Here is a 144,179-nt window from a genome sequence, read left to right on the forward strand (position 1 = left end):
TCTGCCGCACGCCCAAACAGTGGTTTATTGTTATGTTTGCTAATGACAGGTGTTATGAAGGCAATCCAGAAACACAGTGTGCTTAGCGATCAGAGCGCACACAGTGATCTGACAAATACCCAAAAATACAAGAACGAGCTCTGAGACGTGGAAACTCTGTAGACTGCACACCTGATCCTATCCTAAACACAACTAAAAGCGGCTGTGGATTGCGCCTAACAACTACCTAGGCAACTCGGCACAGCCTAAGAAACTAGCTAGCCTGAAGATAGAAAAATAGGCCTGACTTGCCCCAGAGAAATTACCCAAAGGAAAAGGCAGCCCCCCACATATAATGACTGTGAGTAAGATGAAAAGACAAAACGTAGGGATGAAATAGATTCAGCAAAGTGGGGCCCGATATTCTAGGACAGAGCGAGGACAGTAAAGCGAACTTTGCAGTCTACAAAAAACCCTAAAGCAAAACCACGCAAAGGGGGCAAAAAAAACCCACCGTGCCGAACTAACGGCACGGCGGTACACCCTTTGCGTCTCAGAGCTTCCAGCAAAACAAAAGACAAGCTGGACAGAAAAAAAGCAACAAAAAAGCAAAAGGCACTTAGCTATACAGAGCAGCAGGTCACAGGAACAATCAGGAGAAGCTCAGATCCAACACTGAAACATTGACAAGGAGCAAGGATAGCAGCATCAGGCGGAGTTAAGTAATGAAGCAGTTAACGAGCTCACCAGAACACCTGAGGGAGGAAGCTCAGAAGCTGCAGTACCACTTGTGACCACAGGAGTGAATTCAGCCACAGAATTCACAACAGTACCCCCCCCTTGAGGAGGGGTCACCGAACCCTCACCAGAGCCCCCAGGCCGACCAGGATGAGCCGCATGAAAGGCACGAACAAGATCGGAAGCATGAACATCAGAGGCAAAAACCCAGGAATTATCTTCCTGAGCATAACCCTTCCATTTAACCAGATACTGGAGTTTCCGTCTAGAAACACGAGAATCCAAAATCTTCTCCACAATATACTCCAATTCCCCCTCCACCAAAACCGGGGCAGGAGGCTCAACAGATGGAACCATAGGTGCCACGTATCTCCGCAACAACGACCTATGGAATACATTATGTATGGAAAAGGAGTCTGGGAGGGTCAAACGAAAAGACACAGGATTGAGAACCTCAGAAATCCTATACGGACCAATAAAATGAGGTTTAAATTTAGGAGAGGAAACCTTCATAGGAATATGACGAGAAGATAACCAAACCAGATCCCCAACACGAAGTCGGGGACCCACACGGCGTCTGCGATTAGCGACAAGTTGAGCTTTCTCCTGGGACAAGATCAAATTGTCCACTACCTGAGTCCAGATCTGCTGCAACCTATCCACCACAGAATCCACACCAGGACAGTCCGAAGACTCAACCTGTCCTGAAGAGAAACGAGGATGGAACCCAGAATTGCAAAAAAATGGAGAAACCAAGGTAGCCGAGCTGGCCCGATTATTAAGGGCGAACTCAGCCAACGGCAAAAAGGACACCCAATCATCCTGGTCTGCAGAAACAAAACATCTCAGATATGTTTCCAAGGTCTGATTGGTTCGTTCGGTCTGGCCATTAGTCTGAGGATGGAAAGCCGAGGAAAAGGATAGGTCAATGCCCATCCTACCACAAAAGGCTCGCCAAAACCTTGAAACAAACTGGGAACCTCTGTCAGAAACAATATTCTCAGGAATGCCATGCAACCGAACCACATGCTGAAAGAACAAAGGTACCAAATCAGAGGAGGAAGGCAATTTAGCCAAGGGCACCAGATGGACCATTTTAGAAAAGCGATCACAGACCACCCAAATGACTGACATCTTTTGAGAAACGGGAAGGTCAGAAATGAAATCCATCGAAATATGTGTCCAAGGCCTCTTTGGGACCGGCAAGGGCAAAAGCAACCCACTGGCACGAGAACAGCAGGGCTTAGCCCTAGCACAAATCCCACAGGACTGCACAAAAGTACGTACATCCCGTGACAGAGATGGCCACCAGAAGGATCTAGCCACTAACTCTCTGGTACCAAAGATTCCAGGATGACCAGCCAACACCGAACAATGAAGTTCAGAGATAAGTTTATTAGTCCACCTATCAGGGACGAACAGTTTCTCTGCTGGACAACGATCAGGTTTATTCGCCTGAAATTTTTGCAGCACCCGCCGCAAATCAGGGGAGATGGCAGACACAATGACTCCTTCCTTGAGGATACCCGCTGGCTCAGATAAACCCGGAGAGTCGGGCACAAAACTCCTAGACAGAGCATCCGCCTTCACATTTTTAGAGCCCGGAAGGTACGAAATCACAAAGTCGAAGCGGGCAAAAAATAACGACCAACGGGCCTGTCTAGGATTCAAGCGCTTGGCAGACTCGAGATAAGTCAAGTTCTTATGATCAGTCAATACCACCACGCGATGCTTAGCTCCTTCAAGCCAATGACGCCACTCCTCGAATGCCCACTTCATGGCCAGCAACTCTCGATTGCCCACATCATAATTACGCTCAGCGGGCGAAAACTTCCTGGAAAAGAAAGCACATGGTTTCATCACTGAGCAATTAGAACCTCTCTGTGACAAAACCGCCCCTGCTCCAATCTCAGAAGCATCAACCTCGACCTGGAACGGAAGAGAAACATCTGGCTGACACAACACAGGGGCAGAACAAAAACGACGCTTCAACTCCTGAAAAGCTTCCACAGCAGCAGAAGACCAATTAACCAAATCAGCACCCTTCTTGGTCAAATCGGTCAATGGTTTGGCAATGCTAGAAAAATTACAGATGAAGCGACGATAAAAATTAGCAAAGCCCAGGAACTTTTGCAGACTTTTCAGAGATGTCGGCTTAATCCAATCCTGGATGGCTTGGACCTTAACTGGATCCATCTCGATAGTAGAAGGGGTAAAGATGAACCCCAAAAATGAAACTTTCTGCACACCGAAGAGACACTTTGATCCCTTCACAAACAAAGAGTTAGCACGCAGGACCTGAAAAACCATTCTGACCTGCTTCACATGAGACTCCCAATCATCTGAGAAGATCAAAATGTCATCCAAGTAAACAATCAGGAATTTATCCAGATACTCACGGAAGATGTCATGCATAAAAGACTGAAACACAGATGGAGCATTGGCAAGTCCGAACGGCATCACTAGATACTCAAAATGACCCTCGGGCGTATTGAATGCAGTTTTCCATTCATCTCCTTGCCTGATTCTCACCAGATTATACGCACCACGAAGATCTATCTTAGTGAACCAACTAGCCCCCTTAATCCGAGCAAACAAGTCAGATAACAATGGCAAGGGATACTGAAATTTAACAGTGATCTTATTAAGAAGGCGGTAATCAATACACGGTCTCAGCGAACCATCCTTCTTGGCTACAAAGAAGAACCCTGCTCCCAGTGGTGATGACGATGGGCGAATATGTCCCTTCTCCAGGGATTCCTTCACATAACTGCGCATAGCGGCGTGTTCGGGCACGGATAAATTAAATAATCGACCTTTAGGGAATTTACTACCAGGAATCAAATTGATAGCACAATCACAATCCCTATGCGGAGGTAGGGCATCGGACTTGGGCTCCTCAAATACATCCTGATAATCAGACAAGAACTCTGGGACCTCAGAAGGGGTGGATGACGAAATCGACAAAAATGGAACATCACCATGTACCCCCTGACAACCCCAGCTGGATACCGACATGGAATTCCAATCCAATACTGGATTATGGGTTTGTAGCCATGGCAACCCCAACACGACCACATCATGCAGATTATGCAACACCAGAAAGCGAATAACTTCCTGATGTGCAGGAGCCATGCACATGGTCAGCTGGGCCCAGTATTGAGGTTTATTCTTGGCCAAAGGTGTAGCATCAATTCCTCTCAATGGAATAGGACACCGCAAAGGCTCCAAGAAAAACCCACAACGTTTAGCATAATCCAAATCCATCAGATTCAGGGCAGCGCCCGAATCCACAAACGCCATGACAGAAAACGACGACAAAGAGCATATCAAGGTAATGGACAGAAGGAATTTGGACTGTACAGTACCAATGACGGCAGACCTAGCGGACCGCTTAGTGCGCTTAGGACAATCAGAAATAGCATGAGTGGAATCACCACAGTAGAAACACAGACCATTCAGACGTCTGTATTCCTGCCGTTCTACTCTAGTCATAGTCCTATCGCACTGCATAGGCTCAGGTTTAACCTCAGGCAGTACCGCCAAATGGTGCACAGATTTACGCTCGCGCAAGCGTCGACCGATCTGAATGGCCAAAGACAAAGACTCATTCAAACCAGCAGGCATAGGAAATCCCACCATGACATCCTTAAGAGCCTCAGAGAGACCCTTTCTGAACAAAGCTGCCAGCGCAGATTCATTCCACTGAGTGAGTACTGACCATTTCCTAAATTTCTGACAATATACTTCTATATCATCCTGACCCTGGCACAAAGCCAGCAAATTTTTCTCAGCCTGATCCACTGAATTAGGCTCATCGTACAGCAATCCGAGCGCCAGGAAAAACGCATCGACACTACTCAATGCAGGGTCTACTGGCGCAAGGGAAAATGCCCAGTCTTGAGGGTCGCCGCGCAAAAAAGAAATAATAATCAAAACCTGTTGAATAGGATTACCAGAAGAATGAGGTTTCAAGGCCAGAAATAGCTTACAATTATTTTTGAAACTTAGAAACTTAGTTCTATCTCCAAAAAACAAATCAGGAATAGGAATTCTTGGTTCTAACATAGATTTCTGATCAATAGTATCTTGAATTTTTTGTACATTTATAACGAGATTATCCATTGAAGAGCACAGACCCTGAATATCCATGTCCACACCTGTGTCCAGAATCACCCAAATGTCTAGGGGAAAAAAAAAAAGTGAACACAGAGCAGAAAAAAAAAAAAAAAAATGATGTCAGAACTTTTTCTTTCCCTCTATTGAGAATCATTAGTTTGGCTCCTTGTACTGTTATGTTTGCTAATGACAGGTGTTATGAAGGCAATCCAGAAACACAGTGTGCTTAGCGATCAGAGCGCACACAGTGATCTGACAAATACCCAAAAATACAAGAACGAGCTCTGAGACATGGAAACTCTGTAGACTGCACACCTGATCCTATCCTAAACACAACTAAAAGCGGCTGTGGATTGCGCCTAACAACTACCTAGGCAACTCGGCACAGCCTAAGAAACTAGCTAGCCTGAAGATAGAAAAATAGGCCTGACTTGCCCCAGAGAAATTACCCAAAGGAAAAGGCAGCCCCCCACATATAATGACTGTGAGTAAGATGAAAAGACAAAACGTAGGGATGAAATAGATTCAGCAAAGTGGGGCCCGATATTCTAGGACAGAGCGAGGACAGTAAAGCGAACTTTGCAGTCTACAAAAAACCCTAAAGCAAAATCACGCAAAGGGGGCAAAAAAAAACCACCGTGCCGAACTAGCGGCACGGCGGTACACCCTTTGCGTCTCAGAGCTTCCAGCAAAACAAAAGACAAGCTGGACAGAAAAAAAGCAACAAAAAAGCAAAAGGCACTTAGCTATACAGAGCAGCAGGTCACAGGAACAATCAGGAGAAGCTCAGATCCAACACTGAAACATTGACAAGGAGCAAGGATAGCAGCATCAGGCGGAGTTAAGTAATGAAGCAGTTAACGAGCTCACCAGAACACCTGAGGGAGGAAGCTCAGAAGCTGCAGTACCACTTGTGACCACAGGAGTGAATTCAGCCACAGAATTCACAACAGTTTATCCCATATTTGTTGTGCAAATTCAGGAGAAATTGCACAACAAATTTTGTGGTTTATTTTTTCTTTCCACACTTGTGAAAATAAAAAAAAAATTTGGTTCTGACGTAAAATGTTTGAAAAAAAAAGTTAAATGTTAATTTTTTCCTTCCACAATGCTTCAGCTTCTGTGAAGCACATAAAGGGTTAAATGGTGTTAATTTGGGGTATTTTCTGTCATGTACAACCCTCAAAGTGACTTTAAATGTGAGATGGTCCCTAAAAAAGTGGTTTTGTGAATTTTGTTGTAAAAATGAGAAATCGATGGTCACCTTTTAACCCTTATAACTTCCTAACAAAAAAAATTTGTTTCAAAAATTGTGCTGATGTAAAGTAGACAAGTGGGAAATGTTATTTATTAACTATTTTGTGTGACATATCTCTTTGATTTAAGGGCATAAAAATTCAAAGTTTGAAAATTGCAATATTTCCATTTTATTCATAAATAAACGCAAGTAATATCAAAGAAATATTACCACTATCATGAAGTACAATATGTCACAAACAAACTTTCTCAGAATCAGCGGGATCCGTTAATGTGTTCCAGAGTTATAACCTCATAAATTGACAATGGTCAGAATTGTAAAAATTGTCCCGGTCGGTCATTAAACTGCAAATCCATCACTAAGGGGTTAATCTGTATGACTGCAATCTCCAAGGCATATTAATGTAATCACTGCCTGATTGCGGTGAGCTCTGGCTGTGCAGTTTGGAGGTGGTGGATGGATTCTCTCAGCAGTGTTGAAATGTGTGTTTAATTAAGGCAGAGTGTGAGGGGGCGAGTGGAGGCCCTAGAGGAGGAGGAGGCAGAAGCACCGCAAGAACTGTTATATACAGAGGTTTGTTCCGCAAGCCCTGGGGATTCCAAGACTTGGTATCTAGTGACACCTTGGTTTCTACTGCTTCAGTTCTCCATCCCCTGGCGTGTACTAGTTTAGTTCTTCAATCCAAGCTATTTAGTAGTTCAGTTCTCCAATCCTTGTTGTCTATTAGTTTAGTTCTCCATGTTCTGGTGTTAATTTCTTTCATAGCTATTTAGTAGTTTATTTTTGCAACCCCTGTTGTCTATTAGTTTAGTTATCCATCCTATGGTGTGTAGTGGTTTATTTCTCCATCCCCAGGTGCCCTGCAAGCCTTGGGGATTGCAAGACTTGTGGAGCAGCCCATTCCCCGACTGCCCCTAAAGCCATCAGAGTTACCCAGTGCCCAGTCATCTAGATATAATTCCCCTGTCCATGCTTGCTCGTCAAGGTGTCATTGTTGAAATTCACCCTGGCAGACATAGAATTTTTCAGGGAATGAGTGATGTTGTCTGCGATTTGTTGCTGTAGCGCAGGCATATCTTTCTTAGAGAAGTAATGGTGACTGGGCAACTGGTACTGGGGAGATTGTGATGGCCATCAGGTTTCGGAAATAGTCTGTATCCATAAAGCGGAAAGGCTGCATTTCCATGGCTAACAGATTGGAGTGGCCATGCAATAATTACAGATATCACAGGCCACAAATCATACAGAAACAATCACTGTGATCTCCATAGCGAATAGCTCTCAGCTGGTCCCTATCACTCAGACAGTGACAAGATTGGGCGACAAATCATCCGAGGAGGCCACAGGCTGTTTACAATAATTAGTTCTCAGAAAAGTAATAGTGAACATATGGCTTATTCTGAGAAACATCACCTCCCCAACAGCTTCCCAGCTTCTATCTCTGGCCAATTCTTGCGGCCTCTCACAACTTTTAAACTCTGAGACTCACAAAGACATCTGGACTTTGTCCAGCTCAGTACAATCTCCTACCTAGATAACTCACCTCTTACGCTTTGTCCCCCATGAAAATAGGTGTATAACCACAACTTAGGTGCTCCCTAAAAACACATCTGCTTAGGGAGGCCTATCACGTTCCCTAATCAAAGTCTTTTTAATATATATTGCTTATTCTCTACTTCTCTGAACATAATTCACCATCAAACTTAGCTGTACTCAGAAGGCTCATGCAGCCTTTAACTACCCTCTATTTCCTCAAGATGGTTGTGCCATCATTGTGACTAAGCACCTGTAATTTGTGTCACCCCCTTCTCATTGTAGATTGTAAGCTTTGAAGAGCAGGGTCACCATTATTTTTGCTTTAATTGTTTGATTATCTTTAACTTGGTAACTTTTGACTGTTTTATTTGAACTGCTGACTGGTAAAGCTTTGCAGAATGTGTTTGTGAATATAAAGGTTATTTTATTAATAGATTGAAGATGGTGAAGTTCAAGCTGTTAGCTTTGCCATATGTAGGTTTAGAAACCGCCTCCTGGATTACAAACTGAGAGAGGAGAACAACAGGGTGCCTCTTGTGGTCACATACAACCACCACATGAGCATCCTAAGGAAAGTTGGTGCTTGATCTCCAACCCATATTCCACAGAGACCACAAATTGAAAGACATATTCCCAGAACTACCACTTCTCTCCTATAAACAGCACCCTAACTTAAGGAATCTCCTTGTCAGAAGCGTCCTCTCATCACCATCAGTGACTGGCATATTCCCTTGTAACAATAAAAAATGCAAAACGTGTACCCACATATTACCAACAAGTATAGTCTGTGTACCAAACACAAATCAGGTTTATAAGGTCACGAGTTCCTTTTCATGTACATCCTCTAATGTGGTGTACATGATACAATGTACGAGGTGCCCTGGAAGTAGTACCTATATTGGGGAAACTAAGCAAAAACTACAACTAGGATGAATCTACACTGATACACAATCAGGAATGATGGGAAAACATTTCTCTGGAACTAGACACAGTATGACAGATTTAAAAGTCTTAATACTAAAAGGACATTTTAGGATAACAGGGAAAGAAAAATTTGGGAATTCAAACTATTTAAGATGTTCAATTCTTTGACACTAGGACTCAATTTTACACCTGGATTTATGAGTGAATACATGGATACAATTCACACCTCCACCAGATGAACACCAGATAACTAAGAACATTATTCCCACCACCTCTCCATTTGTAAGAAAATGCCTCATTTGATTTCCTTGGCTTATCTTTAGGAGGCATCACGCTTCCCACCCCCCTGAACAAATGTCCTACTGTAGTATTCTTTAAATGTTGTGCTTTTTTCTTATTAATCTATTTGTAATCTTGACTGAAGAAGGAGCCACTGAGCTCTGAAAGCTTGCAAGCATATTATTTTCTGGTTAGCCAATAAAGGTATCACTCATAGAATACTTTTGTCATCATTGGGCAGAACAGTATTTACATCGATTTTTCTGGCTAACATGGTACCACAACACAGTTTGTTTTTGTACACCATAAGTAGGAGGAAATAATATTTTACGTGAGCGTTAGTGATGAGCGAATATACTCGTTACTCGGTCCTCCAAGTGTTTTTTAGTGCTCGGAGTTTTAGTTTTTCTGGCCGCAGCTAAATGATTTACATCTAATAGCCAGTATAAGTACATGTGGGGATTCCTTAGCAACCAGGCAACCCCCACATGTACGTATGCTGACTATCAGATGTAAATCATTCAGCTGCGGCAAGAAAAACTAAAACTCCGAGCACTAAAAAATACTCGGAGGACCCCCGAGCATGCTCTAGAAATCTTGAGTAACGAGTATATTCGTTCATCACTAGTGAGCATAACTGCACAAAAAAGGGTTTGCTGCTGTGCTGACACAGGGTGGAGTAGGGTGAACATGACAAGGTACTGGACTGTGAGAGAGTTGCAGGCTGAGATGATATGGTGGATTGTGAAAGATGGGATATGCTTGGTATGTACGATTAGTCAAAAGCAGCAGGCATGTCCTCTTCCGTATCAGCTGACAGGCTCTCAGTCACTCCAACTGTACGGGACATACAAGTGGGGGTTCTTTGGCCAGAGACGTGTGTGACAGCACTTCCACGGTGAGGGAAGAGGAAGAATCAAAAGTTGTAGTTGGTGAGATGAACAGTGGTTGCCAATGCCCTCTAGTCTGAATTTTAGCACAGTGACATTCCCAGATTAACGCATGTTAGTAGCGCATGTGCAGTTCATTAATGTAGTACTGAAATTATATCATTTTTTTACTCTACTAGATCATTTTTTAAAAAGTTGACAGCGTTTTTTTTTATTTGCAACTGCAGAACCATGAACGCTGCTGTCCACTGCCAAAGTTGGGACTCAGGATGCATTGGTTGTTGTGGTTGCATAACTCTGTGTCTATGTAACCTCATCACCTTCCTCTTCCTCCTCTGCTGAGTTACTCAGCTGCATGCTGTCATGGTCATGGACAGGATTCCATTGTCCGTCTTCTGAGGGTTAATTTTGTGTGGCCTCCCTTTGAATTAGGGTGGACTATATGTATCCGCCTCTGTGTCGAGATCCTCATCAGTGATACTTCTGTTCTCGCCTTAGCAACTGACCACGTATATCTGTGTGTACTGCCTGTTTCCATATGCTTGCTTGTGTATGACCCAGTCTGTTTCCCGTTTGATATCTGCCTTCTGATCCTGTACCTACTGTGTTTCTCCTGGCTTGATATCGGCTACGCTCCCTGACTTCCCGCTAGGTTGTCCCTCTGATACCATGTTGCTATCTCTGGCTTCTGACCCCCAGCTTGCTTCTTACTATGCTATTTGTCTTTCCCTCTGGTTACCGTGCCATCATCTGGTCTGACCTCGGCCTGCCTGATACTTCTCACATCTCTGCCGGCCCACACTAGTGTCCTCGAGGGTTCGGGGCATGAATCCACCTCCAGCCACTTCCCCGGTGGTCACGTGCCACAGGTCTTGCTTAGCTACGGCGCACTCATAGCAGCAGCCACACGGCATGGTAGAAAGCCACGAGCAGCCGCCAGCACATCCACAGACACGCGCACAGGCTCACGTGTTGAGTCTGATGCGGTGTCCGTGACACATGCCTCTGGTTTTAAACAATTGTGATCTACTACCTCATCGTCATCCTCTCTTTTCTACCACTCCTTGCCCTGAGAGTCACCCTCCTCCTTTTTCTGCCTTGACAGCACAATATAGTCCTGAGGCACCTCAAGTATCTAAATCTCATCACAAATGGATCATCTTCACCCAATGGGGTTAACTTCTTTTGACAAGAGTTTGGTTTCTGCTCAGACTAAACTTCTCCCAGACATGGATCAAAGTGAGAAAAAATTTGGCCATCAGCTCAGATGATTTCCTCCTCTTTACTCTGTGAATCTTAAGAGTACATGTCCTATGGCCATGACCTACAATTTGTGAAGAGATCTGCAGACCCAGCCATATGTATTTTCCAACACTCAGTTGGGCGCCTGGAGAGTTGTGATGTGGGGGGAAAAAAGGGTAATTGGGGTGCTACCACTGATGACTGTACTGTGTGTGATGTTAAGATGGAGGAAGAGGAGAAGAGGCCACTTGATGCAGCGCTTACCATCTACTGGAGCACATGTTCTTTCTGGCCCTCATCTACAAAGCGTACCATTGGATGGATGCCAAAGAAAGAGAACAGAATTGCCCATCCAATAACAGAAGTTGTAAAAGTGCTGCACAATTACTCACAGCAGCAATAAAAACAAACTTCTCATCCCTCATATCATAACTGTCTCACAACCCTAAACAGCTATTCAGTATTTTCAATTGTTTCCTGCGTCCACCAGCTCCCCATCCCTCTATTTTCATCTCAGCTAAATACTGTGCCTCACCACCTGAGAACTTGACACAATAACTTTCCACCTCATGCAAAACTTTACCACAGTCTTCATCAAAAGCCTAACCCACCTCTTCAACCTATCACTAACAACTGGTGTCTTCTATCCTTATTGAAACATACCTCGATCACACCCATCCTCAAAAAGCCCACCCTTGACCCATCCTTTGTGTCTACCTATCGTCCCATCTCATTTCTCCCCTTTGCCTCCAAATTACTGGAACGACACGTCCATTTTGAACTGTCCTCCCACCTCTCCTCTTGCTCCCTCTTTGACTGCTTACAATCTGTCTTCAGACTGCACCATTCCACTGAAACTGCACCAGCTAAAATCACCAACAACCTACTAGCTACCAAATGAAAGAAACGCTAGTTTGTCCTCCTCCTTCTCCTGGACCTATCATTTGTCTTTCACACAGTGGACCATTCCCTATTACTACAGACTTTCTGATCTGTTAACATTACTTACTTGTCCCTTTGTTGGATTTCCTCGTACCTAACAGATAGGACATTCAGTATCTCCCTCTCGAACACCACCTCCTCATCTCGCCCCCTATACGTCGGTGTAGGACTGGGAACTATGCTTAGAGGGTGCACGCGTGCTTCCTCCCTCTAAAAGGGACCACCCACATCAACTTAAGGTATTCCCAGCCTATAGCTGGGAGACACCTTCTATCTAAGGCTTCACCTCCAAAATGGAGGTGCCTGAGCTATATTGTTAGTTTGCCTTGCATGCTTGCTAGTTGTAAGGTTCCCCAGGTCCGCCTGTCTGCTTGTCTACTCTGTACTCCTCTGCTCTTACCTGTCTGTGCCCATCTGCTCATATCTGTCTGTGCTCTTTTGTCCATCAGCCAGACCAGATTGCAACTGCGAGGGCCTATTTGTCTAACACCTGGTCCAGTCCGCACATACCAGTGCTTTTCTGTTCCACATCTGGTCCCATCTGCACCTGTTGTTTCATATTCCCTACAGGGCCTGCCTGCATTTTTCATCCCTCCTTCGGGCTGTAGCAACATACCTGCTGTATTGGATCAGCTGTCACCTTCTGCAGGCCAGCCATGGAGTAGTACCTGCTGCCACCTATTTGTCTCTTCTTGGGTCGCAGTTTTCGCATACAAGTGGTAACTTGTCTGAGTAGGGATTTGGTAGGCCACCTAGTTACGCGCCTTCCAGGCTTTCAGAAGGATACGAATTAGTGATTCCACCGCCTTGCTTGTCACAGTCGCCATCTGCTGGGTTGGCTGTAGTGGAAGAGGTGTTGGTCCCCACTATACTAGTTCTACTCTTTTGCATTTGATTCCACTTTGTTAGTGTCTACCACTAATTTTTGTAAATGTGTAGACTCCAGGTTGGGTCTACTTCATGCGTGTGGCCTGTAGCAGTAGTCCTCCAAGACCATCAGACATTCACTTCCTTGGAACTACCCATGTTACTATCTGCCCGCTCAATCTGCAAGAAGCTTCATGTGATTCATGACCTTTCTCTCTCTCACAAGCTTGCCTTCCTCGGCCTCATAGAAACATGGCTAACACCCTCTGACACTGCCTCCCCTGCTGCGCTGTGTTACGGTGGCCTCCACTTCACCCACACCCCTCGACCCAGCAACAGACATGGTGGAGGAGTGGGTCTTCTCCTTTCTTCAAAATGCACCTTTAACACAATCCCACCTCTACCCTCCCTTATCCTCCCTTCTTTTGAAGTCCACTCTGTATGCATCTACTCTGCCTCCAACCTCCAAGTGGCTATCATATGCCGACCTCCAGGCCTGGCCACTGCCTTTATTGACCAATTCTCCACCTGACTTCTTCACTTTCTCTCTGTTGACATTCCCACCATCATCATGGGTGACTTCAACATCCCCACTGATACCCTTCAGTCAACAGCCTCCAAACTTCTGTCCCTCATTTCATCTTTTGGACTTACTCAGTGGTCCTCCGCAGCCACCCACACAGACGGACATACACTAGACCTGGTCTTCACCTGTCTCTGCTCTCTATCTAACTTCACCACCTCCCCTCTCCCTGAATCCGACCACCATCTGCTTACCTTCTCATCCCTGTCCTCCTCACTGGTCACCCATGTCCAGCAAACCCCCGCAGAAACCTTGCACACTTAGACACTGACACACTCTCTGACTCTATCCTACCACTGGCATCCATATCCTCACTCCATGACACAGACAGTGCCACTGCTTTATACAATGCCACTCTCTCATCAGCTATTGACACGGTTGCCCCTCTCGTTCATGACAGAGTGCGACGTATCAATAGACAACCCTGGCACAATAACACCACTAAAAAGCTCCGGCAAGTGTCCAGGGTTGCAGAGCAGCATTGGAAGAAAACACATTTGCAAGATGACTTCACTGCATTCAAACAGGCAACACTTGCTTTTAAATCTGCTCTCACCACGGCTAAACAGGCCTACTTCACAACCCTTGTATCTTCCCAATCCTACAACCCCAAACAGGTATTCAAAACCTTTAACTCCCTCCTCCACCCAACACTGCACCCTCCAACCTCCCTCATCTCTGCTGAGGACTTTGCCACACACTTTAAAAATAAGATTGACCAAACAAAGCAAGTCTTCTTTGTTCAACCACCACAACCCCTTCGTATACCAGACCAATGTCCAAACCCCATAACCCACCTATCCAACAACACTGAATGGGGGCTTAATTGTCTCCTCTTCAAATCGCACCTTTTCACCTGTGCGCTTGACCCCATCCCATCCCACCTCCTCCCCAACCTCACCACCACTCTTATCCCATCCCTAACCCACCTCTTCAACTTATCACTAACTTCTGGCACCTTCCCTTCTGCTTTAAAACATGCCACAATCACGCCTATCCTTAAAAAGCCAACCCTTGATCCAACAGCTATGTTCAGCTTTCGCCAAATATCAATGCTCCTATTCTCCTCCAAACTCCTGGAGCAGCACATCCATGCTGAACTGTCCTCTCACCTCACATCTAACTTGCTCTTTGACAATCTACAATCTGGTTTCCGCCCCCATCACTCAACTGAGACAGCCTGACCAAAATCACTTATTACCTACTTACAGCCAAAGCTAACGAACAATACTCTGTACTCCTCCTCCTAGACCTGTCCCCTGCTTTTGACACAGTTGACCACTGCCTCCTACTACAGATCCTCTCCTTATTTGGCATCAAAGACCTCACCCTATCCTGGATCTCCTCATACCTTTCCAACCACACATTCACCGTCTCCCACTCCCACACTACCTCCTCATCCCACCCTCTCTCTTGGAGTCTCCAAGGCTCTGTTCTAGGACCCCTACTCTTCTCAATCAATACACTCGGCCTGGGACAACTCATAAAGTCTCATGGATTCCAGTACCACCTTTATGCTGATGATACTCAGATCTACCTTTCTGGCCCAGACGTCACCTCCCTGCTGTCCAGAATCCCTGAGTGTCTATCAGCCATATCATCCTTCTTTTCCTCTCGCTTCCTCAAACTCAATGTGGACAAATCTGAACTCATCATCTATCCTCCATCTCATAGATCTTCCTTACCTGACCTATCTCTCGCAGTAAAGGTCATCATCCTGCTTTCCCCCGTACCGGAAGTCTGCTGCCTCGGAGTAACCCTTGACTCTGCCCTGTCCTTCAAACCGCACATCCAAGCTTTTTCCACCTCCTGTCGCCTCCAGCTCAAAAAGAGAGCTGTGTAAGACCCTGCAATTTCCCAACTCAGAACCTCGGTATACCATCCCCAGACTGATGGACTGGTGGAGAGCTTTAACAAAACCTTGAAGGCAATGATAAAGAAAGCAGTGGAGAAGGATGGCTGAGACTGCTTCCACTGGTTTCTCCCCATTTGAAATGGTCAATGGATGAATGGATGACACCCTCGAGGGTTCCTGGATGTGGTGAAGGAATCATGCGAGGCTGAAACCACCCCCTATAGAAGCGTGGTAGAGCATGTCACCCAGATGCAAGAGAGGATTGCCAACGTGATGCCCATTTTGAAGGCGCACCTCCTCAAGACTCAGGAAGCCCAGTCCAGGAAGTGTAATAGGTAAGCAAGGGTAAGACAGTTCATAAAAGGGGATCGATAACTTGTGCTGGTACCCACTGTGGAGACAAAATTCCTGGCCAAGTGGCAGGGTCCCTTTGAAGTGTTGGAGAAAGTTGGTGAGGTCAACTACAAAGTACACCAACCAGGGAAGGGGACGGCCTACCAGATGTACCATGTGAACCTGATCGAACCATGGCAGGACAGAGAACCTGTGGATGCAGCACTTCAAACAATGTAGACACTCCAGCTCCAGCAAGATAGGTAAAAAATTGTAAATTTTATTAATCCAAAGTGGCAATAAAAAAAGGAATATTCCTTACAGAAAGTGGACCAAACAGGTGATTGTAAGAATACGGCTACGCGTTTCGACCTATAGCGGTCTTACTTATGCCTGACTTTTTTAGTTGCTTTTCTTTTTTCTTTTTGTAACCTGTGGATGCGCCTTGTCTGCTAGCCAAGTCCAGGGTCAGTGCAGAGGATGTTAAGGTGGCAGACACCTTGTCTCGCTCGCAGAAGCAGCAGTGCCGATAGTTGCTACAGCGTAACAGAGACCTTTTCTCAGAACTTCCAGGTTGTACGAAGGTCATAGAGCATGATATCCCCACTGAACCTCATGTATTCAAGAATAACCCGGCACTCAAAAATTGTGAAAAGCAACAATTGCAGTTTATTATTATCCAGACATAGACATTTTCGGTCCCAGGTGGACCTTCTTCAGAACAGTTCAATTTATCTAGTGTATAGAGGTATTAAACAGAAACAAAATTAAAGACAACATTATGGAAAATAAGGGAAAAAAAGGGGAAACAACAACAAAATAGAACCACAAAGCCTGTCCAGCATTTTATAGTTATGAATACAAAGGATAACGTCTATATGTCATCGTATTCAATACATAATACGGTTGTGCAACCCTAGACATGCCCAAGGGGGAGGTATTATTTATATGGGAGTAACCCATGAAAAGGTTGGAAAAGAGGACAACCATATAGGGACTATGGGATAACATACTGTAAAGGATATAAGTACTCCTAATTTGAAGAAGTGCAATTCCCATGGAGGTCTAATTCTGTAGAACAGACTTCCGGGTTTTGAGAGCTCGGAGGACAGCGTCATATGACGCTGTATGTCACATGTGTGGAGGGGTGTGTGCTGTAACCATGGCTTTGTGGGCGGCCACTGAAAGTCCTGGCAATATGCCCAGACTATACAAAGGGGAAGGGATTTATCAGTAGATAACTGATCAAGCGCCAATTTTTCTTCAGTTGTTAAGTTGCTTTGGTAATGAAATCTGCCCTGATTAACCTCACTGTTAAATGCTTCCATGTCCCTCTCAACTAGGGTGATAAATGTTTCAATAGGGGGTTATCCCTAGGTGGCATAAACGAGCTGGGTGTACGTAGGCCCAGTTCCTTCAGTTGTAGGAGGGCTGGGGTATCCTGAGGGGTTACAGTACTAGGAATGCCTTGGAAGTGTGCCTTAAGCCTAAGGTTACAATAGAATCTTTGTAAATCTAGGTTGAGCTCAAAGAAGTTGAATTTATATGCTGGACAGAATGAGAGACCCTTTTGCAATAGCGAGAGTTGATGAGAGTCTAAGTTTTTAGACGAGATGTTTATAACTAAAGGGTGTTGCCTACCTGTGATCTGGTTGTTACTTGGGTCCTGGTGTCCCCTGCGGCATTGGCCCCCCGCCTCATTTTCCTCTTGCCTGGCCTCGACTGTTCCCTTAAAAAGGAACAGTGGTGGAAAGATTTGAAGAGCCGGTTCTGCTGTCTGTTGAACCAGAAGAGCTTTGGGAGGTGCGTCGTCTGAAAGAACATTGTTTGTCCCGCCATTGGTAAATAATCTTCCGTGTCCCTTAAGAACTTGGATCTCTTCTTTTTTTCCAGCTCCTGTCGATGAACTCGTAAAGTTTCTTGATTTCTTAACTTGATCTCCTGGAACTCTTCCTGTGGTAAAGTAATCGATAGTTGATTTTCAATAGCAGAAATCTGAACTTAACCCTAGAACGCATATTGGGGGCCTTTTAGGCCCCATGCTTACATTTTTGCTATTATCTGCAAAATTACTTTCGTTATAATTTTGAAAATCCAGGTATTCCTCAAGTATGTTGTTGTTGATAATATCCAGTTGTTCATATAATTTTTTTCATAGGCATTATGGTGTAACAATGCTTGTTTGGTGAAAACTACATCTGTACGAATTGGGGGCCTTTTAGGCCCCTGCTATTTTTACCATGTTCTCAGTAGTGTTTGTGTCTCAAGTTACTTTATTTGTACTCAATAATGCTGGTGGAGGGGCCAGGGTGTGGATAATAACATGTGAGGATGTCATGTGATTTTTGGAGGGAGTGATAAGGCCATGACATCACCTCAGGTCCTTCGGAACACAGTAATGAACTGTGTATAGAGTACTGAGGACAGTATACACTGTGAGCTAATTGCTGAAGGACCTGTGATAAGATAAACTGTTGAGAGGAAATCTGATCCATTTTCAGTTTCTGTTTCTAAGAAGCTTGCAAAGGCTAGAGCTTGTGAGCCACAAAAATCCAGAGAATTGTACATCACCTAAAAGTATAAAAGGTAAGAGCTGCTGAGGGTGAGAGGAAGAAGGGGGACATTACACTTACAGTGTGTCACACACAAGCTAAGAGTGGACAACCCTGATTCTGTTCATTTTTTTTTTTTTTAGTTTGCTAACATCTAGTCAGCAATGGCACACTCTTCCTCCAAGTGACTGACTGACCAAGAGATTTAAGCGATTATGTTTCAAATCGATGATGAAAGTGAACTATCTTTGTCTGATGAAGAATATCTGCCACCAGCTAATCAAACATCCTCATCCAGTGATTCTTCTGATGATGAAGAAGTGAATCTAGTGGATCCTTAAGAAGTGATAAGCAGAACATCCAAAACGAATGTTTTTTGGGACAGTAATCCTACATTAGTCGGATGCACTCCAACACACAATATTGTGAGACAGGCTCAAGGAGCAATGGGAAGTCCCAGTTACTTTACTCCTAAAGATGTATTCTGTACTTATTTTTCTGACAATATTGCAGAAGAGGTCCTATTATGTTCAAACCTAGAAGGAAGACGTATCGCTTCTGCAAAAAATAAGTCCTGGAAAAATATCTCAAAAGATGAACTTTATGAATATATTGGACTTTTACTGCTGGCAGGGAGTCAAAAATCGTATGATGTCCCAATACGAGAATTATTTCTGGACCCACTTTGTGATCCACACTATAAGGCGACAATGTCAGTTAGAAGATATGAGGAAATTAGAAGAATCATTCGCTTTGATGATAAGCAAACTCGTGCAGCGAGGTTTGAAACAGACAAATTAGCCCCTATCAGTTATATCTGGAACATATTTATCAAAAGTTGCACAAAACTTTACAATCCTAGTACTAATGTTACTGTAGATGAGCAACTTGTACCGTTCAGAGGACGCTGCAAGTTCATACAATACATGCCCAGCAAGCCAGCCAAGTACGGAATAAAAATCTTCTGGATGTGTGATTCTGCAAATTATTATGGCATAAATGGCGTAATCTACTGTGGCAAAGAGGTTGGTGCACCAGTACAGAAGGATCTGGGGTCTGAAATAGTCAAAATTCTTGCTGCTCCAATATACAATTCAGGTAGAAACATTACCATGGACAATTATTTCACCAATGTTGAACTAGGCAATTTTCTGCTTGCAAAAGCTATTACACTTGTTGGTACTATAAAGCAAAACAGATGAGAAATTCCAGAAGCACTGAAACACAATCGTCAGCGAGCACTTTATGAGAGTGTCTTTGGATTCATTAACAAAGCGATTTTGGTATCTTACAAGGCGAAGAAGGAGAAATCTATAATTTTACTCAGTACCATGCATCACGATTGCAGTGTTGACAGCAATGACAAAAAATTGAAACCAGAAATCATCCTGCATTACAATACAACAAAAGGAGGTGTAGATAAAATGGATGAGATGGTGGGAGAATATTTCTGTAAGAGGCAAACAAAACGATGGCCTGTAGTACAATTTTCAAATATGCTTGATGTAGCAGCCCTAAATTCATTCATTATTTATACAGAAACTCATCTGGAATTTCATGCACAGAGGAAGGACAGGAGACGCATATTCTTGAAGGACCTTTGTCATGAACTTGTAATGCCTCACAAGATAGAGCGAAGCGACTTGAAATGCTTGCCAAAGCAAACTAAAGAAGCAATGAAACAGTGTGGCGTACAGTTTCAGATGATTCCAGGGCCAGGAGAAAGAAAAAGAAAGCGCTGTTTCATGTGTCCAAGAAACATAGAAAGGAAAACTGAGCGATATTGTTCCACTTGTAAGGAAACTGTTTGCAAAGAACACTCTTCTGAAAAAATAACATGTCAGAATTGTTTGGAAGACTAATATAATAGAAAAGAAAGTTAGAATAAAAATGTAGCTGCAGCTAGTTTGCTATAGATTTATATGCATTTTTATGTGTTTTCATGTCTTTGTGTGAAATTTGGAAAAAAAAAGATTTTTTGGTGTTTTCTGTGAAAAATTATAATTAAAATTTTTTCCACTATTCATATTTTATTGAGCAATTTTGAAATAAACTTGTGAAAGTTATTTAAGAGTGTTTTTCTACATTATGTGCATGGGGGCCTAAAGGGCCCCCAATACGTTAATATATCTATTTTTAACGTCATGCGTTCTAGGGTTAATCGAAGGGGACAAAATAGGACGAAGTTGCTGAAGAAACGAGAATCATATTGGATCTTCACCCTACAGACTTTGGAACGAAAGGTCTTAATAGGGATTATGATTTGTCTAGTTTTCTCTAAATAACATTCTTCTCTCCCAATAACATGAAGGCTTTTTTGTTACACTGATAATATTGTCATTGCATTAACGCTAATATCATACCTATGTATTGTGTGATTATAACTAATTTATGCTCCTTTTTTCTCTTAGAATCGTTAGTCCTCTCCTTTGTCTTTCACTGGGCAACCCGTGCTTTCTACGGTATAGTATACACCATTTTCTCAGTATATTCTCCCCCTTTTTTATGGCATTTACCATTTTTCATACAAACATTGCCGGCATTCCCGTGCCTTATATTCTGTTCATTCCATACTGGGCTTCCTCTGGATAAAAGGCCATTCACTATACTGTATGTGTACAGGGATATACCACAATTGGGACACACAACACCAGGTATAATATGCTTATATATTTAATTGTTTTCCCCTACACAGAGATAGGACTTATAGCCTGGAACTCTTAATATCCGCACATAATGCCACTGACATAGTTCTTACCATATTGTTTTTTTTTTTCTCAGGCTATATCCCCTCTGTTTCCCCTTCTCCGCACTTGTATATCATATTCCTGACACATAATTCACTAGTCAGTCCCTCATTTTAATGCATTGCTTCCCCCTTGTATAGTCTGGGCATATTGCCAGGACTTTCAGTGGCCACCCACAAAGCCATGGTTACAGCACACACCCCTCCACACATGTGACATACAGCGTCATATGACGCTGTCCTCCGAGCTTTCAAAACCCAGAAGTACTGATCAAACACACAGCGCGCTTCCCCTCGGCGACCTAGCACGCCACCAGCACCCTCATTCTACTTATCCCCATTCTCTTTACATTACACAGTGCTGACCTCTGGATCTCTGTAGTGCCGCTGTGCACTACACACCCCAGATGTACACATTGGTAGGTCATCTATATGGCAAGTTGTGTTTTCCTTCAATCATTTTAGTAATGTTCTGCTTCTTATATTGCAGCATTTAGTTTGGTGATAGCCATTATATTGTCAGAGGGATCCCCCTACTGACCATACGCATTATCCTTCCATTCCAGGTGAATTTTAACCCCGGCTAATCTATCCACCTCACTTGGACACACAATCCTATATACAGGGATACTGACTGTGGGTTCATTCAGCTATTTTCTGTTCCATATCCATCACGGCAATGTTGTTTCCATGTATCATCTTTTTTTCCTTACCACAGGGGTTGATTACAGCACCTTTTAACACTCCTGTTGTACTTGCTTCCATAGGCACAATGCACTTTGCACCGACTATATTTATGTGGAAGAATTTCGTTTGTTCTACAAAATTAGACCTCCATGGGAATTGAACATCTTCAAATTAGGAGTACTTATATCCTTTACAGTATGTTATCCCATATTCCCTCTATGGTTGTCCTCTTTTCCAACCTTTTCATGGGTTACTCCCATATAAATAATACCTCCCACTTGGGCTTTGTGGTTCTATTTTGTTGTTGTTTCCCCTTTGTTTTTCCCTTATTTTCGATAATGTTGTCTTGAATTTTGTTTCTTTTTAATACCTCTATACACTAGATAAATTGAACTGTTCTGAAGAAGGTCCACCTGGGACCGAAAATGTTCAACAAACAAACTGGTTCTATGTCTGGATAATAATAAACTGTAATTGTTGCTTTTCACAATTTTTGAGTGCTGGGTTATTCTTGAATACTTGTGACTGAGGGTTGGATACCCTACTCAAGCACCAAAACTCATATCCTCACAGAGTGCTGTGTTTATCTACTTTTATTCTGACTGCACCTCATGTCCGGGTCAACTTGAAGCCACACCAGATTCATGAAGCATGCCGAGAGGTGATCTCAAAGGAGGTGAAGTGGATGCTGAGCCTGTGAGTCATCAAGGTATCTAAGAGTGGCTGGTCCAGTCCAATAGTCCTATTGCCGGGGATGGGGAATGACGATTTTGCAATGACTATCGGAAGCTGAATGAGGTTTCTAAGACGATGCCTACCTGATGCCCCAGGTCGATGAATTAATTGAGATGCTAGGTCCGGCTTGCTACATTACTGCCATGACCTCACAAAAGGGTATTAGCAAATCCCAATTTCTCTAGGCGGCAAAGAGAAGACTGAGTTCTCAATGCCAGTTGGATGCTTCCAATATAGATGGATGCCGTTTGGCTGCAAGGCGCTCCAGCAACATTCCAGGTAGCCATGGACCGGATCCTAACTCCACATAAGAGGTATGCAGCGGCCTATCTTGACGAAATAGTGATCTTCAGCCAGGATTGGGAAAGCCATCAGAGCAAGGTCCAGGCTATGTTTGATGCTCTACGGAAGGAGTGGTTTTCCATAATCCTGAAGAAGTGTGCCTTGGGAATGCAGGAAGGGAGATACTTGGTCTCTGTTGTATATAGGTGCGAAATAAAGCCGTAGATAAACAAAGTTGAGGCGATCCAGGGCTGGCCACAACCCCACTCAAAGAAGCAGTTCAGGGTGTTCCTGGACATTGTGGACTATTATCGCCAGTTTATCCCAAGCTTCAGCATGGTAGCCGCATTGCTGATAGACCTCCTTAAAGGGACAAAGTCAGCTATGGCTAAGTGGTCTCCAGAAGCTGAGATGGCCTTCCAGGATCTGAAGCTGACTCTGTGCAAACAGCCAGTGCTGGTAGCACCCAATTTCTCCAAGGAGTTTGTGGTCCAGATGGACACATTGGATGTCGGGCTGGGCGCTGTTTTATCTTAAGAAGTGAAGAGGGAAGAGCACCCCTTATTGCATCTTAGCCAGAAGCTATCTTGAAAGAAAAACTATTCCATAGTGGAGATATACAGTGGGGCAAAAAAGTATTTAGTCAGTCAGCAATAGTGCAAGTTCCACCACTTAAAAAGATGAGAGGCATCTGTAATTTACATCATAGGTAGACCTCAACTATGGGAGACAAACTGAGAAAAAAAAATCCAGAAAATCACATTGTCTGTTTTTTTATCATTTTTTTGCATATTATGGTGGAAAATAAGTATTTGGTCAGAAACAAACAATCAAGATTTCTGGCTCTCACAGACCTGTAACTTCTTCTTTAAGAGTCTCCTCTTTCCTCCACTCATTACCTGTAGTAATGGCACCTGTTTAAACTTGTTATCAGTATAAAAAGACACCTGTGCACACCCTCAAACAGTCTGACTCCAAACTCCACTATGGTGAAGACCAAAGAGCTGTCAAAGGACACCAGAAACAAAATTGTAGCCCTGCACCAGGCTGGGAAGACTGAATCTGCAATAGCCAACCAGCTTGGAGTGAAGAAATCAACAGTGGGAGCAATAATTAGAAAATGGAAGACATACAAGACCACTGATAATCTCCCTCGATCTGGGGCTCCACGCAAAATCCAACCCCGTGGGGTCAGAATGATCACAAGAACGGTGAGCAAAAATCCCAGAACCACGCGGGGGGACCTAGTGAATGAACTGCAGAGAGCTGGGACTAATGTAACAAGGCCTACCATAAGTAACACACTACGCCACCATGGACTCAGATCCTGCAGTGCCAGACGTGTCCCACTGCTTAAGCCAGTACATGTCCGGGCCCGTCTGAAGTTTGCTAGAGAGCATTTGGATGATCCAGAGGAGTTTTGGGAGAATGTCCTATGGTCTGATGAAACCAAACTGGAACTGTTTCGTAGAAACACAACTTGTCGTGTTTGGAGGAAAAAGAATACTGAGTTGCATCCATCAAACACAATACCTACTGTAAAGCATGGTGGTGGAAACATCATGCTTTGGGGCTGTTTCTCTGCAAAGGAGCCAGGACGACTGATCCGGGTACATGAAAAAATGAATGGGGCCATGTATCGTGAGATTTTGAGTGCAAACCTCCTTCCATCAGCAAGGGCATTGAAGATGAAACGTGGCTGGGTCTTTCAACATGACAATGATCCAAAGCACACCGCCAGGGCAACGAAGGAGTGGCTTCGTAAGAAGCATTTCAAGGTCCTGGAGTGGCCTAGCCAGTCTCCAGATCTCAACCCTATAGAAAACCTTTGGAGGGAGTTGAAAGTCCGTGTTGCCAAGCGAAAAGCCAAAAACATCACTGCTCTAGAGGAGATCTGCATGGAGGAATGGGCCAACATACCAACAACAGTGTGTGGCAACCTTGTGAAGACTTACAGAAAATGTTTGACCTCTGTCATTGCCAACAAAGGATATATTACAAAGTATTGAGATGAAATTTTGTTTCTGACCAAATACTTATTTTCCACCATAATATGCAAATAAAATGTTTAAAAAACAGACAATGTGATTTTCTGGATTTTTTTTTCTCAGTTTGTCTCCCATAGTTGAGGTCTACCTATGATGTAAATTACAGACGCCTCTCATCTTTTTAAGTGGTGGAACTTGCACTATTGCTGACTGACTAAATACTTTTTTGCCCCACTGTATGTCATCGCAGCTATTAGCTGCAGTGATGAGAGCTCGGAAGTATGCTCCAGCACCTATAGCACTTATCGAGTTATTAGGCCATTCTAGGTTTTACGAGCAGTCATAAGAGATGGGTGGGAATGACTCACATATTCCCACCTCAGGGGCGGGGCTTGGCTAATAAAATGGAGGCCGAATGTCTCATTCAGTGTCTGGGGCTGGAGGTGTGGATACCTCCAGTGTATGTTACTTATAGCGCTGACCTGAGCGGGCGGACCCGCATCACTATATGAGCTACTTGTTTCCTGTTTGTTTTTCACTTTGTGCCAGAAAAGGCTGTTCATTTGTTTTTCTATCCAGAGAGTTTTTTGCAGTTTTAATAAACTTGCTTGGACATTTAAGCAATACCGCTTCCTGTGCCTACCTCAACCGCAGTCGAGTGAGTATAGAACCCTACAGCATAAAGAAACATGCAGAATGAGGTACAGAGCAGGGTAACATCAGTTCATCATAGAGCGCAGGTCTTAATTGGCTGCATCGATGATATCACAGCTACAGTGCAGACGCCACTGGATTGTTACACTAATATTATAACTGCTACATTATTAAAAGACAGCAATTGATATGACAGAAATTAATGAACAAGCCATTAACTCATTGTGAAGAACAATTCTAGCCAATCCTTGTGAATAGACTCATACGTCTTCAAAGTAAATTTATAGCAGTAATTGGTTCCTACAATTAGACAATGTGGTCACTTTTTCACAGATATTAGAAAACGAGGCTAATTTTCTTTATGCAAAGTAGTACACATATTTTGATAATAGATCACATTCTTTACTAGTTTTCTTGGCTTTTTCATGAACTCCGAAATAGAAATGAATATATAATTGGTACAGAATATTATACATTTACATATTGTTAAATAAATAGCAATTTCTAAAATGACCAGTAAGCATTTTTAGACAAGGTTGGAGGAATTAATTATGTTCATTTCCTACAAAACTTACTTAGCATTCTGAACATTTGCATTGTTGTCAGAGGTAATATATTTGTTTAAGCCTGTATAAATTACACTGTATTAACCAGTTTAATGACTCAATCAGCAAGTACCGTTGGGCTTATCTTATTTGCTGCATCAATGATCAAACCCTTGCCTAAATATAAAGTACAATAATTTTATGAGAAAGGAAATGTTTTATGATTTCAAAGCATCTTTTTTTCTTCAGTAACACGAATTTATTTCATATTGATCTCATTCATTTCACAGTCCATGGAGATGCTGCGATTAAAAGTATCTATAATTTCATTCAAAGCATATGCAATTATGCTTTGTTGTCATGTGCTCTTTGATGTCTTCTGGGATATTTTTCTATATATCATGCACACAGAATATGAAGAACATTGTGAATACACATGTTGAATCTAAACAGATAAGAAACAAATCTGATAAATTTTGCCAAAAGTGAATTGAAAATCATGACCCTATAACAAACAATTTCAGAGAGAGGAACCATTATTTATGATGTTGCTACAGTGGGTTCAGAAAGTATTCATACCCTTTAACATTTTTCACTCTTTGTTTCATTGCAGCCATTTGGTAAATTCAAAAAAGTTCATTTTTTTCTCATTAATGTTCACTCTGCACCCCATCTTGACTGAAAAAAACAGAAATGTAGCAATTTTTGCAAATTTATTTTAAAAAAAGCTGAAATGTCACATGGTCATAAGTATTCAGACCCTTTGCTCAGACATTCATATTTAAGTCACATGCTGTCCATTTACTTTTCATCCTTCTTGAGATGGTTCTACTCCTTCATTGGAGTCCAGCTGTATTTAATGAAGCTGAAAGGACTTGATTTGGAAAGGCACACACCTCTCTATGTAAGACCCCACAGCTCACAGTGCATGTCAGACCAAATGAGAATCATGAGGTCAAAGGAACTGGCCAAGGAGCTCAGAGACAGAATTGCGGCAAGGCACAGATCTAGCCAAGGTTACAACAGAATTTCTGCAGTACTCAAGGTTTTTAAGAGCACATTGGCAGTGATAGTTGACTTTGTGGAACTTTCTCCCATCTTCCCACTGCATCTCTGGAGCTTAGCCACAGTGATCTTGGGGTTCTTCTTAATCTCTCTCACCAATACTCTTCTCCAACGATTGCTCAGTTTGGGACCAACAGAAGTCTTCCTAGACCTGGTCGTCCAGCCAAACTGAGCAATCGTGGGGGAAGAGCCTTGCTGAGAGAGGTTTAGAAGAACCCAAAGATCACTGTGGCTGAGCTCCAGAGATGCAGTAGGGAGATGGAAGAAAGTTCCACAAAGTCAACAATCACTGCAGCCCTCCACCTGTTGGGCCTTTATGGCAGAGTGGCCTGATGGAAGCCTCTCCTCAGTGCAAGACATCTGAAAGCCCGCATAGAGTTTACTAAAGAACACATGAAGGACTCCCAGACTATGAGAAATAAGATTCTCTGGTCTGATGAGACAAAGATAGACCTTTTTAGTGATAATTCTAAGCGGTATGTGTGGAAGAAATCAGGCACTGCTCATCTCAATACAATCACAACAGTGAACCGTGGTGGTGGCAGCATCATGCTATGAGGGTGTTTTTTAGCTGCAGGGACAGGATGACTGGTTGTCATTGAAGGAAACATGAATGCGGCCAAGTTCAGAGATACCCTCGATGAAAACATCTTCCAGAGTGCTCTGGACCTAAGACTTGGCCCAAGGTTCACCTTCCAACAAGACAATGACCCTAAGCACACAGCTAAAATAACAAAGGAGTGGCTTCAGAACAACATTCTTAAATGGCCCAGCCAGAACCATGACCTAAACCCAACTGAACATCTCTGGAGAGACCTGAAAATGGCTGTCCACCAATGTTCACCATCCACCCTTACGGAACTGGAGAGGATCTGCAAGGAAGAATGGCAGAGGATCCCCAAATCCAGATGTGAAAAACTTGTTGCATCATTCCCAAGAAGACTCATGGCTGTACTAGCTCTAAATGGTGCCTCTACTCAATATTGAGCAAAGGGTCTGAATACTTATGACTACTAGGGTTGAGCGACTTTTACTTTTTTAGGGTCTAGTCGGGTTTTGCGAAACCCGACTATCTCAAAAGTCGAGTCGAGTGAAATCGGCCGATTATCGTGAAAAGTCGGGGATCGACCGAAACATGAAACCCAATGCAAGTCAATGGGGAAGCATAGTCGGCAGTGAGTGGAGGCCAGGAAAACACCTACAGTGCTCATTTTAATGGCAAAAACATCCATTCTTGGTACTGAAGCTTGTCAATCTTAATTTACCTTATATATAATAGTTAGGCATTGGACATTGGGGGTCATTTGGCTAAAGTTGTGGGGGGTATGGCTGGGTCAAGTATTTAGTGGGCCCAGGAAACGTGGACCACGTCACGGCAGTGGAGCAGGGAGAGGTAAGTATTTCAACTTTGCAAGTGCTGTGATCCTGAGCAAGCAGGGGGGGCTCACTCGTTCGCATTGGCACTGGCACAGGGCCCCTCAAAGTACGGCGGTGTGTTTGCACGGCCGGGGCGCCTCCCACCGGCAGCGACATTTTTGCGTACTATGGAGGGCCCTGTGCCAGTGACGTCGCCAACGAGTATCCCCCGACCTGATGAAGGAACCTGCACTTTCATCTGCACCTTCCTCTTTGTCCCCGTGTAAGGTAGTATAGTATGCAGGAATGGGAACCTCACTTTCAGCGGGGTCAGAATCTGGCTGTGTAGCGTGCAAGGGGAATGTAGTGGTCTGGGTCAAAGTACCAGCAGAGTCATCTAGCACTGGCTGTGCAATGGGCAGGATGAGGAGGAAACACAGATATAGACCCAAATAATAAAGTGGGCTAAATGCATTTCAAAATTGGTAACAGGACTAACCAGGCGGCATTGCTTTGTTCAGTGGAGGACAACTGTAATGAGAGGCTGACACAGTGAGTAGGCCCACATCAGTAAGTAGTCTAAATGCAGTTCAAAATTGGTAACAGTAGTAAACAGGCGGCACTGCTTTGTTCAGTGGAGGAGAACAGCAAGGAGCGTCAGACACCGTTAGTAGGCCCCAACCCAACTAGTAGGCCAAATGCAGTGTAATATTAACAAGTACTTAACGAGAGCCTGAAGATCGAAGTTCAGGACAGGAAACCAGAACAGCAAGGAGCGGCAGACACCGTTAGTAGGCCCCAACCCAGCTAGCAGGCCAAATGCAGTGTAATATTAACAACTATTTAACGAGAGCCTGAAAATGGAAGTTCAGGACAGGAAACCAGGAGAACAGCAAGGAGCAGCAGACACCGTTAGTAGGCCCCAAACAAAGTAGTAGCCCCCCTGCAGTTGTTCCATTTAACAACTATTTAACAAGAGCCTGAAGATAGAAGCTCAGGAAAGGCAACCAGGAGAACACCTTGGAGCGGCAGACACTGTTAGTAGGCCCCAACCAAACTAGTAGCCCCACTGCAGTTTTAAAATTCCGATAGGCTGAAAACCTATGCAGGTCATTTTTTTAAAGAGGACAGCTGTATTGAGTGGCGCAGCCAGACACTACTAGTAGGTCTTACACCACAAAGTTGGCTCGATGCTGGTTTAAAAAAGGTTACATGGGTACACGGTCAGCATTGGTGTGGTCAGTGGAGGACTATTGGAAGGAGGGACCACAGACAGACTTAGTAGGCCTAACATAAAAAAGTAGGCTCAATGCAGTTTCAATTATCTTGCAGGGGTACACAGACAGCATTGGTGTGGTCAGTGGAGGACTATTAGAAGGAGGGACCGCAGACAGACTTAGTAGGCCTAAAATAAAAAAGTAGGCTCTATGCAGTTTCAATTATCTTGCAGGGGTACACAGGCAGTATTGCTGTGGTCAGTGGAGGACTATTGGAAGGAGGGACCGCAGACAGACTTAGTAGGCCTAAAATAAAAAAGTAGGCTCTATGCACTTTTAAATAGGTTCCAGGGGTACACAGGCAGCATTGGTGTGGTCAGTGAAGGACTATTGGAAGGAGGGACCGCAGACAGACTTAGTAGGCCTAAAATAAAAAAAGGAGGCTCTATGCACTTTTAATTAGGTTCCAGGGGTACACAGGCAGCATTGGTGTGGTCAGCGGAGGACTATTGGAAGGAGTGTCTGACACAGTTAGTACTCCAAAATAATACATAGATGTTAATGTGTCGCATAAAAACAAAACCCCAAAAAAAGGGTGACATACTTAGGTACAGGGGTGGGCACCTCTGCTGACTTTCAGACATTGTTATTTGGCGCAAAGTATTTACTGGTGTAAATGTAGGACAGGGCCACTGAATATTTTAAGTAGCATCATACATGTCAACAAATTGGTATTGTCAGTGCCAGGCATTGAAGGATTTCACCGCATAGACTAAACAGCGGTGGAGCAGTGACAGATAATTTTGCAAGTGGTAGAGCACAGTTTGAGCTGGGGGGGCACTCTCTCGTGCCCAGCGGTACTGGCCCAAGGCCCCTCATGTTACAACGGTGTGTCTGACATTGGGTGCGCGCCACCACCGCCAGAGACACTTCATTGAACTATGAGGGACCCGGTGCCAGTGCCGTCAACCAAAAGTGGGCACACCCACCTCTTGAGACAAACAGCACTCTCACGGGTGCTTTTGCCAAGTAGCGAGACCCCGGCCCCGTGGGGGGAGTCAGCCCATTTAGTGAGGTGTAAACATGTCGTATGCTGGACATACAGCAGCTGCAAATGGAGAAATTGGAACACTCAGTAAGACCAGTCCAAAAGCAAGACCTTTTTATTGGAAAGCTAGGTGTCAGTCGGGAAAGTTGGGGCAAAATAATTAGAAATCCATGAGTGGTTCATTTTAATGAAGGTTAGATCATCAACATTTTGGGTAGCCAAACGAGTCCTTTTTTCAGTATTGAACCCGCAGCACTGAATACTCTTTCTGATAGCACACTAGCTGCTGGGCAAGCGAGCTCCTGCAATGCATATTCGGACAATTCAGGCCAGGTGTCTATTTTGGATGCCCAGTAATCAAATGGGAATGACGGGTGAGGGAGAACATCGATAGGGGAGGAAAAATAGTTAGTAACCATACTGGACAAATGTTGTCTCCTGTCACTTTGAATTGATGCTGCAGTACCTGTCCTGTCTGCAGTCATTGCAAAATCATTCCACAACCTGGTTAGAAAACCCCTCTGTCCAACGCCACTTCTGATTTGTGCACCTCTAACACCTCTGCCCTGTTGCCCCCTGCAGCTCGTGTGAGAACCATCACCGGCGCTGTGTGCTGGGAATGCCTGAATCAAACGGTCAGCAAGAGTTGCTTGTTTGGTTGCCAATATTTGTTCAAGGTTCTCATGTGGCATGATGTTTTGCAGTTTCCCCTTATAGCATGGATCCAGGAGGTAGGCCAACCAGTAATCGTCATCGGTCATCATTTTTATAATGCGTTGGTCCTTTTTATGATACGCAAGGCATAATCCGCCATGTGGGCCAATGTTCCAGTTGTCAATTCACTGCTTGTGCTGGGTTGAGGAGCACTTTCGGGCAAATCAATGTCACTTGCCTCCCTCAAAAACCCTGAACCTGGCCTTGCAATGCCACCAGTTTCTATTGCCCCCTGAGAAGCTTCCTCATCCAAAAAATACTCATCCCCATCATCCTCCTCGTCCTCCTCCTCTTCGCCTACCACCTCGTCCAGTAGACTTCCCTGACCAGACAATGGCTGACTGTCATCATGGCATCCCTCGTCCTCGGCTGCAGACGCCTGCTCTTTTATGTGCATCAAACTTTGCATCAGCAGATGCATTAGGGGGATGGTCATGCTTATTATGGCGTTGTCTGCACTAACTAGCCATGTGCATTCCTCAAAACACTGAAGGACTTGACACATGTCTTGTAGCTTCGACCACTGCACACCTGACAACTCCATGTCTGCCATCCAACTGCCTGCCCGTGTATGTGTATCTTCCCACAAATACATAACAGCACGCTTCTGTTCGCACAGTCTCTGGAGCATGTGCAGTGTGGAGTTCCACTTTGTTGCAACGTCGATGATTAGGCAATGCTGGGAAAGGTTCAAAGATCGCTGATGGTTCTGCATACGACTGGAGTGTACGGGCGAACGGCAGATGTGCGAGCAAAGTCTGCGCACCTTCAGGAGCAGGTCAGGTAACCCCAGATAACTTTTCAGGAAGCACTGCACCACCAGGTTTAAGGTGTGAGCAAGGCAAGGAATGTGTTTCAGTTGTGAAAGGGCTATGGCAGCCATAAATTTACTTCCGTTATCACTCACTACCTTGCCTGCCTAAAGATGTACACTGCCCAGCCATGACTGAGTTTCTTGCTGCAAGAACTCGGACAGAACTTCCGCGGTGTGTCTGTTGTCACCCAAACACTTCATTGCCAATACAGCCTGCTGACGCTTGCCACTAGCTGTTCCATAATGGGACACCTCGTGTGCAACAGTGGCAGCTGCAGATGGAGTGGTTGTGCAACTGCGGTCTGTTGACGAGTTGTCGCTTCTGCTGGAGGACGAGGAGGAGGAGGAGGGGTGGCGAACGCCTACAGCCAACTGTTTCCTAAACCGTGGGCTAGGCAGAACTGTCCCAATATTGCTGTCCCCTGTGGACCCTGCATCCACCACATTAACCCAGTGTGCCGTGATGGACACGTAACGCCCCTGGCCATGCCTACTGGTCCATGCATCTGTTGTCAGGTGCACCTTTCTACTCACAGATTGCCTGAGTGCATGGACAATGCGGTCTTTTACATGCTGGTGGAGGGCTGGGATGGCTTTTCTTGAAAAGAAGTGTCGACTGAGTAGCTCGTAGCGTGGAACAGCATAGTCCATCAGGGCTTTGAAAGCTTTGCTTTCAACTAACCGGTAGGACATCATCTCTAATGAGATTAGTCTAGCAATGTGGGCGTTCAAACCCTGTGTACGCGGATGAGAGGATGAGTACTTCCTTTTCCTAACGAGAGTCTCTTGTAGGGTGAGCTGGACTGGAGAGCTGCACATGGTGGAACTAGCGGGGGTGCCGGTGGACATGGCAGACTGAGAGAGGGTTGGTGATGGTATTCTTGCTGTTGACCTACATACAGTGTTTTCTACCAAGAACCTGGTGATTCCCTGACTGCTTTGGCCTTGTGACTAAACCTCCACATTTGCTGCAGGTGGTGTGGTAAACGTTGGGCTTACAGTGAGGGAAGGGATGTAGCGTTGCTGACTAGCTTCATTGTGAGAGGGTGCAACAATGTTAAGGGACGTTTGGTAGTTAGTCCAGGCTTGCAAGTGCATGGTGTTTAAATGTCTACGCATGCAACTTGTATTTAGATTTTTAACATTCTGACCTCTGCTGAAGGTCCTTGAGCATTTCTTACAGATGACTTTGCACTGATCATTTGGATGTTGGTTAAAAAAATGCCAGACTGCACTCTTCCTACTATCGGATACCTTTTCAGGCATTGCACACTGAGCTACTTTAACCGGATGGCCACGCTGTCCTACAACTGGTTTTGGTTTTGCCACACGTTTTTGGCCAGATACGGGCCTGCCAGATGGAACCTGTTGCGATGTTGATGCCTGCTGCGGCTCCTCCTCCTCCGCTTCAGAGCTACTGCTGGCTGCACGCTGTTCCCCAAATGGCTGCCAATCGGGGTCAACAACTGGGTCATCTATGACCTTCTCTTCTATGTCCTGTGCACCTTCCTCTGTGTCACCGTGTAAGCCGGTGCTATAGCGTTCGTGATGGGGTTCCATAGCCTCATCTGGGTTAGATTCTGGATCAGTACACTGCGAGAGCAATGTTGTGATCTGAGTCAAAGGAACAGCATAATAATCTGGCTGTGGCTGTGCATCTGTGCACTCCATGTCAGATTCATCTTGTAATGGGCATGGCCTGTTAACAATTTCCCTTTCTAACCCAGGAACGGTATGTGTAAAGAGCTCCATGGAGTAACCCGTTGTGTCGCCTGACGCATCCTTCTCTGTTGTTCTGGGTGAAGAATGCAAGGAAGCGACTTGTCCCTGACCGGGAACATCCACTGACGACGCGCTGCTTTTACATTTTGCACTTTCCGAAGAGGAGGCAAAAGAGCAAGAGGCAGAGTCAGCAAGGAAAGCCAAAACTTGTTCCTGCTGCTCCGGCTTTAAAAGCGGTTTTCCTACTCCCAGAAAAGGAAGCATTCGAGGCCTTGTGTAGCCAGACGATGACGGTGGCTGAACAACTCAAGACTTAGGTGCTATATTGCTTTTCCCACTACCACCTGATGCTCCACCACCACTACCATCATTACCAGCTGGCAATGACCACCTTCGGCCACAACCTCTTCCACCAGACTTCCTCATTCTTGGAAATATGTAACCAAACTAACAAACGGTATTTGGTACAGTAAAACCAGTTACTGTACAAGGTGGACGCAAAATTGTTGTGAATTTAAATCTCCCTTTATAGGTGTGTGAGACTGCAGGGAAAATCAGGCCCACTGTATTACAGTACACAGTTTCAGTGGCAGACAGTGGCTGACAGATATGCCACTAACAGGACTGACGCAGATGCACACACTGGAAATAAAAATCTCCCCTTCTTTTTTTTATATGGAAGACTAGTGAATAAATCTGGCCCACTGTTTTACAGTATTGTTTCTGTGGCAGAAAATTACAGACAGATACCACAGACTGGACTGGCACAGATGCCCAGATTTGCCAATATTAATATCCCTTTTTTTAATGGGAGACTAGTGAATAAATCTGGCACACTGTTTTACAGTCTTGTTTCAGTGGCACAAAATGACAGACTAATACCACAGACTGAACTGGCACATATGCACAGATTTGCCAATATTAATCTCCCCTTCTTTTTTTTATATGGAAGACTAGTGAATAAATCTGGCCCACTGTTTTACAGTATTGTTTCAGTGGCACAAAATGACAGACCGATACCACAGACTGGACTGGCACAGATGCACAGATTTGCCAATATTAATCTCCCCTTCTTTTTTTTTGATGGGAGACTAGTGAATCAATCTGGCCCACTGTTTTACAGTATTGTTTCAGTGGCACAAAATGACAGACCGATACCACAGACTGGACTGGCACAGATTTGCCAATATTAATCTCCCCTTTTTTTTTTGTGAAGGGAGACTAGTGAATAAATCTGGCCCACTTTTTTACAGTATTGTTTCAGTGGCACAAAATGACAGACCGATACCACAGACTGGACTGGCACAGATGCACAGATTTGCCAATATTAATCTCCCCTTCTTTTTTTTTGATGGGAGACTAGTGAATGAATCTGGCGCACTGTTTGTTAGGAGTCGAGTTTCCTCTGCTGCACAGGGGGAATCTCGATCCGTCTCCGCTGCGGTCTCCCATTCTCCTCTAGCTGCAGTGGAGTCTGCTCAGCAGGGACGTCGATCCCAGCATCTCGCTCAGTCTGACTCTGTGCGAAGAGTTACTGCTGCTTTTCCTGCTTCTGCCATTGAAGCCAGTGCTGGGCAGTGGCGAGTGGACGTTTCTGGATCTAAGTCCTTATTTGCACACACTGAGCATGCCCAGGGCAAGATCTCCTGTTGGAGATCGAGGGTCACATGCTCAGGTACTGCAGCACATCCCATTGGTCCTTTTGGCAGGTCCTGAAAGGGCAAAACTTTAGTAGCTGTTTCCTGTGCTGCAGCTATATAAACTGCGCATGACCGCACGGCCATGCGCTAGTATTGTCTTGTAAATATGTGTGTGTGTTGTGAGTGAAAGTCGCTCTTTAAATAACCCTCCCTATTGAATGTCTGTTCGCGGAAGGTGTATGTTTGCTATCTAGCGCCCGACTTATCCAACAGCACGTAACACACATTACAGCTACCAGTTGCTGTGTCCGCCTGTACGGCGCCGTGCGCTTTCTCTGCGCTTTCCTGACCCAAGCCTGGGTGGTTAGTGGCATCCGTCTGTGCGGCACCGCACGCACTCTTGTGCCTTTCATATTATTATTTAGTTTCCTTACACACCCAGTTGCGGTGTTGTGCCAGCAAGTGTCTAATCGGACTTCAATCCTAGTTGGGGTTGAGTTCGCTGACTACTTGCTCGCGCTCTATGTGCGGTACCGCGGTCCTGTGACGCAACAGGATCACTTCCTTCACACAGGGTGTAGTTAACCCGTGCGTGCATACTTGTAGTACCGCCATATAGTCCGTCTTACTAGCAGCAGGGTTTGTTACCTGCACGGTGGACCTCGGACTGCGAACGCACCTAGTTCCATTTCATCTAGTACTTGGTGCGTTCCGCCAGTCCTAACATAATACTAGCGCCAAGGTCTGGCTAGTAAATGGCGGACGATCAGCGTTTACAGCGGTACATCCAGCAGCTGGAGGGAAGGTTGGCGGCTCTAGAGCATTCAACCTCAGCTGTTGATGTCACTGCTGTCGCTGTTCAGGCTGCTAGCGTGGCTGCAGCTACCTTGTCCACTGCCACCCCTGTTCCGACTCTATCTCGCCTCCCGCTACCAGAGAAATTTTCTGGTGACAGTAAGTCTTGTAGGGGTTTAGTGAGTCAGTGCTCTATACATCTCGAGCTTCTGGCCTCTCGTTTCCCTACAGAGCGGGCAAAGGTGGGGTTTATTGTGTCTCTCCTGTCGGACAGGGCGTTGCAGTGGGCTACGCCGCTGTGGGAGCGTGGCGATCATGTGGTGCAGAGTGCTCCGTTATTCCTGAGCACTCTGAAACAGGTCTTTTTAGGACCTCGTGTCACCCATGATATGGCGCTCCAACTGTTGGCATTGACTCAGGGCTTGTCCTTGATCAGCCATTTTGCCGTACACTTCCACACCCTAGCATCTGAGCTGGAGTGGTCGGATAAAGCCCTCATTCCTATATTTTGGAGGGGGCTGGCTGACCACGTTAAGGACGCCCTGGCCACTAGGGAGATTCCCGCCACACTGGAGGAATTAATAACAGTATCCACTCGTATTGACCTCCGTTTCCACGAGCGGAGGTTAGAGCGAGCCCAGTGTAGGCAGAGGTTTCGGCTGGCTCCCACCTTCGCCAAACCTTTGGAATCTCCAGTCCAGGCCCCTGAGTCCCATGAGCCTATGGTAGTGTCACGAGCGGGATTTAAGTCCCGGACCGCTCGTGCACTCCAGGTTTGTCATGTGTGCCAGCAGTCAGGACATCTTGCCACCAGATGTCCCCAGCGGTCGAGGAAACGTCAGCGTCTAGTGGTAGTAGGTGGAGGTACACTAGACACGGCGACGTTTGCCTCCAAATTGTCCTTTAAGGGGACAATAACATTAGGCTCATTCTCCCACTCGGTAGAGCTCTGCGTGGATTCTGGGGCGGAGGGAAATTTTATGTCTTCTGCCTTCGCCCAACGTCACGCAATACCCCTGGTTATGCTACCTCAACCAGTAACGGTACGAGTGATGAATGGGTCGACACTGCCCTCACAGATAACACATCAGACCATCCCTTTTACCCTGTCCGTGTCGCCATCCCATCAGTAGATTATATCTCTGCTCATCATTCCTGAGGGGATTGATGAGGTCCTGTTGGGGATACCTTGGCTACGGTACCACTCTCCTCACATCGAGTGGTCCTCATGCAGAATTCTGGGATGGGGTGAATCTTGTGGGGGTAGGTGTCACCGAGAGTGCGTTCAGGTTGCTACTACAGAGGTACCCGCAGATCTATCCTCTCTCCCCAAGCAATATTGGTCTTATGCAGATGTGTTCTCCAAAAAGGCGGCGGAGATCCTTCCGCCCCATCGCCCCTATGACTGTCCTATTGATCTCTTGCCTGGTGCTGAGCCTCCCCGGGGTCGAGTCTATCCATTATCTCTCCCGGAGACAGAGGCAATGTCTCAGTACATTCAAGAGAATCTGGCAAGAGGGTTCATCAGGAAGTCGGTGTCACCTGCTGGGGCAGGGTTCTTTTTCGTGTAGAAGAAGAATGGGGAACTACGTCCATGCATAGACTACAGGGGTCTTAACGCTATCACCGTTAAGAACAAGTATCCTTTGCCCTTGATATCTGAGCTTTTCGATAGGCTTCGGGGAGCAAGGGTGTTTACTAAACTAGATCTGCGGGGTGCTTACAACCTGATTCGCATCCGTGAGGGGGACGAATGGAAAACGGCGTTTAACACCAGAGATGGGCACTATGAGTATCTGGTAATGCCCTTCGGGCTCTGTAATGCCCCAGCCATTTTCCAAGACTTTGTCAACGACATCTTCCGGGATATGCTTTCCACCTCAGTTGTAGTCTATCTGGATGATATTCTCATCTTTTCTCCAGATATTGACTCCCACCGGAGAGATGTTGGCAGAGTCTTCGACCTCCAAACTCTCTTTATGCAAAGTTGTAGAAGTGTATGTTTGAGCAGGAGTCTTTACCTTTCCTGGGCTATATCATCTCCGCCCAGGGATTGGCTATGGATCCTGCCAAACTACAGGCTGTGATGGACTGGCAAGAGCCCCATTCTCTTAAAGCGGTGCAGCGCTTTATGGGGTTCATAAACTATTACCGCCAGTTCATTCCCCACTTCTCAACTCTGGTAGCTCCCTTGGTAGCCCTCACCAAGAAGGGAGCGAATCCCAAATTGTGGTCGGAAGAGATCTCCAAGGCCTTCACTTCTATTAAGTCCCACTTTGCTAGCGCTCCCATCTTACATCGTCCCGATGTGGATAAGCCATTCCTAATTGAGGTGGATGCCTCGTCCGTTGGTGCTGGAGCAGTCCTCTATCAAAAGGATGCTCAAGGTTGGAAGCATCCATGCTTCTTCTTCTCTAAGACCTTCACGCCAGCGGAGAGAAACTACTCCATCGGGGACAGGGAGTTGCTAGCAATGAAGTTGGCCTTTTCGGAGTGGAGACACCTTCTGGAAGGTGCGCGGTTTCCCTTCCAAGTTTACACGGACCACAAAAATTTAGTCTATTTGCAGACAGCCCAGCGGCTAAATTCTCACCAGGCCAGATGGTCCCTGTTCTTCTCCCGGTTCCACTTTTCCCTTCATTATCTCGCTGGGAAGAAGAATATCCGTGCTGACGCTCTCTCTCGCTCCCTTATGTCAACTGAGGAGGAGGAAGAGGAGCCTCGGCTTATTGTCCCTTCCGAGAGCCTGAGAACCGTAGTGCCAGTTTCGCTAAAGTCTGTGCCTCCGGGCAAGACTTTTGTGCCCATTAATTTGCGACCGGAGGTTCTCTCTTGGGCTCATTCGTCCAGGGTGGGTGGACACTTTGGGACAAAGAGGACATCTGAGCTACTGGCGAGGACGTACTGGTGGCCGCATATGGTTCGTGATGTCAGAGATTACGTTCTGGCGTGTGTCTCATGCGCCAAAAATAAGTCTCCTCAACAACGGCCATCTGGCTTACTCTATCCCTTGCCGGTGGCAGACAGGCCCTGGGAGATGGTCGGGATGGACTTTGTAGTGGGTTTGCCCAAGTCTCGCGGCTGTACCGTCATTTGGGTTATTTCCAATCATTTCTCGAAAATGGTGCATTTGGTGCCGCTCCCACGGTTACCTTCTGCACGGGCCTTGGCAGCGTTGTTCATAAGACACATCTTCCGCCTACACGACATGCCAGACAAAATTGTCAGTGACCGGGGTACCCAGTTTGCGTCTCGGTTCTGGAGAGAGCTTTGTCGTCTTCTCAGCATTGAGTTAAATCTCTCTTCCGCATATCATCCCGAGACGAATAGATTGGTAGAGAGGGCCAACCAGACCTTGGTCACATACCTGCGACATTTTGTATCAGCCAGGCAGGATGACTGGGCATCCTTGCAATCATGGGCAGAGTTTGCACTGAACAACGCCGTAGCCGACTCCACTGGACAAACCCCATTCCTCCTCAACTATGGTCAGCATCCACGGATACCTGTGCCTATGCCCGTGTCTTCCGCCGACTCCAGGGTGGCAGACTGGGCTGTGGAGGCACGGGATATTTGGGACCGCACTCAGGATGCCATTTGGGCCTCTAAGGAGAGAATGAGGTCCTCCGCCGATGCTCATCGGCGCCCGGCTCCGACCTTTGCTCCTGGCGACTTGGTGTGGCTCTCCGCCCGTAACATCAGGCTGCGAGTTGAGTCCACTAAATTTGCTCCTCACTACTTGCGCCCATTCAAGGTCCTCGAGCAGGTTAATCCTGTGGTCTATCGTTTGGCCCTTCCGCCACGCCTGGGTATCACCGACACCTTTCATGTGTCCCTCTTGAAACCCGTGTATATGTCCCGGTTCTCCGAGTCATCTGCTGGGACATCGGGTTCGTCTACGGACGATTATGAAGTGAACGCTATTTTGGGGTGCAAGGTGGTACGTGGCAAAAAATTATATTTGGTAGACTGGAAGGGTTATGGCCCTGAGGACAGGAACTGGGAGCCTGTTGAGCACATTCGGGCCCCGCAGCTCATTGCTGCCTTCGAACGTAGCGAGGCCCAAGGAGGGGGGGGCCCTAGGAGGGGGGGGTAATGTTAGGAGTCGAGTTTCCTCTGCTGCACAGGGGGAATCTCGATCCGTCTCTGCTGCGGTCTCCCATTCTCCTCCAGCCGCAGTGGAGTCTGCTCAGCAGGGACGCCAATCCCAGCGTCTCGCTCAGTTACTGCTGTTTTTCCTGCTTCTGCCATTGAAGCCAGTGCTGGGCAGCGGTGAGTGGACATTTCTGGATCTAAGTCCTTATTTGCACACACTGAGCATGCCCAGGGCAAGATCTCCTGTTGGAAATCGAGGGTCACATGCTCAGGTACTGCAGCACATCCCATTGGTCCTTTTGGCAGGTACTGAAAGGGCAAAACTTCTGTAGCTGTTTCCTGTGCTGCAGCTATATAAACTGCGCATGACCGCACGGCCATGCGCTAGTATTGTCTTGTAAATATGTGTGTGTGTTGTGAGTGAAAGTCGCTCTTTAAATAACCCTCCCTATTGAATGTCTGTTCGCGGAAGGTGTATGTTTGCTATCTAGTTCCATAGTCTCATCTGGGTCAGATTCTGGATCAGTACACTGCGAGGGCAATGTTGTGATCTGAGTCAAAGGAACAGCATAATAATCTGGCTGTGGCTGTGCATCTGTGCACTCCATGTCAGATTTATCTTGTAATGGGCATGGCCTGTTAACAATTTCCCTTTCTAACCCAGGAACGGTATGTGTAAAGAGCTCCATGGAGTAACCCGTTGTGTCGCCTGACGCATCCTTCTCTGTTGTTCTGGGTGAAGAACGCAAGGAAGCGACTTGTCCCTGACCGGGAACATCCACTGATGACGCGCTGCTTTTACATTTTGCACTTTCCGAAGAGGAGGCAAAAGAGCTACAGGCAGAGTCAGCAAGGAAAGCCAAAACTTGTTCCTGTTGCTCCGGCTTTAAAAGCGGTTTTCCTACTCCCAGAAAAGGAAGCATTCGAGGCCTTGTGTAGCCAGACGATGATGGTGGCTGAACAACTCGAGACTTAGGTGCTATATTGCTTTTCCCACTACCACCTGATGCTCCACCACCACTACCATCATTACCAGCTGGCAATGACCACCTTCGGCCACAACCTCTTCCACCAGACTTCCTCATTCTTGGAAATATGTAACCAAACTAACAAATGGTATTTGGTACTGTAAAACCAGTTACTGTACAAGGTGGACGCAAAATTGTTGTGAATTTAAATCTCCCTTTAAAGGTGTGTGAGACTGCAGGGAAAATCAGGCCCACTGTATTACAGTACACAGTTTCAGTGGCAGACAGTGGCTGACAGATATGCCACTAACAGGACTGACGCAGATGCACACACTGGAAATAAAAATCTCCCCTTCTTTTTTTTATATGGAAGACTAGTGAATAAATCTGGCCCACTGTTTTACAGTATTGTTTCTGTGGCAGAAAATTACAGACAGATACCACAGACTGGACTGGCACAGATGCACAGATTTGCCAATATTAATATCCCTTTTTTTAATGGGAGACTAGTGAATAAATCTGGCACACTGTTTTACAGTCTTGTTTCAGTGGCACAAAATGACAGACTGATACCACAGATTGAACTGGCACATATGCACAGATTTGCCAATATTGATCTCCCCTTCTTTTTTTTATATGGAAGACTAGTGAATAAATCTGGCACACTGTTTTACAGTATTGTTTCAGTGGCACAAAATGACAGACCGATACCACAGACTGGACTGGCACAGATGCACAGATTTGCCAATATTAATCTCCCCTTATTTTTTTTTGATGGGAGACTAGTGAATCAATCTGGCCCACTGTTTTACAGTATTGTTTCAGTGGCACAAAATGACAGACCGATACCACAGACTGGACTGGCACAGATGCACAGATTTGCCAATATTAATCTCCCCTTTTTTTTTGTGAAGGGAGACTAGTGAATAAATCTGGCCCACTTTTTTACAGTATTGTTTCAGTGGCACAAAATGACAGACCGATACCACAGACTGGACTGGCACAGATGCACAGATTTGCCAATATTAATCTCCCCTTCTTTTTTTTGTGAAGGGAGACTAGTGAATAAATCTGGCCCACTTTTTTACAGTATTGTTTCAGTGGCACAAAATGACTGACAGATACAACATACTGGACTGGCACAGATGCACTGATTGGCAATATAAATCTCCCTTTTTAGGTGTGGGACAGTGCAGAAAAATACAGGCCCACTGTTTCACACTACACAGTTTCAGGGGCAGAAAGTGGCTTGAAGATATATATAAAAAATAAAAAAAGGGACTGTACTACAATTACTATCTCCCTACAGTAATCTCAGAAAAGTACAATCCACAGCGAGGAGATTGGAACAAAACAAAATCCTCTAAACTGCATGCTCGCAAACGCCAGAAGCCTGACAAACAAGATGGAAGAACTAGAAGCAGAAATATCTACAGGTAACTTTGACATAGTGGGAATAACCGAGACATGGTTAGATGAAAGCTATGACTGGGCAGTTAACTTACAGGGTTACAGTCTGTTTAGAAAGGATCGTAAAAATCGGAGAGGAGGAGGGGTTTGTCTCTATGTAAAGTCTTGTCTAAAGTCCACTTTAAGGGAGGATATTAGCGAAGGGAATGAGGATGTCGAGTCCATATGGGTTGAAATTCATGGAGGGAAAAATGGTAACAAAATTCTCATTGGGGTCTGTTACAAACCCCCAAATATAACAGAAAGCATGGAAAGTCTACTTCTAAAGCAGATAGATGAAGCTGCAACCCATAATGAGGTCCTGGTTATGGGGGACTTTAACTACCCGGATATTAACTGGGAAACAGAAACCTGTGAAACCCATAAAGGCAACAGGTTTCTGCTAATAACCAAGAAAAATTATCTTTCACAATTGGTGCAGAATCCAACCAGAGGAGCAGCACTTTTAGACCTAATACTATCTAATAGACCTGACAGAATAACAAATCTGCAGGTATTTGGGCATCTAGGAAATAGCGACCACAATATTGTGCAGTTTTACCTGTCTTTCACTAGGGGGACTTGTCAGGGAGTCACAAAAACATTGAACTTTAGGAAGGCAAAGTTTGAACAGCTTAGAGATGCCCTTAATCTGGTAGACTGGGACAATATCCTCAGAAATGAGAATACAGATAATAAATGGGAAATGTTTAAGAACATCCTAAATAGGCAGTGTAAGCGGTTTATACCTTGTGGGAATAAAAGGACTAGAAATAGGAAAAACCCAATGTGGCTAAACAAAGAAGTAAGGCAGGCAATTAACAGTAAAAAGAAAGCATTTGCACTACTAAAGCAGGATGGCACCTGGTGATGCTTTCGAAGCAGCTGGTCCCGGCTGTACCCAACGATCTTCTAGCTTAGGGAGACTTCGCTTCTCCCAGAAGGCACCTGGAATATGCAAATTAGCCTCCTGAAGCTTGAATCCCTGGTTTGGTGATGCTTTCGAAGCAGCTGGTCCCGGCTGTACCCAACGATCTTCTAGCTTAGGGAGACTTCGCTTCTCCCAGAAGGCACCTGGAATATGCAAATTAGCCTCCTGAAGCTTGAATCCCTGGTTTGGTGATGCTTTCGAAGCAGCTGGTCCCGGCTGTACCCAACGATCTTCTAGCTTAGGGAGACTTCGCTTCTCCCAGAAGGCACCTGGAATATGCAAATTAGCCTCCTGAAGCTTGAATCCCTGGTTTGGTGATGCTTTCGAAGCAGCTGGTCCCGGCTGTACCCAACGATCTTCTAGCTTAGGGAGACTTCGCTTCTCCCAGAAGGCACCTGGAATATGCAAATTAGCCTCCTGAAGCTTGAATCCCTGGTTTGGTGATGCTTTCGAAGCAGCTGGTCCCGGCTGTACCCAACGATCTTCTAGCTTAGGGAGACTTCGCTTCTCCCAGAAGGCACCTGGAATATGCAAATTAGCCTCCTGAAGCTTGAATCCCTGGTTTGGTGATGCTTTCGAAGCAGCTGGTCCCGGCTGTACCCAACGATCTTCTAGCTTAGGGAGACTTCGCTTCTCCCAGAAGGCACCTGGAATATGCAAATTAGCCTCCTGAAGCTTGAATCCCTGGTTTGGTGATGCTTTCGAAGCAGCTGGTCCCGGCTGTACCCAACGATCTTCTAGCTTAGGGAGACTTCGCTTCTCCCAGAAGGCACCTGGAATATGCAAATTAGCCTCCTGAAGCTTGAATCCCTGGTTTGGTGATGCTTTCGAAGCAGCTGGTCCCGGCTGTACCCAACGATCTTCTAGCTTAGGGAGACTTCGCTTCTCCCAGAAGGCACCTGGAATATGCAAATTAGCCTCCTGAAGCTTGAATCCCTGGTTTGGTGATGCTTTCGAAGCAGCTGGTCCCGGCTGTACCCAACGATCTTCTAGCTTAGGGAGACTTCGCTTCTCCCAGAAGGCACCTGGAATATGCAAATTAGCCTCCTGAAGCTTGAATCCCTGGTTTGGTGATGCTTTCGAAGCAGCTGGTCCCGGCTGTACCCAACGATCTTCTAGCTTAGGGAGACTTCGCTTCTCCCAGAAGGCACCTGGAATATGCAAATTAGCCTCCTGAAGCTTGAATCCCTGGTTTGGTGATGCTTTCGAAGCAGCTGGTCCCGGCTGTACCCAACGATCTTCTAGCTTAGGGAGACTTCGCTTCTCCCAGAAGGCACCTGGAATATGCAAATTAGCCTCCTGAAGCTTGAATCCCTGGTTTGGTGATGCTTTCGAAGCAGCTGGTCCCGGCTGTACCCAACGATCTTCTAGCTTAGGGAGACTTCGCTTCTCCCAGAAGGCACCTGGAATATGCAAATTAGCCTCCTGAAGCTTGAATCCCTGGTTTGGTGATGCTTTCGAAGCAGCTGGTCCCGGCTGTACCCAACGATCTTCTAGCTTAGGGAGACTTCGCTTCTCCCAGAAGGCACCTGGAATATGCAAATTAGCCTCCTGAAGCTTGAATCCCTGGTTTGGTGATGCTTTCGAAGCAGCTGGTCCCGGCTGTACCCAACGATCTTCTAGCTTAGGGAGACTTCGCTTCTCCCAGAAGCCCAAATTAAGGGCATCTCTAAGCTGTTCAAACTTTGCCTTCCTAAAGTTCAATGTTTTTGTGACTCCCTGACAAGTCCCCCTAGTGAAAGACAGGTGAAACTGCACAAAACCAGGGATTCAAGCTTCAGGAGGCTAATTTGCATATTCCAGGTGCCTTCTGGGAGAAGCGAAGTCTCCCTAAGCTAGAAGATCGTTGGGTACAGCCGGGACCAGCTGCTTCGAAAGCATCACCAAACCAGGGATTCAAGCTTCAGGAGGCTAATTTGCATATTCCAGGTGCCTTCTGGGAGAAGCGAAGTCTCCCTAAGCTAGAAGATCGTTGGGTACAGCCGGGACCAGCTGCTTCGAAAGCATCACCAAACCAGGGATTCAAGCTTCAGGAGGCTAATTTGCATATTCCAGGTGCCTTCTGGGAGAAGCGAAGTCTCCCTAAGCTAGAAGATCGTTGGGTACAGCCGGGACCAGCTGCTTCGAAAGCATCACCAAACCGCGCGCCGTAATTTTTGCCTGTAGGACATTATTGCAAGAGAGCTTGGCTGAGTAGATTACACAAGAAGGAAAACACACAGCAAGTCAGCAGGATCTAGGAGCAACATGGCAGATGTGACAACCTACATGGTGAGCTGCAGCATGTGCTACATGTTCACAGATCGACCAGAAGAAGAATCCAATTTCACCTGTCAGAAGTGTAGACTAGTGGCCCTTTTAGAAGAAAAGGTGCGGGGTCTGGAAGAAAGAATAGCAACTTTGAAACTCATCAAAGAGAATGAAGACTTTCTAGACAGAACAGAAGCATCTCTACTGGTCACAGAAGGTGCAAAAAGTGTCAGAGAACCTCCAAAAGCAGATGAGTGGAAGCATGTGACCAAAAGAAGCAAGAAGACCATGGAGAAATCACCAACCACACAACTGAAGAACCGATATCAAATCTTTGTAGAGGATGAAGATGGCACACCTAAGAATGAAGCAATACCAGCAAGCAAAAAAGAAAAGGGCACACAGCAACAAGTGACAGCAAAAAGTACAGCCAAGAAGCAACGAAGAGTGGTGGTGGTGGGAGACTCACTACTGAGAGGCACAGAAGCAGCCATCTGCAGACCGGACATAACTGCAAGAGAAGTATGCTGCCTTCCAGGTGCGATGATCAAGGATGTGACCGATAGGATACCAAAGCTCTTCAGCTCCAAGGACGTCCACCCATTTCTTCTGATACATGTTGGCACCAATGACACGGCAAGGAAGGACCTACCGACAATCTGCAAGGACTTTGAAGAGTTGGGGAAGAAAGTAAAGGAACTGGATGCACAGGTAGTTTTTTCTTCTATCCTTCCAGTAGACGGGCATGGCACCAGGAGATGGAACAGGATCCTTGATGCAAACAACTGGCTAAGACGATGGTGCAGACAACAAGGATTCGGATTCCTGGACCACGGTGTGAATTACTTGTACGATGGACTCCTCGCCAGAGACGGACTACACCTCAACAAACCTGGGAAACACACATTCGCCAGAAGACTCGCTACACTCATCAGGAGGGCGTTAAACTAGAAGAAGAGGGGACGGGAAGAAAAACATTAGACTCGAACAAAGACGACCCAGGAAAACATACTCAGAAGGGAGGTAAGAACATTTCTAAAACAATCCACAGTGAGGAGATTGGAACAAAACAAAATCCTCTAAACTGCATGCTCGCAAACGCCAGAAGCCTGACAAACAAGATGGAAGAACTAGAAGCAGAAATATCTACAGGTAACTTTGACATAGTGGGAATAACCAAGACATGGTTAGATGAAAGCTATGACTGGGCAGTTAACTTACAGGGTTACAGTCTGTTTAGAAAGGATCGTAAAAATCAGAGAGGAGGAGGGGTTTGTCTCTATGTAAAGTCTTGTCTAAAGTCCACTTTAAGGGAGGATATTAGCGAAGGGAATGAGGATGTCGAGTCCATATGGGTTGAAATTCATGGAGGGAAAAATGGTAACAAAATTCTCATTGGGGTCTGTTACAAACCCCCAAATATAACAGAAAACATGGAAAGTCTACTTCTAAAGCAGATAGATGAAGCTGCAACCCATAATGAGGTCCTGGTTATGGGGGACTTTAACTACCCGGATATTAACTGGGAAACAGAAACCTGTGAAACCCATAAAGGCAACAGGTTTCTGCTAATAACCAAGAAAAATTATCTTTCACAATTGGTGCAGAATCCAACCAGAGGAGCAGCACTTTTAGACCTAATACTATCTAATAGACCTGACAGAATAACAAATCTGCAGGTGGTTGGGCATTTAGGAAATAGCGACCACAATATTGTGCAGTTTCACCTGTCTTTCACTAGGGGGACTTGTCAGGGAGTCACAAAAACATTGAACTTTAGGAAGGCAAAGTTTGAACAGCTTAGAGATGCCCTTAATCTGGTAGACTGGGACAATATCCTCAGAAATGAGAATACAGATAATAAATGGGAAATGTTTAAGAACATCCTAAATAGGCAGTGTAAGCGGTTTATACCTTGTGGGAATAAAAGGACTAGAAATAGGAAAAACCCAATGTGGCTAAACAAAGAAGTAAGGCAGGCAATTAACAGTAAAAAGAAAGCATTTGCACTACTAAAGCAGGATGGCACCACTGAAGCTCTAAAAAACTATAGGGAGAAAAATACTTTATCTAAAAAACTAATTAAAGCTGCCAAAAAGGAAACAGAGAAGCACATTGCTAAGGAGAGTAAAACTAATCCCAAACTGTTCTTCAACTATATCAATAGTAAAAGAATAAAAACTGAAAATGTAGGCCCCTTAAAAAATAGTGAGGAAAGAATGGTTGTAGATGACGAGGAAAAAGCTAACATATTAAACACCTTCTTCTCCACGGTATTCACGGTGGAAAATGAAATGCTAGGTGAAATCCCAAGAAACAATGAAAACCCTATATTAAGAGTCACCAATCTAACCCAAGAAGAGGTGCGAAACCGGCTAAATAAGATTAAAATAGATAAATCTCCGGGTCCGGATGGCATACACCCACGAGTACTAAGAGAACTAAGTAATGTAATAGATAAACCATTATTTCTTATTTTTAGTGACTCTATAGCGACAGGGTCTGTTCCGCAGGACTGGCGCATAGCAAATGTGGTGCCAATATTCAAAAAGGGCTCTAAAAGTGAACCTGGAAATTATAGGCCAGTAAGTCTAACCTCTATTGTTGGTAAAATATTTGAAGGGTTTCTGAGGGATGTTATTCTGGATTATCTCAATGAGAATAACTGTTTAACTCCATATCAGCATGGGTTTATGAGAAATCGCTCCTGTCAAACCAATCTAATCAGTTTTTATGAAGAGGTAAGCTATAGACTGGACCACGGTGAGTCATTGGACGTGGTATATCTCGATTTTTCCAAAGCGTTTGATACCGTGCCGCACAAGAGGTTGGTACACAAAATGAGAATGCTTGGTCTGGGGGAAAATGTGTGTAAATGGGTTAGTAACTGGCTTAGTGATAGAAAGCAGAGGGTGGTTATAAATGGTATAGTCTCTAACTGGGTCGCTGTGACCAGTGGGGTACCGCAGGGGTCAGTATTGGGACCTGTTCTCTTCAACATATTCATTAATGATCTGGTAGAAGGTTTACACAGTAAAATATCGATATTTGCAGATGATACAAAACTATGTAAAGCAGTGAATACAAGAGAAGATAGTATTCTGCTACAGATGGATCTGGATAAGTTGGAAACTTGGGCTGAAAGGTGGCAGATGAGGTTTAACAATGATAAATGTAAGGTTATACACATGGGAAGAGGGAATCAATATCACCATTACACACTGAACGGGAAACCACTGGGTAAATCTGACAGGGAGAAGGACTTGGGGATCCTAGTTAATGATAAACTTACCTGGAGCAGCCAGTGCCAGGCAGCAGCTGCCAAGGCAAACAGGATCATGGGGTGCATTAAAAGAGGTCTGGATACACATGATGAGAGCATTATACTGCCTCTGTACAAATCCCTAGTTAGACCGCACATGGAGTACTGTGTCCAGTTTTGGGCACCGGTGCTCAGGAAGGATATAATGGAACTAGAGAGAGTACAAAGGAGGGCAACAAAATTAATAAAGGGGATGGGAGAACTACAATACCCAGATAGATTAGCGAAATTAGGATTATTTAGTCTAGAAAAAAGACGACTGAGGGGCGATCTAATAACCATGTATAAGTATATAAGGGGACAATACAAATATCTCGCTGAGGATCTGTTTATACCAAGGAAGGTGACGGGCACAAGGGGGCATTCTTTGCGTCTGGAGGAGAAAAGGTTTTTCCACCAACATAGAAGAGGATTCTTTACTGTTAGGGCAGTGAGAATCTGGAATTGCTTGCCTGAGGAGGTGGTGATGGCGAACTCAGTCGAGGGGTTCAAGAGAGGCCTGGATGTCTTCCTGGAGCAGAACAATATTGTATCATACAATTATTAGGTTCTGTAGAAGGACGTAGATCTGGGGATTTATTATGATGGAATATAGGCTGAACTGGATGGACAAATGTCTTTTTTCGGCCTTACTAACTATGTTACTATGTTACTATGTTATAAATGGTATAGTCTCTAACTGGGTCGCTGTGACCAGTGGGGTACCGCAGGGGTAAGTATTGGGACCTGTTCTCTTCAACATATTCATTAATGATCTGGTAGAAGGTTTACACAGTAAAATATCGATATTTGCAGATGATACAAAACTATATAAAGCAGTTAATACAAGAGAAGATAGTATTCTGCTACAGATGGATCTGGATAAGTTGGAAACTTGGGCTGAAAGGTGGCAGATGAGGTTTAACAATGATAAATGTAAGGTTATACACATGGGAAGAGGGAATCAATATCACCATTACACACTGAACGGGAAACCACTGGGTAAATCTGACAGGGAGAAGGACTTGGGGATCCTAGTTAATGATAAACTTACCTGGAGCAGCCAGTGCCAGGCAGCAGCTGCCAAGGCAAACAGGATCATGGGGTGCATTAAAAGAGGTCTGGATACACATGATGAGAGCATTATACTGCCTCTGTACAAATCCCTAGTTAGACCGCACATGGAGTACTGTGTCCAGTTTTGGGCACCGGTGCTCAGGAAGGATATAATGGAACTAGAGAGAGTACAAAGGAGGGCAACAAAATTAATAAAGGGGATGGGAGAACTACAATACCCAGATAGATTAGCGAAATTAGGATTATTTAGTCTAGAAAAAAGACGACTGAGGGGCGATCTAATAACCATGTATAAGTATATAAGGGGACAATACAAATATCTCGCTGAGGATCTGTTTATACCAAGGAAGGTGACGGGCACAAGGGGGCATTCTTTGCGTCTGGAGGAGAGAAGGTTTTTCCACCAACATAGAAGAGGATTCTTTACTGTTAGGGCAGTGAGAATCTGGAATTGCTTGCCTGAGGAGGTGGTGATGGCGAACTCAGTCGAGGGGTTCAAGAGAGGCCTGGATGTCTTCCTGGAGCAGAACAATATTGTATCATACAATTATTAGGTTCTGTAGAAGGACGTAGATCTGGGTATTTATTATGATGGAATATAGGCTGAACTGGATGGACAAATGTCTTTTTTCGGCCTTACTAACTATGTTACTATGTTACTATTTTACTATGTATGGCAGGCAGCAATAAAAAGGACTGCTGCACACAAAAGTGTGGACAAACAAACAAGATAACTGTGCAGAAAGGAAGGAACAACAGGATTTTTGCTTTGAAAAAAGCAGTTGGTTTGCACAGCGGCGTACAAACAGCAATGCAGATATCAGGGAGCCTTATAAGGCAGCCTTATAAGCTACAGAGCTGATGCACAAAAATCTAGCCTCCACTGTCCCTGCAAGGAAAAAGTGGTGTTGGACAGTGGAAATCGCTACAGCACAAGCGGTTTGGGGGTTTATATTCCCTGCCTAACGCTATCCCTGCTTCTGACAAAGCGGCAGCAACCTCGCCCTATGCTCAGATCAGCAGCAGTAAGATGGCGGTCGGCGTTCACGCCCCTTTATAGCCCCTGTGATGCCGCAGAAAGAAAGCCAATCACTGTAATGCCCTTCTCTAAGATGATGGGGACCAGGACCTATGTCATCACGCTGCCCACACTCTGCGTCCTCCTTCATTGGCTGAGAAATGGCACTGAACGCGTCATATGAAATGAGACTTTGGCGCGAAGGTCGCGTATCGCGTGGCCGACCCCACACAGGGATAGGGTCAGGTTTCATGAAACCCGACTTTGCCAAAAGTCGGCGACTTATGAAAATGACCGATCCGTTTCGCTCAACCCTACTTATGACCATGTGATATTTCAGTTTTTCTTTTATACTAAATTTGAAAAAATTACTACATTTCTGTTTTTTTTCAGTCAAGATTGTGTGCAGAGTGTACATTAATGAGAAAAAAATGATCTTATTTGAATTTACCAAATGGCTGCAATTAAACAAGGAATGAGAAATTTAAAGGGGTCCCACTGTATTCCTTAGTAGGGAATAGGAAAATTGGCTTTCCTAACATAACTAGCCTTTCAAGCTGTTCATTCACAGTTTAAAGGGAGTGTGGCAGCGCAAAATGTTCAAAAAAAAGCACATAGCCCTAATAAAAATCGCACTTTTAGTGTTCAAATCCATTGCTGTGTTTGCTTTAAATTGTGCATTGTTTAAATATGCTAATGAATTTTTCTGTGCTCCCTTGATGCAGCTCATTGCACCTTTCCAAATATATGCTTTCCATTTATCTCCACCTTCCATTGGTTTATGTATCATTTTTCAAATATTTTTTTTAGAAGGATAAAAGGAGTTGTCCACTACTAGGACAACCCATTCTTGATCAAAATGTTTTCCCCCCAAATAAAATAATAAAACCTATACTCACCTCCCATGCTGGTGCCATTCCTGCGATGTCTGCACTTGCACTCCCAGGGCTTTGGCATAGTTGTTGTGACACGTGACGCCAATACCAATCAGAAGCAGTGTCACTGCCCCCCCTTCAGCCAAATTTAACATGAAGAGGAAGTCTGGGCTGATATGTGACTTTCTCTTCCTGCTCAATTTGACAGGAGGCAGGGACAGTTACGCCAGCCGCCACGGGTGATTGGACACTGGCATGTGTCAAAACAACCACACTAGAGCCTTGGAAGTCAGAGTGCCAATACTGCGGAAACGGCTCCAGAATGAGTAGTGAGTATAAGATTTATTAATTTATGGGGGCCAAGTCAGTGGTATGAGAAGTAGTTGTCCAAGTGGTGAACAACTTCTTTAAAACACTAGTATCAATATTTCATATGTATGAAATTGAAAAAATCTATAATTTTAGGGACCACTTCACTTTTGAAGTGACTTTAAAGAACCTATTGGTCAGAAAACCTAATTTTAGTACAAAAAAATTCTCATTTTCACAAGGGTAGCAAGATAAATTGTAAAATATGGGGTCCATTTTTTCCTGAGTACATGCAGACAATGTGGCTCGGAAGAGAAAAAGCACTATTTGACCTTTGGAGTGCAATTTTGTTTGGATAAGATTGGAAAGTCTAGAGATGCCAAAACCACAGAAACCTCTAAAAATGGACAAATTTATAAAACTGCATCTCTCAAGTAATTTATTCAGGAGTGTTGTGAGCATTTTAAACCAACAGGTGATTTGCAGAATTTTATAACTCTGCAAAAATGTTGCATTAAGGGCTTGTCTCCATTTGCGAGAAACACGTCCGTGTATATGGAGGACTATGGGGTGTGCATTTCACAATATGGAGGACTATGGTGCACATTATACTTTGTGGAGGACTATGAGATGTATTATACTAAATAAGCAAAATGCTGCATATTCATCGAGTGACTGGATTGTTTATGGCAGAACAAAATTCATTGTTCTCAGCAGCACATCGCCGGTGTAAACTGTAGATGTGCTGCTGATAACATGATACTGTATGGTGATATGTTAGTGATCTATTAGTGATCATTCTGTCTCCATCATTCTTTCTCACATGGTGGAAAGATGTCAGGAAAAAAGTGTTGAACGATTTCAATATTGTCAATCAAACTCATTTAGCGGCCTGAACTCAGCGCATGTAAATACAACTGAAATGCTTCTGTGTGATGTGCAATATATTAGCATTTGGGGCCCCATTTTAAACTTTGCCTAAGACCCCATTTTGCCTAAAACCAGCCCTGGAAATGGACTGAGCGCTATTTGTTTTTTTTTTAATAAATTGAAGATGTCATGTTGCATTTAAAAAGCTGCCAAGGTGCCAAAAAAATCATACTTCACTCCCAACTGACCCTATTTTGGAAACTACACTCCTTCTGAAATTCATCTAGGGGTATGTTGAACACCTTTAACCCACTGGTGATTCATCTAATTCCATAATAGGACATAAAATGAAATATTACATGATGCTTTAGCCCCAATTTTTTCATTTTCACATGGGTGAAAGGAGAACATGGACAACACAATCTGTAGTACAATTTCTTCTAGGTGCAGGGATATTCATAAGTGTTCAGGAGTTACTGTTTGGGCAAATGGAAGGACTCAGAAGTGAAGGATCGTCATTGCACTTCTGAGCCTGTGCAATTTTTACTAGCATAGATTATGAATGTCATGTCACATTAGGTGTTCCCCGAAATGGCAAAACAATGGACAACCCCATAAGAGACTTCAATTGATCTTAAATTAAATGAAAAATTATTTTTTTTTCCATCAAAATGTTTTAGCCCCTAGCTTTTACATTTCAAAATGGCTAAAAGGAAAAAATAGACAATTAATTATGCATTTTCATAGAATCATAGAATGTTAGAGTTTGAAGAGACCTCAAGGGTCATCGTTTCCAACCCCATGCTCAATGCAGGATTCACTGAGCCATCTTAGACAGATGTCTGTCCAACCTCTGTTTGAAGACTTCTATTGAATGAGAACTAACAACCACCTCTTGTGGCAGCCAGATTCACTTATTATTATTATTATTTATTTAAATAGCACCATTAATTCCATGGCTAACATGTGAAAAGGGGGTTACATACAGGTTTATAGATATCATTAACAGTAAACAAATATACAGTGGCAGACTGGTACAGAGGGGAGAGGACCCTGTCCTTGCGGACTTACATTCTTGATCACATCACTGTCAATGTTTTTTCTAAGATCAAATCTGTTTCTTCTCCCTTTCACTTTCATTCCATTGCTTCTCATGTTTCCATGTGCAAATGAGAATAATGATGATCCTTCTACACTGCTACATTCCTTCTGATATTTGTAGACTGCTATTAAAGGGAACCTGTCACCCCAAAAATCGCGGGTGAGTTAAGCCCACCGGCATCAGGGGCTTATCTACAGCATTCTGTAATGCTGTAGATAAGCCCCCGATGTTACCTGAAAGATGAGAAAAAGACGTTAGATTATACTCACCCAGGGGCGGTCCCGCTGCTGGTCAGGTCGGATGGGTGTCTCTGGTCCGCTGCGGCGCCTCCCATCTTCATTCCAAGACGTCCTCTTCTGATCTTCAGCCACGGCTCCGGTGCAGGCATACTTTGCTCTGCCGCGGGCCTCTTACTTTTCCGGCGCCTGCGCACTGCAGTACTATCCTCTGCCCTCAACAGGGCAGAGCAAAGTACGCCTGCGCCAGAGCCGTGGCTGAAGATCAGAAGAGGACGTCTTGGAATGAAGATGGGAGGCGCCGCAGCGGACCGGAGACACCCATCCGACCTGACCAGCAGCAGGACCGCCCCTGGGTGAGTATAATATAACGTCTTTTTCTCATCTTTCAGTTAACATCGGAGGCTTATCCACAGCATTACAGAATGTTGCAGATAAGCCCCTGATGCCGGTGGGCTTACCTCACCCGCGATTTTCGGGGTGACAGGTTCCCTTTAAGTCTCCTCTTAGACTTTTTTTGCAAGCTAAACATTCCCAGATCCTTTAACCGTTCTTCGTTGGACATACTTTGCAGTCTGCTCACCATCCTGGTAGGTCGTCTCTGAACTTGCTCTAGTTTTTCAATGTCTTTTTTAAAATGTGGTGCCCAGAACTGAACACAGTATTCCAGATGAGGCCTGACCAAGGAGACACAAGTAGTTAAAATGTGGCTGGAAGTATGCAAATCACATACTTGCAGTATTGGTATACTCAGGTAATGCTCTCCTTGCATTGCCAAACCAAGACTCATGCATCAGACTGTCAGGGAGAGAAGTGTGATTCATCACTCCACCGAACAACAGAGTCTAGTGATGGGGTGCATAACAACACTTGATTTAATTATTGGTAATCTGTTACATGATGTAAGGCTTGCATTCAGCTGCTTTCCCATTGAAACCTATGCTATGAAGCGCTCAGTGCACTATTTTTGAGCTGATGTTATTACCAGAGAAAGTTTAAAACTCTGCAGTTATTGAGTCAGTAGAGCGTTGGCAACTATTATGCGCATGTGCCTCAGTACTCTGCAACCCTGCTCTGTATCTTTACTTTGCAGCTGACTTGCTGTGGTTTTTAAACATTTTGACATTTTAATAAAACCACTCACAGTTGATCATTATTTCTGAGGAATAATTAGGACAATTATCAAAATACATGTTACAACAGTGACATTTTGTTCAGCACCATGCTCGAATTCAATATTCTCTTTAAAATGGCCTAAAATAAAAAAAAAATGTTAGTAAAGACGACTGCATGGCTAGGTGCTGTATATTACACACTTGTGGCAATGCGATTGAATAAAAAAACTAAATTGTTGATTAACCCCTTACCGGCATCGGACGTACTATACCGTCCGATGCCGGCTCCCCTGCTTTGATGCAGGGCTCCGCGGTGAGCCCGCACCAAAGCCGGGACATGTCAGCTGTTTTGAACAGCTGACATGTGCCCGTAATAGGCGCGGGCAGAATCGCGATCTGCCCGCACCTATTAACTAGTTAAATGCAGCTGTCAAACGCAGACAGCGGCATTTAACTACCGCTTCCGGCCGGGCGGCCGGAAATGACGTCATCGCCGACCCCCGTCACATGATCGGGGGTCGGTGATGCTTGTGAATGGTAACCATAGAGGTCCTTGAGACCTCTATGGTTACTGATTGCCCGTCGCTGTGAGCGCCACCCTGTGGTCGGCGCTCACAGCACACGTGCAATTCTGCTACATAGCAGCGATCAGCAGATCGCTGCTATGTAGCAGAGCCGATCGTGCTATGCCTGCTTCTAGCCTCTCATGGAGGCTATTGAAGCATGGCAAAAGTTAAAAAAAAAGTTTAAAAAAATGTGAAAAAAATAAAAAAAACATAAAAGTTTAAATCACCCCCCTTTTGCCCCAATCAAAATAAATCAATAAAAAAAATATCAAATCTACGCATATTTGGTATCACCGCGCTCAGAATCGCCCGATCTATCAATTAAAAAAAAGTATTAACCTGATCACTAAACAGCGTAGCGGGAAAAAAATTCGAAACGCCAGAATTACGTTTTTTTGGTCGCCGCGACATTGCATTAAAATGCAATAACGGGCGATCAATAGAACGTATCTGCACCGAAATGCTATCATTAAAAACGTCATCTCGGCACACAAAAAATAAGCCCTCAACCGACCCCAGATGATGAAAAATGGAGACGCTACGAGTATCGGAAAATGGCGCAATTTTTTTTATTTTTTTTTTAGCAAAGTTTGGAATTTTTTTTCACCACTTAGATAAAAAATAACCTAGACATATTAGGTGTCTATGAACTCTAATGACCTGGAGAATCATAATGGCAGGTCAGTTTTAGCATTTAGTGAACCTAGCAAAAAAGCCAAACAAAAAACCAATGTGGGATTGCACTTTTTTTGCAATTTCACCGCACTTGGAATTTTTTTCCCGTTTTCTAGTACACGACATGCTAAAACCAATGATGTCGTTCAAAAGTACAACTCGTCCCGCAAAAAATAAGCCCTCACATGGCCAAGTTGACAGAAAAATAAAAAAGTTATGGCTCTGGGAAGGAGGGGAGCGAAAAACGAACACGGAAAAACGAAAAATCCCCCGATCATGAAGGGGTTAAACTCTTCATAACATGGGTTTTCAGTTTTTTTATTTTTATTGTTTCCTACCATTCCTCCAAGAAACATAACTTATTTATTTGTCACACACATAGCTTTATGAGTGCTTGTTTTCTGTGGAACGAGTTGTACTTTTGAATAAAACCATTCATTCTATCACATATTGTACTGAAAAATCGGAAAAAATTCTAAGTACGTTGAAATTGCAAAAAAAATAGCAAATACACAATTTTTTTTTTATTCACTATGTTCGCTATATGGTAAAACTGACATGGCAATATGATTCTCTATGTCAGTATGAGTTTATACCAAACATGTAAAAAACATTTTTTAGGTGGTGTCAAAAATTAGGAACATTGTAATAAATAACTTTCTTTTTTATGCCTTTTTCCAAGACTCGTAACATTTTCTTTTTTGGGGATATAGGGCTGTGTGAAGGCTTAATTTTAACAACCTAAGCTGAAGTTTTTACTGATACAATTTTGGGGTAGATATGATGCTTTAATTTCCTCTTATTGCATTTTATTGCAATGGCCAAAAAAACTTTTTGGGGGTTTTGAATTTTTTTACTCGTTAAGCCATTTACCGATCGGATTGTTTTACTTTATATTTTGATAGATCGAAGTCCGAAAACATAGAGATACCAACTATGTGAATTTTTTTTTTAAATTGTTCCATTTTTTCTAAGGCAAAATGGAGGTGATTTGAACTTGCGTATTTTATCTTTTAAAACTTTTTTTTCATGTTTTTTAATCCGTTTAGAGGACTTCAAACGTCGATCATACGGTCACGTGCTATGAATGCTACTGTATATGCTGATGTACGGCAATGTATAGGTAAAATCATGATCTCCTTTGAGCATCAGCCATGATCGTAATGACAGGCACGTTGATCATCAGCAGACTCTTCAGCTGTCATGACTAGTGATGAACGAATTTGTTTGAAAAATGATCGCAAAACATAAATTTGGCACGAATATGGCACATTCGGATTCGTGATCGGAAACACGAGAAACATTTTATAAAGTCTGAAAAAATCTGAAACATTTCGTAAAAACTGCAGGAAAATATTTGCGTTGCCACTGAAGTATTTTCAGCACTTTGGCTACGATAATGGTGTGGGGCACGTGTTTGATGAGGGTAGGAGGTTTGCAGATCTCAGAGGAGTGGTGTGCTTGTAAACTGTAATTTTTTTTCTAACTTTATGTGTGTTTATTGTGGCTAGCCAATCAGAGCACAGGAAACATCCAAAATGTCCTGACACAACGTCTTGTATCATTGGCTGCTAAAATCACATGTCCCTCTCCATATATAGAGTGGACATCTTGATTTAATGCCATTTTGACACTGTAAGGCCGGAGTCACACTACAGCGAGATGTGGCCGAGTCTCGCAGGTTAAAAACAAGCTCTGGCACTGGCACTCCAGAGCGGAGCGTGCGGTTCCATGTATTGCTATGCGGCCGCATGCTCCGCTTTGGAGTGAAGCTGCCAGAGCTTGGTTTTAACCTGCGAGACTCAGCCATATCTCGCTGTGTGTGATCCCGGCCTAATAATGCAGAGAGGCAGCTCCTGACGATGGCACTGTTAGCAGCTAGATTTTAGGTAGCTAGGTTGTTTATTAGTCAGATATTATAGATAGTTAATGTCCTAGGTGGCTGTAAAATCGATGTTCCAGCAGATTTTGCTTTTTTTGTGCTATTACTGAGGTTCACAAACAAAGACAGCAGGGCACATTTCATACAAGTGTGTTGTGCACTGCTTCTATTGTGCCCCATGCACAAGTAGACCTCTCTTAATCTCTTTTTTCACTTGCTAAATGTGAAACAGCATGCCATGTCCTACCTTGTCAATTAGTGGTGTTGTTGTTGTCACATTGTTCTGTGATTTCAGCTGTTGTGCTTGAAAGAAAAATTGTGGGGGGGGCAGTTGCTACCATGATTCACCATGCCAGTCTGCAAAGCTTATGCACATTAAAAAAAAATTCTGTTGCAAAATGTTGTGATATTCTGGTGGTGATATGAAGCTGATTGCAGACCTCACGTATATTAAAAAATATATATTTTTTCTCTTGCAAAAATTGAAACAGCCCGCCATATCCCACATTGTAATTTTGTGGCGGTGATATGAAGTTGTCTGCAGACCTAATGTGTTGTGAATTCTGTGGCCAAGCTCCCTCCTGTGGTCGTGAGTGGTACTTCGGCTGGTTCTGTCTATGAGCTTCCTTTGATGGATGAGAGTGGTACTGCGGCTTCTGAGTTTCCTTCCTCAGGTGATGAGGTTAAGTCGTTAGGTGCTGCTCTATTTAACTCCACCTGGTGCTTTGATCCTGGCCTCCAGTCAATGTTCTAGTATTGGTCTTGCTTCCTCCTGGATCATTCCTGTGGCCTGTCTATCCTGCATAAGCTAAGTTCTGCTTGTGTTACTTTTGTTTGCTTTATTTTCTGTCCAGCTTGCTATATTGGTTTTTCTTGCTTGCTGGAAGCTCTGAGACGCAGAGGGAGCACCTCCGTACCGTTAGTCGTTGCGGAGGGTCTTTTTGCCCCTCTGCGTGGTTGTTTGTAGGTTTTTGTGTTGACCGCAAAGCTATCTTTCCTATCCTCGGTCTATTCAGTAAGTCGGGCCTCACTTTGCTAAATCTATTTCATCTCTGTGTTTGTATTTCATCTTTACTCACAGTCATTATATGTGGGGGGCTGCCTTTTCCTTTGGGGAATTTCTCTGAGGCAAGGTAGGCTTATTTTTCTATCTTCAGGGCTAGTTAGTTTCTCAGGCTGTGCCGAGTTGCATAGGGAGCGTTAGGCGCAATCCACGGCTACCTCTAGTGTGGTGTGATAGGATTAGGGATTGCGGTCAGCAGAGTTTCCACGTCTCAGAGCTCGTCCTATGTTTTTTGTAAATGTCAGGTCACTTTGTGTGCTCTGAACTTCAAGGTCCATTGTAGTTCTGAATTACCTGTTCATAACAGTACTGGAGGCCAAAAGTACTAATGCTTCTCAATAGAGGGAAAAGAGAAGTTCTGAGACCATTTTTTTTCTTTGCACTGTGTTCTGTCTTTCTTTTCCCCTTTACATCAGGGTGGTTCAGAACACAGGTGTGGACATGGACATTCAGGGTCTGTCCTCTTTGATGGATAATCTCACTATAAGAGTACAGAACATTCAAGATTTAGTGGTTCAGAATCCTATGTTAGAACCTAAAATTCCTATTCCTGAGTTATTTTCTGGAGATAGAACTAAGTTTTTGAATTTTAAAAATAATTGTAAACTATTTCTGGCTTTGAAACCCCGCTCCTCTGGTGACCCAGTTCAACAAGTTAAGATCATTATTTCTTTATTACGTGGCGACCCTCAAGACTGGGCATTTTCCCTTGCGCCAGGAGATCCTGCATTATGTAATATTGATGCATTTTTCTGGCGCTCGGATTGCTGTACGACGAACCTAATTCAGTGGATCAGGCAGAGAAAAATTTGCTGGCTCTGTGTCAGGGTCAGGATGAGATAGAGATTTATTGTCAGAAGTTTAGAAGGTGGTCCGTGCTCACTCAATGGAATGAATGTGCGCTGGCAGCTATTTTCAGAAAAGGTCTCTCTGAAGCCCTTAAGGATGTCATGGTGGGATTTCCTATGCCTGCTGGTCTAAATGAGTCTATGTCTTTGGCCATTCAGATCGGTCGACGCTTGCGTGAGCGTAAATCTGTGCACCATTTGGCGGTATTATCTGAGCATAAACCTGAGCCTATGCAGTGCGATAGGACTTTGACCAGAGCTGAAAGGCAAGAACACAGACGTCAGAATGGGTTGTGTTTCTACTGTGGTGATTCCACTCATGCTATCTCCGATTGTCCTAAGCGCACTAAGCGGTTCGCTAGGTCCGCCACCATTGGTACGGTACAGTCGAAATTTCTTTTGTCCGTTACTTTGATCTGCTCTTTGTCTTCCTATTCTGTCATGGCATTTGTGGATTCAGGCGCTGCCCTGAATTTGATGGACTTGGAGTTTGCTAGGCGCTGTGGGTTTGTCTTGGAGCCCTCGCAGTGTCTTATTCCATTGAGAGGAATTGATGCTACGCCTTTGGCCAAGAATAAGCCTCAGTATTGGACACAGCTGACCATGTGCATGGCTCCTGCGCACCAGGAGGATATTCGCTTTCTGGTGTTGCATAATCTGCATGATGTGGTCGTGTTGGGGTTGCCATGGCTACAAGTCCATAACCCAGTATTAGATTGGAAATCAATATATGTGTCCAGCTGGGGTTGTCAGGGGGTACATGGTGATGTTCCATTTCTGTCTATCTCATCATCCACCCCTTCTGAGGTCCCAGAGTTCTTGTCTGATTACCGGGATGTATTCGATGAGCCCAAGTCCAATGCCCTACCTCCGCATAGGGATTGTGATTGTGCTATCGATTTGATTCCTGGTAGTAAGTTTCCTAAGGGTCGACTGTTTAATTTATCTGTACCTGAGCACGCCGCTATGCAGAGTTACGTGAAGGAGTCTTTGGAGAAGGGTCATATTCGCCCATCATCGTCGCCATTGGGAGCGGGGTTCTTTTTTGTGGCCAAGAAGGATGGTTCGCTGAGACCTTGTATTGATTACCGCCTTCTAAATAAAATTACGGTCAAATTTCAGTACCCCTTGCCGCTGCTGTCTGATTTGTTTGCTCGGATTAAGGGGGCTAGTTGGTTCACCAAGATAGATCTTCGTGGTGCGTATAATCTTGTGCGTATTAAACGGGGCGATGAATGGAAAACAGCATTTAATACGCCCGAAGGCCATTTTGAGTACCTGGTTATGCCATTCGGGCTTTCTAATGCTCCATCAGTGTTTCAGTCCTTTATGCATGACATCTTCCGAGAGTACCTGGATAAATTCCTGATTGTATACTTGGATGATATTTTGGTCTTCTCGGATGATTGGGAGTCTCATGTGAAGCAGGTCAGAATGGTGTTCCAGGTCCTGCGTGCTAATTCTTTGTTTGTGAAGGGGTCAAAGTGATTCTCTTTTGTGTTCAGAAGGTATTATTTTTGGGGTTCTGTTATGGCTGGCAATCAGGCAACACAGCGTGCAGTAATCAGCGCACATACAGAGATCTGGCAATAACCAAAAACAATAGGACGAGCTCTGAGACGTGGAATCTCTGTAGACTGCAGTACCTGATCTATCCTCACACAACTATAAGCAGCAGTGGATTGCGCCTATAACTACCTATGCAACTCGGCACTGCCTGAGGAGCTGACTAGCCTGAAGATAGAAATACAAGCCTGACTTACCTCAGAGAAATACCCCAAAGGAATAGGCAGCCCCCCACATATAATGACTGTTAGCAAGATGAAAAGACAAACGTAGGAATGAAATAGATTCAGCAAAGTGAGGCCCGATATTCTAGACAGAGCGAGGATAGCAAAGAGAACTATGCAGTCTACAAAAAACCCTAAAACGAAAACCACGCAAAGGGGCAAAAAGACCCACCGTGCTGAACTAACAGCACGGCGGTGCACCCCTTTGCTTCTCAGAGCTTCCAGCAAAAGTTAATAGCAAGCTGGACAGAAAAAACAGAAAACAAACTAGAAGCACTTATCTAGCAGAGCAGCAGGCCCAAGGAAAGATGCAGTAGCTCAGATCCAACACTGGAACATTGACAAGGAGCAAGGAAGACAGACTCAGGTGGAGCTAAATAGCAAGGCAGCCAACGAGCTCACCAAAACACCTGAGGGAGGAAGCCCAGAGACTGCAATACCACTTGTGACCACAGAAGTGAACTCAGCCACAGAATTCACAACAGTACCCCCCCCTTGAGGAGGGGTCACCGAACCCTCACCAGAACCCCCAGGCCGACCAGGATGAGCCACATGAAAGGCACGAACAAGATCTGGGGCATGGACATCAGAGGCAAAAACCCAGGAATTATCTTCCTGAGCATAACCCTTCCATTTGACCAGATACTGGAGTTTCCGTCTAGAGACACGAGAATCCAAAATCTTCTCCACAATATACTCCAATTCCCCCTCCACCAAAACAGGGGCAGGAGGCTCCACAGATGGAACCATAGGTGCCACGTATCTCCTCAACAACGACCTATGGAATACATTATGTATGGAAAAGGAGTCTGGGAGGGTCAGACGAAAAGACACCGGATTGAGAATCTCAGAAATCCTATACGGACCAATAAAACGAGGTTTAAATTTAGGAGAGGAAACCTTCATAGGAATATGACGAGAAGATAACCAAACCAGATCCCCAACACGAAGTCGGGGTCCCACACGGCGTCTGCGATTAGCGAAAAGCTGAGCCTTCTCCTGGGACAAGGTCAAATTGTCCACCACCTGAGTCCAGATCTGCTGCAACCTGTCCACCACAGAATCCACACCAGGACAGTCCGAAGACTCAACCTGTCCTGAAGAGAAACGAGGATGGAACCCAGAATTGCAGAAAAATGGAGAGACCAAGGTAGCCGAGCTGGCCCGATTATTAAGGGCGAACTCAGCCAACGGCAAAAATGACACCCAATCATCCTGGTCAGCGGAAACAAAACATCTCAGATATGTTTCCAAGGTCTGATTGGTTCGTTCGGTCTGGCCATTAGTCTGAGGATGGAAGGCCGAGGAGAAAGATAGGTCAATGCCCATCCTACCACAAAAGGCTCGCCAGAACCTCGAGACAAACTGGGAACCTCTGTCAGAAACAATATTCTCAGGAATGCCATGTAAACGAACCACATGCTGGAAGAACAAAGGCACCAAATCAGAGGAGGAAGGCAATTTAACCAAGGGCACCAGATGGACCATTTTAGAAAAGCGATCACAGACCACCCAAATGACCGACATTTTTTGAGAAACGGGAAGGTCAGAAATGAAATCCATCGAAATATGTGTCCAAGGCCTCTTCGGGACCGGCAAGGGCAAAAGCAACCCACTGGCACGTGAACAGCAGGGCTTAGCCCTAGCACAAATTCCACAGGACTGCACAAAAGCACGCACATCCCGTGACAGAGATGGCCACCAGAAGGATCTAGCAACCAACTCCCTGGTACCAAAGATTCCTGGATGACCGGCCAGCACCGAACAATGAAGTTCAGAGATAACTTTACTAGTCCACCTATCAGGGACGAACAGTTTCTCGGCCGGACAACGATCAGGTTTATTAGCCTGAAATTTCTGCAACACTCTCCGCAAATCAGGGGAGATGGCAGACACAATGACTCCTTCCTTGAGGATACTCGCCGGCTCAGATAACCCCGGAGAGTCGGGCACAAAACTCCTAGACAGAGCATCCGCCTTCACATTTTTAGAGCCCGGAAGGTACGAAATCACAAAATCAAAACGAGCAAAAAATAACGACCAACGGGCCTGTCTAGGATTCAAGCGCTTGGCAGACTCAAGATAAGTAAGGTTCTTATGATCAGTCAAAACCACCACGCGATGCTTAGCACCCTCAAGCCAATGACGCCACTCCTCGAATGCCCACTTCATGGCCAGCAACTCTCGGTTGCCCACATCATAATTACGCTCAGCAGCAGAAAATTTCCTGGAAAAGAAAGCACATGGTTTGAACACTGAGCAACCAGAACCTCTCTGTGACAAAACCGCCCCTGCACCAATCTCAGAAGCATCAACCTCGACCTGGAACGGAAGAGAAACATCAGGTTGACACAACACAGGGGCACAGCAAAAACGACGCTTCAACTCCTGAAAAGCTTCCACGGCAGCAGAAGACCAATTAACCAAATCAGCACCCTTCTTGGTCAAATCGGTCAATGGTCTGGCAATGCTAGAAAAATTACAGATGAAGCGACGATAAAAATTAGCAAAGCCCAGGAATTTCTGCAGACTTTTTAGAGATGTCGGCTGAGTCCAATCCTGGATGGCCTGAACCTTAACCGGATCCATCTCGATAGTAGAAGGGGAAAAGATGAACCCCAAAAATGAAACTTTCTGCACACCGAAGAGACACTTTGATCCCTTCACGAACAAGGAATTAGCACGCAGTACCTGGAAAACCATTCTGACTTGCTTCACATGAGACTCCCAATCATCTGAGAAGATCAAAATGTCATCCAAGTAAACAATCAAGAATTTATCCAGATACTCACGGAAAATGTCATGCATAAAAGACTGAAAAACAGATGGAGCATTGGCAAGTCCGAACGGCATCACCAGATACTCAAAATGACCCTCGGGCGTATTAAATGCCGTTTTCCATTCATCTCCCTGCCTGATTCTCACCAGATTATACGCACCACGAAGATCTATCTTGGTGAACCAACTAGCCCCCTTAATCCGAGCAAACAAGTCAGAAATCAATGGCAAGGGATACTGAAACTTAACAGTGATCTTATTAAGAAGGCGGTAATCAATACACGGTCTTAGCGAACCATCCTTCTTGGCTACAAAAAAGAACCCTGCTCCCAATGGTGACGACGATGGGCGAATATGTCCCTTCTCCAGGGACTCCTTCACATAACTGCGCATAGCGGTGTGTTCAGGTACGGACAAATTAAATAAACGACCCTTAGGGAATTTACTACCAGGAATCAAATCGATAGCACAATCACAATTCCTATGCGGAGGTAGGGCATCAGACTTGGACTCTTCAAATACATCCTGAAAGTCCGACAAGAACTCTGGGATGTCAGAAGGAATGGATGACGAAATAGACAAAAATGGAACATCACCATGTACTCCCTGACAACCCCAGCTGGTTACCGACATAGAGTTCCAATCCAATACTGGATTATGGGTTTGTAGCCATGGCAACCCCAACACGACCACATCATGCAAATTATGCAGTACCAGAAAGCGAATAACTTCCTGATGTGCAGGAGCCATGCACATGGTCAGCTGGGCCCAGTACTGAGGCTTATTCTTGGCCAAAGGTGTAGCATCAATTCCTCTCAACGGAATAGGACACCGCAAAGGCTCCAAGAAAAATCCACAACGTTTAGCATAATCCAAATCCATCAGATTCAGGGCAGCGCCTGAATCCACAAACGCCATGACAGAATACGATGACAAAGAGCACATTAAGGTAATGGACAAAAGGAATTTGGACTGTACAGTACCAATAACGGCAGAGCTATCGAACCGCCTAGTGCGTTTAGGACAATTAGAAATAGCATGAGTAGAATCACCACAATAGAAACACAGTCTGTTCAGACGTCTGTGTTCTTGCCGTTCTACTTTAGTCATAGTCCTGTCGCACTGCATAGGCTCAGGTTTACTCTCAGACAATACCGCCAGATGGTGCACAGATTTACGCTCGCGCAAGCGACGACCGATCTGAATGGCCAAGGACATAGACTCATTCAAACCAGCAGGCATAGGAAATCCCACCATTACATCCTTAAGAGCTTCAGAGAGACCCTTTCTGAACAAAGCCGCTAGTGCAGATTCATTCCACAGAGTGAGTACTGACCACTTTCTAAATTTCTGACAATATACTTCTACATCATCCTGACCCTGGCATAAAGCCAGCAGATTTTTCTCAGCCTGATCCACTGAATTAGGCTCATCGTAAAGCAATCCCAGCGCCTGGAAAAATGCATCAACATTACTCAATGCAGAATCTCCTGGTGCAAGAGAAAACGCCCAGTCCTGTGGGTCGCCGCGCAAAAAAGAAATAATAATCAAAACCTGTTGAATAGGATTACCAGAAGAATGAGGTTTCAAGGCCAAAAATAGCTTACAATTATTTCTGAAGCTCAGGAACTTAGTTCTGTCACCAAAAAACAAATCAGGAATCGGAATTCTTGGTTCTAGCATCGATTTCTGATCAATAGTATCTTGAATCTTTTGTACATTTACAACGAGATTATCCATTGAGGAGCACAGAGCCTGAATATCCATGTCCACAGCTGTGTCCTGAAGCACTCTAATGTCTAGGGGAAAAAAAAGACTGAAGACAGAGCTAAGAAAAAAAAATGATGTCAGGATTTCTTTTTTCCCTCTATTGGGAATCATTGGTGTGGCTCCTTGTACTGTTATGGCTGGCAATCAGGCAACACAGCGTGCAGTAATCAGCGCACATACAGAGATCTGGCAATAACCAAAAACAATAGGACGAGCTCTGAGACGTGGAATCTCTGTAGACTGCAGTACCTGATCTATCCTCACACAACTATAAGCAGCAGTGGATTGCGCCTATAACTACCTATGCAACTCGGCACTGCCTGAGGAGCTGACTAGCCTGAAGATAGAAATACAAGCCTGACTTACCTCAGAGAAATACCCCAAAGGAATAGGCAGCCCCCCACATATAATGACTGTTAGCAAGATGAAAAGACAAACGTAGGAATGAAATAGATTCAGCAAAGTGAGGCCCGATATTCTAGACAGAGCGAGGATAGCAAAGAGAACTATGCAGTCTACAAAAAACCCTAAAACGAAAACCACGCAAAGGGGCAAAAAGACCCACCGTGCTTAACTAACAGCACGGCGGTGCACCCCTTTGCTTCTCAGAGCTTCCAGCAAAAGTTAATAGCAAGCTGGACAGAAAAAACAGAAAACAAACTAGAAGCACTTATCTAGCAGAGCAGCAGGCCCAAGGAAAGATGCAGTAGCTCAGATCCAACACTGGAACATTGACAAGGAGCAAGGAAGACAGACTCAGGTGGAGCTAAATAGCAAGGCAGCCAACGAGCTCACCAAAACACCTGAGGGAGGAAGCCCAGAGACTGCAATACCACTTGTGACCACAGAAGTGAACTCAGCCACAGAATTCACAACAGGGTTCATTTTTTCTCCTTCTACTATCAAGATGGACCCAGTTAAAGTTCAGGCCATTTATGATTGAACTCAGCCTACATCCCTGAAGAGTCTGCAGAAGTTCCTGGGCTTTGCTAATTTTTATCGTCGCTTCATCAATAATTTTTCTAGTATTGCTAAACCGTTGACTGATTTAACCAAGAAGGGTGCTGATGTGGTCAATTGGTCTTCTGCTGCTGTGGAAGCTTTTCAGGAGTTGAAGCATTGTTTTTCTTCTGCCCCTGTGTTGTGCCAACCAGATGTTTCGCTTCCGTTCCAGGTCAAGGTTGATGCTTCTGAAATTGGAGCAGGGGCTGTTTTGTCGCAGAGAAGTTCTGATTGCTCGGTGATGAAACCATGCGCCTTCTTTTCCAGGAAATTTTTGCCTGCTGAGCGAAATTATGATGTTGGCAATCGAGAGTTGCTAGCCATGAAGTGGGCATTCGAGGAGTGGCGTCATTGGCTTGAAGGAGCTAAGCATCGCGTGGTGGTCTTGACTGATCACAAGAACTTGACTTATCTCGAGTCTGCCAAACGGTTGAATCCTAGACAGGCTCGTTGGTCGCTGTTTTTCTCCCGTTTTGACTTTGTGGTTTCGTACCTTCCGGGCTCTAAAAATGTGAAGGCGGATGCCCTGTCTAGGAGTTTTGTGGCCGATTCTCCGGGTTTGCCTGAGCCGGCGGGTATTCTCAAAGAGGGGGTAATTTTGTCTGCCATCTCCCCTGATTTGCGGCGGTTGCTGCAAAAATTTCAGGCTAATAGACCTGACCATTGCCCAGCGGAGAAACTGTTTGTCCCTGATAGGTGGACGAATAAAGTTATCTCTGAGGTTCATTGTTCGGTGTTGGCTGGTCATCCTGGAATCTTTGGTACCAGAGATTTGGTGGCTAGATCCTTTTGGTGGCCGTCTCTGTCGCGGGATGTGCGTTCTTTTGTGCAGTCCTGTGGGATTTGTGCTCGGGCTAAGCCCTGCTGTTCTCGTGCCAGTGGGTTGCTTTTGCCCTTGCCGGTCCCGAAGAGGCCTTGGACACATATCTCTATGGATTTTATTTCGGATCTCCCCGTCTCTCAAAGAATGTTGGTCATTTGGGTGGTTTGTGATTGCTTCTCTAAGATGGTCCATTTGGTGCCCTTGTCTAAATTGCCTTCCTCCTCTGATTTGGTGCCATTGTTTTTCCAGCATGTGGTTCATTTACATGGCATTCCAGAGAACATCGTTTCTGACAGAGGTTCCCAGTTTGCTTCGAGGTTTTGGCGAGCCTTTTGTGCTAGGATGGGCATTGATTTGTCTTTTTCCTCGGCTTTCCATCCTCAGACAAATGGCCAGACTGAACGAACCAATCAGACCTTGGAAACATATCTGAGATGTTTTGTTTCTGCTGATCAGGATGATTGGGTGTCCTTTTTGCCTTTGGCCGAGTTCGCCCTTAATAATCGGGCCAGCTCGGCTACTTTGGTTTCGCCGTTTTTCTGCAATTCTGGGTTCCACCATCGTTTCTCTTCAGGGCAGGTTGAGTCTTCGGACTGTCCTGGTGTGGATACTGTGGTGGATAGGTTGCAGCAGATTTGGACTCATGTAGTGGACAATTTGACTTTGTCCCAGGAGAAGGCTCAACGTTTCGCTAACCGCAGGCGCTGTGTGGGTCCCCGACTTCGTGTTGGGGATTTGGTTTGGTTGTCATCTCGTTATATTCCTATGAAGGTTTCCTCTCCTAAATTTAAGCCTCGTTTCATTGGTCCATATAGGATTTCTGAGGTTCTTAATCCTGTGTCTTTTCGTTTGACTCTTCCGGCTTCTTTTTCCATCCATAACGTGTTCCATAGGTCATTGTTGCGGAGATACGTGGCACCTGTGGTTCCATCTATTGATCCTCCTGCTCCGGTTTTGGTTGAAGGGGAATTGGAGTATATAGTGGAGAAGATTTTGGATTCTCGTGTTTCGAGATGGAAACTCCAGTATCTGGTTAAGTGGAAAGGTTATGGTCAGGAAGATAATTCCTGGGACTTTGCCTCTGATGTCCATGCTGCCGATCTGGTTCGTGCCTTTCATGTGGCTCATCCTGGTCGGCCTGGGGGCTCTGGTGAGGGTTCGGTGACCCCTCCTCAAGGGGGGGGGGTACTGTTGTGAATTCTGTGGCCAAGCTCCCTCCTGTGGTCGTGAGTGGTACTTCGGCTGGTTCTGTCTATGAGCTTCCTTTGGTGGATGAGAGTGGTACTGCGGCTTCTGAGTTTCCTTCCTCAGGTGATGAGGTTAAGTCGTTAGGTGCTGCTCTATTTAACTCCACCTGGTGCTTTGATCCTGGCCTCCAGTCAATGTTCTAATATTGGTCTTGCTTCCTCCTGGATCGTTCCTGTGGCCTGTCTATCCTGCATAAGCTAAGTTCCAGCTTGTGTTACTTTTGTTTGCTTTATTATCTGTCCAGCTTGCTATATTGGTTTTTCTTGCTTGCTGGAAGTTCTGAGACGCAGAGGGAGCACCTCCGTACCGTTAGTCGTTGCGGAGGGTCTTTTTGCCCCTCTGCGTGGTTGTTTGTAGGTTTTTGTGTTGACCGCAAAGCTATCTTTCCTATCCTCGGTCTATTCAGTAAGTCGGGCCTCACTTTGCTAAATCTATTTCATCTCTGTGTTTGTATTTCATCTTTACTCACAGTCATTATATGTGGGGGGCTGCCTTTTCCTTTGGGGAATTTCTCTGAGGCAAAGTAGGCTTATTTTTCTATCTTCAGGGCTAGTTAGTTTCTCAGACTGTGCCGAGTTGCATAGGGAGCGTTAGGCGCAATCCACGGCTACCTCTAGTGTGGTGTGATAGGATTAGGGATTGCGGTCAGCAGAGTTTCCACGTCTCAGAGCTCGTCCTATGTTTTTTGTAAATGTCATGTCGCTTTGTGTGCTCTGAACTTCAAGGTCCATTGTGGTTCTGAATTACCTGTTCATAACACTAATGCATGTTAAGAAAAATAATTTTTCTGTTGCAAAATGTAATACAGCCTACATATCCCACGTTATAATTTTGTGGCGGTGATAAGAAACTATGCAAATCCTCATGGACTTTAAAAAACATTATTTTTTCTGTTGCAAAATGTGATACAGCCCGCTGTATCCCACGTTGTAATTTTGTGGTGGTGATATGAAGCTACAGTGCCGTGTGAAAGTATTTGGCCCCTGGAACTTTTCAACCTTTTCCCACATATCATGCTTCAAACATAAAGATACTAAATGTAAATTTTTGGTGAAGAATCAACAACAATTTGTTAAGGACTGGCGGAACGCACCAAGTATAGATGATATGAAACTAGGTGCGTTCGCACAATAGCGAACGCACAATAGCTGTTCTACCCTGTATGCACACATGGATTTTTCCTCTCTGAACCCTGTTCACACAGGTTATATACAGATGATCAGGTTTTTAAATACATCAGATAGGGATTGCATACATTAGTTAGGACTGCTCTGATAAGGGTATACCGTGAAGATTGGTAGAGCAGCTTAGTATACATTTTTTGCAAAAAACGTATCAACCAAATACCGTTTTTTACATCTTTTACTAGCACTTGCGGATTACTGCAACATTTTTTCAAACTGAGTGTTTTTGGTTTTACTATTCTCTTTTGTGTCTTCAGGTTTCTTGGTGGTGTGTGAACATGATCATACAGACTTGTTCACTGTGCAAGTAGCCCATGTGTTCCTGTTTCCATAATTGTTCTCTTGTGTCTACAAGACTGGGGAGTTCCACCACTCCTCTTGGGCTATCTGCACAATAGCTGTTCTACCCTGTATGCACACATGGATTTTTCCTCTCTGAACCCTGTTCACACAGGTTATATACAGATGATCAGGTTTTTAAATACATCAGATAGGGATTGCATACATTAGTTAGGACTGCTCTGATAAGGGTATACTGTGAAGATTGGTAGAGCAGCTTAGTATACATTTTTTGCAAAAAACGTATCAACCAAATACCCTGTTTTTTACATCTTTTACTAGCACTTGCGGATTACTGCAACATTTTTTCAAACTGAGTGTTTTTGGTTTTACTATTCTCTTTTGTGTCTTCAGGTTTCTTGGTGGTGTGTGTTAGGGGTCGAGTTCCCGCTTCTGCACTGGGGGAATCTCGAGCCACTTCCGCTGCGGTCTCCCATTCTTGTCCAGCCGCAGTGGAGCCTGCTCAGCAAGGACGTTGGTCCCAGCGTCTTGCTCATTCTCACTCTGTTCAGAGAGTTAGTGCTGCTTCTCCAGTCTCTGCCATTAAAGTCAGTACTGGTCAGCAGCGAGCGGACTTCTCTGGGACTAAGTCCTTGTCTGCATGTACTGAGCATGCCCAGCGTAAGGTCTCCCGTTGGAGATCGAGGGTCATGTGCTCAGGCTCTGCAGCACATTCCATTGGTCCTCTTGGCAGGTCCTAGAAGGGCAAAAGTGCTGTGGCCACTTCCTGTGCTGCTCCTATATAAACTGCGCATGACCGCACGGCCATGCGCTAGTATTGTCTTGTTATTATGTGTGTGTGTAGATGGATGTATCTCGAAGGATGAAAGCTCCTAAATATCCCTCCCTAGTGTTGTTGACTGTTCGCGGATGATGGTAGCTATCTAGCGCCCGACTTGCCATCTACACGATACACACATCTCAGCGTCCTATAGCTGTGCCTGCCAGTACGGCGCCGTGCGCTTGCCTTGCGCTTTCCATACCCGAGTCTGGGTGGTTAGTGGCGTCCGTTAGTGCGGCATCGCTCGCACTCTTGTGCACATATTTGTCCTAAGGTTCTCTACACACCCAGTTGCGGTGTTACGCCAGCAAGGGTCTAATCGGGCTTCAATCCCTTCTGGGGTTAAGTCCGCTGACCACTTGCTCGCGCTCTAGTGCGGTACTGCGGTCCTGTGAGTTAACAGGATCGCTTTCTTCACGCTGGGTGAGGTTTAACCCACGCGTGTATACTTTAGTGTACCGCCATATTGTCTGCCAATTACTAGCAGCAGGTCTCCACCTGCACGGTGGACCCCGGACTGCGAACGCACCTTTATCATTTCTGTCTTGGTGCATTCCGCCAGTCCTAACAGAATACTAGCGCCAGGGTCTGGCTAGTAAAATGGCGGACAACCAGCGTTTACAGCGGTACATCCAGCAGCTGGAGGGAAGGTTGGCGGCTCTTGAGCGTACAACCTCAGCTGTGGATGTCACCGCTGTAGCTGTGCAGGCTGCAAGTGTAGCCGCAGCCAGTTTGTCCACTGCCACCCCTGCTCCGACTTTATCCCGTCTCCCACTACCTGACAAGTTTGCTGGAGAGAGCAAACATTGTCGTGGATTCGTGAGCCAGTGCTCTATCCATCTCGAGCTCCTGGCTGCACGTTTTCCTACAGAGCGGGCTAAGGTGGGATTTATTGTCTCGCTGTTGTCGGGCAGGGCGTTGGAGTGGGCTACGCCGCTGTGGGAGCGTGATGATCATGTGGTGCAGAGTGCTCCGTTGTTTCTGGGCACGCTGAAAAAGGTCTTTCTAGGACCTCAACTCACCCATGATACAGCGCTCCAACTACTGGCATTAACTCAGGGTGAGTCCTTGGTCAGCCATTTTTCCGTCCGATTCCGTACTTTAGCTTCCGAGCTGGAGTGGTCGGATAAAGCCCTTATCCCCATATTCTGGAGGGGCCTGGCTGACCATGTTAAGGACGCTCTGGCCACTAGGGAGATTCCTGCCACACTGGAGGAGTTAATATCTATTTCTACTCGTATAGACCTCCGTTTTAACGAGCGGAGGTTGGAACGAGCCCAGTGTAGGCAGAGGTTTCGGCTGGCTCCTACCTTCGCCAAACCTTTGAAATCTCCAGTCCAGGCATCTGAGTCACATGAGACCTTGGAGGTGACACGAGCGGGATCCAAGTCTCAGTCCGCTCGTGCACATAAGGTTCGTCATGTTTGCCAGCAGTCAGGACGTCTTGCCTCCAAGAGTCCTCAGCGGTCGGGGAAACGTCAGCGTCTAGTGGCAGTTGGAGGAGGTACACTAGACACGGCGACGTTTGCCTCAAAGTTGTCCTTCAAGGGGACAATTACCATAGGCCCATCCACTCTCACGGTCGAGCTATGCTTGGATTCTGGGGCAGAGGGTAACTTTATGTCCTCCGCCTTTGCCCAGCGTCACGCAATACCCTTGGTGATGCTCGCCCAGCCAGTGACCGTTCGAGTGGTAAATGGGTCAACACTACCTTCACAGATTACCCACCAAACCATTCCTTTCACCCTATCTGTGTCTCCATCACATCAGGAGATAATCTCCCTATTAGTCATTCCTGAGGGAATTGATGAGGTCCTGTTGGGGATGCCATGGCTTCGCTACCATTCTCCTCATATTGAGTGGTCCTCTGGGAGAATTTTGGGATGGAGTAAATCCTGTGAGGGTAGATGTCAGAGGGAGTGCGTTCAGGTTGCTACTACACAGGTACCCGCAGATCTTTCCTCTCTCCCCAAGCACTATTGGTCCCATGCAGACGTGTTCTCCAAAAGAGCTGCGGAGACCCTTCCGCCTCACCGCCCCTATGACTGTCCTATTGACCTCTTGCCTGGTGCTGAGCCTCCCCGGGGTCGAGTCTACCCGTTATCTCTCCCGGAGACGGAGGCAATGTCCCAGTATATTCAGGAGAATCTGGCAAGAGGATTCATTAGGAAGTCAGTGTCACCGGCAGGGGCTGGGTTCTTCTTCGTACAGAAGAAGACTGGAGACTTACGTCCATGTATAGACTACAGGGGTCTTAACGCCATTACCGTTAAGAACAAGTACCCATTACCCCTGATATCTGAGCTCTTTGATAGGCTACGGGGAGCAAAGGTATTTACAAAGTTAGATCTGCGGGGTGCTTACAACCTGATTCGCATCCGTGAGGGGGATGAATGGAAGACGGCTTTTAACACCACGGATGGGCACTATGAATATCTAGTGATGCCCTTTGGGCTCTGTAATGCCCCAGCCGTTTTCCAAGACTTTGTGAACGACATCTTTCGGGATATGCTCACCACCTCGGTCGTAGTCTATCTGGATGACATTCTCATCTACTCTCCAGATATAGACTCCCATCGGAGAGATGTTCGCAAAGTCTTCGACCTCTTACGGGCAAACTCCCTCTACGCTAAGTTGGAGAAGTGTGTGTTTGAGCAGGAGTCCTTGCCTTTCCTTGGTTATATCATTTCTGCCCAGGGTTTGGCTATGGATCCTGCCAAGCTACAGGCTGTAATGGACTGGCAGGAACCCCATTCTCTTAAAGCGGTGCAGCGCTTTATGGGGTTCATTAATTATTATCGCCAGTTCATTCCACACTTCTCAACTTTGGTAGCTCCCTTGGTCGCCCTCACCAAGAAGGGAGCAAATCCCAAGTTGTGGTCAGAGGAGGTCTCCAAGGCCTTTCTCTCGATTAAGTCACACTTCGCTAGCGCTCCCATCCTACATCGCCCCGATGTAGATAAACCATTCATCTTGGAGGTGGATGCCTCATCCGTTGGTGCTGGAGCAGTCCTTTTCCAAAAGGATGCTCAAGGTCGGAAGCATCCTTGCTTCTTCTTCTCCAAGACCTTCACACCAGCGGAGAGGAATTATTCCATCGGGGACAGGGAGTTGCTAGCCATGAAGTTGGCTTTTTCAGAGTGGAGACACCTCTTGGAGGGAGCTCGCTTTCCCTTCCAAGTCTTCACTGACCACAAGAACTTGGTGTATATACAGACGGCCCAGCGGCTGAATTCTCGCCAGGCTAGATGGTCCCTGTTCTTCTCCCGGTTCCATTTTACTCTCCATTTTCTCTCCGGGGAGAAGAACGTTCGTGCCGACGCTCTCTCCCGCTCCGTAGTGTCATCTGAGGAGGAGGAGGAGGAGCCTCGGCTTATTGTCCCTTCTGAGAGCCTGAGAACTGTAGCTCCGGTTTCGCTAGAGTCTGTGCCCCCGGGCAAGACTTTCGTGCCAGCTAACTTGCGACCGGAGGTTCTCTCTTGGGCTCACTCCTCCAGAGTGGGGGGGCATTTTGGGACCAAGAGGACATCAGAGCTTTTGGCGAGAACATACTGGTGGCCGCATATGGCCCGAGATGTCAGGGACTACATTCAGGCGTGCGTTTCTTGCGCCCAGAATCGGTCTCCTCGGCAACGGCCTGCTGGGTTGCTTTACCCTCTACCGGTGGCAGACAGGCCCTGGGAGATGGTCGGGATGGACTTTGTGGTGGGTCTACCCAAGTCGCGTGGCTGCTCCATTATTTGGGTTGTCACTGACCATTTCTCTAAGATGGTGCATTTGGTGCCGCTTCCTCGGTTACCCTCAGCACGGGCCTTGGCGGTGTTGTTCGTTAAACACGTTTTCCATTTGCATGGTATGCCTGATAAAATTGTCAGCGATCGGGGTCCCCAGTTCGCATCTCGGTTTTGGAGAGAGCTCTGCCGTTTACTCAGCATAGAGTTAAACCTCTCCTCTGCTTACCATCCCGAGACGAATGGGTTGGTGGAGAGAACCAACCAGACTCTGGTGACATATTTGCGACATTTCGTCTCTGCCAGGCAGGATGACTGGGCATCTTTGCTACCTTGGGCGGAATTTGCCCTGAACAACGCCGTAGCCGATTCCACTGGTCAAACTCCTTTTCTCCTTAATTACGGCCAGCATCCGCGTGTCCCTGTGCCCATGCCCGTGTCCTCCACCGATTCTAGGGTGGCAGACTGGGCGGTGGAGGCACGTGACATCTGGGACCGCACACAGGATGCTATCCGGGCCTCCAAGGAGAGAATGAGGGTTTCGGCTGATACACACCGGCGCCCCGCTCCGGTCTTTGCTCCCGGCGACTTAGTGTGGCTCTCCGCCCGTAACATCAGGCTGCGAGTTGAGTCCACTAAGTTTGCTCCTCGCTACATTGGCCCGTTTAAAGTTCTGGAACAGGTCAACCCTGTGGTTTACCGTTTGGCCATTCCTCCACGCCTTGGTATCACCGATACCTTTCACGTTTCCCTCTTAAAGCCCGTTTGTTTGTCTCGGTTTTCTGAGTCATCTGCTGGGACATCGGGTTCATCCACGGATGAATTTGAGGTGAATGCTATTGTGGGAAGCAAGGTGGTACGTGGCAAAAAATTTTATTTGGTGGATTGGAAGGGTCATGGTCCAGAGGATAGAACCTGGGAGCCTGTGGAGCACATTCGGGCTCCGCAGCTCATTGCTGCCTTTGAACGTAGCGAGGCCCAAGGAGGGGGGGGCCCTAGGAGGGGGGTAATGTTAGGGGTCGAGTTCCCGCTTCTGCACTGGGGGAATCTCGAGCCACTTCCGCTGCGGTCTCCCATTCTTGTCCAGCCGCAGTGGAGCCTGCTCAGCAAGGACGTCGGTCCCAGCGTTTTGCTCATTCTCACTCTGTTCAGAGAGTTAGTGCTGCTTCTCCAGTCTCTGCCATTAAAGTCAGTACTGGTCAGCAGCGAGCGGACTTCTCTGGGACTAAGTCCTTGTCTGCATGTACTGAGCATGCCCAGCGTAAGGTCTCCCGTTGGAGATCGAGGGTCATGTGCTCAGGCTCTGCAGCACATTCCATTGGTCTTCTTGGCAGGTCCTAGAAGGGCAAAAGTGCTGTGGCCACTTCCTGTGCTGCTCCTATATAAACTGCGCATGACCGCACGGCCATGCGCTAGTATTGTCTTGTTATTATGTGTGTGTGTAGATGGATGTATGTCGAAGGATGAAAGCTCCTAAATATCCCTCCCTAGTGTTGTTGACTGTTCGCGGATGATGGTAGCTATCTAGCGCCCGACTTGCCATCTACACGATACACACATCTCAGCGTCCTATAGCTGTGCCTGCCAGTACGGCGCCGTGCGCTTGCCTTGCGCTTTCCATACCCGAGTCTGGGTGGTTAGTGGCGTCCGTTAGTGCGGCATCGCTCGCACTCTTGTGCACATATTTGTCCTAAGGTTCTCTACACACCCAGTTGCGGTGTTACGCCAGCAAGGGTCTAATCGGGCTTCAATCCCTTCTGGGGTTAAGTCCGCTGACCACTTGCTCGCGCTCTAGTGCGGTACTGCGGTCCTGTGAGTTAACAGGATCGCTTTCTTCACGCTGGGTGAGGTTTAACCCACGCGTGTATACTTTAGTGTACCGCCATATTGTCTGCCAATTACTAGCAGCAGGTCTCCACCTGCACGGTGGACCCCGGACTGCGAACGCACCTTTATCATTTCTGTCTTGGTGCGTTCCGCCAGTCCTAACAGTGTGTGAACATGATCATACAGACTTGTTCACTGTGCAAGTAGCCCATGTGTTCCTGTTTCCATAATTGTTCTCTTGTGTCTACAAGACTGGGGAGTTCCACCACTCCTCTTGGGCTATCTGCACAATAGCTGTTCTACCCTGTATGCACACATGGATTTTTCCTCTCTGAACCCTGTTCACACAGGTTATATACAGATGATCAGGTTTTTAAATACATCAGATAGGGATTGCATACATTAGTTAGGACTGCTCTGATAAGGGTATACCGTGAAGATTGGTAGAGCAGCTTAGTATACATTTTTTGCAAAAAACGTATCAACCAAATACCCTGTTTTTTACATCTTTTACTAGCACTTGCGGATTACTGCAACATTTTTTCAAACTGAGTGTTTTTGGTTTTACTATTCTCTTTTGTGTCTTCAGGTTTCTTGGTGGTGTGTGAACATGATCATACAGACTTGTTCACTGTGCAAGTAGCCCATGTGTTCCTGTTTCCATAATTGTTCTCTTGTGTCTACAAGACTGGGGAGTTCCACCACTCCTCTTGGGCTATCTGCACAATAGCTGTTCTACCCTGTATGCACACATGGATTTTTCCTCTCTGAACCCTGTTCACACAGGTTATATACAGATGATCAGGTTTTTAAATACATCAGATAGGGATTGCATACATTAGTTAGGACTGCTCTGATAAGGGTATACCGTGAAGATTGGTAGAGCAGCTTAGTATACATTTTTTGCAAAAAACGTATCAACCAAATACCCTGTTTTTTACATCTTTTACTAGCACTTGCGGATTACTGCAACATTTTTTCAAACTGAGTGTTTTTGATTTTACTATTCTCTTTTGTGTCTTCAGGTTTCTTGGTGGTGTGTGAACATGATCATATAGACTTGTTCACTGTGCAAGTAGCCCATGTGTTCCTGTTTCCATAATTGTTCTCTTGTGTCTACAAGACTGGGGAGTTCCACCACTCCTCTTGGGCTATCTGCACAATAGCTGTTCTACCCTGTATGCACACATGGATTTTTCCTCTCTGAACCCTGTTCAGACAGGTTATATACAGATGATCAGGTTTTTAAATACATCAGATAGGGATTGCATACATTAGTTAGGACTGCTCTGATAAGGGTATACCGTGAAGATTGGTAGAGCAGCTTAGTATACATTTTTTGCAAAAAACGTATCAACCAAATACCCTGTTTTTTACATCTTTTACTAGCACTTGCGGATTACTGCAACATTTTTTCAAACTGAGTGTTTTTGGTTTTACTATTCTCTTTTGTGTCTTCAGGTTTCTTGGTGGTGTGTGAACATGATCATACAGACTTGTTCACTGTGCAAGTAGCCCATGTGTTCCTGTTTCCATAATTGTTCTCTTGTGTCTACAAGACTGGGGAGTTCCACCACTCATCTTGGGCTATCTGCACAATAGCTGTTCTACCCTGTATGCACACATGGATTTTTCCTCTCTGAACCCTGTTCACACAGGTTATATACAGATGATCAGGTTTTTAAATACATCAGATAGGGATTGCATACATTAGTTAGGACTGCTCTGATAAGGGTATACCGTGAAGATTGGTAGAGCAGCTTAGTATACATTTTTTGCAAAAAACGTATCAACCAAATACCCTGTTTTTTACATCTTTTACTAGCACTTGCGGATTACTGCAACATTTTTTCAAACTGAGTGTTTTTGGTTTTACTATTCTCTTTTGTGTCTTCAGGTTTCTTGGTGGTGTGTGAACATGATCATACAGACTTGTTCACTGTGCAAGTAGCCCATGTGTTCCTGTTTCCATAATTGTTCTCTTGTGTCTACAAGACTGGGGAGTTCCACCACTCCTCTTGGGCTATCTGCACAATAGCTGTTCTACCCTGTATGCACACATGGATTTTTCCTCTCTGAACCCTGTTCACACAGGTTATATACAGATGATCAGGTTTTTAAATACATCAGATAGGGATTGCATACATTAGTTAAGACTGCTCTGATAAGGGTATACCGTGAAGATTGGTAGAGCAGCTTAGTATACATTTTTTGCAAAAAACGTATCAACCAAATACCCTGTTTTTTACATCTTTTACTAGCACTTGTGGATTACTGCAACATTTTTTCAAACTGAGTGTTTTTGGTTTTACTATTCTCTTTTGTGTCTTCAGGTTTCTTGGTGGTGTGTGAACATGATCATACAGACTTGTTCACTGTGCAAGTAGCCCATGTGTTCCTGTTTCCATAATTGTTCTCTTGTGTCTACAAGACTGGGGAGTTCCACCACTCCTCTTGGGCTATCTGCACAATAGCTGTTCTACCCTGTATGCACACATGGATTTTTCCTCTCTGAACCCTGTTCAGACAGGTTATATACAGATGATCAGGTTTTTAAATACATCAGATAGGGATTGCATACATTAGTTAGGACTGCTCTGATAAGGGTATACCGTGAAGATTGGTAGAGCAGCTTAGTATACATTTTTTGCAAAAAACGTATCAACCAAATACCCTGTTTTTTACATCTTTTACTAGCACTTGCGGATTACTGCAACATTTTTTCAAACTGAGTGTTTTTGGTTTTACTATTCTCTTTTGTGTCTTCAGGTTTCTTGGTGGTGTGTGAACATGATCATACAGACTTGTTCACTGTGCAAGTAGCCCATGTGTTCCTGTTTCCATAATTGTTCTCTTGTGTCTACAAGACTGGGGAGTTCCACCACTCCTCTTGGGCTATCTGCACAATAGCTGTTCTACCCTGTATGCACACATGGATTTTTCCTCTCTGAACCCTGTTCACACAGGTTATATACAGATGATCAGGTTTTTAAATACATCAGATAGGGATTGCATACATTAGTTAGGACTGCTCTGATAAGGGTATACCGTGAAGATTGGTAGAGCAGCTTAGTATACATTTTTTGCAAAAAACGTATCAACCAAATACCCTGTTTTTTACATCTTTTACTAGCACTTGCGGATTACTGCAACATTTTTTCAAACTGAGTGTTTTTGGTTTTACTATTCTCTTTTGTGTCTTCAGGTTTCTTGGTGGTGTGTGAACATGATCATACAGACTTGTTCACTGTGCAAGTAGCCCATGTGTTCCTGTTTCCATAATTGTTCTCTTGTGTCTACAAGACTGGGGAGTTCCACCACTCCTCTTGGGCTATCTGCACAATAGCTGTTCTACCCTGTATGCACACATGGATTTTTCCTCTCTGAACCCTGTTCACACAGGTTATATACAGATGATCAGGTTTTTAAATACATCAGATAGGGATTGCATACATTAGTTAGGACTGCTCTGATAAGGGTATACCGTGAAGATTGGTAGAGCAGCTTAGTATACATTTTTTGCAAAAAACGTATCAACCAAATACCCTGTTTTTTACATCTTTTACTAGCACTTGCGGATTACTGCAACATTTTTTCAAACTGAGTGTTTTTGGTTTTACTATTCTCTTTTGTGTCTTCAGGTTTCTTGGTGGTGTGTGAACATGATCATACAGACTTGTTCACTGTGCAAGTAGCCCATGTGTTCCTGTTTCCATAATTGTTCTCTTGTGTCTACAAGACTGGGGAGTTCCACCACTCCTCTTGGGCTATCTGCACAATAGCTGTTCTACCCTGTATGCACACATGGATTTTTCCTCTCTGAACCCTGTTCACACAGGTTATATACAGATGATCAGGTTTTTAAATACATCAGATAGGGATTGCATACATTAGTTAGGACTGCTCTGATAAGGGTATACCGTGAAGATTGGTAGAGCAGCTTAGTATACATTTTTTGCAAAAAACGTATCAACCAAATACCCTGTTTTTTACATCTTTTACTAGCACTTGCGGATTACTGCAACATTTTTTCAAACTGAGTGTTTTTGGTTTTACTATTCTCTTTTGTGTCTTCAGGTTTCTTGGTGGTGTGTGAACATGATCATACAGACTTGTTCACTGTGCAAGTAGCCCATGTGTTCCTGTTTCCATAATTGTTCTCTTGTGTCTACAAGACTGGGGAGTTCCACCACTCCTCTTGGGCTATCTGCACAATAGCTGTTCTACCCTGTATGCACACATGGATTTTTCCTCTCTGAACCCTGTTCACACAGGTTATATACAGATGATCAGGTTTTTAAATACATCAGATAGGGATTGCATACATTAGTTAGGACTGCTCTGATAAGGGTATACCGTGAAGATTGGTAGAGCAGCTTAGTATACATTTTTTGCAAAAAACGTATCAACCAAATACCCTGTTTTTTACATCTTTTACTAGCACTTGCGGATTACTGCAACATTTTTTCAAACTGAGTGTTTTTGGTTTTACTATTCTCTTTTGTGTCTTTAGGTGCGTTCGCAGTCCGAGGTCCACCGTGCAGGTAAAAACCCTGCTGCTAGTAAGACGGACTATATGGCGGTACTAAAAGTATACACGCACGGGTTAACTTCACCCTGCGTGAAGGAAGCGATCCTGTTGAGTCACAGGACCGCGGTACTGCACATAGAGCGCGAGCAAGAAGTCAGCGAACACAACTCCAACACAGGATTGAAGTCCGATTAGACCACTTGCTGGCACAACACCGCAACTGGGTGTGTAAGGAAATTATTAAAATAGTATATAAAGGCACGAGAGTGCATGCAGTGCCGCACTGACGAACGCCACTAACCACCCAGGCTTCGGTAAGGAAAGCGCAGAGGAAGCGCACGGCGCCGTACAGGCGGTCACAGCAACTAGACGCTGTTATGTGTGTAACGTGCTGTTGGATAAGTCGGGCGCTAGATAGCAAACATACACCTTCCGCGAACAGTCATCCAATAGGGAGGGTATTTTAAAGAGCGACTTTCACACACAACACACACACATATTATCAAGACAATACTAGCGCATGGCCGTGCGGTCATGCGCAGTTTATATAGTTGCAGCACAGGAAGCTGCTACTGAAGTTTTGCCCTTTCAGGACCTTCCTGGAGGACCAATGGAATGTGCTGCAGTACCTGAGCATGTGACCCTCGATCTCCAACGGGAGATCTTGCCCTGGGCATGCTCAGTGTGTGCAAATAAGGACTTAGTCCCAGAGAAGCCCGCTCGCCGCAGATCAGTGCAGGGTACAACAGGAGAGCCAGAAAAGGCAACAGTAACCCTTTGCACTGAATCAGTCCCAGCAATACGCTGGGAGCGACGCCTTCGCTGAGCAGGCCCCACTGCGGCCGGTACAGAATGGGAGACCGCAGCAGACAGGGATCGAGATTCCCCCTGTGCAGCAGAGGAAACTCGACTCCTAACACAAGTGGAACACAATTGTGATGTTGAACGAAATGTATTGTTTTTTTTTTAATTTTTGAAGAAATTCAAAAACTGAAAAGTGGGGCGTGCAATATTATCCAGCCCCTTTAACTTAATACTTTGCTTCTCCACCATTTGCTTCGATTACAGCTGCAAGTCACTTCACAATTGTGTTCCACTTATTATTGATTCTTCACCAAAAATTTACATTTGGTGTCTTTATGTTTGAAGCATGATATGTGGGAAAAGGTTGAAAAGTTCCAGGTTGCCGAATACTTCCACAAGGCAATGTATATAGTGCCAATAAATCAACATTCGCTTTACAGACATTACTGGCACTGTCAACAATGGGACTCATAATCTAAATTTGCTATCTGTATGTCTTTAAAGTGTGGATAGAAAAATAAGTTCTGGGAAGAAACCCTCGCAAACACGGAGAGAACATACATACTCTTTGCTGATGCTGTCCTTCTGGGGTTGGAAGACAGTACTCCAGCGCTGCAAGGCTGCTAATATTTTTGCGTTGATGACTCAACTTTCCTGAGGTTAGAAGTCTATCACTGTGATGCAAACTGTGTGCCTCACTGCTGTCTTGAGGAAAATCACTGTCAAGATTGTCTTCAAGCATATTTTGATACTGTAGCATGGACGTGTCCCTTTCCGGGTGGGAAGCAGCAGGCAAAATTTACTTTTGTATTGTGGATAGAACACACTGGCTACCCAGTAGTCAGCACAATTTTGCAATTTTTAATCATAACTATACGGGTAACAATCATGTTGCAGATAGTGCTGCAAGAAGGTGCTCTTTCATGAGGGCCAAATCCACAGAGTGTTGGTGGCGGGATAACACTCAAGCTTTCTTCCTCCATCGCCACCTGGCAACCATGGACAACAGAGAGATAATCATTATCGCCTTCATCTCCTAATTGTTTGGCATCCATCACCTATTCCTTCTCATCCATTTCCTGGTCCTTCTCCATTTGTTCCTCCCATGGCAACCGCCTGTCCAATGACAGACCTGAACTTATAGATATTGTTAACCCTAAAGTCATCCTCCTTTGCTTCCTCTTCTTCCGCTGGAACCAACACCATCTCCTCACCCAGAAAATTTAAAGTGTCCTCCAGCATGTAGATGATAGTAATAGTAATGCTGATGATGGCATCTTCATCGCTAACCATCTTAGCAGCTATTTTGAAAACATGCAGAAGGGTGCAAGTGTGAATTGAATCACATACATATTGCGTTGTGCCAAGCTATTCAAAATTTCATACTGCACCAGGTCTTAGTGCTGCTGTCACAGTCGCTGCAAAATGTGCAGAGTTGAATTCCATGGTTTGGTCACATAGTGTATCAACCGGTTAATTGGTAGTCTGAAAGATCTACAAACCAACTTAGGTGTAATAGGGGAAGTGAGCAAACAGCAACAGTGGTTTTTGCAGCAGCGCATCCAGGTTGGAACAGTGGTGTAGGATTTGCTGTACCATCAGGTTGAGGATGCGAGCCATGCAAGGCACATGTTTGAGGTTGGCCTGGCATAGGGCCGCCAGAAGGTTTGCAGTTTGCACCATTATCACACATGGCTTTCCCTGGCTCCAGACTGAGAGTAGACAGCCATTGCTCAAACTCTTCATAGATAGCTATCCATAACTCTTGATCTGTATTACTGCGATCTCCAAGGCATATTAATTTAAACACTGCTGCAATGAAACCTGACTGCTCAGTACAAAGGCGGGGGGATTCTCTCTGTAGTTTCATTAAAGTAGAGGTTGAGGTTGAAGGTGGAGGTCCTAGAGGAGGTGGAGGGGGCAAAAGCACTGGAGGAAGTGTTAGATAGCGAAGTCTATTCCGCAAGCCCTGGGGATTCCAAGACTATGTATCTAGTGACAATAAGGAGTATTGTAAACACCAAAAAATGCATAAAGAAATTTTTTTATTAAATGATTAGACAAATAATCAAAATCACATACAGTACAACATGATTGAAAATTCATTGTAAAAAAAGGGGGAAGGAAGGAAGGAAAGAAAATAGGTACACAGAGGGGAGGTCACAAGTCCATTGTATGACCTGGAAAAGCAAACAAGGTATTTTGTATATAAACAATCATATCCAGGTGCAAAAATGTCATTCACACAGTATCACATAATGTTAAGCACCTAGATACTGCAAGGGTGTGTGCAAGCGGCTGGTTTGAGCCCTGCATTCCTGTGCATGTCTACCTAATGAAACTGGGTATGTTTTGTGTATGCTGTGTGCCCTGTATAGTTTATGATAGTTGACACTGTTTAATATGATAATGGCTGATACTGTTCTAAAATCTGTGTGTTAGGGACAGGAATAGGGATAGTCAGTGGCAGTGGTAGGTCAGCATTAGTAAGGGTTAAGGCAGTGTAGTTGTGGGTTATTGTTAAAGGGGACACTGCAGAGTAAGAGATTAGATTGTGTTGAGATTGTGATGTGTTGTGTTTCAGTAGTGACAGTTGAGAAAGAGGGCTGAGCCAGTGTAGTGGCAGGGAGAGTGCCTTTCTGATTTAATTTTCAGGTAGTGGGAGGAGGTAGAGCAGAGTGAGAGGAATTGTTCTAGAAGGAATGGTAGTAGTTGTGTGGTGAGATACAGTGGAAAGAGACCGAAGAAGCACTGAAGGAAGCAGGTCTGGAGATGTTAGATCTGAAAGCACGTGAAAAGTGAGGCAGTCTGGAAGGGTCGGTGGCTTGTCTGTGGGTTACCTCCCGTGACGTCCTGGACTTACAGTCTGAACAGGAATTGCAGAGGCAACCTGATTTTTCACCCAGGATGGGAAAAGTGGATGGTGAGCACCTAGTATCAGAAAGCTGGAATTTCCTAGGGGACTGCGGGTCTGGAAGCCACGGTGCTAGAAGATAGGCTGAAGGAAAAGGCCAGGGAAAGTGCAGGAGGAGAAGTTCTTATGTCTTTTGAAGATTGTTGGATTAAGACTGTTATGAAGATGAACGAATTGAGTAAAGTTTTATTGAAAATGAATCGGGACTTTGAGGAAGCAGCAGCAATCCCTCGGTACGGCTACCACCCTGGCCCCCGTTACAATACCAACCCATCACATGTTATTACAACAAAGTAAATGCTAACCCATAGTTAGTCAGGACTGGTGGATGACCTTCCTTTCTCACGTCAGTATCACAAGGCAGAAAGGCTGCATTTCCTTGGCCAGCAGATTGTCATGGCCATGCAATAATCACAGAGATCACAGGCCATGAGTTACGCAGAAACAACCACTTGGGATCTTTGTACCAAACAGCCCTCAGCTGCCCCCTATCATCCAGATAATTACATGAATGGGTGATGATCAACTGAGGAGGCTGCAGGCTGTTCACAATAATTAGTTCTTGGAAAACTAATAGTGAGCATATGACTTATCCACCTCCGGATTAGAGTGCATGGAATATGTGGTTGGGTGGTTGGAGATTTGTGATGTAGGGGAAAACAAGGGTAATTGGGGTGCCACCACTGAGGGCTGTACTGTTTGTGAGGTTAAGATGAAGGAAGAGGAGGAGAGGACACTTGATGCAGAGCTTGCCATCCACTGGAGCACATGCTTTTTCTGGCTCTCATCTACAAGAATACCACTGTGTGCCTTTCAAAGAAGGGGAGTGGAGTAGCCCGTCCAGTAACAGAAGTTGTAAAAATGTTTGCTTACTGCAGCAAAACAAACCTATTTCTCCTCTCTCATATCATACCTGTCTCACAACCCTAAACAGTTATTCAGTACTTTCACTTATCTCCTCCATCCACCAGCTCCTCCTACATCTCCTCTCATCTCAACTGAATACTTTGCCTCACCACTTGTGAACTTGACCCAATAACATCCCATCTCATTTCAAACCTTACCACAGTCTCCATCCATGCCCAACCCTGACCCATCCTTTGTGTCTAACGATCATCCAATCCCATTTCTCCCCTATGCCTCCAAGCTAATATCAACTTGTCATTTTTGAACTGTCATCCCACTTTTACTCTTGCTCCCTCTTTGACCGCTTACAATCTGGCTTCAGACCACACCATTTTACTGAAACTGCCCTGATTAAAGTTACCAATGACCTACTAACCGCCAAATGAAAGCAATGCTAGTTTGTCCTCCTCCTTCTCCTGGACCTGGCATCTGCCTATGACACAGTGGACCATTTCTTCTTACTACAGACTTTCTGATCTCTTGGCATTACAGATTTGGCCTTTCATTGGGTCTCCTTGTACCTAAGAGATGGAGGTGCCTGAGTTAGGTTGCTAGTTTGCCTCGCATACTTGCTAGTTATCAGGTTTCTCATGTCTGCCCATCTGCTTGTCTACCCTATACCCATCTGCTCACACCTGTCAGTTTCTTCTGTTCATCATCCGGTCCATATCACACCTGCCAGTGCCCACCGATCTAAAACCTGGTTCAGCCCTCACCTACCAGTACTTTTCTGTTCCTCAGCCACTCTCATCTGCACACGTGGTTCCAGTGTACCTACAGTGCCTGCCTGCATTCTTCATCCCTCCTTTGGACTGTAGCAGCCTTCCTGCTCTAGGGGGTCAGCTGCCACCCTCTGAAGACCGGCCTTGGAGTAGCACCTGGTGCCACCTCCTTGTCCATTCTTGGATCGCAGTTTTCACCTGTTGCCACTTATCCGAGTTGGGATTTTGTAGGCCATCCAGTTACACTTTTCCAGGCTTTCCGAAGGATACGGCACAGTGGTTCCACCACCTTGCCTGTTACAGTTTCCATCTGCTAGGTTGGCTGTAGTGTTAGATGTGTCGGTCCCTATTATACTATTTCTACTGTGGTGAACTTGATGCCACTTTGTTAGTGCCTGCCACTATTTTTTGTAAATGTACAGACTCCTGGTTGGATCTCCATCCTGCATGTTGGCTGTAGCAGTAGGCCTCCAAGATCGTCAGGCCTCCACTTCCTTTGAGTCAACTACCCGTGTTACTATCCTTAGATTTTTCTGACAAGAGTTGTCTACGAAACTGATATTTGTTCCACCTAAGTGTGGCTGAACATGAAAGCAGGTTGAGCTGTTACATGTGGTATCAGGGCTCCCAGTACAGCAGGCCTACACCGATCTCTCACCCACCTCATCTTACTTTGATGTACAGTTCAAAGCTGTAAATAGTGGCCCAGACCCCGATACCTCATGCATGGCTGACTGCTGCCGTGCCATGATACAATTTGGACTGTGGGTGAATTGAGGCCACTTTCCTGGTGTCTGTCCCTCATTTATTGTGTTTTGCCAGCTTTTGGGTCCATTTGAAGGTGTTTTGCATGCATTTGTTTTGTCTCCAATAGGTGAAAAGTGCTGAAATAACAAGCACTTTCACCTATTGTGTCCCCCCATTTCCTTGTATATTGTAAGCTTGCGAGCAGGGACCTCACCCCTAATGTCACTGTTTAAATTAACTTGTACTGAATTTATTGTCTGTACATGTCCCCGCTAATTGTAAAGTGCTGCGAATATGTTGGCGTTATATAAATAAAAAAAAATTATTATTATTATTATGTCTCCCATTGACTGTAATGGCGTTCAGTTATGTTCGGCGAATATTCGACAAATAAATCGGTGAATATTGCAAATTTGGCGATCGTAATCCAAACTGAACATTGAAATATTCACTCATCTCTAGTCACGATGAATCATTGGCGCTCTGCAAACATGTTGTGGGTGCTCCAATCAGAGCATGGAATTATTTCCCCCTCTGGTGTCACATGTTAAATGCCTCTGTCAGAGATTTACTGTGGAATGTAACAGGTTAACAGGCAAGGGCATAGCTCCGCTCCACCAACGTCTGTTAAAGGCACATGATGGCTGATTAAATCAGCCATCATCTGCAGTAAAAGATGTGGGTTTGGTGTGCGAACCTGCATGAAAGGCAGGGAAACTAGATATGATGTACAGGTACTCTCACGTCTAAATAATTTTATATCTACTGGTTAACACGGTGCAAAGATATATAACTTTCCTGTATCAAAATAAAGTCTTGTTGGAATGCTGAAGTGTCTTGTTCTTTTATGTACAGTATATTACTCATACGTCTACAAACAAATATTTCATTTTAAGAAGGACCATCTGATACAGTTATCTTATGGGCTAAAATTTTTGCAAAAGAATCAAAATGGGATTAAAAAAATAATAGGCGCAATTCTGGCATCTTTAAAGGGAACCTGTCACTTGAATTTGGCGGGACTGGTTTTCGGTCATATGGGCGGAGTATTCAGGTGTTTGATTCACCCTTTCCTTACCCACTGGCTGCATGCTGGCCGCAATATTGTATTGAAGTTCATTCTCTGTCCGCCCATATGACCAAAAACCGGTCCCGCCAAATTCAGGTGACAGGTTCCCTTTAATTCAGTGCCATTTCTTTCTTGACATTGCCCAATTAGTCAATTACCCTAATTCAGGCACATGTGATCCCTGTAGCGGTCACATGACCCTGAGACAGAAATTTGCTGCTGCAGCAGGAAGTAGAGACTGGTGATGGACCTGTTCACCTCGAAACAGCAATGGCAGCTGATCAGTGTCGAATTGCTGCTTTTATTTTTTTTATCATTTTATCTTTCAGTCACATTTTTAGGCATTTAAAGCTTTGCATTTGTTTTCATGGATTTATAACTGTCTTGGGTCCTTCTTTAATATAGAACATTCTCAGCTAATAAACAGTAGTTCAATAATTTTCAGACATACAGTATACTATGCTACAATAATTGATGTTTGAAGGAAATGATGTAGACTTTCTCCCTACATTTTCAATTTGAGACATGTGCACCAGTAATAAAAGGTTAATGCTCTTTGGGAGGAACGATTTATTTTTTGGACAGTCTTCCTTTAAATATTGAAGATTTAATATGTTAAGTGTCATCATTGGCAGAGCGGTATTACTTTCCCAGAGAAACCAAAGATTTATTGTCTTTGAGTGCACACCAATGAACCGTAAGTCACACACCTATATTTCTGTCCTTTGCAGTATTACACATCAAGTAACTCATGCGCTAATATGTCATACTGCAGTTTTAAAGAAAATTCATAGCTCCTTACGGCACAGGATCAGCCATGCAAATGTAAAATTTCATTAATCCTCTGAGGAAACAGTCTCATGAAGACTGATAAATTTCTTGAGTTGGAAAAACATTGCTGCGGTAATAAAATGCTGGCATAAAAGCCAATTACCTGTTGTATTTTTGTGTGAGTAAAGTGTTTGAACATCATAATTTCTTGCATTCTAACAAGAGAAGCTGAATAAATCTGTAGAAAAGAGGAAAAATGCATTTTACTTGCACCTTATTGAAGTTCCTGTTTTATAGGATGTTAATGTACAGAAGTGTCAAGCAGAGAACTATTCTGTACATAAAGATGCTTTATGAATGGAACATTGGGAATGCAATATAACAGATCTTGGTTTATTGAACAACTAGATAAAAAAAGTCACTATAAATGTCATGTCTTATGGTGTTATACCAAAATCGATACAGTACATTAGGGTTTTGCTTTCCTGCTATGGAAAAAGGATATATCATCAGATATATCAATATATTTTGAGAAAACAAAGCCTACTTATTTGTAAATTCCTGATACAAACATGGCTCCATAAGTTATCAAGGAAAAATAGGTTTTAGCATAAGGTATATGTGTTGTGACAGAGTCACTGGTGCCAAAACCCCTGCTTTGGGCAGAGGGGGGAAATATGTGACAGAGTCACTGGCTTTGTAGAGGAAGGGAGGTATGTGTCACTGCGCATGCAGTGGTCAGTGATGTGAAACCGAAGTGTTTTTGTGCCTCCAGCACACTAGGTGCCGAGAAGTCATGTACAGAGTTTAATGTGCCGGTTTCATGTGAGCACCCACAGTGCGAGAGGGAGGGTGCTCATCATACCCTTTTCCCTTCAGGACCTGCAGGTGTTTGAGGACCTGCAGTGATGGCATGATCACGTGATTAGCACATGTGATATATACCTGGACCTGTGGTTCAGTCTGTGTGTGGTGCTGTGGGGAGAAGCTGCACTTCCCACAGAAGTTGAGGACTGAGAGTGATTTTCCCTAACAGTGTGCGAGAGGACTTCGCACAAAGGACTGAGCTGTATGCTATTATTTATATTTTGCTCTTATGTTGTGCCCGGAGGGCTGTGTTTTGTTTTCAACACCATGGCTTATACTGCATATAATAAACGCACTGATGTTTTATGTGCACATGCTCCTGAGTCTACCTGAAGGCTTCTACCAAGCGTGACAACCCCTCACACATGGTGTTTCGAGTGCGTGCAGTGATCCAGGAACCCGCATAGAAGCTGTGGACAACTACATGTCCTGGGTGAAATCGGCCATCCAGCACGAGAGGTTGGTTAGGCCCACAACTGGGGTATGACCCAATCCTGCTGAGGGGATCTCTAAAACTGGGATGAAAGATTTGGCCTGTTGGTGGTGTAACAATTCCAGGCATGTAGTCATAGTAATATGCCCCCTGAACCTATGGACTGCTGTCTCAGCAGACGGTGCTCGTATTATGCTTACTTGGCCTGCGGTGTGGACCCCACGACGGTCCCCAGTCATGTGCCATCTCCTTCAATGGGGTGAGAGTCCTCAGGCTACTGGACTCTGGAAGTCTGGTGACATTAATCAGCCCTGCACTGCCCCACCAGTTATTCCCCAATAAGTTGGTGGGTGTCCATTGCATACATGGAGACGCCAAGGACTACCCTGTCACCAGAGTAAACATGCGGACAGACTATGGAGATAAGACCCAAGAGGCTGATGTATTGAAAGACTTGATCCATCCCGTCATACTGGGTTTTGATTTTTCTCTATTCTGTGACTTGTGGCAGAAGGGGGCTGTACCGAGTGTCCCGGTTCAAAGCCAGGCCCCTCTGAAGGTAACTGTCAGGAGCAGAGGTGAAGGAGTTTCCCCATTGTATCCCTGCTAGTGATGTGTGAGTATACTCGTTGCTTGGGTTTTCCTGAGCACGCTCGGGTGACCTCCGAGTATTTGTTATTGCTCGGAGATATAGTTTTCATCGCCTCAGTTGCATGATTTATGGCTTCCAGATACGCTCAATACATGTGAGGAATGCCTGTTTGTTAGGGAATTCCCACATGTATTCAGCTTATCTGGAAGCTGGAAATCACTCATCACTAATCCTTGCTAGAGAGGAGAATAAGACTTTAGCTAAGGAGCCCCGCTTCCCTGACTTAGAGGTGCTCAGAGATAACTTTGGGACTGCTCAGCTTCGAGACCTCACTTTGAAATATGCCTTTGAAAATGTCACTGTATGTAATGGGGTTGCTCAAGAGCCGGGGGTTGACACCAGGTACCCTCATTTTGCAGTGACTAGCGAGCTGCTGTAACGGGTGAAAAAATTGAGGGGTGGAGAAATTGTGGAACAGCTCCAACATTGTACCGGCAGAGAGTTCTAGATATGGCCTATGCACAAATACTGGGTATTCATCTAGGGGTAGAGAAAACTCAGGAGAGAGTACTGCAGAGATTGTATTGGCCAGGTTGTTAATATGAGATTCTGGATTAATGTAGGTCTTGCCCTACCTGCCAGATAACTGGCCCTGTGTCTCATTTCAGAAGCCCTTTAGTTCCATTGCCAGTGATAGAAATTCCCTTTGAGAAAATTGCTATTGACATGGTGAGTCCTCTTGTTAAGTCAGCACGCAGCCATCAAAACATCTTGGTTGTTATGTATCATGTGACCCAATACCCAGAAGCAGTGCCACTGAGGAAATCTTCAGCTAAGAGTTTTGCCCGGGAGCTGGTACACATCTTTGCCAGGACCAGTTTGCTCAAGGAAATTTTGACAGATCAGGGAATGTTGTTTATGAGCAAAATGATGCTGGAGCTGTGCAGAGGCCTCCAGATTGGCCAGCTGCGAACCTCCATGTACCATCTGCAGACAAATGGCCTGGTGGAGCGCTTCAACAAGAACTTGAAGTCCATTCTCAAGAGGGCCGTTGAGAAGGACAGTCGAGACTAGGACTATCTACTCCTGTTCTTGCTCTTTTCCATTAGAGAAGTTCCACAAGCATCCACAGGGTTCTCTTCATTTGAGCTTCTGTATGGCTGACATAAACGAGGGCTCCTGGACATCGCCAAGGAAACCTGGAAAGCCGAGGTCACACCACACCTAAGCGTGATAGAGTATGTCACCCAGATGAAGGAGAGGATGGCTCACGTAATGCCTATCATGAAGAAACATCTGCTCCAGGTGCAGGAGGTCCAAGCCAGGGTGTACAACCAATCAGCAAGACTGAGGCAGTTCCAGCCCGGGGAACATGTGCTAGTAATCATATCAATGGTGGATAGCAAGTTCCTGGCCAAGTGGCAAGACCCATATGAGCTTGTGGAGAAACTCGGGGACGTGAATTATAAGGTACATCAGCCCGGTCGCAGGAAGCCGCACCAGTTGTACCTTGTGAACCTGCTCAAACCCTTGTGGGACCATGAACCACAGGAAACTCCTTGCCTGGGGGCCTGTTCCAAAGCCAAGGTCAAGGAGGTCATGATTTCAGAGACAATAACACCGACCCAGAAGCAGCAATTAGGGTTGAGCAACTTTTAGTTTTTTAGGGTCAAGTCGGGTTTCGCGAAACCCGACTATCTCAAAAGTCGAGTCGAGTGAAATCAGCTGATTATCACAAAAAGTCGGGGATCGACCGAAACACGAAACCCAATGCAAGTCAATGGGGAAGCATAGTCGGCAGTGAGTGGAGGCCAGGAAAACACCTACAGTGCCCATTTTCATGGCAAAAACATCCATTCTTGGTACTGAAGCTTGTCAATCTTAATTTACCTTATAATAATAGTTAGGCATTGGACATTGGGGGTCATTTGGCTAAAGTTGTGGGGGGTATGGCTGGGTCAAGTATTTAGTGGGCCCAGGAAACGTGGACCACGTCACGGCAGTTGAGCAAGGAGAGGTAAGTATTTAAACTTTGCAAGTGCTGTGATCCTGAGCAAGCAGGGGGGCCCACTCGTTGGCATTGGCACTGGCACAGGGCCCCTCAAAGTACGGCGGTGTGTTTGCACGGCGGGGGCGCCTCCCACCGGCAGCGACACTTTTGCGTACTATGAGGGGCCCTGTGCCAGTGATGTTGCCTACGAGTATTCCTCCCCACCTGATGAAGGAACCTGCACTTTCATCTGCACCTTCCTCTTTGTCCCCATGTAAGGTAGTATAGTATGCGGGAAGGGGAACCTCACTTTCAGCAGGGTCAGAATCTGGCTGTGTAGCGTGCAAGGGGAATGTAGCGATCTGGGTCAAAGTACCAGCAGAGTCATCTAGCACTGGCTGGGCAATGGGCAGGATGAGGAGGAAACACAGACATAGGCCCAAGTAATAAAGTGGGCTAAATGCATTTCAAAATTGGTAACAGGACTAACCAGGCGGCATTGCTTTGTTCAGTGGAGGACAACTGTAATGAGAGGCTGACACAGTGAGTAGGCCCACATCAGTAAGTAGTCTAAATGCAGTTCAAAATTGGTAACAGTAGTAAACAGGCGGCACTGCTTTGTTCAGTGGAGGAGAACAGCAAGGAGCGGCAGACACCGTTAGTAGGCCACAACCACACTAGTAGGCCAAATGCAGTGTAATATTAACAACTACTTAACGAGAGCCTGAAAATGGAAGTTCAGGACAGGAAACCAGGAGAACAGCAAGGAGCGGCATACACCGTTAGTAGGCCCCAACCACACTAGTAGGCCAAATGCAGTGTAATATTAACAACTACTTAACGAGAGCCTGAAAATGGAAGTTCAGGACAGGAAACCAGGAGAACAGCAAGGAGCGGCATACACCGTTAGCAGGCCCAACCACACTAGTAGGCCAAATGCAGTGTAATATTAACAAATACTTAACGAGAGCCTGAAAATGGAAGTTCAGGACAGGAAACCAGGAGAACAGCAAGGAGCGGCATACACCGTTAGTAGGCCCCAACCGCACTAGTAGGCCAAATGCAGTGTAATATTAACAACTACTTAACGAGAGCCTGAAAATGGAAGTTCAGGACAGGAAACCAGGAGAACACCTTGGAGCGGCAGACACTGTTAGTAGGCCCCAACCAAACTTGGAGCCCAACGCATTTGTTCCATTTAACAACTATTTAACAAGAGCCTGAAGATAGAAGGTCAGGAAAGGCAACCTGGAGAACACCTTGGAGCGGCAGACACTGTTAGTAGGCCACAACCAAACTAGTAGCCCCACTGCAGTATTAAAATTCCGATAGGCTGAAAACCTGACAATTGCAGGTCATTTTTTTTAAGAGGACAGCTGTATTGAGTGGCACAGACAGACACTGCTAGTAAGCCTTATACCACAAAGTTGGCTCGATGCAGGTTTAAAAAAGGTTACATGGGTACACAGGCAGCATTGGTGTGGTCAGCGGATGACAATTGGAAGGATGGACCACAGACAGACTTAGTAGGCCTAAAATAAAAAAGTAGGCTCTAAGCACTTTTAATTAGGTTCCAGGGGTACACAGGCAGCATTGGTGTGATAAGTGGAGGACTATTAGAAGGAGGGACCACAGACAGACTTAGTAGGCCTAAAATAACAAAATAGGCTCAATGCAGCTTTGATTATGTGGTAGGGGTACACAGGCAGCATTGGTGTGGTCAGCGGAGGACTATTGGAAAGAGGGACAATAGACAGCCTTAGTAGGCCTAAAATAAATAAATTAGGCTCAATGCAGTTGGAATTATGTTGCAGGGGTACACAGGCAGCATTGGTGTGGTCAGTGGAGGACTATTGGAAGGAGGGACCGCAGACAGACTTAGTAGGCCTAAAATAAAAAAATTAGGCTTAATGCAGTTAGAATGATGTTGCAGGGGTACACAGGCAGCATTGGTGTGGTTAGTGGAGGACTATTGGAAGAAGGGACCGCAGACAGACTTAGTAGGCCTAAAATAAAAAAAGTAGGCTCTATGCACTTTTAAATAGGTTCCAGGGGTACACAGGCAGCATTGGTGTGGTCAGCGGAGGACAATTGGAAGGAGTGTCTGACACAGCACTCCCAAAAAATAAATAGATGTTAATGTCTCACAAAACAAAAAAAAAAAAAAAAGGGTGGCATACTTAGGTACATGGGTGGGCTCCTCTGCTGCCTTTCAGACATAGTAATTTGGTGCAAAGTATTTACTGGTGTAAATGTAGGACAGGGACCCTGAATATTTTAAATAGCATTATACATGTCAACAAATTGGTATTGTCAGTGCCAGGCATTGAAGGATTTCAGCGCATAGACTAAACAGTGGTGGAGCAGTGAGAGATAATTTTGCAAGTGGTAGAGCACTGTTTGAGCTGGGGGGGAAACTCTCTCGTGGCCGGCGGTACAGGCCCAGGGCCCCTCATTTTACAACGGTGTGTCTGATGTTGGGTGCGCACCACCAATGCCAGAGACACTTCATTGAACTATGAGGGACCCAGTGGCAGTGCCTTCAACCAAAAGTGGGCACACCCACCTCTTCAGACAAACGGCACTCTCACGGGTGCTTGCACCAAGTGGCGAGACCACGGCCCCGTGGGGGGAGTTAGCCAATTTAGGGAGGTGTAAACATGTCGTATGCTGGACAAAGAGCAGCTGCAAATTAAGAGATTGGAACAATCAGTAAGACCAGTCCAAAAGCAAGACCTTTTAACAGGGAAGCTAGGTGTCAGCCGAGAAAGGTGGGGCAAAATAGTTAGAAATCAATGAGTGGTTCATTTTAATGAAGGTTAGATCATCAACATTTTGGGTAGCCAGACGAGTCCTTTTTTTGGTCAGTATTGAACCAGCAGCACTGAATACTCTTTCTCATAGCACACTAGATGCTGGGCAAGCAAGCTCCTGCAATGCATATTCGGCCAATTCAGGCCAGGTGTCTATTTTGGATGCCCAGTAGTGTTGAGCGATACCTTCCGATATCGGAAAGTATCGGTATCGGATAGGATCGGCCGATATTCAAAAAATATCGGATATCGCCGATACCGATACCCGATCCCAATGCAAGTCAATGGGACCAAAATATCGGAATTAAAATAAACCCTTTCTTGCCTTGTAGGTTCATTCTACATGAAGGAAAACAACTAAGAATAATGCCGGATGTATTTGGGGAGGTGGCGGAGACATTAAAGTCATAGAGGTTTATCCCAATCAAATAGAATAGCATGTTTTTTGTTTTTTTTTAAGACGTTCGGAGTGACAAAGATATTGACTATGTAAATTTTTTTTTTATTTTGTCAGATATTGATGTTTCACTATTCCACGCCCTTCCCCTTCTTTTTTTTCTTTTTTTTTTTTCTTTTCCCACACTTTCATCTTCATCATCATCAGCATCTTTGACATCAACTTCTTCTTCACCTTATTCATCTTCTTCTTCATCCTTTACCTTTTTTTTTTTTTTTTGATTACATTCTTCATATTCATTTTATTCAACTATTATTATTCTTCCTATTCTACATATTCTTTTTATTCCACTGTTATTATTCTTCCTATTATACTTCTTCATCATATTCTCATTTGTGACAGGCATTCCCGTGGTTGTTATCTATAAAAGTTGGAAGATTACACCTTCCGTTCTGCCAGTCACAAAAGTTACATTTGTCCGCGTTCAGTTTGGCCTGCAGCATCAGGCTTTATCCAGGGGCACCACGAGGAGGAACGGACTCACCCCCATACACTGCTTAGTCTTCTTCTGCATATAATTTAGATAATATCTTTTGCTCTGATATTAAGTCTTATGCTTAATGTTCTTCTGCTCTTTGTTCTGCAGCCTCTTGTTCTTCTGCTTCTCGGTCTTCCATGTCGTCGTCTCCAGGGTCGTCGTCTCCAGTGTCGTCATCTCCGCCGTCGTCGTCTCAGCCGTCGTCGTCTCCGCCGTCGTCATTGGGGTGGTCTTCCGGGTCGTCGTCGTCGTCATCGGGGTGGTCTTCCGGGTCGTCGACTTTAGGGTCTTCAACTTGGAAATGTAGCAGAAGGTACAAGAAGGCTGAGAAAATGCCAAGAACCTGATGATGGAACTGGAACTCGGATGGCTACCCGAAGGTTCAAGAGCCTATGGAACTACCGAGGACCAGCTGACGTTACTGGAACCCGGTTACTAAGCAGGAGGTACCCGTGCTAAAAAGCACTACCAAGGACCGCCTGACGTTGGCGGAACTCGGATACCCAGAAGGAGGCACCTAAGCCAAAGGCTCTGCCCGGAACCAGCTGACGGTACTGGAACCAGGATGGGGAGCAGAAGGTACAAGAGCAAAAGACACTGCCGAGAACCAGCTGACGGTGCTGGAACCAGGTGGTGGACCTGAAGGTCCACAGGAGAGGAGAGAAAAGCTAGGCCGCGAGGCAGCCGCAGTTACCGAACCCCAACAGTCTTACAGGGGGAGCTGGGCCTACTGGCACTACAGAACCAGCCTTGACTACCAGTTCACGCAGCCCACATAGGAAGCTCCTAAACTGGAGGCACCCTGGAGTTGGCTAACCCGACCGCAACACGACGGGGCAAGCATAGGCGTCTCAGCGAGTTTGACACAACCCGGAAACAGCTGACGGTGCTGAAACCAGGTTTGGCACGAGGGAGTACCTGTGACAAAAACACTGCGAGAACCAGCTGGCGGTGCTGGAACCCAGATGCGTTGCCCCAGTGTGCAAGAGCCAATGGCACGACCGAGGACCAGCTGACGGTGCTGGAACCCGGTTACTAAGCTGTAGGTGCCCGCGCTTAAAAGCACTACCAAGGACCGCCTGACGTTGGCGGAACTCGGATACCCAGGAGGAGGCACCTAAGCCAAAGGCTCGGCCTGGAACCAGCTGACGGTGCTGGAACCAGGTGGTGGACCCGAAGGCCCACAGGAGAGGAGAGAACAGCTAGGCCGCGTGGCAGCCGCAGTTACCGAACCCCAACAGTCCTACAGGGGGAGCTGGGCCTACTGGCACTACAGAACCAGCCTTGACTACCAATTCACGCAGCCCACATAGGAAGCTCCTAAACTGGAGGCACCCTGGAGTTGGCTAACCCGACCGCACCACGACGGGGCAAGCATAGGCGTCTCAGTGAGCTTGACACAACCCGGAAACAGCTGACGGTGCTGAAACCAGGCTTGGCACGAGGGAGTACCTGTGTCAAGAACACTGCCGAGAACCAGCTGGCGGTGCTGGAACCCAGATGCGTTGCCCCAGTGTGCAAGAGCCAATGGCACGACCGAGGACCAGCTGGCGGTGCTGGAACCCGGTTACTAAGCTGTAGGTGCCCGCGCTTAAAAGCACTACCAAGGACCGCCTGATGTTGGCGGAACTCGGATACCCAGGAGGAGGCACCTAAGCCAAAGGCTCGGCCTGGAACCAGCTGACGGTGCTGGAACCAGGTGGTGGACCCGAAGGCCCACAGGAGAGGAAAGAACAGCTAGGCCGCGAGGCAGCCGCAGTTACCGAACCCCAACAGTCCTACAGGGGGAGCTGGGCCTACTGGCACTACAGAACCAGCCTTGACTACCAATTCACGCAGCCCACATAGGAAGCTCCTAAACTGGAGGCACCCTGGAGTTGGCTAACCCGACCGCAACACGACGGGGCAAGCATAGGCGTCTCAGCGAGTTTGACACTACCCGGAAACAGCTGACGGTGCTGAAACCAGGTTTGGCACGAGGGAGTACCTGTGACAAAAACACTGCTGAGAACCAGCTGGCGGTGCTGGAACCCAGATGCGTTGCCCCAGTGTGCAAGAGCCAATGGCACGACCGAGGACCAGCTGACGGTGCTGGAACCCGGTTACTAAGCTGTAGGTGCCCGCGCTTAAAAGCACTACCAAGGACCGCCTGACGTTGGCGGAACTCGGATACCCAGGAGGAGGCACCTAAGCCAAAGGCTCGGCCTGGAACCAGCTGACGGTGCTGGAACCAGGTGGTGGACCCCAAGGCCCACAGGAGAGGAGAGAACAGCTAGGCCGCGAGGCAGCCGCAGTTACCGAACCCCAACAGTCCTACAGGGGGAGCTGGGCCTACTGGCACTACAGAACCAGCCTTGACTACCAGTTCACGCAGCCCACATAGGAAGCTCCTAAACTGGAGGCACCCTGGCGTTGGCTACCCGACCGCACCACGACGGGGCAAGCATAGGCGTCTCAGTGAGCTTGACACAACCCGGAAACAGCTGACGGTGCTGAAACCAGGCTTGGCACGAGGGAGTACCTGTGTCAAGAACACTGCCGAGAACCAGCTGGCGGTGCTGGAACCCAGATGCGTTGCCCCAGTGTGCAAGAGCCAATGGCACGACCGAGGACCAGCTGGCGGTGCTGGAACCCGGTTACTAAGCTGTAGGTGCCCGCGCTTAAAAGCACTACCAAGGACCGCCTGACGTTGGCGGAACTCGGATACCCAGGAGGAGGCACCTAAGCCAAAGGCTCGGCCTGGAACCAGCTGACGGTGCTGGAACCAGGTGGTGGACCCGAAGGCCCACAGGACAGGAGAGAACAGCTAGGCCGCGAGGCAGCCGCAGTTACCTAACCCCAACAGTCCTACAGGGGGAGCTGGGCCTACTGGCACTACAGAACCAGCCTTGACTACCAGTTCACGCAGCCCACATAGGAAGCTCCTAAACTGGAGGCACCCTGGAGTTGGCTAACCCGACCGCACCACGACGGGGCAAGCATAGGCGTCTCAGCGAGTTTGACACAACCCGGAAACAGCTGACGGTGCTGAAACCAGGTTTGGCACGAGGGAGTACCTGTGACAAAAACACTGCCGAGAACCAGCTGGCGGTGCTGGAACCCAGATGCGTTGCCCCAGTGTGCAAGAGCCAATGGCACGACCGAGGACCAGCTGACGGTGCTGGAACCCGGTTACTAAGCTGTAGGTGCCCGCGCTTAAAAGCACTACCAAGGACCGCCTGACGTTGGCGGAACTCGGATACCCAGGAGGAGGCACCTAAGCCAAAGGCTCGGCCTGGAACCAGCTGATGGTGCTGGAACCAGGAGGTGGACCCGAAGGCCCATAGGAGAGGAGAGAACAGCTAGGCCGCGAGGCAGCCGCAGTTACCGAACCCCAACAGTCCTACAGGGGGAGCTGGGCCTACTGGCACTACAGAACCAGCCTTGACTACCAGTTCACGCAGCCCACATAGGAAGCTCCTAAACTGGAGGCACCCTGGAGTTGGCTAACCCGACCGCACCACGACGGGGCAAGCATAGGCGTCTCAGTGAGCTTGACACTACCCGGAAACAGCTGACGGTGCTGGAACCAGGTTTGGCACGAGGGAGTACCAGTGACAAAAACACTGCCGAGAACCAGCTGGCGGTGCTGGAACCCAGATGCGTTGCCTATTAAAGATTGTCTTCCTAGAGCCCCAACTAGCGGTGCTGGAGCAAAGGGTAAGCAGGGGGAGCAGAGTGTAGGCCGAAGCCTGCACTGGGGGCAGCTTTGTGTCAGCGTTGCGTTTGCAGGACACTTTGCCGGCTACACAGTGTGGGAACAGCTGGCGTTGCTGAACCCCACTAACACAATGGCGGGTGTTTTTCTCTGTGCAGCTAGCACTTGCGGGCAAAAACTTGCGATGTTAGAGCCCGTGGTGAAGCAGGAGGAGGAGGAGAGGAGCAGAGTGTAGGCCGAAGCCTAGTTGAACCAATTTCAAAGGAAACCTTTAACCCCCCCTCAGGTGTTACAAACTACAAGAGACACACCTGGTGCAGTATTAATGCTGCACAAGTGAAAGGTTGCTCTATTAATTTGTCTACTTGCACACGCTGAATGAAAGACGTACACAATTTAGCCCATTCTACAGTCAAACTGTAGTGGATGCGTGACTTGGCTTTTTAAGGAGACGCAGCACAGGTGTCCCAAATAACGCCTTGGTGCTTGGCGCAGCTTCCTGAGCGTTGTTATTTGCTGTACAGGAGTCTGCGCTCTTGTGTTATCCCTTGGCAATGCCCTGTTAGAGCTGCCCATCTTATGACCTCATTTCATGTTGGCCGGTGCGGTTAACGATGGCCATAAATCCCAGACCCACAGTGCCTTTTCATAAAGTCACACTGCGGTGCTGGGATTCGTGGCCTTGAGCAGTAAATATTTTGGCCGCTCACACACGTCCTTACACCTGCTTCAGACTGGGCGGCCTCTGCTGATCCCTTCTCGCATGCCGCGGCCATGAGGCTGCACAGTCTGAAGAAGGCGGAAGGAGATGAGTTAAGACAGGCGAAGATATGCACTGCTCGTGCCCATCAATCACACCCTCGCAGTCAAAATAAGTAAGACAACGAGGAGCATTGTTTCAGGCAGGGCGGACGCACAGGCACAGGCAGCCAACCAATGATGTCAGAAGACGGGCAGCGCTACCAAGGGGGGTGCTGCGTATCATTAGAAAGGAAAGTCACACCTCAGGGACAGTGGAATGGTCTCTAATGAGACACATTTTGTACGTGTTGAGTTCCACGTGGGCAAGGAGAAAAAGTCAGCCACCTTGTACAAATGCAGCAGTACTGCTGTACAAGGTGGCTGTTATACATAGAAACACCTGGGGGGGTGGGGCCAAGTTCCCTTTAATTTCAGTTCATGTGCCTGCGTGGCGTTTGCAGGTCACGTTGCCGGCTGCACAGCAGGGGAACAGCTGGCGGTGCTGAACCCCACTGACACATTGGCTGGTGTTTTTCTCTGTGCAGCTAGCACTTCCAGGCAGAAACTGGAGGTGTTTGAGCCCAGGGTCAGCAGGAGGAGGAGAGGAGCAGAGTGTAGGCCGAAGCCTGCACTGGTGGCAGCTTTTGGTCGGTTGTGCCAGCGTGGCTTGTGCTGGACACGATGTCGGCTACACAGCAGGGGAACAGCTGGCGGTGCTGAACCCCACTAACACATTGGCTGGTGTTTTTCTCTGTGCAGCTAGCAGTTCCGGGCAAAAACTAGCGGTGTTTGAGCCCAGGGCCAGCAGGAGAGGAGCAGAGTGTAGGCCGAAGCCTAGTTGAACCAATTTCAAAGGTTACCTTTAGGTGTTGCAAGGTACAAGAGCCACACCTTGTGCAGCATTAATGCTGCACAAGTAAAAGGTTGCTCTATTTAATTTGCTCCTTGCACATGCTGAATAAAACACGTACACTATTTAGCCCACTATACTGTCAAACAGTAGTGGAGGCGTGACTTGTCTTTTTAAGGAGATGCAGCACAGGTGTCAAAATTTACACCTAGCTGCTGGGCGCAGATTCCTGAGCGTTGTTATTTGCTGTACAGGAGTCTGCGCTATTGTGATCCCTTGGTCATGCGCTGTGAGCGCTTCCTGTCTTCTGACCTCATTTCATGTCGGCCGTTGCGGTTAGCGATGGACATGAATCCCAGACCCACAGTGTGTTTTCAAAAAATCACACTGCGTGGCTGGGATTCGTGGCCTTGTGCAGTAAATATGTTTGACACTCACACATGTCCTTACACCAGCTTCAGACTGGGCGACCTCATCTGATCCCTTATCGCCTGCTGCGGCCATGAGGACACCCAGTCTGAAGAAGGCGGAAGGAGATGAGTGAACACAGGCAAACATATGCACTGCACATGCCCATCAATCACACCCTCGCTGTCCAAAAAAATAAGACACCGAGGGGCGTTGTTTCGAGCAGGGCAGACGCACAGGCGCAGCCAGCTAACCAATGATGTCAAAAGACGGGCAGCGCTAACAAGGGTGGTGCTGCGTATCATTAGAAAGGAAAGTCACACCTCAGGGACAGTGGAATGGTCTCAATGAGACACATTTTGTACGTGTTGAGTTCCACGTGGGCAAGGAGAAAAAGTCAGCCACCTTGTACAAATGCAGCAGTACTGCTGTACAAGGTGGCTGTTATACATAGAAACACCTGGGGGTGGGGGGCAGGCTCCCTTCAATTTCAGTTCATGTGCCTGCGTGGCGTTTGCAGGTCACGTTGCAAGCTACACAGCAGGGGAACAGCTGGCGTTGCTGAACCCCACTGACACATTGACTGGTGTATTTCTCTGTGCAGCTCGCATGTCCGGGCAAAAACTGGCGGTGTTAGAGCCCAGGGTCAGCAGGAGGAGGAGAGGAGCAATGTGTAGGCCGAAGCCTGCACTGGTGGCAGCTTTTGGTCGGTTGTGCCAGCGTGGCTTGTGCTGGACACGATGCAAGCTACACAGCAGGGGAACAGCTGGCGTTGCTGAACCCCACTGACACATTGACTGGTGTTTTTCTCTGTGCAGCTAGCATGTCCGGGCAAAAACTGGCGGTGTTAGAGCCCAGGGTCAGCAGGAGGAGGAGAGGAGCAATGTGTAGGCCGAAGCCTGCACTGTTGGCAGCTTTTGGTCGGTTGTGCCAGCGTGGCTTGTGCTGGACACGATGCAAGCTACACAGCAGGGGAACAGCTGGCGTTGCTGAACCCCACTGACACATTGGCTGGTGTTTTTCTCTGTGCAGATCGCATGTCTGGGCAAAAACTGGCGGTGTTAGAGCCCAGGGTCAGCAGGAGGAGGAGAGGAGCAGAGTGTAGGCCGAAGCCTAGTTGAACCAATTTCAAAGGTTACCTTTAACCCCCCCTCAGGTGTTGCAAGGTACAAGAGCCACACCTTGTGCAGCATTAATGCTGCACAAGTAAAAGGTTGCTCTATTTAGTTTGCTCCTTGCACACGCTGAATAAAACACGTACACTATTTAGCCCATTATACTGTCAAACAGTTGTGGAGGCGTGACTTGTCTTTTTAAGGAGACGCAGCACAGGTGTCAAAATTTGCACCTAGGTACTGGGCGCAGATTCCTGAGCGTTGTTATTTGCTGTACAGTAGTCTGCGCTATTGTGATCCCTTGGCCATGCGCTGTGAGCGCTTCCTGTCTTCTGACCTCATTTCATGTCGGCCGTTGCGGTTAGCGATGGACATGAATCCCAGACCCACAGTGTGTTTTCAAAAAATCACACTGCGTGGCTGGGATTCGTGGCCTTGTGCAGTAAATAGGTTTGCCGCTCACACATGTCCTTACACCTGCTTCAGACTGGGCGGCCTCAGCTGATCTCTTATCGCCTACCACGGCCAGGAGGCCGCACAGTCTGAAGAAGGCGGAAGGAGATGAGTTAAGACAGGCGAACATATGCACTGCTCGTGCCCATAAACCACACCCTCGCTGACAAAATAAATATGACAACGAGGGGCGTTGTTTCTAGCAGGGCGGATGCACAGGCGCAGCCAGCTAACCATGATGACAAAAGACGGGAAACGCTACCAAGGGGGGTGCTGCGTATCATTAGAAAGGAAAGTCACACCTCAGGGACAGTGGAATGGTCTCAATGAGACACATTTTGTACGTGTTGAGTTCCACGTGGGCAAGGAGAAAAAGTCAGCCACCTTGTACAAATGCAGCAGTACTGCTGTACTAGGTGGCTGTTATACATAGAAACACCTGGGGGGGTGGGGCCAGGTTCCCTTTAATTTCAGTTCATGTGCCTGCGTGGCGTTTGCAGGTCACGTTGCCGGCTACACAGCAGGGGAACAGCTGGCGGTGCTGAACCCCACTAACACATTGGCTGGTGTTTTTCTCTGTGCAGCTAGCACTTCCGGGCAAAAACTAGCAATGTTTGAGCCCAGGGTCAGCAGGAGGAGGAGAGGAGCAGAGTGTAGGCCGAAGCCTGCACTGGTGGCAGCTTTTGTTCTGTTGTGCCAGCGTGGCTTGTGCTGGACACGTTGCCGACTACACAGCAGGGGAACAGCTGGCGGTGCTGAACCCCACTGACACATCACCTAGTGTTTTTTCTGTGTAGACAACACTTCCAGGTGGCAACTGACAGTGTTGAAACCCAGGGAATCAAAGAGGAGCAGAGTGTAGGCCGAAGCCTGCAGTGGAGCAAGTTGAAAGGGAACCTTTAACCCCCCCCCCAGGCATTTGTTGCTGAAAGAGCCATCTTGTACAGCAGTAATACTGCACATGGAAAATGGTGGCTCCGAAAATTATGCTCCTTGCAAACGCTGAAGTACACACTCATATAATGTGTCCCCTCACACCGTCAAACCATCCCGGAAGTGGGACTTTCCTTTGTAATGTGACACAGCACAGCCGTCATTCCAACCCCCTTGGTGCCGGGCGCCACCTCCTCAACGTTGTTTGGTTCTGTCACGGAGCCCGCGCTGTAATGTTATCCCTTGGCCATGCACAGTTAGCGGTGCCCGTCTTCTGACATCATGTAGGTGTCAGGCTGGCAGTGCCTGTGCGTCCAAGCTGCCCTAGATCCAACCTTGCAGTGTCATCTAATGTAGTCCCACTGCGGGCCAGGGATCCATGGGCATGCGCAGTGCATATCATCGCCTCTCACTCACCTCCTTCCTGCTTCTTCAGACTGTGCGGCGTCACGGCCGTGGCATGCTATTAGGGATCAGCTGACGCCGCCTAGTCTGAAGAAGCGTGAAGAAGGGGAGTGAGAGGCTAGTATATGCACTGCGCATGGCCATGGATACCAGGCCCACTGTGGGATCACATTAGACGACACTGCGAGGTGTGATTTCGGGCAGCGTGGACGCACAGGCGCAGCCAGGACGACAACAAATGATGTCAGAGGACGGGCAGCGCAAACTGTGCATGGCCAAGGGATAACATAACAGCGCAGGGTCCATGACGGAATCAAACAACGCTAAGGAGGCAGCGCACGGTGCCAAGGGGGTAGCAATGACGGCTGTGCTGCGTCACATTACAAAGGAAAGTCCCACCTCCGGGACGGTTGGACGGTGTGAGGGGACACATTACATGAGTGTGTAGTTCAGCGTTTGCAAGGAGCATAATTTCAAGAGCGACCTTTCCCTTGTGCAGTATTAGTGCTGCACATGGTGGCTCTTTCAGTAACAAACGCCTAGGGGGGGGGGGACAGGTCCCCTTACATTTTAGTTGTGCCAGCGTGGCGGTCGCATGACACGTTGCCGGATACACAGCTGGGGATCAGCTGACGTTACTGAACCCCAATAACAGAGGAGCGACTGTTGACTGTGCACACAGCACTTCCAGGCACCAACTGGCGGTGTTAGAGCCCAGGGACAGCAGGAGGAGCAGATTGGAGGTATTGCCGCACACACAGCTGGGGATCAGCTGACGTTACTGAACCCCAATAACAGAGGAGCGACTGTTGACTGTGCACACAGCACTTCCAGGCACCAACTGGCGGTGTTAGAGCCCAGGGACAGCAGGAGGAGCAGATTGGAGGTATTGCCGCACACACAGCTGGGGATCAGCTGACGTTACTGAACCCCAATAACAGAGGAGCGACTGTTGACTGTGCACACAGCACTTCCAGGCACCAACTGGCGGTGTTAGAGCCCAGGGACAGCAGGAGGAGCAGATTGGAGGTATTGCCGCACACACAGCTGGGGATCAGCTGACGTTACTGAACCCCAATAACAGAGGAGCGACTGTTGACTGTGCACACAGCACTTCCAGGCACCAACTGGCGGTGTTAGAGCCCAGGGACAGCAGGAGGAGCAGAGGAACAGAGTGTAGGCCGAAGCCTGATTGGAGCAAGTTGAAAGGGAACCTTTAACCCCCCCCCAAGACGTTTGTAGCTGAAAGAGCCATCTTGTGCAGCACTAACGATGCAAAAGGAAAAGGTGGTTCTTTTAATTATGCTCCTTGCAAACAGCGAAGTAAACACTAAAAATGTGTCCCCTTATACCGTTAAACCGTCCCGGAGGTGCGAATTTCCTTCGTAATGGGACACAGCACAGCTGACATTCCTATCCCCTTGGTGCCGTGCGCTGCCTCCTCAGCGTTGTTTTAAGCTGTCACGGAGCCTGCGCTGTTCTGTTAGCCCTTGGCCATGCCCAATTAGCGCTGCCTGTCTTCTGACATAATTTGGTGTCAGGCTGTTACTGCCTGTGCGTTCACGCTGCTCCAGATCCCACCTCGCAGTCTCGTCCAACGTAATCCCACTGCGGGCCTTGGAACCATGGACATGCACAGTGCATATCCTCGACTCTCACTCCCCTCCTTCCCTCTTCTTCAGACTGTGCAGTGTCACGGCCGTGGCATGCAATTAGGGATCAGCTGACGGCGCACAGTCTAAAGAAGGCGGAGGGAAATGAGCGAGAGCCCGAGGGGAAGATATGCACTGCGCATGGCCATGGATCCCAGGCCCGCAGTGTGACTCAATCAGAAGACACAGCGAGGCGGGATCTCGGGCAGCGCGGCCGCACAGGCGCAGCCAGCCTGACACCAAATTATGTCAGAAGACAGGCAGCGCAAATAGGGCATGCCCAAGGGATAACAGAACAGCGCAGGCTCCGTGACAGCTTAAAACAACGCTGAGGAGGCAGCGCATGGCACCAAGGGGGTAGGAATGACGGCTGTGCTGCGTCACATTGCGAAGGAAAGTCCCAGCTCCGGGACAGTATAACGGTATCAGTGAACACATTTTATAAGTGTTAAGTTCTGCGTGTGCAAGGAGCTAAAAAAAAAGAGCTACCTTTTCCTTGTGCAGCATTACTGCTGCACAAGATGGCTCTTTCAGTAACAAACGACGGGGGGGGGGACAGGTTCCCTTACATTTAGGTTGTTGTGCCAGCGTGGCGGTCGCAGGACACATTGCCGGCTACACAGCTGGGGATCAGCTGACGTTACTGAAACCTAATAACACTGGGTCGTATGTTTTTACTGTGCAGCCTGCACTTCTGAGCCGCAACTGGCGGTGTTGGAGCCCAGGAATAGCAGTTCAGGTGGTAGAAAGCTGAACACAGCAGGAGACCTGGATGACACCCAATTACTTAATCAGGCAGAGGAGTGGCAAATTCCTGCGAGATCCAGGCCTGGTTCATTTTCAGGAAAGTAAGCCGGTCAACGTTATCGGAGGATAGTCGCATGCGACGGTCTGTTAGTACACCACCTGCGGCACTAAAGACACATTCCGATAAGACACTAGCGGCAGGGCAAGCCAGCACCTCCAATGCATACTGGCTTAGCTCTGGCCATGTACCCAGCTTAGAGACCCAAAACTTGAACGGGGAAGAGCCGTCTGGGAGTACAGTAAGAGGGCAAGCCATGTAGTCTGTCACCATCTGACGGAACCATTGCCTCCTGCTGACTGGAGCCGCCGGTGATGGTGTAGACATTTGGGGCGGGCACACAAAAGTGTGCCAGAGTTGTGCCATACTGGGCTTGCCTTGGGCAGAGGCACTGCTTCTGCTCCCTCTTTGGGCGGAGCCTCCCCCACTGCCTCTACGCACTGAGCTGCTTTGTAAAGCACTAGCAGCACTCCTCTCAGTTGGACAGGAGAAGATGATGGAATTCACCAGTGTGTCGTGGTACTCCCGCAATTTACGCTCCCGGGTCAACGCAGGGATGAGGTTTTGGACGTTGTCCCGGTAGCGAGGATCGAGGAGGGTGAACACCCAATAATCAGGCATGTTGAGAATGTGGTCGATGCGGCGGTCGTTTCTCAGGCACTGCAGCATGAAATCCACCATGTGCTGCAGAGTGCCAACTGGCCCAGAAACGCTGTCCCCTGCTTGAGACATGATCTCTGCCCGCTCGTCATCACCCCACCCTCGCTGTACACACTGACCACTGGACAATTGTGTCGCTCCCTCCTCTGGACGGAGCTCTTCCTCCTCCATTGACTCCTCCTCATCCTCCTCACAAATTGGCCCCTGCGTACCCCTTTGTGAGGAACCACGTGGCGCTGACTCTCCAGAAGCTGATGGAAAAGGTGACTCCTCATCCTCCACCTCTTCCACAACATCATCCCTTAACCCTTGCAAAGTTTGCTGAAGCAGGCAGATAAGGGGGACAGTCATGCTGACTAGTGCATCATCTGCACTTGCCATCCGCGTGGAATAATCAAAAGGACGCAAAACCTGGCAGACGTCCTTCATAGTGGCCCACTCTGTGGTTGTGAAGTCTGATCGGCGCTGACTGCGACTTCTTTGCGCCTGATGCAGCTGGTACTCCATAACTGCTTGCTGCTGCTCACACAACCGCTCCAACATATGTAACGTGGAATTCCACCGGGTAGGTAGGTCACATATGATGCGGTGTTCCGGAAGGCGGAATCGGCGCTGCAGAGCAGCAATGCGGGATCTGGCCAAGCTGGAACGCCGCAAGTGAGCACACTCTAGGCGGACCTTGTGCAGCAGGGCATCAAGATCCGGATAGTCCCTCAGAAAACTCTGCACAACCAAATTGAGCACATGTGCCAGACATGGGATGTGAGTGAGGTTGCCAAGGGCCAAAGCTGCCACCAGATTTCGGCCATTGTCACACACTACCATGCCTGGCTGGAGATTCGCTGGCAGTAACCACACATCGCTCTCCTGCTTGATGGCATTCCAGAGCTCCTGCGCTGTGTGGCTTCGATGCCCCAATGAAACTAGTTTCAAGACGGCCTGCTGACGTTTGGCCACGGCTGTGCTCATGTCGGTCATAGGTAAACGTTCACGGGTCCATGTGGAGGTGGACTGTGACGGATCCTGCAGAGAGGAATCTGAGGAACTGGTGTAAGAGGAGGAGTCGATGCGTACAGACTGGATTCCTGCAATCCTTGGAGTGGGCAGGACACGTCCTGCGCCACTCGCACGATCTGTACCTGGCTCAACAACATTAACCCAATGGGCAGTGAGGGAAACATATCGCCCCTGTCCATGCTGACTGGTCCACGCATCGGTGGTGAGGTGGACCTTGCTACTGACGGCGTTCAGTAGCGCATGTTTTATGTTTGCCTCAACATGCCTGTGCAGGGCAGGGACAGCCTGCCTGCTGAAGTAAAAGCGGCTGGGCACCTTGTACTGTGGGACTGCCAATGCCATCAAGTCACGGAAGCTGTCAGTCTCCACCAGCCTGAACGAGAGCATTTCCAGGGACAACAGTTTGGCAATGCTTGCATTCAGAGCCTGTGCTCGGGGGTGGTTGGCCGAGAATGCCCGCCTTTTCTCCCTTGCCTGTACTACCGATGGCTGTAGAGTAGACTGGGAGTGTGAGGATGACTGGGAAGGTGGTGCTGTGGGTGGAATTACACTAGGTCTCTGGACAACAGTGGAGGAAGAGGCAACACGAGATGAAGAGGTGGTAGCTGCCGCTGTTGGTTGGCCTACGTATTCACTGTGTTTCTGTAACTCCACCGCGTGCCTGGTCCGCACATGTTTCCACATATTTGTGGTATTGAGGTTGCTGACACTTTTACCTCTTTTTACTTTCTGATGACACAGCTTGCATTTGACAAAACAAATGTCATCTGCAACTGTGTCAAAAAAGGACCAGGCACTGCAAGTCTTGGGAGCGCCCTTTTTGGCTTTGGAAAGAGACAGGCTCCTAACGGGTGCCAAAGTGGAGGCTACAGGCTCCGCAGTCTTCCCCCTCCCTCTCCCTCTTTGGCCCGTAAGGGGAAGCTCTTCCTCAGAGCTGCTCCCACCACCTTCCTGTTCCTCACGCCACGATGGGTCAAGGACCTCATCATCTCCACTACCCTCTGCCACCAACTGCTCCTCCTGGGTAGTCTCGGCAGCACAGTACGCATCAGAAAGCGGCACCTGAGTTTCATCATCAGATGCGTACTGCGCTGTGTCACCGGAGGCACTCGCCCACCTGCCTCTTCAGAGTCAGAGAGAAAAAGCTGTTGGGCATCACTGCACACTGCCTCTTCTTCCATTTCTCCAATGCTGCTTGGCTGGCCCCCTGTTTCCAAGCCAAGAGATTCAGAGAACAGAAGTAGAGACGGCTCCTGTCCTGGGCTCTCTGACTGCCTGGCCAATTTGGCAGGTGGTGAAGAGACAGATGGTTGCTCTCCAGTGCTCTGTGCCTGAGAGGATGTGGCACTAACTGAAGTCGATGCCGAGGCGTTAGCTGCCATCCACCCGACAACGGCTTCAATTTGGTCTTCACGCAGCAGCGGTGCACGGCGCTCTCCGACAAAGCTGCGCATGAAGGACTGTTCCCTGCTGAAACTGAGTGACGACGAGTCACCGGCGCCCGCAGCAGGCACAGAATCACCACGTCCTCTCCCTGCTCCTCTCCCTGCTCCGCGCCCACGCCCACGTGCCTTACTCCCTGCCCTCTTCATCTTGGTTGACAGATAAAGATAAGCAGAAAAGTACTAAGGCCTTAGCGTGCTTATTCCTGAAATGCTCCTTCTAACAGGTGTAAGAAACACTAATGTTGTAAAGTGTGGACTAAACTTTATTATTTTTCAAATGTGGCCTACACAAGTGTTAAGTTGTGTTTGGTGAACTTTACTTTTTTTTTTGTGCAGATCGGGCTACAGAGCTAGTTTAAATCACACGGAGACCGTGCAGACAGCCGTAAACGGCGCTGCAAGGCCAAAAAACCCTCCTCTAGGTTATCCTATGTAGTGTTTTTCCACTATTTAGCTGGAGACGGGTGGAAAGACAATAATAGGATTTTTTTTTTTTAAATTTTAAACAGGCTGCACTATTTGAAAAAAAGGAAATTGTTTTTCAAGGTATGAGGCAGTAACGCACCCTGAGCTGAATCCAACCGGCTATGGCTGCACACAGACTACAGGGCGAGCTGCGCTCACACAGAGACCGTGCAGACAGCCGTAAACGGCGCTGCAAGGCCAAAAAACCCTCCTCTAGGTTATCCTATGTAGTGTTTTTCCACTATTTAGCTGGAGACGGGTGGAAAGACACTAATAGGAATTTTTTTTTTTAAATTTTAAACAGGCTGCACTATTTGAAAAAAAGGAAATTGTTTTTCAAGGTATGAGGCAGTAACGCACCCTGAGCTGAATCCAACCGGCTATAGCTGCACACAGACTACAGGGCGAGCTGCGCTCACACAGAGACCGTGCAGACAGCCGTAAACGGCGCTGCAAGGCCCAATAAACCCCCTCTAGGTTATCCTATGTAGTGTTTTTCCACTATTTAGCTGGAGACGGGTGGAAAAACACTAATAGGGAATTTTTTTTAAAATTTTTAAACAGGCTGCACTATTTGAAAAAAAGGAGAATTTTTCTCAAGGTATGAGCCAGTAACGAACCCTGAGCTGAATCCAAACGGCTATGGCTGCACACAGACTACAGGGCGAGCTGGGCTCACACGGAGACCGTGCAGACAGCCGTAAACGGCGCTGCAAGGCCCAAAAACCCCCCTCTAGGTTATCCTATGTAGTGTTTTTCCACAATTTAGCTGGAGACGGGTGGAAAAACACTAATAGGGAATTTTTTTTAAAATTTTTAAACAGGCTGCACTATTTGAAAGAAAGGAAAATTTTTCTCAAGGTATGAGCCAGTAACGAACCCTGAGCTGAATCCAAACGGCTATGGCTGCACACAGACTACAGGGCGAGCTGGGCTCACACGGAGACCGTGCAGACAGCCATAAACGGTGCTGCAAGGCCCAAAAACCCCCCTCTAGGTTATCCTATGTAGTGTTTTTCCACAATTTAGCTGGAGACGGGTGGAAAAACACTAATAGGAAATTTGAGAAAAAATGTGCAGCAGGCTGCACTATGAGCAAAAAAGGACAACTGTGTGAGGCAGTGTGAACCCCCCCTGAGCTGAATACAACCGGGTATATGGCTGCACACAGACTACAGAGTGAGCTGCACACACACACACACACAGAGACCTTGCAGAACGCTGTTAAAACAGCGCTGCAAGGCAAGAGCAAGGTGAACAGTGAAGAACACACAGCGTTTTGCTAAATTAGCCTTTGGAAAGGAAAATAAAGCAATTAGCTAGCTCAACTGGCCCTCAGTTAGAACACAGCGTCCTGTCCCTAACTGAAATCACAGCAGAGTGAGCGCAAAATGGCGGCAGCGTTTTTTATAGTGCAGAGTGACATCATTTCAGCAGCCAATCACAGCCTTGCCAGTACTTACATGCCCACCATGCTAAACAGGATGTGCCCACACTTCCAATCATTCCTCATTGGCTGCTGCGTTCAGTTTGAATTCTGGGAACTTCCGATTCCGGTATCCGATACGCGGGAAGTATCGGAATTCGGTATCGGAATTCCGATACCGCAAATATCGGCCGATACCCGATACTTGCGGTATCGGAATGCTCAACACTAATGCCCAGTAATCAAATGGGAATGATGGTTGAGGGAGAACATCGATAAGGGTGAAAAATAGTGCCCATACTGGACAAATGTTGTCTTCTGTCACTTTGAATTGATGCTGCGGTACCTGTCCTGTCTGTGGTCATTGCGAAATCACTCCACAACCTGGTCAGAAAACCCCTCTGTCCAACGCCACTTCTGATTTGTGCACCTCTAACACCTCTGCCCTGTTGCCCCCTGCAGCTCGTGTGAGAACCGTCACCGGCGCTGTGTGCTGGAAATGCCTGAATCAAATGGTCTACAAGAGTTGCTTGTTTGGTTGCCAATATTTGTTCAAGGTTCTCATGTGGCATGATATTTTGCAATTTGCCTTCATAGCGAGGATCAAGGAGGCAGGCCAACCAGTAATCGTCATCGGTCATCATTTTCATAATGCGTGGGTCCCTTTTGAAGATACGCAAGGCATAATTCCCCTTGTGGGCCAATGTTCCAGTTGTCAAATCTGTGCTTGTGCTGGGTTGAGGAACACTTTCTGGCAAATCAACGTCACATGTCTCCCTCAAAAACCCTGAACCCGGCCTTGCAACGCCACCAGTTTCTATTGCCCCTGAGAAGCTTCCTCATCCAAAAAATACTCATCCCCATCATCCTCCTCGTCCTCCTCCTCTTCGCCCGCCACCTCGTCCAGTAGACTTCCCTGACCAGACAATGGCTGACTGTCATCATGGCTTCCCTCGTCCTCAGCCTGCTACTTTATGTGCGTTAAACTTTGCATCAGCAGACACATTTGGGGGATGCTCATGCTTATTATGGCGTTGTCTGCACTAACCAGCCGTGTGCATTCCTCAAAACACTGAAGAACTTGATACAGGTCTTGTAGCTTCGACCACTGCACACCTGACAACTCCATGCCTGCCATCCAACTGCCTGCCCGTGTATGTGTATCCTCCCACAAATACATAACAGCACGCCTCTGTTCGCACAGTCTCTGAAGCATATGCAGTGTGGAGTTCCACCTTGTTGCAACGTCAATGATTAGGCGATTCTGGGGAAGGTTCAAAGACCGCTGATGGTTCTGCATACGGCTGGAGTGTACGGGCGAACGGCAGATGTGCGAGCAAAGTCTGCACACTTTGAGGAGCAGGTCGGGTAACCCCGGATAACTTTTCAGGAAGCACTGCACCACCAGGTTTAAGGTGTGAGCAAGGCAAGGAATGTGTTTCTGTTGTGAAAGGGCTATGGCAGCCATAAAATTCCTTCCGTTATCACTCACTACCTTGCCTGCCTCAAGATGTACAGTGCCCAGCCATGACTGAGTTTCTTGCTGCAAGAACTCTGACAGAACTTCCGCGGTGTGTCTGTTGTCGCCCAAACACTTCATTGCCAATACAGCCTGCTGACGCTTGCCACTAGCTGTTCCATAATGGGACACCTCGTGTGCAACAGTGGCAGCTGCAGATGGAGTGGTCGTGTGAATGCGATCTGTGGACGAGCTCTCGCTTCTGCTGGAGGACGAGGAGGAGGAGGAGGGGGGCGAACGCCTACAGCCAACTGTTTCCTAGACCGTGGGCTAGGCAGAACTGTCCCAATATTGCTGTCCCCTGTGGACCCTTTATCCACCACATTAACCCAGTGTGCCGTGATGGAGACGTAACGTCCCTGGCCATGCCTACTGGTCCATGCATCTGTTGTCAGGTGCACCTTTGTACTCACAGATTGCCTGAGTGCATGGACAATGCGGTCTTTTACATGCTGGTGGAGGGCTGGGATGGCTTTTCTCGAAAAGAAGTGTCGACTGGGTAGCTCGTAGCGTGGTACAGCGTAGTCCATCAGGGCTTTGAAAGCTTTGCTTTCAACTAACCGGTAGGGCATCATCTCTAACGAGATTAGTCTAGCAATGTGGCCGTTCAAACCCTGTATACGTGAATGCGAGGATGAGTACTTCCTTTTCCTAATGAGAGTCTCATGTAGGGTGAGCTGGACTGGAGAGCTGCATATGGTGCAACTAGCGGGGGTGCCGGTGGACATGGCAGACTGAGAGAGGGTTGATGATGGTATTATTGCAGGTGCCCTACAGACAGTCTTTCCTACCACGAAACTGGTGATTCCCTGACTGCTTTGGCCTTATGACGAAACCTCCACATTTACTGCAGGTGGTGTGGTAAACGGTGGGCTTACAGTGAGGGATTGGATGTAGCATTGCTGACTAGCTTCATTGTGAGAGGGTGCTACAACGTTAAGGGACGTTTGGTAGTTAGTCCAGGCTTGCAAGTGCATGGTCGTTAAATGTCTACGCATGCAACTTGTATTTAGATTTTTTACGCTCTGACCTCTGCTGAAGGTCTTTGAGCATTTTTTACAGATGACTTTGCGCTGATCATTTGGATCTTGTTTAAAAAAATGCCAGACTGCACTCTTCCTACTATCGGATATCTTTTCAGTCATTGCAGACTGAGCTTCTTTAACCGGATGGCCACGCTGTCCTACCACTGGTTTTGGTTTTGCCACACGTTTTTGGCCAGATTCGGGCCTGCCAGATGGAACCTGTTGCGATGTTGATGCCTGCTGCGGCTCCTCCTCCTCCTCTGCTTCAGAGCTACTGCCGCCTGCACCCTGTTCCCCCAATGGCTGCCAATCGAGGTCAACAACTGGGTCATCTATCACCTCCTCTTCTATGTCCTGTGCACCTTCCTCTGTGTCACCGTGTAAGCCGGTGGTATAGCGTTCAACCCCTGACGAAGCCACCTGTAGGTGGCGACACGCGTTGGGCTTCTGCACAGCCCTAACCAGGACTTTGTCTGCTTGCACACCCGCTCTGCACATCTCATCTGGGCTTCATTGGTTACCGTGCCTTGGTATGCTCAGTTTGTTAGGTCTATGTGCAGCTTTGTTATCCTTATTCAGTGCTGTGAAGGCTTTGGGATTGTGATTACTTCACACTATTTACAGCTTTCCAGCCTATATATGTCAGTTCTTACTGATTGTGAGGTGTGCCTGCCCTTCAGGACTTAGTATACTTTGCTATTTCTCTGCTTGGGTGTTTCTATGCGGACACTTTTTGTACTAATAGGGCTCTGTTACCTCAAGTTTGTTATAGTACATTTTAACATCATTATTATATACTTGTGAGAGGGGCAGAGCTGTCTATGTAGGCATGGTGGTATTAGCCACCTTTGTCCATGAGAGTATTTAGCATTAATTGTTTAGTCCTGTGTGTGGGTTGTAGCCTTATTATGGGCTTTTGTATAAGGTATATGATTTTAAATGTTTTTAACTGTCTGTATTTTTGCTTCTTGTATATGGTGTCTTAATAAAGTTGTGTCTTTACCAGTGCCTTATCCATATGTGTGGTGATCCCCTTCTATGAGACCGTTTCTGTTTTTCTTGCTGTATATGATTGGGTGGTATAGCGTTCGTGACGGGGCTCCATAGTCTCATCAGGGCCAGATTCTGGATCAGTACACTGCGAGGGCAATGTTCTGATCTGAGTCAAAGGTACAGCATAGTAATCTGGCTGTGGCTGTGCATCTGTGCACTCCATGTCCGATTCATCTTGTAATGGGCATAGCCTATTAACAATTTCCCTTTCTAACCCAGGAACGGTATGTGTAAAGAGCTCCATGGAGTAACCCGTTGTGTCGCCTGACGCATCCTTCTCTGTTGTTCTGGGTGAAGAAGACAAGGAAGCGACTTGTCCCTGACCGGGAACATCCACTGACGACGCCCTGCTTTTACATTTTGCACTTTCCAAAGAGGAGGCGAAAGAGCTAGAGGCAGAGTCAGCAAGAAAAGCCAAAACTTGTTCCTGCTGCTCCGGCTTTAAAAGCGGTTTTCCTACTCCCAGAAAAGGGAGCGTTCGAGGCCTTGTCTAGCCAGACGATGATGCTGGCTCAACAACTCGAGACTTAGGTGCTATATTGCTTTTCCCACGACCACCTGATGCTCCACCATCACTACCATCATTACCAGCTGGCAATGACCGCCCACTGCCACGACCTCTTCCACCGACTTCCTCATTGTTTGAAAAATGTAACCAAACAAACGGTATTTGGTACTGTAAAACCAGTTACAAGGTATACTCAAACTTGTGGTGTATTTAAATCTCCCTTTATAGGTGGGTGAGACTGCAGGGAAAATCAGGCCCACTGTATAACAGTACACAGCTTAAGTGGCAGACAGATATGCCACTAACAGGACTGACACAGATGCACACACTGCCAATAAAAATCTACCCCTTTTTATTTTTTTTTGGACAATAGTGAAAAAATCAGGCCCACTGTAATACAGTATATTTTCTGTGGCAGAAAATGACAGACAGATACCACAGACAGGACTGGCACAGATACAGATTTGCCAATCTTAATCTCTCACTGTTTTATTTGTTATGGGAGAATAGTGAAGAAATCAGGCCCACTGTAATACAGTATATTTTCTGTGGCAGAAAATGACAGACAGATGCCACAGACAGGACTGGTACAGATGCAGATTTGCCAATCTTAATCTCCCACTTTTTTATTTGGTATGGGAGAATAGTGAAGAAATCAGGCCCACTGTAATACAGTATGTTTTCTGTGGCAGAAAATGACAGACAGACGCCACAGACAGGACTGGCACAGATGCAGATTTGCCAATCTTAATCTCCCACTTTTTTTATTTTTTCTGAGAGAATAGTGAAGAAATCAGGCCCACTGTAATACAGTATATTTTCTGTGGCAGAAAATGACAGACAGATGCCACAGACAGGACTGGCACAGATGCAGATTTGCCAATCTTAATCTCCCACTTTTTTATTTTTTCTGGGAGAATAGTGAAGAAATCGGGCCCACTGTAATACAGTATATTTTCTGTGGCAGAAAATGACAGACAGATGCCACAGACAGGACTGGCATAGATGCAGATTTGCCAATCTTAATCTCCCACTTTTTTATTTTTTCTGGGAGAATAGTGAAGAAATCAGGCCCACTGTAATGCAGTATATTTTCTGTGGCAGAAAATGAGTGACACATACCACAGACAGGACTGGCACAGATGCAGATTTGCCAATCTTAATCTGCCCCTCTCTTATTTTTTCAGGGAGACTAGTGTATATATCAGGGCCACTGTAATTAGAGTATATTTCCTGTGGCAGAAAGTGGCTTGACGATATATAACAAAAAAAAAGGGCTGTACTACAATTACTATCTCCCTACAATAATCTCAGAAAAGTGTGGCAGGCAGCAATAAAAAGGACTGCTGCACACAAAAGTGTGGACAAACAAACAAGATAGCTGTGCAGAAAGGAAGGAGCAACAGGATTTGTGCTTTGTAAAAAGCAGTTTGTTTGCACAGCGGCGTACAGACAGCATTGCAGCTATCAGGGAGCCTTCTAGGGCAGCCCAATAAGCTACAGAGCTGAGGAAGAAAAATCTAGCCTCCACTGTCCCTGCTAAGAAAAGGTGGTGTTGGACAGTGGAAATTGCTACAGCACAAGCGGTTTGGGGGTTAATGTACCCTGCCTAACGCTATCCCTGCTTCTGATGAAGCGGCAGCAACCTCTCTCTATGCTCAGATCAGCAGCAGTAAGATGGCGGTCGGCGGGAACGCCCCTTTATAGCCCCTGTGACACCGCAGAAAGCAAGCCAATCACTGCCATGCCCTTCTCTAAGATAGTAGGGACGAGGACCTATGTCATCACGCTGCCTACACTCTGCATCCTCCTTCATTGACTGAGAAATGGCGCTGAATGCGTCATATGAAATGTGACTTTGGCGCAAAGGTCGCTTGCTGCATGGCCGATCCCACAGTGGGATCGGGTCGGGTTTCATGAAACCCGACTTTGCCAAAAGTCGGCGACTTATAAAAATGACCGATCCGTTTCACTCAACCCTAGCAGCAATGTTAAGAACTGCTGCAGCAGAACCGTGATCTGTTCTGTTTTATGTGCACATGCCCCTGAGTCTACCTGAACGCCCTACCAATCGTGGCAACCCCTCGGAGTGTTTACTAAATATATATATATATATATACAGTTACGGCCAGAAATATTTGGACAGTGACACTATTTTCGCGAGTTGGGCTCTGCATGCCACCACATTGGATTTGAAATGAAACCTCTACAACAGAATTCAAGTGCAGATTGTAACGTTTAATTTGAAGGGTTGAACAAAAATATCTGATAGAAAATGTAGGAATTGTACACATTTCTTTACAAACACTCCACATTTTAGGAGGTCAAAAGTAATTGGACAAATAAACATAACCCAAACAAAATATTTTTATATTCAATATTTTGTTGCAAATCCTTTGGAGGCAATCACTGCCTTAAGTCTGGAACCCATGGACATCACCAAACGCTGGGTTTCCTCCTTCTTAATGCTTTGCCAGGCCTTTACAGCCGCAGCCTTCAGGTCTTGCTTGTTTGTGGGTCTTTCCGTCTTAAGTCTGGATTTGAGCAAGTGAAATGCATGCTCAATTGGGTTTAGATCTGGAGATTGACTTGGCCATTGCAGAATGTTCCACTTTTTGGCACTCATGAACTCCTGGGTAGCTTTGGCTGTATGCTTGGGGTCATTGTCCATCTGTACTATGAAGCGCCGTCCAATCAACTTTGCAGCATTTGGCTGAATCTGGGCTGAAAGTATATCCCGGTACACTTCAGAATTCATCCGGCTACTCTTGTCTGCTCTTATGTCATCAATAAACACAAGTGACCCAGTGCCATTGAAAGCCATGCATGCCCATGCCATCACGTTGCCTCCACCATGTTTTACAGAGGATGTGGTGTGCCTTGGATCATGTGCCGTTCCCTTTCTTCTCCAAACTTTTTTCTTCCCATCATTCTGGTACAGGTTGATCTTTGTCTCATCTGTCCATAGAATACTTTTCCAGAACTGAGCTGGCTTCTTGAGGTGTTTTTCTGCAAATTTAACTCTGGCCTGTCTATTTTTGGTATTGATGAATGGTTTGCATGTAGATGTGAACCCTTTGTATTTACTGTCATGGAGTCTTCTCTTTACTGTTGACTTAGAGACAGATACACCTACTTCACTGAGAGTGTTCTGGACTTCAGTTGATGTTGTGAACGGGTTCTTCTTCACCAAATTAAGTATGCGGCGATCATCCACCACTGTTGTCATCCGTGGACGCCCAGGCCTTTTTGAGTTCCCAAGCTCACCAGTCAATTCCTTTTTTCTCAGAATGTATCCAACTGTTGATTTTGCTACTCCAAGCATGTCTGCTATCTCTCTGATGGATTTTTTCTTTTTTTTCAGCCTCAGGATGTTCTGCTTCACCTCAATTGAGAGTTCCTTTGACCGCATGTTGTCTGCTCACAGCAACAGCTTCCAAATGCAAAACCACACACCTGGAATCCACCCCTGACCTTTTAACTACTTCATTGATTACAGGTTAACGAGGGAGACGCCTTCAGAGTTAATTGCAGCCCTTAGAGTCCATTGTCCAATTACTTTTGGTCCCTTGAAAAAGAGGACGCTATGCATTACAGAGCTATGATTCCTAAACCCTTTCTCCGATTTGGATGTGGAAACTATCATATTGCAGCTGGGAGTGTGCACTTTCAGCCCATATTATATATATAATTGTATTTCTGAACATGTTTTTGTAAACAGCTAAAATAACAAAACTTGTGTCACTGTCCAAATATTTCTGGCCCTAACTGTATATATATATAAAAATAAGCAAATGAAGGCAGCACTCCAACTCCTCTTGAAGGTGAAAAAATGTGACTTTATTGAACCCACATCTCTGTGCGACGTTTCGGCTCACACTGAGCCTTTCTCAAGCTTGAGAAAGGCTCAGTGTGAGCCGAAACGTCGCACAGAGATGTGGGTTCAATAAAGTCACATTTTTTCACCTTCAAGAGGAGTTGGAGTGCTGCCTTCATTTGCTTATTTTTGTATACATGTGGGCAGATGAGTGGACCATCTTGCCCAGGAGGCCAGGCACCCACCGGTGAGCATTGTGCTGTTCCAATTTTTATGGTTTATATATATATATATATATATATATATATACAGTATATACAGTACAGACTAAAAGTTTGGATTCTTCTGTATTTTCATGACTACGAAAATTGTAAATTCACACTGAAGGCATCAAAACTATAAATTAACACGTGTGGAATTATATACTTAAGAAAAAGTGTGAAACAACTGAAAATATGTCTTATATTCTAGGTTCTTCAAAGTAGCCACCTTTTGCTTTGATGACTGCTTTGCACACTCTTGGCATTCTCTTGTTGAGCTTCAAGAGGTAGTCACCGGGAATGGTCTTCCAACAATCTTGAAGGAGTTCCCAGAGATGCTTACCACTTGTTGGCCCTTTTGCCGTCACTCTGCGGTCCAGCTCACCCCAAACCATCTCAATTGGGTTCAGGTCTGGTGACTGTGGAGGCCAGGTCATGTGGCGTAGCACCCCATCACTCTCCTTCTTGGTCAAATAGCCCTTACACAGCCTTGAGGTGTGTTTGGGGTCATTGTCCTGTTGAAAAATAAATAATGGTCTAACTAAACGCAAACCGGATGGAATAGCATGCCGCTGCAAGATGCTATGGTAACCATGCTGGTACAGTATGTCTTCTATTTTAAATAAATCCCCAACAGTGTCACCAGCAAAGCACCCCCACACCATAACACCTCCTCCTCCATGCTTCACGGTGGGAACCAGGCATGTAGGGACCTTTTCTGCATCACACAAAGACATGGTGATTGGAACCAAAGATCTCAAATTTGGACTCATCAGACCAAAGCACAGATTTTCACTGGTCTAATGTCCATTCCTTGTGATCTTTGGCCCAAATAAGTCTCTTCTGCTTGTTACGTGTCCTGAGCAGTGGTTTCCTAGCAGCCATTTTACCACGAAGGTTTGCTGCACAAAGTCTCCTCTTAACAGTTGTTGTAGAGATGTGTCTGCTGCTAGAACTCTGTGTGGCATTGACCTGGTCTCTATTCTGAGCTGCTGATACCCTGCGATTTCTGAGGCTGGTGACTCGGATAAACTTATCCTCAGAAGCAGAGGTGACTCTTGGTCTTCCTTTCCTGAGGCAGTCCTCATGGGAGCCAGTTTCTTTGTAGCGGTTTTTGCAACTGCACCTGGGGACACTTTCAAAGTTTTCCCAATTTTTCGGACTGACTGACCTTCATTTCTTAAGGTAATGATGGCCACTCATTTTACTTTACTTAGCTGCTTTTTTCTTTGCCATAAGACAAATTCTAACAGTCTATTCAGTAGGAGTATCAGCTGTGTATCCACCAGACTTCTGCACAACACAACTGATGGTCCCAACCCCATTTAAAAGGCAAGAAATCCCACTTATTAAACCTAACAGGGCACACATCTGAAGTGAAAACCATTTCAGGTGACTACCTCTTGAAGCTCATCAAGAGAATGCCAAGAGTGTGCAAAGCAGTCATCAAATCGAAAGGTGGCTACTTTGAAGAATCTAGAATATAAGACATATTTTCAGTTTTTCACACTTTTTTGTTAAGTATATAATTCCACATGCGGTAATTCATAGTTTTGATTCTTTCAGTGTGAATTTAGTCATGAAAATACAGAAAAATCTTTAAATGAGAAGGCGTGTCCAAACTTTTGGTCTGTACTGTGTATGTATATATATATATATATATATATATACACACTAGCTGAAGAGCCTGGCATTGCCTGGGCATAGTAAATATCTGTGGTTAGTTATAGCACCTCACTTCTCTTATTTTCCCATCACGCCTCTCATTTTCCCCCTCACATCTCTCATTTTCTCCCTTACACCTCTCATTTTCCCACTCACGCCTCTTATTTTCCCCCTCACTCCTCTCATTCCACCCTCACTCCTCTCATTCCCCCCTAACACTTGTCATTTTGACCTCAGATCTGTCATTTACCGATCACTCCACTATTTTCCCTCACTCCTCTCATTTTGCACTCACACCTTTTCATTTTCACCTCACTCCCCTCATTTTCCCTTCAGTATATACATGTTTGTCATCTCCCTTATATATAGTATACACCTGTATGTCATCTCCTGTATATAGTATATACCTGTAAGTCATCTCCCCTGTAAATAGTATATACCTGCTGTATGTCATCTCCTCCTGTATATTTTATATACCTGTATGTCATCTCCTGTTTATAGTATATACCCATGTGTCATCTCCCCTGTATATAGTATATACCTGCTGTATGTCATCTCTTCCTCTATATACCTATGTGCATCTCCTCTTTTATATAGTATATTCCTGTATGTCATATCCTCCTGTGTATAGTATATACGTGTGTCATCTCCTCCTGTATATAGTATATACCTGTAAGTCATCTCCTCCTGTATATAGTATATACCTGTGTGTCATCTCCTCCTGTATATAGTATATACCCGTGTGTCATCTCCTCCTGTATATAGTATATACCTGTGTGTCATCTCCTTCTGTATATAGTATATATACCTGTATGTCATCTCCTGTATATAGTATATACACATGTGTCATCTCCCCTGTATATAGTATATACCTGCTGTATGTCATCTCCTCCTGTATATAGTATATATCTGTGTGTCATCTCCTCCTGTATTAGACCTCGCTCACACGTTATTTGCTCAGTATTTTTACCTCTGTATTTGTAAGCTAAATTGGCAGCCTGATAAATCCCCAGCCAACAGGAAGCCCTCCCCCTGGCAGTATATATTAGCTCACACATACACATAATAGACAGGTCATGTGACTGACAGCTGCCGTATTTCCTTTATGGTACAGTTGTTGCTCTTGTAGTTTGTCTGTTTATTAATCAGATTTTTATTTTTTAAGGATAATACCAGACTTGTGTGTGTTTTAGGGCGAGTTTCATGTGTCAAGTTGTGTGTGTTGAGTTGTGTGTGGCGACATACATGTAGCGACTTTTGTGAGATGAGTTTTGTGTGGCGACATGCGTGTAGCAATTTTTTGTGTGTCTAGTTTTGCATGTGGCGAGTTTTGCGCGTGGTGAGGTTTGAGCGGCGACTTTTGTGTTTCGACTTTTATGTGGCGAGGTTGGTGTATGTGTGGTGAAATGTGTGCTGAGGGTGGTATATGTGTTCAAGCACGTGGTAGTGTGTGGCGCATTTTGTGTGTGTGTTCATATCCCCGTGTGTGGTGAGTATCCCATGTCGGGGCCCCACCTTAGCAACTGTACGGTATATACTCTTTGGCGCCATCGCTGTCACTCTTTAAGTCCCCCTTGTTCACATCTGGCAGCTGTCAATTTGCCTCCAACACTTTTCCTTTCACTTTTTCCCCCATTATGTAGATAGGGGCAAAATTGTTAGGTGAATTGGAATGCGCGGGGTTAAAATTTTGACTCACAACATAGCCTATGACGCATTCAGGGTCCATACTGTGCAAAATTTTGTGGCTGTAGCTGCGACGGTGCAGATGCCAATCCCGGACATACACACATACACACACACATTCAGCTTTATATATTAAATATACCTGTAAGTCATCTCCCCTGTATATAGTATATACCTGTATGTCATCTCCCCTGTATATAGTATATATCTGTGTGTCATATCCTCCTGTATATAATATATAGATGCATGTCATCTCCTCCTGTATATAGTATATACAGTTAGGGCCAGAAATATTTGGACAGTGACACAAGTTTTGTTATTTTAGCTGTTTACAAAAACATGTTCAGAAATACAATTATATATATAACTAGCTGAAGAGCCCGGCGTTGCCTGGGCATAGTAAATATCTGTGGTTAGTTATAGCACCTCACTTCTCTTATTTTCCCATCACGCCTCTCATTTTCCCAATCACATCTTTCATTTTCCCCCTCACATCTCTCATTTTCTCCCTCACACCTCTCATTTTCTCCCTCACTCCTCTCATTCCCCCCTAACACTTGTCATTTCAACCTCACATCTGTCATTTTCTGATCACTCCACTATTTTTCCTCACTCCTCTTATTTTGCACTCACACCTTTTCATTTTCACCTCACACCTCTCATTTTCACCTCATCACCTCAGTATATACATGTTTGTCATCTCCCTTATATATAGTATACATCTGTATGTCATCTCCTGTATATAGTATATACCTGTATGTCATCTCCCCTGTATATAGTATATACCTGCTGTGTGTCATCTCCCCTATATATAGTATATACCTGAATGTCATCTCCTTCTATATATAGTATATACAGTTAGGTCCATATATATTTGGACAGAGACAACATTTTTCTAATTTTGGTCATAGACATTACCACAATAAATTTTAAACAAAACAATTCAGATACAGTTGAAGTTCAGACTTTTAGCTTTCATTTGTGGGTATCCACATTAAAATTGGATGAAGGGTTTAGGAGTTTCAGCTCCTTGACATGTTATACCCTGTTTTTAAAGGGACCAAAAGTAATTGGACAATTGACTCCAAGGCTATTTCACGGACAGGTGTGGGCAATACCTTCGTTATGTCATTCTCAATTAAGCAGATAAAAGGCCTGGAGTTGATTTGAGGTGTGGTGCTTACATTTAGAAGGTTTTGCTGTGAAGTAAACATGTGGTCAAAGGAGCTCTCCATGCAGGTGAAACAAGCCATCCTAAAGCTGCGAAAACAGAAAAAACCCATCCGAGAAATTGCTACAATATTAGGAGTGGCAAAATCTACAGTTTGGTACATCCTGAGAAAGAAAGAAAGCACTGGTGAATTCATCAATGCAAAAAGACCTGGGCGCCCACGGAAGACAACAGTGGTGGATGATCGCAGAATAATCTCCATGGTGAAGAGAAACCCCTTCACAACAGCCAACCAAGTGAACAACACTCTCCAGGAGGTCGGCGTATCACTATCCAAATCTACCATAAAGAGAAGACTGAATGAAAGTAAATACAGAGGGTTCACTGCATGGTGCAAGCCACTCATAAGCATCAAGAATAAAAAGGCTAGACTAAACTTTGCTAAAAAACATCTAAAAAAGCCAGCACAGTTCTGGAAGAACATTCTTTGGACAGATGAAACCAAGATCAACCTCTACCAGAATGATGGAAAGTGAAAATTATGGCAAAGGTGTGGTACAGCTCATGATCCAAAGCATACCACATCATCTGTAAAACATGGCGGAGGCAGTGTGATGGCTTGGGCATGCATGGCTGCCAGTGGCACTGGGTCACTAGTGTTTATTGATGATGTGACACAGGACAGAACAGAAGCCGCCGAATGAATTCTGTGGTATTCAGAGACATACTGAGGGCTCAGATCCAGCCAAATGTAGCCAAACTGATTGGTCGTCGTTTCATACTACAGATGGACCATGACACAAAACATAAAGCCAAAGCAACCCAGGAGTTTATTAAAGCAAAGAAGTGGAATATTCTTGAATGGCCAAGTCAGTCACCTGATCTCAACCCAATTGAACAGCATTTCACTTGTTAAAGACTAAACTTCAGGCATAAAGGCCCACAAACAAACAGCAACTGAAAACCACGGCAGTGAAGGCCTGGCAGAGCATCAAAAAGGAGGAAACACAGCTTTTGGTGATGTCCATGAGTTCAAGACTTCAGGCAGTCATTGCCCACAAAGGGTTTTCAACCAAGTACTAAAAATGAACGTTTTATTTAAAATTATTGAATCTGTCCAATTACTTTTGGTCCCTTTAAAACCAAGGTGGCACATGTTAAGGAGCTGCAACTCCTAAACCCTTCATCCAATTTTAATGTGGATACCCACAAATGAAAGCTGAAAGTCTGAACTTCAACTGCATCTGAATTGCTTTGTTTAAAATTCATTGTGGTAATGTCTATAACAAAAATTAGAAAAATGTTGTCTCTGTCCAAATATATATGGACCTAACTGTACCTGTATGTCATCTCCTCCTGTATATAGTATATACCTGTGTGTCATCTCCCCTGTATATAGTATATATCTGAGTGTCATCTCCTCCTGCATATAGTATATACCTGCATGTCATCTTCTATATATAGCATATACCTGTATGTCATCTCCTCCTGTATATAGTATATACCTGTATGTCATCTCCTCCTGTATATATATGTACCTATATGTCATCTCCTCCTCTATATAGTATATACCTGTGTGTCATCTCTCCTGTATATAGTATATATCTGTGTGTCATCTCCCCTGTATATAGTATATGCCTGTGCGTCATCTCCTGTATTAGACCTCGTTCACACGTTATTTGCTCAGTATTTTTACCTCAGTATTTGTAAGCTAAATTGGCAGCCTGATAAATCCCCAGCCAACAGGAAGCCCTCCCCCTGGCAGTATATATTAGCTCACACATACACATAATAGCCAGGTCATGTGACTGACAGCTGCCGTATTTCCTATATGGTGCAATTGTTGTAGTTTGTCTGCTTATTAATCAGATTTTTATTTTTGAAGGATAATACCAGACTTGTGTGTGTTTTAGGGCGAGTTTCGTTTGTCAAGTTGTGTGTGTTGAGTTGCGTGTGGCGACATGCATGTAGCAACTTTTGTGAGATGAGTTTTGTGTAGCAACATGCGTGTAGCAACTTTTTGTGTGTCGAGTTACATGTGACAGGTTAGTGTAGCAAGTTGTGTGCAGCAAGTTTTGCGCATGGCGAGTTTTGCGCGTTGCGAGTATTATGTGTGGTGCCTTTTGAGTATGTGCAAGTTTTGTGTGAGGCAACTTTTGCATGTGTTGCAACTTTTGTGCATGTGGCAATTTTTCCGCGTGTGCAAGTTTTGCGTGTGGCGAGTTTTTCATGAGGAGAATTTTGCACTTGTGGCGAGTTTTGCAAGAGCCTAGTTTTTGCATGTGGCGAGTTCTGCGCGTGGCGAGTTTTGAGTGGCGACTTTTGTGTTTTGACTTTTATGTGGCGAGGTTGGTGTATTTGTGGTGAAATGTGTGCTGAGGGTAATATGTGTTCAAGCACGTGGTAGTGTGTGGCGCATTTTGTGTGTGTTCATATCCCCGTGTGTGGTGAGTATCCCATGTCGAGGCCCCACCTTAGCAACTGTACGGTATATACTCTTTGGCGCCATCGCTCTCATTCTTTAAGTCCCCCTTATTCACATCTGGCAGCTGTCAATTTGCCTCCTACACTTTTCCTTTCATTTTTTCCCATTATGTAGATAGGGGCAAAATTGTTTGGTGAATTGGAAAGCGCGGGGTTAAAATTTCACCTCACAACATAGCCCATGACGCTCTCGGGGTCCAGACGTGTGACTGTGCAAAATTTTGTTGCTGTAGCTGCGACGCTTCCAACACTTTTCCTTTCACTTTTTCCCCATTATGTAGATAGGGGCAAAATTGTTTGGTGAATTGGAACGCGCGGGGTTAAAATTTCACCTCACATTGAAGCCTATGACGCTCTCAGGGTCCCGACGTGTGACTGTGCAAAATTTTGTTTCTGTAGCTGCGACGCCTCCAACACTTTTCCTTTCACTTTTTCCCCCATTATGTAGATAGGGGCAAAATTGTTTGGTGAATTGGAAAGCGCGGGGTTAATATTTCACCTCACAACATAGCCTATGACGCTCTCGGGGTCCAGACGTGTGACTGTGCAAAATTTTGTTTCTGTAGCTGCGACGCCTCCAACACTTTTCCTTTCACTTTTTTCCCCATTATGTAGATAGGGGCAAAATTGTTTGGTGAATTGGAACGCGCGGGGTTAAAATTTCACCTCACAACATAGCCTATGACGCTCTCGGGGTCCAGACATGTGACTGTGCAAAATTTTGTGGCTGTAGCTGTGACGCCTCCAACACTTTTTTTTCACTTTTTCCCCATTATGTAGATAGGGGCAAAATTGTTTGGTGAATTGGAAAGCGCGAGGTTAAAATTTCACCTCACAACGTAGCCTATGACGCTCTCAGGGTCCAGACGTGTGACTGTGCAAAATTTTGTTTCTGTAGCTGCGACGCCTCCAACACTTTTCCTTTCACTTTTTTCCCCATTATGTAGATAGGGGCAAAATTGTTTGGTGAATTGGAAAGCGCGGGGTTAATATTTCACCTCACAACGTAGCCTATGACGCTCTCAGGGTCCAGACGTGTGACTGTGCAAAATTTTGTTGCTGTAGCTGCGACGCTTCCAACACTTTTCCTTTCACTTTTTTCCCCATTATGTAGATAGGGGCAAAATTGTTTGGTGAATTGGAACGCGCGGGGTTAAAATTTCGCCTCACAATATAGCCTATGACGCTCTCGGGGTCCAGACATGTGACTGTGCAAAATTTTGTGGCTGTAGCTGCGACGTTGCAGATGCCAATCCCGGACATACACACATACACACACACACACACACACACACATTCAGCTTTATATAGTAGACTAGCTGAAGAGCCCGGCGTTGCCTGGGCATAGTAAATATCTGTGGTTAGTTATAGCACCTCACTTCTCTTATTTTCCCATCACGCCTCTCATTTTCCCAATCACATCTTTCATTTTCCCCCTCATAGCTCTCATTTTCTCCCTCACACCTCTCATTTTCTCCCTCACTCCTCTCATTCCCCCCTAACACTTGTCATTTCGACCTCACATCTGTCATTTTCCGATCACTCCACTATTTTCCCTCACTCCTCTTTCGACCTCACATCTGTCATTTTCCGATCACTCCACTATTTTCCCTCACTCCTCTCATTTTGCACTCACACCTTTTCATTTTCACCTCAGTATATACATGTTTGTCATCTCCCGTATATATAGTATACACCTGTATGTCATCTCCTGTATATAGTATATACCTGTATGTCATCTCCCCTGTATATATAATATACCAGCTGTGTGTCATCTCCCCTGTATATAGTATATACCTGTATGTCATCTCCTCCTATATATAGTATATACCTGTATGTCATCTCCTCCTGTATATAGTATATACCTGTGTCATCTCCCCTGTATATAGTATATATCTGTGTGTCATCTCCTCCTGTATATAGTATGCGCGTGGCGAGTTTTGAGTGGCGACTTTTGTGTTTCGACTTTTATGTGGCGAGGTTGGTGTATGTGTGGTGAAATGTGTGCTGAGGGTGGTATATGTGTTCAAGCACGTGGTAGTGTGTGGCACATTTTGTGTGTGTTCATATCCCCGTGTGTGGTGAGTATCCCATGTTGGGGCCCCTCATTAGCAACTGTACGGTATATACTCTTTGGCGCCATCGCTCTCATTCTTTAAGTCCCCCTTGTTCACATCTGGCAGCTGTCAATTTGCCTTCTACACTTTTCCTTTCATTTTTTCCCATTATGTAGATAGGGGCAAAATTGTTTGGTGAATTGGAAAGCGCGGGGTTAAAATTTCACCTCACAACGTAGCCTATGACGCTCTCAGGGTCCAGACGTGTGACTGTGCAAAATTTTGTGGCTGTAGCTGCGACGCCTCCAACACTTTTCCTTTCACTTTTTCCCCATTATGTAGATAGGGGCAAAATTGTTTGGTGAATTGGAATGCGCGGGGTTAAAATTTCACCTCACAACGTAGCCTATGACGCTCTCGGGGTCCAGACATGTGACTGTGCAAAATTTTGTTTCTGTAGCTGCGACGCCTCCAACACTTTTCCTTTCACTTTTTTCCCCATTATGTAGATAGGGGCAAAATTGTTTGGTGAATTGGAAAGCGCGGGGTTAAAATTTCACCTCACAACATAGCCAATGACGCTCTCAGGGTCCAGACGTGTGACTGTGCAAAATTTTGTTGCTGTAGCTGCGACGCTTCCAACACTTTTCCTTTCACTTTTTTCCCCATTATGTAGATAGGGGCAAAATTGTTTGGTGAATTGGAACGCGCAGGGTTAAAATTTCGCCTCACATTATAGCCTATGACGCTCTCGGGGTCCAGACGTGTGACTGTGCAAAATTTTGTGGCTGTAGCTGCGACGGTGCAGATGCCAATCCCGGACATACACACACACACACATGCACACACACATACACACATTCAGCTTTATATAGTAGATATAGGCTGAAAGTGCACACTCCCAGCTGCAATATGATAGTTTCCACATCCAAATCGGAGAAAGGGTTTAGGAATCATAGCTCTGTAATGCATAGCGTCCTCTTTTTCAAGGGACCAAAAGTAATTGGACAATGGACTCTAAGGGCTGCAATTAACTCTGAAGGCGTCTCCCTCGTTAACCTGTAATCAATGAAGTAGTTAAAAGGTCAGGGGTTGATTTCAGGTGTGTGGTTTTGCATTTGGAAGCTGTTGCTGTGAGCAGACAACATGCGGTCAAAGGAACTCTCAATTGAGGTGAAGCAGAACATCCTGAGGCTGAAAAAAAAGAAAAAATCCATCAGAGAGATAGCAGACATGCTTGGAGTAGCTAAATCAACAGTTGGGTACATTCTGAGAAAAAAGGAATTGACTGGTGAGCTTGGGAACTCAAAAAGGCATGGGCGTCCACGGATGACAACAGTGGTGGATGATCGCCGCATACTTAATTTGGTGAAGAAGAACCCGTTCACAACATCAACTGAAGTCCAGAACACTCTCAGTGAAGTAGGTGTATCTGTCTCTAAGTCAACAGTAAAGAGAAGACTCCATGACAGTAAATACAAAGGGTTCACATCTAGATGCAAACCATTCATCAATACCAAAAATAGACAGGCCAGAGTTAAATTTGCAGAAAAACACCTCAAGAAGCCAGCTCAGTTCTGGAAAAGTATTCTATGGACAGATGAGACAAAGATCAACCTGTACCAGAATGATGGGAAGAAAAAAGTTTGGAGAAGAAAGGGAACGGCACATGATCCAAGGCACACCACATCCTCTGTAAAACATGGTGGAGGCAACGTGATGGCATGGGCATGCATGGCTTTCAATGGCACTGGGTCACTTGTGTTTATTGATGACATAAGAGCAGACAAGAGTAGCCGGATGAATTCTGAAGTGTACCGGGATATACTTTCAGCCCAGATTCAGCCAAATGCTGCAAAGTTGATTGGACGGCGCTTCATAGTACAGATGGACAATGACCCCAAGCATACAGCCAAAGCTACCCAGGAGTTCATGAGTGCCAAAAAGTGGAACATTCTGCAATGGCCAAGTCAATCTCCAGATCTAAACCCAATTGAGCATGCATTTCACTTGCTGAAATCCAGACTTAAGACGGAAAGACCCACAAACAAGCAAGACCTGAAGGCTGCGGCTGTAAATGCCTGGCAAAGCATTAAGAAGGAGGAAACCCAGCGTTTGGTGATGTCCATGGGTTCCAGACTTAAGGCAGTGATTGCCTCCAAAGGATTTGTAACAAAATATTGAAAATAATAATATTTTGTTTGGGTTATGTTTATTTGTCCAATTACTTTTGACCTCCTAAAATGTGGAGTGTTTGTAAAGAAATGTGTACAATTCCTACATTTTCTATCAGATATTTTTGTTCAACCCTTCAAATTAAACGTTACAATCTGCACTTGAATTCTGTTGTAGAGGTTTCATTTCAAATCCAATGTGGTGGCATGCAGAGCCCAACTCGCGAAAATTGTGTCACTGTCCAAATATTTCTGGCCCTAACTGTACTTGTATGTCATCTCTCCTGTATATAGTATATACCTGTATGCCATCTCCTCCTGGCTGCCAATTTGCCTCCAACACTTTTCCTTTCACTTTTTCCCCATTACGTAGATAGGGGAAAAATTGTTTGGTGAATTGGAACGCGCGGGGTAAAAATTTCACCCCACAACATAGCCTATGACGCTCTCGGGGTCCAGACGTATGACTGTGTAAAATTTGGGGCTGTAGCTGCGACGGTGCAGATGCCAATCCCGGACATACACACATACACACACACATTCAGATATATATATATATATATATATATATATATATATATAGTATAAGCTTTCTAAGGATGTCAGAGACAAGATCATAGTCCTGCACAAAGCTAGAATGGGCTATAAAACCATAAGTAAGATGCTGGGTGAGGAGCAGACAACTGTTGGTACTATAGTAAGAAGATGGAAGAGATACAAATTGACTGTCAGTTGACATCGAGCAAAGGTGCCATCAAAAATCTCACCTCATGGGGTATTCTTGATCATGAGAAAGGTGAGAGATCAGCCTCAAACTACACAGGGGAGCTTGTTAATGATCTCAAGGCAGGTGGGACCACAGTCACCAAGAAAACCATTGGTAACACATTATGCCATAAAGGTTTAAAATCCTGCAGTGCCCGCAAGGTCCCCTTGCTCAAGAAGGCACATATGCAGGCCAGTCTAAAGTTTCACAATGAACACCTGGATGATTCTGTCAGTAATTAGGAGAAGGTGCTGTGGTCAGATGAGACAAAAATTGAGGTCTTTGGGCAAATAAAATGCCCAGCCACAGGCTCAAACACTAAACAGGGACATTTACAGACTTACATTTGAAATCTTGCCATTTAGCCTTATAGACACTATGGGTTTCTGAAATCTAATGGCAACGTACGTCCCTCAATACTCAGTCCCCATGCACCACTATTTTTCCAGTGTTCAATCTCCTCCTTGCACCAGCACGTGTCTCATAGCATCACCTGTGCCCTGACCAACGCAGTTACTGTGAATATCCACCTAACAACCGACATGTGGATAAGCGCTTGTGAACAGGGACTCTACGTTTCTTTTACGACTGCAACCTTGTACACACAAGAGTCGACAAAGCAGTTGAGATATAATCAAAGGACTCCAAACAGGCTAAGAGTTGCTTAAACCTGCCCATGATTTGTCTTTGCCTGACTGTTGAAGTTGTCACCCTAAATTTATACAACGGCATACCCCACTGAATGTTGGCTGGCCCATAAATTTGTGAGGACACTGAGGTCCGTCAAGTGGCCCTCACTCATACATTTTGGAGGGCCCCCAGGTACTCCTCTACCTTAAGCCCAAAAATGTGTGAGGGCTCTCAGGTGGCCTTTTACCATATAATTGGGAAGGCCTTCAGGTGGCTCTCTATCATTAATTTGAGAGGGCCCTCAGGCATCCCTCTGCCAGAAATTTGTGAGGGCAATCAATTTTGGGAGGGCTTTTTAAAAAAAATTTAAAAAGCTGGAATTACTGCAGAAATCATTTTTGAGCAGATCATCAGTAGAGAATGTTGCAATTATTCTAAATTATCTGCCTCACTGGCTTTTTGCTAAATTTTTCAAAACTTTTGCCCAGCAACAGTACTGAAATGCTAAGAGGAGGAGATGGAGAATCCTGCTCCTTGTGGGGACAGGGCAATGTTAACTGATGGGAGTCTGGCAGACATTGCTAACTTTATGTACCACTGCGATTACCGTATCCCATGCATTACATTGCGTACAGAATTATTAGGCAAGTTGTATTTTAGAGGATTATTTTTATTATTGATCAACAACTATGCTCTCAATCAACCCAAAAGACTCATAAATATCAAAGCTTAATATTTTTGGAAGTTGGAGTGGTTTTTTTTTTAGATTTGGCTATCTTAGGTGGATATATGTTTGTGCAGGTAACTATTACTGTGCAGAATTATTAGGCAACTTAATAAAAACCAAATATATTAACATCTCACGTGTTTATTTTCACCAGGTAAACCAATATAACTGCGCAAAATATAGAAATAAACATTTCTGACATGCAAAAACAAAATCCAAAAAAAATTATTGACCAATATAGCCACCTTTCTTTATAATGACACTCAGCAGCCTTCCATCCATAGATTCTGTCAGTTGCTTTATCTGTTTATGATCAACATTGCATGCAGTTGCCACCACAGCCTCCCAGCCACTGTTCCGAGAGGTGGACTTTTTTCCCTCCCTGTAGATCTCACAGTTTATGAGGGACCACAGGTTCGCTATGGGGTTCTGATCAGGTGAACAAGGGGGCCATGTATTTTTTTTTCTTCTTTGAGACATTTACTGGCCAGCTACGCTGTGGAGTAGTTGGAGGCATGTGATGGAGCATTGTCCAGCATGAAAATCATGTTTTTCTTGAATGATAACGACTTCTTCCTGTACCACTGCTTGAAGAAGTTGTCTTCCAGAAACTGGCAGTAGGTCTGGGAGTTAATCTTCACTCCATCCTCAACCCAAAAAGGTCCCACAAGTTCATCTTTGATGATACCAGCCCATACGAGTACCCCACGTCCACCAAACTGGTGTCTGGGTCAGAGTGGAGCTCTCTGCCCTTTACTGATCCAGCCTCTGGCCCATCCATCTGGCCCATCAAGAGTCACTCTCATTTCATCAGTCCATAAAACCTTTGAAAAGTCAGTCTTAAGATATTTCTTGTCCCAGTCTTGACGTTTTATCTTATGTTTCTTGTTCAAAGGTCGACATTTTTCAGCCTTCCTTACCTTGGCCATGTCCCTGCGTATTGCACACCTTGTGCTTTTTGATACTCCAGTAACATTGCAGCTCTGAAATATGGCAAAACTGGTGGCAAATGGCATCTTGGCAGCTTCACGCTTGATTTTCCTCAAATCATGGGCAGTTATTTTGCGCTTTTTTCGCCCAACACGCTTCTTGCTACCCTGTTGGCTATTGGCCATGAAAAGCTTGATTGTTTGGTGATCAAGCTTCAAAAGTTTTGCAATTTCAAGACTGCTGCATCCCTCAGCAAAACATCTCACAATTTTGGACTTTTCAGAGCCCGTCAATTCTCTCTTCTGACCCATTTTGCCAAAGGAAAGGAAGTTGCCTAATAATTAAGCCCACCTTATTAAGGGTGTTCATGTCATTAGACAACACCCCTCCTCATTACAGAGATGCACATCACCTGATTTACTTAATTGGTAGTTGGCTCTCAAGCCTGAACAGCTTGGAGTAGGACAACATGTATAAAAAGTATCATATGATCAAAAATACAACTTGCCTAATAATTCTGCACGCAGTGTATATGCATTTTGTACAACACTAAGTACAGGTTGTACACACTTCTCAACCTATGCTCCAAGGAGAACTCATAAATGCACTCATACATTTTTTGAGGGCAAGCAGCCTGTCCTCAGTTATAATATTTGTAGGGCCATCAGCCGTCCTTCACTTATAAATTTTGGAGGGCCAGCAGCCAGTCTTCACTCATAAATAAATAATTTAGAGCACTACAAATATGCTCATCCATGAGACCTTTGCAGGAGGGCACGAAACAACACTCTTTAAAGTGGAACCATGCAATCAGGTGGTCGGTTGTATGGCAGATAATGCTCCATTATTTTTACCAAACCACCCTGTCTACTACATGGTTCAGTCTCAATCACCCAATCGTCAACCTGATCCTCCTTCCTCCCACCATGACAAGTGCCAAGAGACAAGTGATGCCACACGCGAACACCTCAAGGAACAAGTGCTTCATTTGCATTTATTGATTCTGGTCTCTGGCCTTGGGCATTTCAGGAGGTACATGAGGAGATCGTGTGTAGTGATGGGCAAATATTTGTGCAGCCATGGTCAGAAGGAGACGACAGTGTGCTACATCACTTATTGTCTCAAGCGGTTGATGATGATGAGACACCGTTAACAAGTGATGTTGCTAAGTCAAAAAGTCAGGAGGAGGACCAGATTGTGGAAGTGAAAGACGAGGTGGAGAGTGATGAAGTCACAGACCCAATCTGGAAAGGCCAGGTTTGTACTGCCTTAAAGCAGCCCATTCAATGCATAGCGTTGAGTGGCTGCGTTAACGCTATAGCATACACGCCATTGCGTTATGCTATACCACTAGCGCAGATAATTCATCTGCGCTAGCAGTGATGGAGCCTCAGACACTGCAGTCCGCGTCCGAGGCTCCATCACTGAATGACGGCACATCGCTAGCGGATGCCGATTATGGCATGAGTTGGCAATGTGCCCAATAATAGGGGTTAATGGCAGCGTTAACGGACTGCGTTACACCGGGTTATGCCGCGGTGTAACGCAGTCCATCTAACAGACTGCCATAACGCAGTGTGACCCCAGTCTAAGGTGCCATGAAGAGCGAACACAGCAGTGCAGAGGTGGTGGTATCAGCAGCACTGCAACAGGCAGGAAGAGGCAGTGGGGTGGGTAGAGGGAGAAGTCAGATAACTGTTGTCCAGAACAACCACACACAGCATGTTCCCACTACAAGTGTTAGATGTTGCTTTTCTTTAGAGTATTCCCATGCACTCTTCCTACCCCAAAAGGGTATATGGTTCATGGTTTATTATTTTTCGTGTTCTCTTCCTCCTATAATTCCAAACTATCCCTACTCCGGTACCAATCCCTAAACTAAATGCAGCTAACATCAGTAGTAATAGGGAATAGAATACAATACATGTATCCCTTACAAGGACTATTGGTTTTAGGTGGTAGCATGAAGAACTGTAAGGTAATAGTAATCCCTGTATAGATACCTCTGTGACGCACTCCATTCCTCATAAAATTTCCCTTCACTAATTGCAGCTCAAAACAGTATTATTTGAGAATAGAAGCTATTTTAATTAGCCCTGAAAAAGAATATTGTTTTAAAGTTGCACCAGCAGGTAGTGTAGTGCAATGAACCCTGCCTAAATTCCTAAAATAAGCTAATTTTACTCCAGCAGCTAAGCCTGCACTAACTACATCTAACAACTGTATTGTGAATTAACCTCTAAAATCACTGTTTGTTTAATCTTGCACCAGCAGGTACTGGAATGCAGAGACAGTGTCCTTTCTCCAACAGCAGCTCTCCCTACACTCTCTCTAGATGCACTGCGTGCAACATGGCATCACCGATTTAAGAGAAGGAGGAGGGTGCACCACTAATCAAATGAGGCATAGGGATGGGTGCTGCATCATCCAAAGAACGAAAATTGTAACACAGAAAGAGAAAAAGACACCATATAAGGATGTGCATATAATATACAAAAGTTTATTGAGAAATAATAAGACAACATTTAAAACCATTTAAAACCAAGAGTAATCCATAAGAAATCCCCGGGCAATATGCCCATTAAATATACAGCACTACATATGGACCAATATTTAGAGATACAATTCTTTGATAATGCACAAAGGCCAAGGTATACAAAGACCTCAATAATGGTTAGGAGATAAGTCTGAAGTTATTAGAAAATAAATTACTCTTGATAGAATACGCATTGTTTATATCTAGGTGTATACACATCTAGACATGTTGATAGCATTTAAGGGATTTAAGGGAAACAACCAAGAGACAAGAGAGATAGTACTCAGAATGGTGCAAAGAGATAGTAAGGATTTTCAATTAATATCCGACACCATCAAACTAGCCTGTCCAAAAAATAATATATATATATACAGATATTATTAAATTGTGAAGCAACCCATGCCTCAAATATCACACAATAACATAACCAAAAGGTATATGCGTGAAGATTGTAAAGCGGGATATAGCTCTACTTGATTAGCTGGAAAAAGGCAGGAGTAAGATAATGGTAAAAAGATCTCAGGATAGAGAGAAGAGTATAAATGAAGGCTCTAAATCAGGACTCATAGTAGAGTATGAGGGGGTATTCCTGATGGCACTTATACAATTTAGCCCGGCGAAGGTGAGATGTTGTAGAAATCAGGGTGTGGGATGAAAGGAAAACTCCATGCATATCCTTGTGGCATGCACAGCTTCGTCAGGGGAAAAAGTAATTTATTTTCAGTATAACTACAGCTGTTCTGTGAAGGCCTGAAGGGATTGTTTGAGAACATTAGGGATTAAACAACATCACAAAAAGAAAGCAACACACCAGACAGGTCAGGGATAATGTTAAGGAGAAAAGTAAAGCAGGGTTAGATTATAAATGAAATAACCCAAGCTCTGAACATCTCATGGAACGATGTTCAATTCATCATCCAAAATTAAAAGAGGTATGGCAAAACTGCAAACGTATTACGACATGGTCATGCATGCCTAGACTAACTGTCTAGTACTAAATGTAAAGAAAACCAAGGAGTTGGTCGTGAGTTATAGAAAGAAAAACGAGGATTACTTACCGATCAAGTACCAGAGAGTCCAAACACATAGGGAAAACACAGATTCAGAACAGTGGAAAGGGAAAGAACAGACACAGGAACAGTCAGATCGCAACAGGAGAAATCAGGATATAACTAGAGTCAGCAACTCACGCCGTAGGCAGAAGCTATAACTGACAGACCCTGCAGCATGCAGCAGAGATAAATAGCAAACCTGAGACCAGACAGAGACAGAGTAAAGTTTACCCCTGACATGATCAGACAAGGAAAAGGGAAGACAGGACTCAAAACCCGGTCTGGATCATGACAGTACTCTCCTCTCAAGGGGGGCCACCGGACCCCCTGGTCTCCCAGGATAACGTGCATGAAACGCCCGAATCAATCAATCAGCATGGAAAGATCGCGCCAGGACCCACAATTGATCCTCAGGACCGTAACCCCTTCAATGGACTAAATACTGAAGTGAACTGTGGACCATGTGAGAATCCACATCCGTTCCACTTCATACTTAGTCTTACCATCCACAGAGACAGGAGGCAGAGAGGATGGAGACCCAGCAGAGGAAGATACAAATGACTTAAGAAGGGACTTATGGAACATATTGGGGATCCGAAGCGATGGAGGTAGGCGTAAGCGGAAGGCAACTGGATTGACAACCTCAAAGATCTCGTAAGGACCAATAAACCTGGGACCTAGCTTAGCAGAAGGAACTTTCAGATGTACAGTACAGACCAAAAGTTTGGACACACCTTCTCATTTAAAGATTTTTCTAAATGAATTGTAAATTCACACTGAAGGCATCAAAACTATGAATTAACACATGTGGAATTATATACTTAACAAAAAAGTGTGAAACAACTAAAATTATGTCTTATACTGTAGGTTCTTCAAAGTAGCCACACTGTGCTTTGATGACTGCTTTGCACACTCTTGGCATTCTCGTGATGAGCTTCAAGAGGTAGTCACCGGGAATGGTTTTCATTTCACAGGTGTGCCCTGTCAGGTTTAATAAGTGGGATTTCTTGCCTTATAAATGGTGTTGGGTCCATCAGTTGTGTTGTGCAGAAGTCTAGTGGATACACAGCTGATAGTCCTACTGAAAAGACTAATAGAATTTGTATTACGGCAAGAAAAAAGCAGCTAAGTAAAGAAAAACGAGTGGCCATCATTACTTTAAGAAATGAAGATCAGATTGGGAAAGCTTTGAAAGTGTCAGCAAGTGCAGTTGCAAAAACCATCAAGCGCTACAAAGAAACTAGCTCACAAGAGGACCACCCCAGGAAAGGAAGATCTCTGCTTCTGAGGATAAGTTTATCCGAGTCACCAGCCTCAGAATTTGCAGGTTAACAGCAGCTCAGATTAGAGACCAGGTCTATGCCACACAGAGTTCTAGCAGCAGACACATCCCTACAACAACTGTTAAGAGGGGACTTTGTGCAGCAGGCCTTCATGGTAAAATAGCTGCTAGCAAACCACTGCTAAGGACAGGCAACAAGCAGAAGAGACTTGTTTGGGCTAAAGAACACAAGGAATGGACATTAGACCAGTGGAAATCTGTGCTTTGGTCTGATGAGTCCAAATTTGAGATCTTTGGTTCCAACCACCGTGTCGTTGTGTGACGCAGAAAAAGTGAACAGATGGACTCGACATGCCTGGTTCCCATCGTGAAGCATGGAGGAGGAGGTGTGATGGTGTGGGGGTGCTTTGCTGGTGACACTGTTGGGGATTTATTCAAAACTGAAGGCATACTGAACCAGCATGGCTACCACAACATCTTGCAGTGGCATGCTATTCCATCCGGTTTTCGTTTAGTTGGACCATCATTTCTTTTTCAATAGGACAATGACCCCAAACACACCTCCCGGCTGTGTAAGGGCTAGTTGACCAACAAGGAGAGTGATGGGGTGCTACGCCATACCTGAGCCCAATCGAGATGGTTTAGGGTGAGCTGGACGGCAGAGTGAAGGCAAAAGAGCCAACAAGTGCTAAGCATCTCTGGGAACTCCTTCAAAATTGTTGGAAGACCATTTCCAGTGACTACCTCTTGAAGCTCATCAAGAGAATGCCAAGGGTGTGCAAAGTAGTCATCAAAGCAAAAGGTGGCTACTTTGAAGAACCTAGAATATAAGACATATTTTCAGTTGTTTCACACTTTTTTGTTAAGTATATAATTCCACATGTTAATTCATAATTTTGATGCCTTCAGTGTGAATGTACAATTTTCATAGTCATAAAAATACAGAAAAATCTTTAAAGGGAACCTGTCACCCCGTTTTTTCAGATTGAGATAAAAATACTGTTAAATAGGGCCTGCGCTGTGCGTTACAATAGTGTATGTAGTGTACCCTGATTCCCCACCTATGCTGCGAAATACATTACCAAAGTCGCCGTTTTCGCCTGTCAATCAGGCTGGTCAGGTCAGGTGGGCGTGGTGACATCGCTCTTTTCTTCCCCAGCTTTCTGTTGGTGGCGTAGTGGTGTGCGCATGTCCAAGTGACGAATCCGAGTTTGCATCTCGGCTTTGGGAAAATGGCCGCCGCGATCTCTTCTGCGCACGCGCGGCATCCCGCGGCCATTTTCCTGAAGCGCCGTGCAGCAGAGCACTCGATCTGCGCACGCGCGACCCCAGGAAGATGGCCGACCCCACCGATGACAGGGGTAATAGCGCAGATCACGCGCTGTTTCTTCACGTGCGCGCAGTGGATTCGTCCCTTGGACATGCGCACACCACTACGCCACCAACGGAAAGCTGGGGAAGAAAAGAGCGATGTCACCACACCCACCTGATCTGACCAGCCTGATTGACAGGCGAAAACGGCGACTTTGGTAATGTATTTCGCAGCATAGGTGGGGAATCAGGGTACACTACATACACTATTGTAATGCACAGCGCAGGCCCTATTTAACAGTATTTTTATCTCAATCTGAAAAAACGGGGTGACAGGTTCCCTTTAAATGAGAAGGTGTGTCCAAACTTTTGGTCTGTACTGTATGTTCTTGGTAGACAACCACACTTTATCTCCTACCAGGAATTTAGGTCCTAGAGAACGTCGCTTATGAGCAAAATGTTTATGCTTGCCCTGAGCCTCCCCAGTGTTCTTCTGGACCTCCCTCCACACCTCCCCCAACCGTTGAACTACCGAATCAGCCCCTGGATATCCAGAATCCAGCCTTGAAAATTCACCAAAATGGGGGTGAAAACCGTAGTTACAGAAGAAAGGAGAGGTGCCAGTGGGTTGATTAATCCGATTATTAAAAGCAAACTCTGCCACGGGCAACTAAGAACACCAATCATCCTGCTGAGTCTTAGCAAGACACCGCAAAATCTGTTCAAGTGAATGATTGGTAAACTCCCTCTGACCGTTGGTGGTCTTGGGATGGTAGGCCGAGGAGAAGGTCAAGCAAATACCCAATCTTTTACAAAATGCCCTTCAAAATTTGGACACAAATTATACCCCTCTATCAGAAACCACTCTCAAAGGCACTCCATGCAACCACACAACGTGCTCAATAAACAACTTAGATAGTGTTTTTGCATCAGGCAGTCCTGCTAAAGGTACAAAATGCACCTGAACCCCACAATATGTTATTCAATTTCAACTAAATGTGCTGATACTAAATATGTGGTAGTAAACTAATGTTTGGGCACACAACAATACCTGCAAAAGAAGGAGCATTGTTTTTCTTTTGGAATGCAGATTTTTGACTAGCTTGTGGGTGCCAATATTAAGAGCTTCTGAGGAGTCAGAACAACAAAAAAAAAACACAAGTGACTCCATTTTGGAAGCTAAACTGCTCACGGAATTTATTTTATTGGGATAGTGAGTATTTTTAACCCATACATGCCTCACCACATTTTATTGAGATGGTAGTTTTTCTGTTTTCACTGTCCAATCTTAAAATTTTGTGAGGCAACTATGGGGTAAAAATATTCACTATAACCCTATATGACATCCTTAA

The sequence above is a fragment of the Ranitomeya imitator genome, chromosome 5 (assembly GCF_032444005.1).
Source record: "Ranitomeya imitator isolate aRanImi1 chromosome 5, aRanImi1.pri, whole genome shotgun sequence".
Classification (NCBI taxonomy): domain Eukaryota; kingdom Metazoa; phylum Chordata; class Amphibia; order Anura; family Dendrobatidae; genus Ranitomeya; species Ranitomeya imitator.